The sequence below is a fragment of the Microtus oregoni genome, unplaced genomic scaffold (genome assembly GCF_018167655.1).
Source record: "Microtus oregoni isolate MIOR12 unplaced genomic scaffold, Mior012 000016F_ref0000370, whole genome shotgun sequence".
Lineage (NCBI taxonomy): Eukaryota > Metazoa > Chordata > Mammalia > Rodentia > Cricetidae > Microtus > Microtus oregoni.
Window position 1 is genome coordinate 30,241,504 of NW_024543075.1, and position 144,179 is coordinate 30,385,682.

The 144,179-nt window shown below is 45.6% G+C and overlaps 2 protein-coding genes across 3 annotated transcripts; both read right to left on the reverse strand.

The window, feature by feature from the left end:
* Window positions 1-834: 834 nt before the first annotated feature.
* Window positions 835-110,988, reverse strand: Insc (INSC spindle orientation adaptor protein). Its single transcript, XM_041666940.1, has 13 exons — window positions 110,893-110,988; window positions 84,674-84,774; window positions 64,118-64,463; window positions 63,180-63,232; window positions 61,347-61,470; window positions 47,031-47,144; window positions 38,273-38,398; window positions 20,206-20,377; window positions 16,802-16,980; window positions 10,186-10,252; window positions 7,232-7,387; window positions 5,846-5,922; window positions 835-1,432 (listed from the first exon to the last, which is right to left on the reverse strand). Exons 1-13 carry the CDS (start codon window positions 110,986-110,988, stop codon window positions 1,304-1,306), a joined length of 1,740 nt encoding a protein of 579 aa, XP_041522874.1. The 3' UTR covers window positions 835-1,303.
* A 24,992-nt stretch (window positions 110,989-135,980) lies between these two features.
* Window positions 135,981-140,336, reverse strand: LOC121457993 (calcitonin gene-related peptide 2-like). Of its 2 annotated transcripts, XM_041667104.1 has the most exons (6): window positions 140,226-140,336; window positions 139,097-139,192; window positions 138,695-138,835; window positions 137,268-137,342; window positions 136,854-137,032; window positions 135,981-136,134 (listed from the first exon to the last, which is right to left on the reverse strand). In XM_041667104.1, the coding sequence occupies exons 2-5, from the start codon at window positions 139,183-139,185 to the stop codon at window positions 136,879-136,881; spliced, it is 459 nt and encodes a 152-aa protein (XP_041523038.1). In that variant the 5' UTR covers window positions 139,186-139,192; window positions 140,226-140,336; the 3' UTR covers window positions 135,981-136,134; window positions 136,854-136,878. The 2 variants fall into 2 exon arrangements, with proteins under 2 accessions (XP_041523038.1, XP_041523039.1); XM_041667105.1 differs by lacking the exon at window positions 140,226-140,336 and having other exon boundaries at window positions 139,097-139,253.
* Between the last annotated feature and the right edge of the window lie 3,843 nt (window positions 140,337-144,179).

Genomic DNA, 144,179 nt, shown 5'->3' on the forward strand with positions numbered 1-144,179 from the left:
ACCTCAGCCAAGTGATTCAGTAATATGATCATGCATAGTAATATATCTGCATACAGTGATGAATGACCATAGGATTATCATGAGGGATAACAGAGATATTAGACGCTTAGTCTAGGACCTGATGCATTAGATTAATTCATTTACATTAATAAGTTGGTGTTTGATAAATCTTTCTTGAACTTTATAAAATCATCTCATGGGGCAGTCAAGATGACTTAAAGGGTAAAGGAACTTGTCACCAAACCTGATGACCTGAGTTGGATTCCCAGGACCCACATAGTAGAACAGCATAAACAATTTCCACAAGTTATCCTTTGATCTCCACACACATACCATGGCGTGCGCATACACACACACAAATAATCAGGTCACACACGATTACATCATAACTCCCAGGACTCACAGTCTGTATACTACTTCTGAGCAAGGATATTGAAAAAGAAGCTCACGGAGGAGGTCAAAGGCTTATTTCTGTGGGGCGAATGCTGTCACTAGAGTCAGTTGCGGTATGTGAGCATGAGGACACTGGAGACAGAGCTGGTGAGAAATTGTTCGTATCAGGTCACTCAGACACTACCCTTCTCAGAAGCCTTCTGTAGAAGATCAGGCACTGTACCTCAGCTCAGGACTCTTCACCAAGAGGTGACAGATCACCAGGGTGGAGGAACTAAGGGCAACTAAGATGAAGTGTCTTCAGAAACACATTTTAAATGTACCTGTAAAACCAAGACAGCTCTCTCTGTACTTTGTTGGAGAAGATTCTGCGGCATGGAACCATGAGAAGCAAAAACTGAGTTTAAAATACAATTCAAACATAAAATAAAAGGACACATTTTCCATAGTTCTGTTTATTAAAGGAAAGCATTTCCAATTGTGAAATTTGCTTTCAATTTTTGAAGAGTAAAACTAGCTTTTAAAAATGCCAGGTAGTTAAAATACCCCGGTTCAAAGTTGTTTTGTTTTTAACTAGGCAAGAGTACATACTGAAAAGAGAGAAAGTATCACAAGGGGAATGAATCACCTGTGACAACCTGTCATGTGAGCATTGACACAATTCAACTTCTGCACCAGCACAGCTGCAGAAGTCAAAAAGAAAAAAGAAAGAAAGAAAGAAAGAAAGAAAGAAAGAAAGAGAGAGGGAGGGAGGGAGGGAGGAAGGAAGGTTAATTATTCCCGAGGCCCACCTCCTTTCCTCACTAACGAAGATTTCCCTTTCTATTTCATGTAAAAAAATAAATTACGTATAAATAAGGAGGCGAGAAGAGCTAGTGTTCTGAGGAGTGTCCACTGTGTGCTTCTTCTCCTACACAAAACTCTCCTCCATGTTGCTACACAGCAGGAAGGAATCCACAAGCCGAGGCTGGACCAGCTGCTGAAAGTCAGAGTCCTGGAGGCCTTCTGGGCAGACCCCAGCCAACCGACGCAGGGCAGCCTGGGGAGAAAGCAGAAAAGAAGATGCAGGTCACACTGGGCCCCACAGAGGAATGTGCTTCCTTCAGCTTCCCTGAAATGTGCTGTGTTAACAAGGCAATTGGAGCTGATTACCAGATGCTTGTCCCATGACACTTTAGTGGCCATTTTGGTCACCGTTGTGCCCTCATCATCATGTCACCTGGTTTCATTTGCACTTGAGCCAATGTGGCAGGCATCATCTGGAAGCTCTTAATGGTTTTAATAACAGTCTGCTGTCTCAGGTTTTTTTTTTCCTAATCACTCTGGGAACCTGGACATTTTGAAACTGTTGTTTTGAGGATCTGGTCAACTTAGTACCATATGTAAGTTCAAAATATGTTCTTCTCAGAGACTGGGACTTCCAGAAGGATCCATAGACTCAAGTTATTATTCTCTGATTCTCTGAGTAGTTTACAGAAACCAGGCTTCTTAGCTCACCCACAAACACAGGAGTCCTTCACAGAGCACTAGGAGATGGGAAGGAAATGAAGGAAATGGAGTCCAGGTGGTTAAGGATGCTGTGGCTGAGAAACCTAAGTCAAAGAAGGAGGAGCAGGAGTGGAGGGCAGAACAATGAACCAGCTCCCCTGCTCATCCCACTGATGCCTAGGCTCACTACTGCTCCTGCGCAGGAGCCTTGCATATATGCTTCTGTATGACACGTCCCTCCTTCTCTTCACTGTGACACGTCCCTCCTCTTCACTGTGACACGTCCCTCCTTCTCTTCACTGTGACACGTCCCTCCTCTTCACTGTGACACGTCCCTCCTCTTCACTGTGACACGTCCCTCCTTCTCTTCACTGTGACACATCCCTCCTCCTCTTCACTGTGACACGTCCCTCCTTCTCTTCACTGTGACACGAGTCCCTCCTTCTCTTCACTGTGACACGTCCCTCCTTCTCTTCACTGTGACACGTCCCTCCTCTTCACTGTGACACGTCCCTCCTTCTCTTCACTGTGACACATCCCTCCTTCTCTTCACTGTGACACGTCCCTCCTCTTCACTGTGACACGTCCCTCCTCCTCTTCACTGTGACACATCCCTCCTTCTCTTCACTATGACACGAGTCCCTCCTTCTCTTCCTTATGACATGTCCCTCCTTCTCTTCACTGTGACACGTCCCTTCTTCTCTTCACTGTGACACGTTCTTCCTCTTCACTGTGACATGTCCCTCCTTCTCTTCCTTCACTGTGACACGTTCCTCCTCTTCACTGTGACACGTCCCTCCTTCTCTTCTCTATGACACGTCCCTTCTTCTCTTCACTGTGACACGTTCCTCCTCTTCACTGTGATACGTCCCTCCTTCTCTTCTCTATGACACATCCCTCCTTCTCTTCTCTATGACACATTCCTCCTTCTCTTCACCATGACACGTCCCTCCTTCTCTTCACTATGACATGCCCCTCCTTCTCTTTCAACAACACTCTCGTCTCCCCAGTGAAGCCGTCCTTGGATACCCTAACAAAGGACCAATCTGTGTCCCTCTCCCTCAGCACACACCCACAGCTCCTGTGCCCTCTCAAAGCCTTGTTCTCAGAGTCTCCTTTCTTGGGAGGGTTTAAGTCAGTCATCCCCAGATCTCATTTCCAGACACTCAAGTATAAAAACAATTGCCTACTGCCAGCCACTTTGCCATGGAAAAATCAATCCTGTTTGCCAGGGGCAATTCATGCTGCCATTTCCTCCACAAGGGAGAAAGTAATTGAATCATCTTATCCTCCCCTCACCTGAGGGCAGTCATCAGACCAGAAGAAGGCCCTGGGAACAGAAAAGAAGCTCCCTACTCCATTGACCCGGCTAGGCTCCATGCATCTCTCATCTTGCTGCCCAGAGGCATGCACTCAAATATTGGAGCCTTTAATAAGCCAAGCAAAGGACATCCACCAGAATCAGTGGCTAGGGGATGGGAACAAGTCAACTAATTACAAAGTCATGCAAGACTTAGTATTCAAACTCAAGGTCACGTAAAAATACAAAGGTCTATACAAAGACTTTCACCCTTAGAACATTCTAGAATTGGGGGAGACATATGAATCTTTCTCAAGTTAGAATAGTGAGACCAGTGTCATGAGAAATTGGGAAAGAGAGAGAGAGAGCATGGCCATAAACAAGAGGGTCTGTTCAACAGGCCCAGGCCTCCACAGAATTTCAAGAGTCTAGAACATGAATGATATGGATTATATCAAAAGACAAGCAGGGAAACTGAGGAAATGCACTGTGCACTCCCTGCTTTTGTATCACAGAGGGCTCCTGGGAAACATCATTAGATGGGTATTTCAAACTGAGCCTCCAAGGCTGAACAACAGAGTTGTAGAGATGGTGTTTGTTGGTGTGTGCGGAAAAACAACACTTCCAGGCAGAGACGGACAAGACCTGGAAACTATAGGAGGCCTTCAGGCCCTAGTGTCAGGTCAGACCCACAGTAAGAAGGGCAGAGTTGGTGGACAGTAGGTGGGGCAAGTCGTGGAGAACACCGTCAATTCCACGCAAGTTTGATGAAAGCATCACAAGGCAAATTCTCACGGGAGAATTCACTCAGCATCTGCATGGCGGCTGGGTTAGAACGAGGCTCTTCTCAACTCTCAAGAACAAATGTCATCCCTTTCTATTTAAAAGTTCTCTGCCTGAAGGTGCATCCAAACTTCCTATGTTCTTTGGAGAAAAATGCCAGCAGTAATAGCGACAAGCCCTCACAGCTGAGGTAGCCTGCAGTTTCCCAAGTGCTCTCTATGCCCTTGACTTCACCTGTCAAGTCCTTCAGTCAGGCAGTTGCTGCGGCCAGAGCAATGAAGATTAGGGGAGTTGGGGTTAACCATTATGTGTTTGTCAGGCTATGAATTTCTCCCCATTTTGCTTGATAGGAAAATAGACTCAAGAAATTGGAGGAGAAAGGGTTCTATCTACTGATCCTCACTGAAACAGCATCTCTGGTTGTCACTGTTGCTGATCTCTGGCCTTGCTCTATAACGGAGATCGCAGACCCCATTAAAGACATGGAAGGTGCCTTCAAATGGTATTTACTACCATGAGCAAGCGCGGTTTTAATATGCTATGTGCATAAATATTGAATAGTGGTTTTAACAAAATTGGTGCCCTTTTAAAACTCCACATTAATTTTTTTATGCATTTAAAAATTATTTAGAAAATGGGAGAGGAACGTGTTGAGAATAAGTATTCCAGAGGGCATGGGGGAAAAGAAGGGGTTAATGGGGGTGAATATGATTGAAATAAATTATATACTTGTATGAAATTGTCAAGAAAAGAGTCCGAGAAGAGGTTTAAAATCTTCACCAGACTTCCCAAGGCACAGAGGAGATAAGAATGTCTGGTCTGTAGGAGAGCACTCTCCTATCCACAACTATAGCCCCAAAACCTAGGAGAGGAAGAGGCACATAAAACCATTCAACAAATAGTTACTAAATATGAGCTAGAGCACTTTGACCTATTCAGTGACACACGCTCACCAAAGTACAGCCAGCATGGGCCTGCTGATGGCAACGGCAGCTGCCTTCTACAGCTCCACGGTGCTCATCTAGAACTCCTGGAGATGAGCTGAGCTCAGTGAAGAGTGGGAAAGGGCAGGGCTTTGTGATGATTCAAGTTGAAGAAACCCTGTATTCACTGCTATTCCTGTGTGCTCTTTTAGGGCCCAAGAGCTGGCTCTCTCTTCTACTGGCTGTTTCCCCCATGATGCCACACTTCCAGCTGTCCTGCTACTCTGTGCTGGGGCTCACCACAGCCTCCCAGGGGCTCCTCACAGCCCCACAGGGAGATAAGTGTGAACAGAGCATCCATTGCCCATCTGCTACTGTTGGTTAGTACCCTAGTCCCCGGAAGTGAAAAGCTCCCAGGATGCACTTGCTGGGGTTCACAGAGATCTTAGGAGATGGTTGAGTAACCCTCACTGTCCTTTCTTGCCCTCTCTGGTCATTTCCACAGCAGACAGTGCACCTAGTCGGCAAGAGGGCCCCGCAGAGTTTCCCCCGGGAGGAAAAGGAGACTTTCCTCATAATCTGTTCACTTTGGACAGATGGCTGTCTATTTCCTGGTCCCTGTGTTCTGGGGGCTCCATGACATCAACCCTACCACTCAACAGCCCTCCAGACCACCTCTCCAGTTTTAACAGGCCCTTGTGGGTCCCTAGACCTAAAAGGTCACTGGGGTTGTGGGGATTGGGTGGGGAGCAGCTTCTCTCTCCTCATCTTTTCCTTGAGCTTCATCACAATTTTATCAACTAATAGTAATAGAAAACATCAACATTGCCACCTTAATTTGAAACCCAAAGCCTGAAGAAAGATCAAGGCATACCCAACTGTGGTCGAACCAGCTGTCCTGACCTCAGTCTACCTTCCTGAGAGCTTTGGGGGAAGTGGAGGGCAGCTGAGAACTCACCAGGCAGGCCACGAGCACAGCGTCGCTGCTGTTCCGCTCAGAGGGCGATCTGCAGAGCTCAATCAGGCGGGACATACCTGCACAAGACACAAGGAGAGCGTCACAACTGGCTTAGAGAAGCCAGGCCAGGCTGACCCAGGGGCGCTGGCCAGTTTCACCCATGGTACATATTAGTGCCAGTCTCCAGAGGGGCAGCTGAACCCACCTGGAGGAACACTTTCAGGAGAATTTCTACTTTCCGCTCAAGGGCAAGAAAAGTAGAGCGTCCGAGCCAAACCCACACATGTCAGAGCGCTGGACTGGGCTCATCTTTGGTAAACGGTACAGGCGTGTTTTCCGTTTCTCTGAGCAAGGACTTGGGAGTATGTACTTCCAATTTTACCAACACAATATTTAACATTCGCACCTGTGCACTGGGGCCTCACAACTGTGTATTCCTCCAACTGGCTATGTCAGTCAGAAAATAGACTTTAGCTAAAATTATAAAAAACTATAGACCCCATTAACATTTCCTGAGGATTTATTGGGAAAATGCTGTCACAAGCCAAAGAAGATACATGCCCTGCCTAAAAACCTTCTTCAAACCACCGGATCAGCAGGCCTACGCTGCCTGCCAGATGTACTTTGAGCATACTCTCAAGGTTCTCACATGCAGATCACTTTATCTGTCGCCACCCTGTGCTCGGGGCTGGCATTGTCGTCCTGTACAGCAGTGGTTCTCAACCTTCCCAGTGCTGCGATCCTTTAACACAGCTTCTCAAGTCGTGGTGACCCCCAACCACAAAATTATTTTCATTACTACTTCATAACTGTAATTTGCTACTACTATGAACCGTAGTGTAAATATCTGTGTTTTCAGGTGGTCTTAGCCAGCTCCTGGGAAAGGGTCATTTGACCCCCAAAGGGGTCATGACCCACACCTTGAGAATCACTGCTTCAGAGCTTAGTGTAGAATGGAGGTTCTGGAAGTTTTAAGCAAATAGGAAACTAACAACCACGGAGAGAAATAATGGATCCTCTGCTGGTGAGCGAGCGAGTATCACTACTTAGATAACAGAATCAATGAATCGCTGCATGAATAAACAAGCGAATGGAGAATGAGCGAAAACTAAGTGAATAAATGAGCAAATGGGTGTGAAAGAAATAATCGGGTTCTGAACGACAAGGAGTCTGCAGGTGCGTCAATACTCTGGCCAGCTTTATCTCTTGTTGCAATCTAGACTAGGGCTACACCCACGGTTTCTACCCCTGCGTTTCCCACCACACAGAAGAGTGGGCTTCACCCCAGTGAGTCCTAATATGCGGCCCACTGACACCACCATGAAACCACAGCTACTTCTACCCCAAGCTCCCCATCCCATTCCAACCACAGCCAGCATCACTTACAGCTGAGCCGCACGGCCTCCTGGGCCACATCTGGGTCTCGGCAGAGGCGGGCGAGAGTCACCGCAGCTTTCTGCTGTACCCTTTCACAGGCTGCCACTTCAGCAGGAGTCCCAGACCTTGGCTTCTCGGACAGCATACCCATGATGAGCTGGACACCTGGCCATGAAGCAACAAGCAATGTGGACAGCTTAGACTTGCTCCCAACATAGAACGAGGGGGGCTGGCTGGACAGATGGAAGCAGAGCGCAAGCAAAAGCAAAGGTATAGTCTCAAACACAAGTGGGAGACAGATATGACCACCTCTTTCTTCTCATCTGGAGGGATGTGTCTGATTCTAGTCTTACACTGTGTTATGTGCACAGTAAATGCTCAGTCCCCTCAGACTTCACAATGGTCTCATGGGCATAGCCATGGTAATTCTACTTTGATGTCCAGAGCAGGGTAAGCCTGTTGTCCAGAGCACATATCACATAGGGGTGCTGGGTGGAGCTTGGAAAACTGGGCCCATAACCTTGTCACCTCTGACAGGGCTGCATCTGAGATAGGTCACAGGTGTTGAGTCCTGTGGCAGGAGGTGTCTTAATTGTAGGCTGGGGAAGCAGCAGAGCAAACAGATTCGCAATGGGAGTCCCAGATTGAGGCTGCATCTAGTTCACGCAGAAGCCTCCTGTCTCCTCCCCAAACCAGATCTGTCTCCTGAGTGTTCTATAAAGAATACCCACATCCATGCCACTCGTCTGCCTTTGCCCACCCTTTCTGAGGGGAATGCCCCATTGCCTCTAATATCTCCCATTCTACAGGTTTACAGCAGAAACCCACCTTCTGTATGAGCTTCCCTGACCCTCCACGATCTTAGCCCTGATCAGCTGTTCCAGCTGGGAACTTAAACTAGACATAATCTAAAGATATGCATTACTTTATTTTGTTGCTTCAAGAATTAAGTTGTATGAAAGTTGATGAATTCCATACAAATCTAGATTACTGATTTCTAACATTTATCTTCTGAATTGGCAATAGTGACTCCCACACACATTTCTGTATGGCCAGAAGCTTATTATTCTTGTTAATTTCTATTTTTGCTTTTGAATTAAGACAGGGATGTGCTATGTCTGTCAGGATGGCCTGGAACTGACTATGTAGCTGAGGCTGGTCTGGACCTCCAATCCTCCCACTGTAGCCTCTTGGATCAGTAATTTGGGGCATGTGCCTCCACGCCTGACTTAAGCTTACTATTACTAATAAGATCAGGCTAATCCTTATCCACCTCATCTATTTCACTGTCTGGATCCTGCAGGCATCCGCATTTACAGCCTATGACTTAGCAATGGGTTCTCAGAGCCCAGACTACCTAACAGGGTTTTCCTTATTGAGACCCAGGAGTCTCATGACTTCTAGTGGTCTCTGGGTAAGTCACTGTCATTTGGATCCCCCAAATCCTGTTCTGCACTTACAAATACTGCCTTCCTCAAACTCTTTCTGTGAAATCCCATGAGACTGCCACTGGAAGAGGTGCTAGGCCTGGTTCAGAGCTCACCCTGGGCCAGACACTATGTGGACACTCTTCCTGGTTCTCCTCACACGCCTCTGAGAGCAGGCATCACTGTTCCCACTTTTCAGAGGGAAAAGGGAGGGGCCACACTGTTCACAAATAACAGCCATGATTGCAGCCCACCAAGTATGGCTCCTGTGTTCATTCATGCTCTGATACCCCCCTGCCGCCCTCTGTGGCTATGTTATTTTATACACCACACTTCAGCCAGGGAAGGCCCTCATTCTGCACAGAAAGAACCTTTAGGACAAAACTGGGAGCTCATTAAACGCCCTGTCCTCACTGCCTAGCTCGATGCCAGGCCAAGGTAGGTTTCCATCAGTATGGACTCAGTGAGAGAGTCAACAACACTTTGTAAGCCCCAGAGTGGTCTCCAGATGGCAGCTATCCCAACCTCAAAGGCACAGGCAAGTGGCAGCCTGCTGTCAGCGGCCACTTCAGCCAAGACTCCAAGTGCCGAAGGAGGAGGGTACAAGTGACACCACGCAGCCTCTCCTCTTGGCCTCAGCTGGCTCAGCACAGTTTCTCATTATTAGCTCAATCACATGAAATTAACACAAAATGGTGTGTTTCAATTAGTCGTGGGGAACAGGGAAGTGCATGTTTGTTAAGATAGCGGGGCAGCCTGGGGGAAGGGACTTTAGGAGAGCAGAGGTACCCAGGCTCCCAGCTCACTCTCATTAGTGGCTCAGGTCTCCAACAGCTTGCTAATTGCCCCCTTATTCCTTAGTCACAGGAAACCCTAGCCACCCGAGCTCTGCTCCCAGCTGCAAGGTGGCCACCTTGTCTTTTGACAGAGACTGCTGACATCAGCCTTCAGGCAGATAAGCCCAGTTCCAGCTCTCCTTGACCGTGGACACATAAGGTAAGACAGAGGGCCAGTCGGAAGGGAGATTCCCATGGAGGGTGTGGGGGCAGCCCAGATGTCCTCTCCTCCTCCTCTCCCTCACTCCTTTTCCTGCACACCAGCTTTCCATGGATGCAATAAGGCGGGAATAAAGCAACACCTCCCCACTTTGGGACAACCTTACCTCCCTTACTAGTTTTTTTTTTTGTCCTCATGTTACTATTACAACCTGGCATTATCTTTTCTATTTTCTAACTCCCACTAGAACTTATTTGCCAATGAAGGCAAATAAGCATTTCACTTTTGACCAAGATATACACAGAATTCTCTCTCTCTCTCTCTCTCTCTCTCTCTCTCTCTCTCTCTCTCTCTGTGTGTGTTCATGTGTGCCACATTTGTGTATTTGTATATGTACATGCTCATATAGACATAGAAATGTACGTCCATATATATATATATATATATATATATATATATATCTGCACATAGGATTTATAGAAGCTCAAGGGCATGTGACACCATATACTCTGATGGTCCACGGGGCATGCCCAGACATACCATTCTCCTGAATGATGTCAGAGGCACACTGCTCCAGCACAGACATGTTTGCCAAGATGGTCACAATCTGGAAAATGAAATTGAGAAGCTATGAAATAGACATGTACATTTCCCATGGTACTCAATGAAGGCAGGTCAGCTGGGGGCTGCAGAGCTTCCCTTCGGTCTGGCTCCTGTCCATCTTTCCATGGTATTGTCTTCTATTCTCGTGGGCTCCTGCCACGCAGATGTAAGTCCCAGTGACTAATGCCCATTAATCAGTGGGTGGCTATGGCATGATTGTCTGGAGCACCCAGTAGACAACAGCCTCACACTGGATGAAGATGAGGCCAGGTCATTTGAGTGCAGGAACCCTTTTAGCATAACCCCTAAAATTTAGGCAAAATTGGTCCCTTCCATTCTGGCTTGATCTCCTGACTCTTTGATCCGCCTTTGACTGGGTTCACCTGTGTCAATGTCCTGACGCTGCCCTTCAATGTGAGCTCTAGGCAGAGAGCATGCACCAAAGGTAGATTCTGGTGAGAAGATTAACTTAGCCACACTTTATACGTCTATGGTATTCAAGCCTCAATTACAGATCACACGGGAGGACTTTGCCATTAATGATCGGATGCTGACATTCGATGAACATCCAGGATTGGTTGCAGTTTCTTAGGTTTTAGCACACCTGTCTCCCACAGCATGATAAAGAGATCTCATGTCACAAAAATGGATTAAGGAATATCCAGCAAGAGACCAAAACTGAAGTAATAGGGGCGGCGGAGCTGCGTTCCCAGCACCCCGGCCGCCTGCTCGGCTAGCTTATGCCCCAAAATAATTACACAGACACTGTATTCTTTTAAGCACTGCTTAGCCCTTTAGCTCTAGCACTTACAGGCTAATTCTCACATCCCGATCAACCCATCTCTAATAATCTGTGAGAACCGGTCTTACCGGGAAGATTCTAGCCTAGTCCATCCTGGGTTGGAGCTTCATGCTGTGAGAGGGGCATGGCGTCTCTCCCAGGCATCTGCTCCAGAGAGGAGAGCTGTCGAGACTGAGCTCACTTCCTCTTCCTCCCAGCGTCCTGTTCTGTTTACTCCTCCCACCTATCCTCTAACCAATAAAATGGGCCAGGGCAGTGCCTTTATTAGCCAATGACCTTCCTCCATCACAAAACTATAAATGGTATAAAAAAATAAGAAATTAAAAGAAGTTAAGGATGGAAGTATGGGCACTATGGCCAGAGATGCCTGCCATGCTGTTTCTAAAAGAAACCACACAGGGAAAATGTGCCTGTCTCTCCAGAAGCAGAGAGTATGCACAGATGGTGATTGAAATTAATAGTAAGCTAAAATAGTATTTCTCCCAGATGTGAGCCACTCCCCAGGCAGCTTCTAGCGTGCTGGTGGGGTGGTCTAAGCAGAAGCTGTGCTTCTGCCTCTGAGACGGTGAAGGGTAGTGTGCAGAGGGCAGTACAGGAGGCTTTGGTCCTGAGCGTGGACAGAACAACAGCATTTGCCGAGAAAGAGCACCTGCTGGATTTTAGCTGGCTTGTGTTAGCATATCACTCTCCGTAATAAAACATCTAAAAGCCCCCCTAAATAGAAAGGAAAAGGTGTCATAATAGCAGAATATCCACCTCCACCTCCCTCTCAATACACGTTGACTATGGAGACAGTATCTCTATGCATCATCTTCTCTCCACCAAGACTTGGTCAGGGGCTGGATTAAGTTGTGACTGCAGTGAGATTCTGTGGGGAGGCAGGGAAACACCTCCAAAACCTTGTTCTGAAGTCAACTGCAATGCCCAGGGTTTCGTGAGAGAAGTGGTGAGTATATAGTGAATGTTCTCCTATTTCAGAATAGGAAGTATTTTGGGGCTCAGTGGAGGAAGGTAGAGAGAAAAGATAGGTTATAGATCCAGCCCTCAAGTGGAAGGTTCCCCAAGAGCCACGAAATGCACAGTCATAAAAAGATGTAAGGGATCAAGTCTGTCAGCTTCAGTGCATCTGGCTGTCTCTGGGCTCATCATAAGAGCAGGGCACAGCCTGTTCTCACCACACAGAGGCTGCCTTGCTCCACCCATCACCAGACAGGCATTTCTAAATACAGACTCTTGCTTGACCTGTACATTCATGAAAAAAAAAAGAAGGAAGGAAGGAAGAGAAGGAATGGGGAAGGGAGGAAGTAAAATAAAACCTTTGTCTGCGGCAACGGCTTCATTATATGGCAATCATTAGCGGAGTCAGAGGCACCAGGTAGGTCTTTGTGTTAGACTAATTTAGATCCTGTTAATGAAAATTACTTCCTCCTTACAGAGCCTGTACCCCATGTGGTTTTCTGAGGTGCAGATGAAGTAATCAATTAAGCACAATTTGAATAAATGCCAATTATGCCCTGCTTGGAGTCTCCCTTTTGAAACCTACTTGTATGCACCATGATAGAGAGGGGCAAGATGCCAATGTTTTCATCTAGTAGTTAGCTCCTACCACTGCAGTTTTACCCGGCTGGAGGCAAGCTGGCAATGCTGTCAGGATATGGAATGCGGGAGTCAGGTCCACGGTTTCTCCTGGCCCAGGTTTATTCAACTGGTGTAAAATTAAGACCTGTTTTTCCTGACCCTTCTATAGTTACCTGGTGAGCATAGAGGACATTTGGCCTCAAGAAATCCCTACATGATAGGTAATGTAAGCTCAGATCCTGACTCTGTCTCTTGCTATCCTCATGACTCTAGAAATGATACCCGACCTTCTGCACCTTAGTTAATGAAAGAGTATATATTTCCTATTGCTGCTATAACAGATTACTGCAAACGTAGTAACTTAAAACAATTTTATTAACTTGCCATGCTGGAGGTCTGAAGTTCTAAACAGATCATATTTGATTGAGATGTGCGTGCACGCACACACACACACACACACACACACACACACATATTAATTCTGGGGGCTCCGGGGGAGAATCAGATGAACTGTAATATGTTTGACATGGACCTTCTCTCTCACCTGTGCTGGGCAGATAGTTTAGGGCTGCCAGAGTTTGAACTCCAGCATCCAACTGGCAAGTTGAGAAAGGCCCAGGTTAAAAGGCCCCAGACCTTGAACAATTGATTCAAGGAACACTAGCAATGTGACGACAGCCACATGAAGGGGCTGAACTCTGCCTCATGCTTATGGATCAGATGTGAGCTCTTGGCTACTGCTCCAGCACCATGCCTGCCTGCCTGCTACCACGTTCTCAGCCTTGAAAGTCATGGACTCCAGCCCTCTGAAACTGTAAGCCCTGAGGAAACTCTTTCTTTTATGGGTTGCCTCAGTCATGGTGTTTTACCACAGCGACAGGAGACTAAGGCTGAGCCCTTCCCAGCTGGAAAACAACCAGTGCCTTCTATGGCATTCGAAAATCGCCTTTCATTTGGCATACAAAGGCCTTGGGAAAATTGAAGTAGATAGCAAATTACCCCAGATCAGCAGGTGTTCTCCAATGTCACTAATTCAAAAATAAACGTTTCTGATTGGTAAGAAGTGGGTTGGTCAAGTTTTCTGACAGCTGTACACACAGAGAAAGTAGTTTTCTTGGGCTCCCCTAGAGCAGGTGGTCCAGAAATCCTGGCTTGCAGGCAGACATGAAGACTTGGTCCAGGATGTATAACCTCTTAGAACTCTCAGCAGTCACGTTGACCACACGCTGACTCCACAGCATCCTTCCTCACCTGCTGTGCTGGAGGATAGCCCTGGAGGAGACTGCAGTGCGTGGAAGACAAGTGAAGTATGCCCAGAACACACAACAGAGACAAGTGGTCTCGCCTGACAGACCCTATGACACAGAACACCTAGTGTACAGCTAATGCTGAGTCATGGGTACTTCCATGTCACCCAGGGATTCAGACAAAAAAGCCAATGTTCACAAAACTGAAATTACCATTACTCTTCAAACTGAAGCTATCCAACAATATCAATCATGGCTCTGGAATCATCATCTTCATCCTCTTCTTCCTCTCTCTCTCTCTCCCCTATGACGTACATGCTCATGTATGTATGTATGTCCAAGCCAGAGAGCAATCATTCTCCACCTATGTATATTGAATTGCCCTTGCTCTGAACCTAGGACTTGTCAGCTCAGCTAGGATGGAGCCAGTATGCTCCATGGACTCACTTGTCTCCTCCTTCCAGAACCAAAACTGCAGGTGTATGTTCCTTTGCCCATCTTTTCTGTGGGTTCTACACATTTGAATCAGGTTCTCATTCTTGTGCAGCAAGCATTTTACCAACTGAACCATCTCCCAGTTTATAGTAGTTTTCACCTTACACGCACCCACCCTCACCCCCCACACCCACACACGCCTTGCGCATATGCGTTCACACATAACCTGAAGCCATATATGTCACCTATTACTTCACACTGTACAATACTCCCCACTGCATTAACTGTATTTCCTAGCTCCATTCCTACCCTAAATTGGACATCTCCATCTAGACCCATTTCAATCTATCCTACTACATTTACCTACCCCAGTCACTACTGAGTACCCAATTTGGTTCTAAATGCTTTAAAATACCGTCCCATTTAATCATATGAAGGCTGGAAGAGAGAAGATCTGTTATTATCTCCATTACACAGATGAGAAAATTGTGGCTTAAGAGATTAAGAGCTTGGTCCGAGGTCACACAGTTAGGAACCAACAGAGACAGGATCTGAACACAAGTGCACCTAAATGTGTGCTGTTTCTGTTAGTTATACGCATGGCAGAGATTTATAAACCACCGACGGCTTTTGAGACACAAGTCACTATTACAATTGGCATTTTGTAATTTGCATTTCTGATAGATGGATTCCTGGTAAGGAGTGTTGACACTGAAGTTCCAGAAATGCTACAAAATACGTTCATTCTAAACTGCCAAACAGACTATGAATGTCTGTGGAAGTGTAGGCAGCACACTGCCTCGGCGAAGGCAGCTCACAGAAAGCTGGTAGCATTTCTATTTTCAGTACCCTCCATCCACTTCAGAGGCCAAGGACACTGCTTGCACAAGGCCTTAGAGGCTGCCCTTCCCTACCCTGTTGTGTCTGTGATTAGCCTCTATACAATACCCCATGGTGTGAAATCAAAGGACCATGAAAACTACCAGTTGAACAGGGTTATCTTTTCCTTTATTTATTTTCTTTTTAAAGATGGTGTCTTAGGTTGGCTTCAACCCCTCTAAGTAGGTGACCTTGAACTTTCGATCCTCCTGCCTCTACTTCCCAAGGGTTGGAACTACAGGCATGTACCACTGTGCCCAGTTGTGGCAGTCAAATTCAAGGCTTTGTGGATGGTGGGCAAACATTCCACCAACTGCACCCCCCCCCCAGCCTAGGACCATCTTTTTGATGCCTGATATCCAGATATGACCTGTGCTCTCTTCTTCAAGATGAGCAGAAGTAGATGGAAACCCAAGACTGTACTCTGGGGTCTTTATCCAGGGGCGAGCGTAGACAGAGTGGGTTTTGCCAGTGAGGATTCTGCTTGACAAATGAAGTGGACTTGGCTTGCCTAGATGATGGAGGACTTCTCACTGTCCAAACAGAGGTTCACTGAGTACATACATAGCCAAGACTAGGAGGCTTTGCACAGCATTGGCGTCACTGGCCTGCTCATTACCGGAAACCTCACGGGGCATTTAATTTCTTAAGTATTTCAGGGGGCGGTGAGCACTTCAGAGCCCAATTCATCTTCTTTGTCTTCATTGCAGAGAGCCCTCTGATCACCTTAATCCTCCCTCTGCCATAGCAAAGAGAGCCATTTGTTTCTTTAATGGATTTGCTCTCTCTAGCTAAGTGGCTGCTCAGAGCCAGGGCAGAAGGCAAAGCCATCCTGAGGACAGTGGGAGAAGGGCTCAGCTCAGACAGGGGAATAAAAAAAATTCCCCCTGAACCCAGATGCAGGGAGATTGTCCCTTTGCCTGCTGTTTAACCACATTCTCACTCCTATGAGGTACCCTCCGTGAGACCTCATGAGGAGGGCTGCCAAGTCATGGGCCATTCATGCTGGAAGCAGCATCACATGCTACACACATGAAGGCTACACTCAGCAGCTTCTCACTCAGTGCTGTGCACAGCGTTAGCCCCGATGGGGCATCTGCTCACTTTACAGCATCTTTGTCCTGGTCTACACTAAGAGTCTGTGTTCACTAGTCCATCCGATTCCTTCGTTGACTCTGTCGTTAGAGATACACATTTTACAAATGAAGAAAGAATGAATTGCCCAAAGTAGCATGATTATTTACTGCAAAGATCTGCTGAATCCATATCATCTGTCTTCAAAGGCCTTGTTCGTATTGTGTCCCTACTGGATCTCATCTGACATGAGCAGAGTAAGCCTAGCGTAGGGCACTTGAAGGTGAAGATGCTCAATATCATGCCATGTGGAAGAGAGGTTCGGGGGAGGCATCTAGCTAAAGGAGACACACAATGGAGGCCAACATTGGGGTAGACACTCCAGCCATGAGCCCATGACTAACACCTAGAATTACAATAGGCACTGGGCATCAGAAGCCAGTCAATCAGGCAAACAGCTAGGCCTATGTGAACATGATCTCTTCCTGCTCGCACCCTGATTATTTGTGGGAAGTCTAGGCCTTCCTGGGTTTTTTACCTGGTCCCGAGTATAAGGTGTGTCCACTCTCTGTTTGTCACTGCAGGCTTCCAGGAGAACACGGATGGCATTCAACTGCAGAAGCATCTCACAGGCCATTTTGTCAAAGAAGGTGATGTTGGCAAGGGCCGCAGAGGCCAGTAAGAAGACTTCCCCCGATGAGGCCTCTTGGCACAATTCTGGATAGTGAAAAGGAAGAAACAGTTCAAGGCCAAGTGTTTGCACATGACTGATCTCCCTTGGCCCCTACAATAGCTCTGGGAGAAAGACTATTTTGGTAGGAGTTTTGATACTCTTTTTGGAGATGAACAAATTAGTCACTATCGAGAGAACTATGCCATCTGCATAAATAGCAGAGCTGGGATTCGAACCATTGTGTGTGACTCCTGCTCACCCACAATTATTTTAATGAGTGAACCCAAGTCGCCTAAATTTTTGGGATGGTAAGATGGACCAAACAGGTTAAACCCTTGTCCTTGTGATACTTATTCTCTGTAGAAGGCAATAGAAAGTGAGTCTTTAGGAGTGTCCATCCCTCCACTACCTAACACAGTTTCCTTGGCCCTCACAGAACCTGCAACAGATGCCCAGCTTGAGGCGCAAGAGGCTCTGTCCATGGTGCTGTTTGTCCCAATGGCCCTGCTTCTAAGTCTCAGTTCTAACTTGGGTCACCACAGGATGTGACAAGTCAAGCTCTGTCCCTCATGTAACGCTTCTACAGAGACAAAGAAAGGAGGAACACACTCCAGAGAACATCTCCTGAAGAGGAAGTTCAGAGACAAAGAAGAGCTAGGCCTGATGCTTGAGGGTTCCCACAGAGCAGCCGGCATCTTCACAGATGCTGTTACAGTTCTCCCCTAAAGTGGGACGGACAGGAGTATCAGCCAATCACCTGAGGTCTTCCTTGTGCTGTGCCACTGCCTTTTGGCCCATCCTCAAGGGAAAAAATGATAGGTACAGATATGGAGGCTGAGTCTCATGGGAGCTGTCACAAGTACAATTTCTTGAGCATTTACCGTGGACCAGGAGCTGCTTTAAGTGCAGCCATTTATCTTTACAGTAATCCAATTTTGTTGTGGCCTCAAAAATTAAATACCTGATGTTGTGATTTGCTAAGATCTTATAGCCAGTGAGGAAAAACATCTAGGCTAGCCTGATTCCCAAATCTCTGTTCTTTCTATCCCTCACATTGCCTCTTCTTTCAGCCACTTGGCTCATTCTCTGTGATGCCCCCAAAGACAAAGGTTCTATCAGTTCTATTGGGCAGTAATGCCTACTGCCTCTGGGGTTTTCTGTTCCCTGTAGACCAGCCCAGATGTGACCAGCAAACATCTAGATCTCATCATCCAGGGCTGGGACCACAGATTAGCCGAGTAATTAAAAGCTCTTCACAGCCAGTGTTCCCCTCATCCCTGACTGGGGAGAATCGCTGGGGGCAACTGACTCCTTCCAAGCTCACCTCTCTGTATACGGACGTTGGTATGGGACCACTCTACTGCTGGAATTGTCCCTATGTATAAATGCCGCCCCTCATTTTCCTGCACTTGCCACTGATGCTGACACATCGATTATTAGCACAGCCATCTAAGTGCCTTTTAATTTTGCTGCACATTTATTTGAACTACAGTCTGAGTCACCTGGGATGTGTTAGGAAGATTAAATTGAGGATCCCAGTGACTCATTTTTAAATGTTTCCAGGGAATGGCAAGAAATTAGAGGGCCGTTTCCCACCAAAGAACAGAGTTCTGGCATCCCGCCCAGAAGATATATCCCATCTGCTGACTCTGAGGGTGGGCTGGACAGTGCGTCTTCATGGGGATGGGGGAAATACAAAGGCTTCTCCTCTTTGTCCAAATAAATGCAGTCTGGACAAAGGAACAGGTATGGGCAGGTAATGTGACAAGCTGTTGGGTCTACACACTTTGCCTTGCTTATTATTTGGGAGGGCTTCTGTACAATTTGGCATTTATTTCTTATCTTAAAATGTGTTAGCCTTCCCCACAAGGCCATAATCAACTGTGCTTCACCAAGCCTGTCCACACTTAGTCTGTGCATGTGTTCCTCAGCTTAATGCAGGTTCAAGAGCCTCTTGTTTTCTTCTTCCATCTAGCTCCCTCCAACTCATTTCTTTCCTGCCAGGCCCTAGTGGGAGTTTGAGAGTGAGACCCCTGGCATGGTGGGTCCTAACAGAATTCTTGAGGCTCACCCTTTCAAACAGAGTAAGCCTGGACTCTGTGGTTTCCTGTGCTCTCTCCAGCCAAGGTTTTCTATGGATTCCATGTTTTATTGACTTTGGATCAATGTAGATGTCTATCCCCACATCCATCTCTCCAAATCTGGCCCATAGGAGACCTAACAAGGGTTGACAATAACTCTACATAGCTGATACTCCTATATGCAAAGTTCTTTCTGGCAGTAAAATCCTAGAACCAGAAGGCTCCTTTAGAGAAGTGGGTTGCAGTCCCTCATCGCATATAGGAGGAAAGCTGTCAAGTGAAACTTACAAGATGTCATGGTACGTGAGTGGCAGAATCACACACAACCCCACACAGGGTTGCTGGCCAGTAGCTGTTTGTTGATGGATAGGTGAAAAGCCAAAACCCAAGCTCAGCGGTTTCAACTCCTATCCCAGGGTCTTACACTTTTTCTAAACCCAGGCAACTGCAGATATTCTTAGGCCTGGTGTGGCAAGTCCAAGAATTAGTCCTAATTAATTTTCATCTTAAAATATAAAGACGGATATAGAGATGACAAAGGTATGCTATAGAGAAACAAGTTATGAATGGAGGGGGAAACAGAGCTCTCCAAACAAGCTTCCTGGGCATTGTTACCCAGACTAGTCCTAGTTTCTGCAGTTCTGAAAAGGAAAGGCTAGGGAAAGAGAATATTCTAGATAGCATAAACCTCTCTCCCGCCAAGCCTGCAAAGGTCTAAAAGGGGGAACAAAGAAGAGTTAACATGTTCATGGCTCCATGATGCAAAGCCAAATGGTGACATTTCCTGCAGCAGGTTGTGGAGAGCTAGTTCTCTCTGGAAAATCATTTGTGCTAATTAGTACTGCTTCAGTCGCTGGGTGCAATGACCAAAATTTTAGGAACAAAACCTACTGAAGTCAAACTTTGAGTACCTATTTGCTCTGAACTCCCTCTGAAAGGCCATGTGACCCCTAACTACTCTTCAAGTTGATGCTGAAGGATCTGCGTGTGTTTCCATAGGAGACTCTTGACTACAAGGTCCCTCAAAACCACCTCATCCATTAATGGTGACCTTTCAACTGGCGTGACTGTCTTCGAAGATTGTGAATTTGGTGAGAAGTAGGTGGGAAGTCCTTCCCGGCCCTTCTTGAAGACAATTGTGCCGAGTCCCTCTCACGCAAGGGTTCCACTCAACCCAGGATAACTCACTGATGAGGGCTGTCACAATCTCCTCCATGTTCTCCAGGAAGCTAGTAAGGTGCTGGGTGAAGGACAGATGTGGGGAGGTAACCTGAGCCACCACAGCTGCAGCCTCAGCTCGAGTGGCTTCGGAGTGGCTGTCATCAGTCAAGATGTCGGCCAAGCACAGGATACCATCCACCTGCAGATGGAAAGAAGAAACTTCCTTGTGTACCTTGAAAGGGATGGTACCACTTCTTATGACAGCAATGAGGCAGAGCCAACTCCTAGCCTCCTACAAGTTCAAATTTCACTTCTGAGAACAGTCCACACCCCTTGTGGAGCCAGAGAAAGGCTGAGGATGAATGACCCAAAGTTGGGCATTTAAGTGCCTCTGCTTTGAGCCCAGGAAGAATAAGTGACCTTCCATGGATTTTCTAAATAGCAGACAGTAAGCCAAGTGTCTAGGGACTGACCTTGGCCATGTATCACTGAAAAATGCAGTAGAAACAATGGTTACTTAGTGATCTTCTGACCCCGAGCTCCAAGCCAGGCTCCATCTTTCACACTGTGTGACTTCATGTCCCTGACCCTGTTCCCTCATACAGCCTCGGGTTATAGGAGGCCAAGAGATGGTAAAACCAGCAGAGCCTTATAAAGAAGACAAGATCGAGAAGGTGGGTTCCTCCTCCTGTCTTCACCCTTTGCAGCAGGCTGAGCTCAGAGCTTTCCTTTCCCAACTTGTCCTCCACCATCTTGTCCTCCATGGAGTGCCGCTTCCATGGAAACCTTACTACCTCTGCCCAATCAGAGAAGTAAAAGTCTCATGGGACATACATGCCAGCAAAAGGCTTGTTCCCCAGCCCCACTCCAGCCAGACCCGCTCTTGGCACAGTAATAGGAGACACTTTCAGAGTGCCCATAGTGTGCCTGTGCCAAGTTCCATGCTTAGTAGACCATGTATGTCATTGTGTCACTGCAGCAACCTTCCCATGGTCACAGGAAGAAAAACTGAGAAAAGATTGCTCACCTGCCGCAGATCCTTAACTCTCAAATTCATGGGTTTGGGACTTAAACTGAATAGTCTGCTCTACAATGCCTGGGTTCTAAAAAGGATATTAAACTTTCCCTTGGAAGTCACATCTGAGTTTAAAACTCCCCCTCCATCAGGGTCTCCTTTAGGCAGAAGGAGTCAAGTCTTGCCACAGATAGACCATCGGTGTTCCTGCAGGTCCTCCCAGGTCTAGGATGCTAAGCTGCTGAGGACCAGTGCTGGAGGTGGGGCAGGGGCCAGGGAAGAATAGGAAAAGGCCTTGGCTGAGCCCGCCACATCTGCTACTAACGTAAACCTCTGGTCTCTGCATCCTTACTTCTTGTTATTAGCTCCAGCGGCCCCCAGAGCTCACCTTTCATTTGATCAGTGAGTCACCAACCTCCAGTCCTGCACCTCCCTTAAACGACTCTCAGAACCTGAAGGACCCATTAGCTGCGAGGGCCATTGGCAGTTTCAGGCTCAAAGGAGACAAATGTGGAAACGAGAGCCCTGGGAATAGTCCACAGTCAGCCCCACCTGGATGTGCCAAATAAAAGGAACAAACAGCAGTCAGCCTGCCCCTGGCAGGCCTGGACTCAAGCCAGGTATTTTATTAACAGGCCCTTGGAGAGGGACCTCGTTTGAGCCCACAGGGCAGCTGCCGGCCTGGAAACAGGAAGGAAGCTCTCGATTGACTGGCTCACGCTCCTTCTCCTCCTTCGAGCATCAATCAAGAGCGTTGCTATGAAACATGAGGTCCCTAATGTGAAAATATCTTCATCGATCCAGTGCCCTTATACGTGTCTTGACTGTAGCTTCCACTGCTACCCTGGTCTCTGGCTCAGTTGGAACACCAGCAGGACTCAAATGAGTATGCAGCCCTGATGCTCAGCCCAATCTGAGCTGATGGTCCCAGGACCCAGTGAAACCCAGGACCTGAATATGAAGCCCTCTCCCCAGGCCAGAACTAAGTAAGTCTGCAGCTTGCATAAGCACAGACCAAGTGCCAGGCCTTGGGCTGTGGAAACACAGATCCAGGAGAGAGTGCTCCTGTGGCAGAGGAAGTGACTCTCACCACAGGTAACCACCATGCAGAGTGATTTCCCAAAGAAACTCTACATCTTCTGGAAGCCACCCTTGACTTAACACACCCACAATTCAGCTTGGGAAGATGGCTCAGTCTGGGTTCCCATGCTCAAGTACTTCTGCTACCTTCATTATATTATAATGCTAAAGAACATTGTTTCTCCAAGTGGGATTATGGTTGCATCTAATTAACTGTGGGTTACTTGAAAGAGACTCCCTGTACCCCTCCCAGAGCTCTCCTACCATATTCATAGTTAGGCCAAGAGTCAGCTTGACAACAGCTGCACAGTGAACTTTCATGCTGCTCCAGCATTAAGAGCACACAATGAAGTGATTATAGGATCCCATGTCTATCTGGACCCCTGCCTGTACGCATGGGGACCACAGAGAGTTCAGTTTGAGATGCTTGATGTCTGGCATGAGTTGGGCTTTGGGAGATGGGGAACAAACCCAAGAAAGTAATATTTGACCTGAAACTTGAGGATACATTGTAGATTTATGCAAGTAGAATGATGACATTGTCAAGAGGAGGAGGCTATCAGCAAAGACTCAGAAAGGACAGCATTGGACAGAAGTCAACTCAGCATCAGTTTCCCAGATCTTTGGCCCCAGGTGATGCAGATCTGATGCCCTTGCTGCTCCTGGGTTTCTCAGAGGACCTGTAGGGTCTTGGATATTTAAGTGACCAGTTCCCCATTGTCTTGACTTCTGATATGTTGACTATGTTTTAGATTGCCTCTGAATCATTAAATACATCATTCCTTCAACACAGATCACATGACAGAAAATATTACAAAGATAGTAGCATACACACACATATATATACATTCATAAAATATACCACCCATGTAAGAGAATATAGAACATAAGCTTATTTGTTTACATTTGAATACATAGACTATGAAAATGTATAAAGGTTATGTGGTTTATACTGGATCCCAATAATTAAATGAAAAACAATGGCAAGATCTATGTATGCCAGATATTCAGAAATTCTAAATCTTAGAAATGACATTAAGCTAAGGCCTCTTCTTCATCCTCTCTCTGATCACCTAACCACTGAAAAACCTCACCCTGGGTTCTGTGTTGTTTCTATTCTTGTTTGCATTAGATCTCTGCCTAATAAACTAAGCTCTGTGGGTTTTACAAGTGATGTAAATGGTGCTATAGTCTAGAAAGGGATTTTCTTTCTCCCCTAGGCACCCCTGTGTTTATGAAACTCCTTCCTGTCATGTGTGTCTGTGGCTCAACTGTTTTCACAGCTGTATGTACTTTCACTGTGCCAATCTATTGCAATTCATGTATGCGTTCTCCCAACGATGGTCACTTGAATGAATGTCTTTTGGGCTTTGCTATCCTGAACAGTGCTGTTACAAAGATTCTTCTAAACATCTTCTGGGCATGTGCCAGTTTCCTTGAGAGTCTTGACATACGAATGTCCAGGGCACATCTCTACCAATACTGCTAATTTGCTTTGTCATATTGTTGTAGCAAGTGATACTATAGAAAAATATTTAGTGTTATATCTTTCTCTGGTTTTCATATTATGTTTATAATTTTTAGTAATTTGATGGTTTGGATGAGCAGTGTTCCCAGTGGGCACTTCATCTCTAGTTGATGGTGCTGTTTGGGGTGGTTATGGAACTTTCAGGAGATGTGGCCTTGCTGGAGGAGTTACATCACTGTGGAAGGGCTTTGAGTGATAATAGTCTCACCCGTTTCCTCCTCTCTTTGCTTCCTGTGTGTAGATAAAACGTGATCAGCCAGCTTCATATTCTGGCCACCTGCTGCCATGCCTTGCCCACCACTATGGACCCTCCCTATAGCACTGTAAAATAAACATACTTTTCTTTAAGTTTCTTTAGCCATGGTGTTTTTTTTTATCACTGCAACAGAAAAGAAGCTAATAAAGATGAACCATAAAACTGTATTTTAACTCAGGTATAGCAAGATTAATCATCTTGGTTTGCTTTGGTGTTGTTTACTTGGGCTTTTTTGTTTGGTAATTTGGGGAGCCCTGTTCATATGTATTGCTTGTTTTTCTATTTGGTGTCTTTTTGTAGGGACCGGGTTTCCTTGGCCCTTGGTTCTGAGGTTGTTGCTTTCCCCCAGCCTGTCACTAGCACGCTGCCACACAAATTCTTCTTCATACACACCACCAACTCCAAGCTTCAACCCAGCCCAACTCACCACGACTCATCACCCAGGGCCACGAGCCACTGGGTTATGATCTTTTTAGCACTTACATCCATCCCTAGAATAACAGAATGTGCAGGCTTGGGGCCAGACCTAGTAATCTAAACCTGGCTATCTCTTACTGCCTAAACAATGTTCTTACCTCTTTGCGACTTTATCCTAAAATTTAGGGCATTAATGCCAATATCCGTAGTTTTCCTTTTCCTTACAAAATGGGTATTTAAAATATCAACTGGAAAAGAATATTGACATTATTCAATGAGAGACTGCATGAGTAGTGCCCGCCACATGGTGGAGCCATCGCTCCATCCTATCCCCAACTGGGATGGCTTGCAGTGATCTCCTGAGGCCTGCAGTCTCCTCAATTCCCTGTGCCTCAGAGACTCCTACCAGGGCTTCCCTCCAAGGTCCCTTTCTGTAGGCGCTTCCAAAAGTGAGAAGCTTAGCCCTCTGGGTAATGTGTCGGTTGCATTTCCTCCACTGTGACAAAATCCTTGAGGACATCACCTCATCAGGGGGTCAGGTTTATTGGGGTTCCTGTTTTTGGTAGTTTCATGGCCCTTATTGCTTGGCCTCTTTGTTTTGGAATCAAGACAGCGCAGTCCACCACGGTGGGAGCATGTTACAAAGAGGCCTGTTCACCTTAAGGCAGCCAACTGGTAACGAAAGTGAAGAAGCAGGGTTCCAACGTCCTGGCTTCCTTCCATTAATCCTTACCTTCCGGTGGTTCTACCACCTCCCAGAAGTACCACAGGCTTGCAACCAGGCTTCTAGCATCATCAAGGAGGCATTTAGATACAGACCATAGCAGGTTCTGGAGGTCCACAAGCTGACCCACTTGTGTGAACATCTGATCACACAATCCAGAACCAGGACTTTTAACTGGGCATCATCCATGACTAACTGGGAATGCTAAGGTGTGCAATTAGAATCCCTTAGCAAGGAGTCACCAAGATACACACCCATATTTTCAAACTTCTACTGGATCATTTTATATTTGATTTCAAAAAACAATTGGCCTGGATATTCCATGAGCACCTCCAACCCGAGCTGCTTAAAGTTGGAGTGTTGTCCCCGTTTCCCTCCTGGCTACCATTTCAGACCCAGGCCAAGTCACCTGCCTCACAGGCCATCTCTGTCCTCCCAGCTGCCACACCACACTTATCTGATCGCAACTACAGCACGCAGTTATCTGGTAGGGTCTGTCCAAGTCACATGCACAGCCTCCTCTTATTTGGCTCCCTCTGGGTAAACCCTGCACTGGATTCGAAGTTTTTGAAACCCAGCTGAGGTCCAGTATTCAACAACCATGCTACAGTACGGGAGGAATGATGAGAAAACAGAGACTCATGGAGGTGTCCCAGGCCACACAGCATAGCATGTTAACCCTGATCCTTGTTCTGAGTTCCTTGCTATGTTCCACCCTCCATTGGGCTTTTGAGAAAAAGAGAGAAACTGGAAAAAAGGTTAGATCAGTGGCGATCATGCAGTCCTGCTCCTACGAAAGGCCCAGGAGTAACCCTGCCTGAGGCCAGCACATTCAAACACTGGGTCCACTTCAGGAGAGTCTCCAACTTCTAATTGCCATTTCCCATCCCTAGTCATAAAGTTGGTGCCAAGAGAGTCATCTAATCAAAGTATTCTCACATCCTTAAAGGAACAGATGCTGGGAGCACTTACAGATAATTAGCTCTGACACAGAGTGGGATGGGCCTGGCCTGAAATCAGATGTCTGGTGGGTATGTACGTGTGGATGCAGTTGGTCTGGCTGGGGCATCACCTGGACAGCAAGACTCATGGACCTGGAGTCTGACACAGGGAACTGACAAATGCAGAGATTCTCGCTGGGGGTATGGAACTCATGCATCTGGGGCCCTAAAGGTGAGAAAGCAATGTCAGATTTATGAGTAGCATTGTCCCATTGATTGCGCCCCCCAAAAAACGTGTCAGAGAGGACCATTATACAAATATTGAAGTAACGCAGGCTGTATATAAAGTTCCATCACTGGTACTGGCCAGCCATCTTTGTTTTGTGTTAGAGCATTCATTTTGCTTCTGCACTGTGTTTAGTTTTTGGTGACTGCCAGGGGAGCTATCGAGGTGCTTAAGTGAATGCAGTGAAAACTTGACCATGAGGATAAATTACAAAGAATTTCAGGGTCTCTCTTTCCCCACCCCCCTCTTTTTCTCTCCCCCCCTCTTCCTCTCTCTCTCTGTCCCCTCCCTCTCCCCTCTCTCTAGTCTATGCCAGCCTCTGCCTCAACTTACAATCCTCATGCCTCAGCCTCCCAAGTGTTGGAATGACGGGCAGGCACCACCACTCCCAGCTCTGAAGACTGCTAATATTCTCCTTCATGATTCTGTCAACTCAAATATCTAAGACATACAGGAAAAACAAAAGACAAAAGAGAATTTCAAAACCACTGGAGACCTGTTCCTGGCTCCAAGAAGAATGGGCCAGTTCTCCTAGCATATAATCAGTCAGAGGGAAAATCTAATTGAGGCTGGAGAGAAAAACAAGGATAAGTGGAAGCCAAGGACCAGGCAGAACGTCTGGTGGGTCAGAAACAGACATCGAAGGAGGAAGCAGACTGAGACAAGACTCAGGTCAACGCCTGTGGTCCGTGGCTCCCTTATGAAAGAATGAACTTGCTTTAGAGTAATGGTAGAGGTGAAAACTTAGTAAAAAGGCACAGACACTAAGCAAACATCCAAGAGATAACAGTACCCTCCCCAAAGCCAACATATCTACCCCAGCAGGCTCCACACCGCATCTCCTGACATTTAAAACACAAGTGGATAAATATAAACGTGACATCATAATAGAAAATGGAAGAGTAGGTAGAAAGGGCTGTGTGGCCCCTCCAGGCAAAAGTCGGTAAGGGCAAGGAAGGAAGATGCACAGGCAAAGACGGTAGAGGGGAATTGGGAGAAATCATGGTTTGATGGCTTAAATCACCTGGGACTATAACTAGAAAATAATCTCTCTGTTAGTGGATTTTCTTTAAAGCACATTTCCAATGGGTGTTCTGAAGACTTTAGGCTTGGGGGTGACTGTTCCTTGGGTCAGTGACACTAGCCCTGTGCTGATGAGAAAATGCCGAGTTTTCAGTAAAATCCCACGGAGGCCCAGCTGGGATCTGGGCTGCAGCCAAAGTGCTTAGGTCGGCAATTCTCAGATGATAGGTGCCGCCATCTGGGGAAGCACGAAAAGTTATAACACCAGCTAGGCGTGGTTGTGCAGGCCTTTAATCCCAGTACTCGGTAGGTGGAGGCAGGTGGATCTCTGAGTTCAAAGCCAGCCTGCTGGTCTACATAGTGAGTTCCAGGACAGTCAGGGCTACACAGCAAAACCTTGCTACTCTCTCTCTCTCTCTCTCTCTCTCTCTCTCTCTCTCTGTGTGTGTGTGTATGTGTGCGCGCGCGCACACGCACCTGAATTTCAACCACTAGAAATTTGATTTTAATTGTCAATCTTTAGTGTCCTTTAAAAACTTTTCATGGAAGTCTAATGGACATCTTGGTTTGAATGCCAGTGTCCTAGGGACAACTGTAGTACAAGAAAAAGTTTACATAACCTTCAGAGTTTGGAGAGTATGCCTGCTTTCTGACTTCACTTCCTCAGTGAAATAGTCAATGACACATCAGCCTTCCTTCAAAATCAGCAGCAAGATGGAGACCTAGGAATCCAGCAGCAGCACTTCCATCTAACGCTGTGCTAGCCCATGCGATCACACAAGAAAAGATGCCGTGACTGAAAAGAAGAAAGCATGCTGCTCTTTGCATAGGTGCAGATGTGCAGATGTGCAGCAAACGTGGCATGCCCACGCTCTACTAAAATGCGTCAGTAGATTTAGCACAACCGCTGGATACAGTAGCAAACGTGTATTTTCTATGTGTTAGCAGCGACATTTCAAATATCTTCATTTAAAAATACCACTTACATTGCTGTAAAACATAGCGATAAATATTTAAAAGATGTATAAGGGGTAAGTACTTAATGACAGTCTATACTAAGGAGAGAAATGTGTTGTGTTCATTGACTAGAGCACTCTAATTGTTTGAGGTGTCAAGCTTATAGAGAAATTTAAAGAACTCCTAATTAAAATATCAGGAAGTATTATAGACACTAACAAGTTGGTTATAAAATGAATACAGGAATACAAAGAATTGTCAAAATAATTTTAAAGAACAAAGGTTAAAAAGAACAAAGGTTTAAAGAACAAAGGCTTATGCAACTCAATATCAAATTGTATTAGATTGAGTTCTCATTGTTATATCAATATGAGAATGGCCCCAAAAGACCAATAGAACAGGAAAATGAAGTCCAGAAATAGGCTGTATCCATCACTTTATTTACAAGAAAATATCTCAACTTAGGAACAGTCTTTTCAATAAATGGTATTGGCTCAACTGGCTAACTGTGTGAGGGAAAAACTAAACGTTGGACACCAGGTAAAATGAGTAGCGAGTCAAAACTGTGAACAGTAAAACAGTGATGGTAACTTTGCCAACTACACACAGCCCCACATCTGGAAACAGAGTCTCAATGAGGAACTCTCTAGACCAGGTTGGCCCGTGGGGCACATCTGTGGGATTTGTCCTGATTGCTAACTGATTTGGGAAGACCATGGGCCACATCTGTGGGATTTGTCCTGGTTGTTAACTGATTTGGGAAGACCTTGCCCATTCTGGGAGGCTCCCATCTCTAGAGAGGGACTCCTGAGTAGTACAGCAAAGGAGGAAGCTAATTGAGAGCAAGCAAAGAAGAATGTGTTCATTTGTTACTCTCTGTTCTTACCTGAAGATGCCACGTGACCAGCTGCTTCCAGCTAGGCCGCCATGACACCTTGTCCCCCAGTGACACCCTGTAATCTAAGATTGTGAACTCAGATAAAACCTTTCTCCCCAACGTGCTTTTTTCAAAATATTTTTTATTACAGCAACAGAAATAAAACAAGGATGATCCCAAATAAAATACAAGAGAATATTGTCATAGTTTTAGAGAACACAAGAATTTCTTAAATGGACAGAAGCAGCACTCACTATAAAAGAGATCACTAAATTGGACCTTAACAAAATCAAGAATTTCTATTTATTAAATGACAACATTAAGAGAATGACAAAGCAAACCTCAGGCTGACATTTCTTCTCACTATCTCTATCTGAGAAGGGATTTGTGTCTGGAATACACTTTAAAATTTATAAATCAATAGGGCAAGACAAACGACAGAACATTTTTAAATGAGAAAACATCTCGGGCTGACGTTTCGCCCAAAATGGAGACAACCAAATGGATAGCAGGGATATGAAAAAGAGCTCGGAATCATTACTCATCAGAAAAACAAAGTTTAAACTCATCATAAAAGATGAGTGTGTGCCTGAGTAAGTCAGAGGCAGGGGAGTGCCTCATGCATCTACAAGCAACGTGGCCTGCGCTTCTGAAGTCGTCTAGGGAGAGGCCCCACTTTGGACACTGTACGCATTTGTCATCCCCAGGGGCTTTCTGTCTCCTTGTCTCTTTTCACCTGAGAGCCCCTCTTCTTTCTCACAGCCCTTCTCTTTCCCCATCTCTCCTCATCTCTGTGGGTGACCAGCAAGCCCACCACTTGCTCTCAGGGAACAACAGATGTTGACTGCTGACCCATGATTTAAGGGATGCCTGCTGTCCTTCTATACTGTCAGTATCAGACTATCTCAGGGAGGGCATTTTCTCGGTCCAGTTCCACTCCCTTCTGCACGAATGCTTCCAGTCTCCTATGTCCTTTTGCTGCCAGAAGGCTCATGGCTCCTGTCCCCTTCCCAATAGCACTTTCCCACTCAGAAGCCAAATGGGAGCCTAGCATTGGTAACCAAAGCATCTCCTCTACACAAAGTCAGGTTCTCTTTTGTGACATCCGTCCCCTAGGGCACAGCTCTCTTTACCCCAGCACCAGCATTATAATCACATCCAGATTCCTATGTGTTTTCTTTCCTCTCTGAATCCTTGAGATTCTAAGGAGGAAGTGAACACTGATTAACGTTTTACCCACAGGCCTGCATCCCCTTACCTCTGGCCACCACACGTAAAGAGGAGGAAAGGAACATTCAAAAGTAGGGTATGGGATAGAAGGCTGCAAGGTCTGTTCTGGAGTCTTCTCCGGGGACATCACCACACACACCCAGGGTACCAGAATCCCAGCTGATTCACACCCAGATTCCTACGTGTTTTTTTTCCTCTCTGAATCCTTGGGATTCTAAGGAGGAAGTGAACACTGATTAACGTTTTACCCACAGACCTGCATCCCCTTACCTCTGGCCACCACACGTAAAGAGGAGGAAAGGAACATTCAAAAGTAGGGCATGGGATAGAAGGCTGCAAGGTCTGTTCTGGAGTCTTCTCCGGGGACATCACCTCATACACCCAGGGTACCAGAATCCCAGCTGAGAGAGCTCAACACTTGTTAGTTTTCCTGCATCCCACTGTGTCTCACAAAATCCCTTCATGCTCCATATGCTACCAGTAAATGTTCTCGTCGGTATTGGCCGATGACTTGTTTCATTAGCAAACCAGTAGCCAAGAGAAGGGGCCTCACTGCTAGCCCCAGTGTGGCAGCCTCTACCCAGGAAGCTGCCACTCTCAACCGCTGTCAGTCTTTCCTTCCTTGGGCTACTCATCCGGTGCACTAGCCGTCTACATCTGCTCGGAGACGCAGGAATTGGAGTCCAGGGCAGAAAAGAATCTGGCACAAACCATACACACAGAACACACAGACACACACACACACACACAACCTCTATATCTTCCCATCGGCAACAATGTTTCCCCAGTTACGTCTAATCATCATTTTCCTACGCATCTGTATATGCAAGCCATTTCTTTGACAAACCAAAGCAGCTAGCAGGATAGTGTCCCTTGGTGGGGAAGCCCAGGCAAGGCTCTGGGTTATGAACACCAAAGAGGCAAGAGAGCTGTTAGGAAGGCGATCAGAGCTGGTTCTGAACTTGAAGCCAACACGCAGAGATGACAAAAGTCAGTTAAGATGGCAAGGCAGAAGCAGAGACCCTGCGCAAGGGTGCGCTGTGCCAGGGAGCAATAGTGTCTGTACTAGAAGTATGCGGAAGACCTCCATCCCGATTCTGCCTCAAATGAGCTCAGATGGGTGCAAAGTCACAAGTGTAGCTGGACAGTATCTCCAGTCCTGCCTGCCAAAGGGCAGGGAGCATGCTCAGTAGTCACTTGGGAGACAGAAGTGCTTCTGTGCCCAAAAGGCACAGAGCGGAGCCAGCTGCCAAGCCTGACAATCTGGGCTCAGTCCTTCAACCCACATGGTGGAAGAAAAGAAAGAATTAGTTCTGACAAATTGTCCTTTGACCTCCATGTGTGCACTGTGGTGTGTGATCACTCTATCACACATGATTGGTAAATCAACCTTAAAAGACGTAAAATCAACCCTGGGAAGCCTCGGGGATGGGGTTTAAGATACAGTCAAGCTCTGTCTGCATCTTTCACCTGGAGGATGATATCCCAGTAAAAAACATTGGTTGTCTTGAGTTTTAGACACCACCCCCATATATGTAACAGGATATCTCTTCTGGTCCTAACAGCTGGTTCTGGGGCCCAGAGCTCAGAAACCACAGCAGTTCCCGGAACAGGCTGCCTGACAGGGCTGCGGGTGGAGCTCTTGTCCACCAGGGGCCGCTGTTGCACAGTACATGGTGTCCCACACAGTCCCCATTTGAGTCACTAAGGTGTCCAGACTGCCAGGCAGATCTGTCACTTCTTCAGATTCAGGATGGAACTGATTGGCAGGGATTGTTCAGATCCACCAGCTACGAGCACTCTGGACAGGACTGGCCCACCATGCCAGCAGAATCCTAGCAAAAAAGCAAAGGAAAGGCACTGGGCGGAGGTTGAGTGTGTGGGGGGGGGGGGGGGGGGAGGATGCTGAGTTTGATTCCATGTTTTCAAGCCTTTTAATCGTCTTCATTCCTGCCCTAGGAGACAGACTGGAAGTTAGACTGTAAGAGAAAGGAAGGAGCCACACTCCTTCCCATGCCCCCCAAACACATCACACACCCTGCCCCAGTCAGAGCGAGCCAGCTGACAGAAACCCTGAGGCTCTCTGCTCCGCCCCAGCCTATTCCCAGGACAGTTGACCATTGTCAGGCATAGGGGCGGAAGGAGCCCATAAGCACCTGAGGGAAAGGGAAGCATCTGGGATCTGTTTTCAGGGCACTCTGTCTCTTAATCAGAGCTTCCCCTTGGGAAAGGAGGGGCCTTGAGTCCAATCGAAGACCTAGCATTCACAGCCTTGCTCTCCCCACACAGTAGGCTCAAACACCAGAACTGAAGCCAGCAGAGTAAGTGGCTGTCCTGCCCTAGGGCCGCACACTATGGCCACTATGGCCTCTTTTGGATCATGGAAGACGGAAGGAATAGGAATGAGAGAGGAAAAGCCCAGGACTCACAGCATGGCCCTATGTCCCCCACTGTCTAGTTTGTCCGCCTCCGCATTCACCCTGTAAAATGGAAGAACACCTGGGAGACTTGAAAAGGCAGTGGGATGGGGAAATTGGTTGATTTTTTTTTTAATGTGCTATTTCTGACTCACAATGGTGCAGAGAGAGACTCCTGCTAAACAGGCAGTGGAGTCTCCCTATTACCCACTTGCAGTCCACTTCCTCCTGGCCAGGGTCTCTGCCTAGCACCCCCAGATCCCGTCTCCATCTTCCATCCAGTCCAGAGCTCCGCAGCTGAAGCGAGCAGCAGCCTCCCTTCCCGCACCTGCCTCCACCCCCAGAGACTTTCTACTGCGACTTGAGATTGAGCCCGTCTACTCTCCCCACTCATCTTTAATTTCTTTATCGATCTTCATTAAACTCTCCCTTTGGCTCCAGGACAAAGTGAACCAACTCCTTATTTCACACAGAAAAGGGGAGGGTGAGGGTATAAAAATAAAAGAATGTTCTCCTCAAAGTGAGACTGTCTCTTGTCGAAAGCCAGAAGAGTCATTTCTAGAATGGTCTAGAGAGCTGGCTAAAGTTGGTTGGGCACTGGGATTTGAAGGTCCCCTGCTCCTTCTGGCCTTAGACCTGAGGCATGTTTCTGTTCTGCACGTAGCCCGCTCCTTGTCTGGATCACATCCTCAGTTCTGATCCTCTTTGGTCCCATTCTTTGAGCCCTCACTTCCGTCAGTCCACTAGGAACTATTGGATCTCTGCTAGGGCTTTTGCAAAACCCTCAGCACCCAGTCTCCTTAGAGGACATCACACAGTCTCCCCGGGCCACCCTGTGGAGACAAAAAAAGCTAGACACAGCCAGGATGTGCCCCACTTTCAAGTGCCAATTAGAGACCCATCCCATGGCTACTCTCTGACAAGGAAGGGACCACTTCATTGCATGGAAGACAAAACCAAAGATCAGAGGGAAGTAATTAGCTCCTTGGGACACTCTTCCTCCCCAAACCCTGCAGTCCTTGGCAATGCCACTCTGTCTTGCTGGCCTTTCAGGAATGCAACTCTGGCCTGCCCACTTCAGCAGAGTTTGGTGCATCTGCTCTCACCGAGCTGTGTGACTTCGAGGCCCTCCCCACATCATTCTGGGCTCTGGGTCGTCTTGCTCCAGCCATCTCCCAAATGTGGTCCTGAGAACACGAGCATCTCTCTCTGGGCTCCCTTGATTCACTGAACGTGGAGCTCATTGGAGACACAAAACCTTAGGGTCCTTTGCATCTCTTAAGACTGCTGTTCCCTGTCTGCCATCAAGCACTTCTATATGCCTACTGTGATCAGGTCTGCACGGACTCTTCGGTCCTCTTTCTCCAGGAGTTCTGAAAGGAGGGAGCATCCTCTGAGGTCACAGGCCAGCCTCCCTGTTCTATCTGTATTTCTGGGCTCTCCATGCCTGGTCTTTGGAACAAGCTGCTCACCTTCTCCGTGGAGTGTAGCACAGGACAAGTAAGTGCGGGATGACTGTCTGCCAAGGACAAAGGAAAAGCATAACTAACTTCTAAAAGTGTGTTGATCCTGGGTACCAAAACAGCGTGGAGCCTGGGGCTGACCAAACTAGACCTCTACAGGGAAGACGCCCTTGGGCATTGCCAGAGAGAGCTGTGGGTGTTCACAGTTTATCTCTTCCCGCTCTGTCCCCTCCCCTCCCCAACACCTTGAGCCTAGATCCAAAGGAGTCATTGCCCTGTGATCCCCATATGCGAAGGGCCAGATCTGTGGCAAAGAAAGAGCCTGGGGTTTGGAACAAGCCGGGATGTAGTAATGTCAGTGCTGTGCATGTCCACCATTATCTCCCCATCTGTGAAGTGGGAAGGGAAGACTGGTGCTCCAGTCCCACCCAGATGCTCCACGCTGGACCTCATCACCTCCCCTCTGAGGATAGCCCTCCCTCTTAGGCTAGACCACTTCCTCCGAGAGACAATAACCTTCCAGAGCCCAGTCTCTCCCAAAGCCCTTGCCGTGAACACTGCCCTAATTGAGATCATGAGACCAGGACTCAGTTCCACTGTGAACTAAGTGTCATATGTACAACAGTCCCATGAGATTTGAATGTACCCATTTATCAGGAAGGTATGTCCAAGAAGCTCAGGAAGTTCCCTGGCATAACTTGTGGGTGTTCAAAGCTCGTAGTGTGGAGAATCAGGGGGAGCCTGCCTCTCAAAGTCCTCAGGGCTCGGCTGCACTGGAGAGATGGCTTCCCAACAGACACGTGATGAAAGCAAGAGTCTGCAGAGTGAGTGATGGACAGCGTGAAGGAGCAAGCAAGTGGGTTTAGGAGTGGGAGACTGACAGCCAGAAGGAAGAAGCAGCAGTAAGCAGCTTAAAGTGAGTGATTGCGTGTGACCAGGTATTCATCATTGACTTGGGGATCTGACTTGGAGGAGAGGAATGCCCATCACATCTTTTTTTTTTTTTTTTTTTTTTGTGGTGGGGGCTAAGTGATCTGGGTTAAGTCACAGAGATATTATTAGTATTCTCAGAATATCCATGAAGCAAGCAAGGCAGGGATGATGCATGACTTTGGAATTAAGACTTAAATCCTGCCTGCAACACTTGCTAATGATATGATTTTTGTTTGCTTGTTTGTTTGTTTGCTTGCTTGCTTGTTTACTTGCTTGCTTGTTTTGAGACAGGGTTTTTCTGTGCAGATCTGGCTGTACTGGAATTTGTTCTGTAGACCAGGCTGGCCTCGAATTTGGAGATTTGCTTACCTCTGTCTCTGGAGTACTGGGGTTAAAGGCATGTGTCATCACCACCTGGCATGATGATGTGAGTTTTGATAAGTCACAAAAACCGTCTGGGATTCTGGACTTGTTGCCTGTAAGCCGGAGCTGTTTACAGAGCTGGGCTCCTAAGTCACTGATGATACTGAAGGCAGTGTGCACTGGAGTGGTTAGGATTCAGCATATATTCTCACTGATGAGCATCTCTTCTCCTTATCTTCAGAGAGCAAGCATGCTCTTCAGCCAGCCCAGCCCTGGAAAAGATGAGCTGAACCACCCTATCTTCTGTGAGCAGCATCAGATGGGCGCAGTGAACTGCCTCCAGTTTTTATGGCTGCAGCTTTCAGCTCCAAACATGAAAGGGCTGGCGAGTTTCTTGCTGGGTTTCTTCCTACCAACCCAAAAGCTCACTGAAGTCAAGCAACTGACTGTTTTGGAGGGGATTGTGATACCACCCCCCCCCCCCCACTTTTTCCTCTATGCTCCCTACCACGCCAGAATGAAAGAGGATGAGAAACAAACCTCATTTGGCCATTTGGTCAACATCCAGGGAAGATTTACAGGAGCTAGAATGGTGGTGGATTAGGCAGCACATAAGCTTAGCATGCTTAACCCATTTCCTTCATTGAGTTTGCCTGTCTCGTCACCATGCAAACCAGTGCACGCACAAACACACTGTGTGTACATGTTCAGACAGAGCACTGGGAAGGAGAAAAATGATATCCAGTTTAATATCCAGTTTAGTCTTGGAAGATCTAGGGTTTGCTCTGAGCTCTTCTACAACCTTAGCTGTAAGTCCTTAAGCAAGTGGCTTCCCTCCTCCAAACCCATTTGTCCGTCACGTAGCAGGACCAAGGCATGAACACCTTTAACCTCAACAGATGACCTCCCATTCAGGGCTCTCAGCATACCACGAGGGACAAAAGCTTCTAGCCAAGTGGAAAGGAAGCATTCTGCTCAGAGAAGTATCAGCTTCTCTGCGCTCTTGCTGTGTGGCCTTACACAAATGGCTGCCCCATTAGGAGCTGGAAAAGAAGTGAACTCACTATTCATCCTCCACCTTGAGTAAGAAGAGCACTCTGTACTCCTCTGCCTGGTCATAGGAATGGATTTGGACAGAGGCAGGGTGGGAAGGCAAGTGACTGGCTGACTTAAGAGTCTAGACCTAAGCCAAGAAACTGGGGAAAGGTTGGGGTCACCTGGATAGGTGGGCTCAGGCTACGGGATACAGTGTGAAGGAAAGAGGGCTGTTCTTCTCCCCAGAAAGACCCCCTGTAATGTATGCAGAGCACCCCAAATCCCACAGTCAGCACAGCTATTCTGAGACACATTGGGCTTTAAGCCACAAGAATGTTCACCATGCTTCCTTATCAACAATTTGAAGAATACCCCGAATATCAGTTCAGCCTTCCCAGCTTTCCAAGCTAGTATCCTTAGGAATGATATATCTGAAGGGACACTAAGCATTTTCAGGGTCAGGTGACAGACCATCTATAGACCCAGATGTACAACCTAGCTAGGGGTTCAGAGTACCTGAGGTTAGATTACCCCAGCTTAGACTGACACAGAAGCACCTAGGACCTCCAAAGCACCAAATTCGCTATGTGACCCCACACCGCCCTGGGACACACTGGTGCAGCAAGCCCTTGGAATGGTTCCAGTTCCCCTCCCCAAGCTGTCCAGCCCTTCATGGACTGGAGCCATCCCTGCTTATCAAGACACCTGTGATGGCTTATCTTGATTATCAATTTGATTGACTGATGTGACATCTAGAAGATTGGTAACGCCTACCTCTGGGTGTGTCTATAAGTGAGTTTCCAGAGATGATTGGCACATGGAACTGGTAAGGAAGACCTCAATGTGGGTAGTGGCATCCCACAGGTCAAGACCCAGAGGGAATGAGAGCAAAAGCCAAAAAATCCTCTTTCCCTCCCCGACCTTTCTCACTTTCTGGGGGCTACCATAACATAATACATAATAAAGAAGCCAAGCTTACCCTCTCCTCTGCCACTATGGTGCATTGCTTACCTCAGGCCCAGTGTAATGGATCCTATCAACCTTGGACTGAAACTAAGAACCAAATTAAACCCAAATTCCCCTTAAACCAGTCTTCCCAGGTATTTTGCCGCAAGGATGGAACACCGACCGGCACGGTACTCAGTGGCACTTTCCCTTGCCGCTCTCACCCATCACTGGTCTGGACCCACCTCCTCTGAAATCCTGACATGAAAGGACCAACCATCCCAAACTCTGAAACCACTCTCTACCAGCTTTCCTACCAGGACCTTGTTCGTCTCACACACCAGACTCTCTTGATCTGTCACCCAACCCTGAAAATGCTTAGTGTCCCTTCAGATCTGTCGTTCCTGGTTAGACCGCAGGGCCCCTTTCCCCTTCATTTCATGAAACCCCGCAGTCAAATTCCCTAATAGTTCCATCTAAAAAGGGTCTGGCAGAAAAGGGGGCTTAGATTGAACTTGCTACATGAAGAGGACCAAATGCCATTACCGGGCTCCCAATACCAGTCGTCTCAGAGACTTCAGCCTGTTGAGAACACTGCCCTTACCTTCTCCAGCTGATGGACACCTTCTTCTACACAGCAGATAGAGGCCAGTGTGCGGAGTGCCTGTGGGTACACACACCGGAAGCTGTCCTGCCGGCAGACCTTGAAGAGGGCTACAACACCACCTTCCTGTGGAGAAGAGAATATGGCATGATCTTACCGGGTGATCTTCCCTGGATTGACTCAGTAAGAGCTGACAGCCCTCACTCGGCAGACATGATTTGGGGTATTGCTCACACACACTTAGACAATGAAGTCCATATCCCCAATACTACCAGTTGGAAAAGGGATTCCCTAGATGCATCTCTGGTTTGGGGACCAGCAACAGACATTTTGGTAGGGTTAAGGACCTACATCCTTCTGCTCAGCCCTCAGAACGGTCCTGTTGACAGGTAGGAAGCAGACAAAGGGACAGAGTCTAGGATTCAGTGTCTGTTCCCACTCCATCAACCACCATGCTTCTCCTTGCTCTTTCCCATGCCAAGGAAAGCAGGCAGAAAAGGTTTACATCAGCTCTGTTATTCATTCCTACTGTACGATGGGGGCAAAACGTACTAAAGGCCAGATGGGGAAAGCGATTCCCCCTAAGTCCACGCCAGCCTTACTCCTGCTTGTAGGAGACAACTGCTTTCAGGACGCTCGGGCAGCTCTTGGGTGTGAGTCCTTTGTATTTGGTAGGAATGGGATCACCTTTCTCTCACCTCATGGAGCCCACCCAACAGAGCATGCACCGCCCCCCACCCTGCCGTGGAATCTGGGCATAAGAAGCCTTCTGTAATCATCACAGTGGTCCTCCCATGTTCAGAGTGAGAGCACGCACAGACCATATAGGGACACACCACAGTACTCACAGACCAACGGCAACACTATCTTGTGAATGCAGAGCAAAAGTGGGTGACCCCCTCTGGCTTTGCCTCCTCCATCTCTATCCCCCTTTCCAAGGGCTAGAAGGCACTTAGACGTGGCATCGAGTGAGCAAGAGATCTGAGCACTCAGGGCAGTCACTTTTAACCTCACTACCACATCTAACTATCTTCCTGTTCCAAGAATCAAGCAAAATAGAGATGCGTTCAGCAAAATACTATCCCAGGTCCGATTTTTGATAATATACCATGAGTAGATTAGGAAGCTACCATGTACTAGGCTCTGTTTCACATACTGGGGATGCAGTCTTGACTCACTGGAAGGCTAATGAATGAGCATCTTCAGAGGAAACAAGGACCACTGCAGTCCAGTATGACTTTTCTGAAACAGCCTCAGATATTCCTCTTCTCCACTCCAAACAGGGGCTCGGGAGCTCTTCTTGCTCTAAGAGTTTCGCCTCTGACCACTGAAGGGCTCAAGACGAATTGTCCAATTCAGGAAGAGGGTATTTACTAATGCCTAATGTTTCATCGATTCCAGCTAACACTGACTACAAACTTTTATACCTCGTCTTCCTACTGGGGTGGTTGCTTTGGTGAGGAAGAGCTAGGCAAATGCATTCATGCATTTAAAATATAGTCGTTTATTATGTGCTAGACACTGCCATGGTCCTGGTTCATATTGAACTCATGGTTTGGCAGAAAGAGCAGACAGTTCTAAAAGCAAGAACAAAGCTTGGCAAAGAAGAAAAAGAAGGCAGGCATGAGGCAAGTTCTGGAGCACAGAGCAGGAGCCCCTTCATCCGGGAAGGGTCTGTAGAGTGGCAAGAGAAGCTCTCTGGTTTCAAATACATGTTATTATTAGAATGCATGTTAATATTATTAGAATTATTATTAGGAAAGATGCTCGCCCCTTTGATTCCTTGATCTATAACCCTTTACCCTGCTTTCTGATTTTCTCATGGCACATCTGTAAGTTCCATGTACAGATCGCCCTTAGACAGCAAAGCACAGTCAAGCGACAGAAACAGAAGTGCAGGAGTTGTAAGCTGTTTCTGCCAGCCTCGCTAGTTGTCAGTAGTCTCCCTCAGGATAGAATACATAAAGATAGATATTTACATCTGGGTGTATTCATATCTAGCCATTTAAGTTGCACAGGTATCGTTTTATTACACTTATCTATTGGTAAAGCATACACAAAGGTTTACATTGGGGGCAGACAATGAAGAAATAGTGCCAAAGAATCTAAGGTGGGGAGCTCATAGACCCCGGAATGAACCTACTACTACTATGTAAATAGTCTCTCAAACTGCCTTCCAAATGTGAATCTTTCTACCCAGAGACCAGTGCAGCTCTTGGTTCACATCAGAGAGATAGATAGCACTTAAAATGTGATCAAAAACCATTTATGAGTGAATACATATTATATTTGTCTTTCTGGGTCTGGGCTAAATCACTCAATATGGTGTTTTCTAGATTCATCCATTTGCCCACCAATTTCAAGATGTCGTTATTTTTACCACTGTATAGTACTCCATTGTGTAAATGTACCACATTTTCTTATACATTTTTCAGCTGAGGGGCATGTAGGTTGTTTCCAGGTTCTGGTTATTACAGATAATGCTACTATGAACACGGTTGAGCACATGTCCTTGTGGTATGACTGAGCATCTTCTAGATATATACCCAACATTGGTATTTCTGGGTCTTGAGGCAGATGGTTTCCTAATTTTCTGAGAAGTCACTATACTGATTTTCAAAGTGGCTGTACAAATTTGCACTACCACCAGCAATAAAGGAGTGTTTCCCTTGCCCCACATCCTCTCCATCTTACAGGACACAACCCCAGAGAAACTATACAACAAAGAGGACCCTAAGAGAGACATACATGGATCTACATAGGAAGGTGAAAAAGACAAGATCTCCTGAGTATTGGGAACTTAGGAGTCATGGGATAGGGTAGAAGGGGAGACAGGAGGAAGGGAGATGAGTGGAGAAAAGTAAATAGCTCAATAAAAACAATAAAAATGAGTAATGCTTTTGAATATTAGAGAAAAAATATGATCAAAATAATTGTGTTGCATGGATGAAATTCTCAAAGAATTGGTAAAATTATGGGGGTTTGGGGGTTTCTTGTTTGTTGTTGTTGTTTCTTAAGAAATCCAAGATCAAAGCCAGGAAGGCTGTGGCAGCCTCCTTTGGTTCAGAAGGCACTGAGACCAGAAAATCCACCTGAGCTCTGCATTTCCATCAGCCCCCCCCCCCATCATGTCTTTTCCCAAGCCTGTAAAAAATGTCCTCCTTAGCATTTTCAGTTATAAAAAAGAAGAAAGCCATAGACCCTTGCTAAGGGGATTCAGGTCTCAATCCTGGCTCCTTGTCTGGTTAGTTGGGGCAAAAATGCTACGTAACTGTTTAGCACGAAGAACAGCTGAGCTGGTCTGTGTGGAAGAACCTAGGGCTAGCTCTCTGGACAGTTGTGTGAGAGTTTGGCTGTGGGAGGCTTCCTGATCAGAGGGTGGCCTTGTCCCTTCATTAAAGGCATGTAAAGACCCAGGCCATGTGGAAAGGGAAAGCAGGGAAGAGAGCTACCGAGGAGTTTAGACGGATTATCTGACAAACCATCCCAGAGCCCCCACCAGGACTGACAACAGCACTTATCCTGGGGTAACACTGGGATTGACTGAGCTAGCAGATCATGCTGTTGGCTGGGGCTTGTTTAATTTTATAGAAAGCTCTGGGCTCTAAGCCCAGATGCATAACAATATGAATTATTCAGACAGCTTGGGATGAGCTGTCATAACGTTGGCAGGGGCCACTCCGGGGTGTGGAGGCTGGAGATGGAAGGAATTAAAAAGGAGCTGGGGTAACTGTGACACAGCATCGTGGCGTTTGTGTGCTCTGCGTGGAGGGGGAGAGGGCTGCCACCATCATCGTGAGGAGACTGGGCTCATTCATGGGTGTCTGGATCCAGATACACTCAGAGGACCGACCCCAGACAGACTGCCTAGGTCTCAACTAGGAGCAGCTGGGACAGATGAATGACCCAGAGATCACAGTGGGCTCTGCAGGTGTCATGAAGACCACTGGGGCACCTTTCACATTGATCCCAGTGTTGAGTTCTTTACTGCGTGTCTGAGGTAGGATGTTTTCTGCACTGGACTCCCACATGGTGCTTCTGCTACTGGAACTCACTTTGCCATCGTCTGGACTGAAAAGATAGAAGGCATCACCATGTCCTCTCCCTGCTTCTACCCTCAGCCTACTTCATCCCAAGGACCAGACACAATAAGGTTGAAATGAGGACTGGCATCAGAAGACCTGGCTAAAATTCCAGCTCTGCATGAACGGATATAACTTAAAACAAGCCCTGACCATCTGAGAACCTGCTTCCTCCCTTTAAACATGTGAATTTGGGGCTCTGGGGAGATGGCTCCATGGGTAAAGCAGTTGGTGTACAACTGTGAGGACCAGTGTTCAGATCCCCAGCACCCAGATAAATGCCAGGTAGACTTGGCAATCCTATAATCCCAGTGCACAGGAAGTAGAGACAAGAGATTCCCAGAACCAGCAGGCTAGCTAGATTAACCATGTCAGTGAGTCCTGAATTGACAGACTCTGCTTCCATGCACAAAGTAGAAGGCAATCAAGGAAGACAGGCACTGTCAACCTCAGACTTGCCAATGCATGTGCCTACATATGTAGCTACACACACATGAGCCTACACACATGCAAACATGCATACACACATACACACCACAAAATACACACATACACACCAAGAATGTAGCAGTTATAACTCTTAACGTATCTGAGGACGGCTGATTCATCAATGAGGTAGCAAGCAGAAAGTACAACACAGTGCTTCGGTCGCTAATGAAAGACATGGAGGCCTAGGGAGTAGGCAGTGGGGAGAAGAGGAGGAGTGGGAAGCAAGGAAGGTAAAAGGGAGCGAAGAGCAGCACTGCTGGGAGACAGTTCACAACACACAAGGGCATGTCACCTTTAATAAACAGCCTAGTTAATCTTATTGGTTCCCATGTCTCAGCTCCCCACTTATGCAACTGGAGTGGGTGCGGTCTTCTGCACAGGACTTTGAGAAGGCTTACACAAACACTCAGAACATTATCAGGCACATAGTCAATACTATCCGAATTGTTTTTAATACTGATACTACCATACCTATCATCATCATCACCACCACCATCATCATCATCATCACAGTGACCGTTTGCAGCTTTAGAAAACTCAGGCTCCAAGTTTCCCCAATTCCCATCAAGACCTCCCAGTCCTTACTTTTACCAGCCTCACACCCAGGGAAAGTTAACCATTCATTGTGTAACGCACCAGAAGCCAAGACAGAAGAAATGACGATTGAGACGGATGGCGTTGTTGGAGCAGGGACTTGGCCCTGTCAGGAAGGACCCTAAGTTTTAAGCAATGAAGCTGGTGAAAAGCAGAGAACAGAGGTAGGAGGAGCTGGTTTCAGGCTGGAGCTGGGCAGGGTACTGTGGGTCATGTGTGACAGATGCTCATCTCAGGGATGGGTGGGGATCAAATACCATAGCTATGCAAAAAACTACCAGTCCAGGGCCTGGCACATGAGGAACAGCCAGGATACAGTACATTTGAACATTTTTTTAATGTTTTGGTCACAACTGTTCACCTTGGAGAGGCTATGGTGGGATATAGCTCCAAGCATCGTGATAAGATTTGAAATTTCTAGTCCAGGCTGCTGAGAGTCCAGGCTACACTGGGAGCCCAGAGTTGTGTGGGTAGCTGGGGGCAGGGAGACTGGGAGAGGTGAGGAAATGGAGGAAGCAGTGACCAAATGAGGAAAACACTTCACCATGGCTGCCTGTTCAGACTGGAGTTTGACAAGATGAGAACTGCAGGCTTCCTGTTCCACCAGGAAGGCCAGACACTGTGGTGGAGTAAGGAAGTCTCTTAAAATCCCACAGTTCACAAAGGCAGGGCTGACGGTACCAGGCCTGGCCAGCCTCCTTCTATGAGCAGGGCTAGTATGAGAACTGCCTATGGTTCTTGCCCAGGCCTTTGTCCCCTGCTCTCACCCCTCCCAGGCCTCTCTCCCCTTCCCTTTCCCCTCCCAGGCCTTCCTCCCCTGCCCTCTCACCTCCCAGGTCTCTCTCTCTCCCCTGCCCTTTCCTCCCAGGCTTTCCTCCCCTGACCTCTCCACTCCCAGGCCTCTCTCCCCTGCTCTCACCCCTCCCAGGCCTTCCTCCCCTGCCCTCTCACCTCCCAGGTCTCTCTCCCCTGCCCTTTCCTCCCAGGCCTTCCTCCCCTGCCCTCTCACCTCCCAGGTCTCTCTCCCCTGCCCTTTCCTCCCAGGCCTTCCTCCCCTGCCCTCTCCCACCCAGGCCTCTCTCTTCCTGCTCTATGCCCTCCCAGGACTCTCCCCCCTGCTCTCTCCCATCCCACTGGACATGTTTGAAATCAACATTAGCCCAGGTTGAGTCCCAGACTCCTGAGGAGACTAGCAGGAAGTTAAGCACTACCCATGGCTTAGATTCAAACTTAATCTCCTTTCTGTTTTCACAAAAGAGGAACATGGCAACAGGCAGGTAGTAGGCATTGTCTACACCAGCAGCACACAGAAAGGAGGTTTTGAGAACCTGGGCCAGCCAAGATTTGCCACTTTTTTTTTTTTTAAAGAGAAAAGCATTCTTTGTTCCAAAAGAAATTCAGCTAAGTCTGGGAATTTAATCTCCAAACTGGAGTTGAGAGGTTGAAGAATGTCTTTGTTCTGCACAGTATCATGTGACCTCTGAAGGACAAGACTCGCCACCAAGAGAATGATGGAGTCACAGAATCCTTGGGAGAGACAGCCCAACTCCTTCCTTGTTTCCTTTTCCCCAGTAAAACCACATGCATTCAAGTAAAATCTTAACTAATGCCCCCCAAAGAGAGTAGCAGCCAGCAAGGGATTAGAAATCACCTGGAAAATAAACCTATCTACCATTCCAGACTAATTAAAACAGAATCAGAAATTGCTTAAACCTCCCGTGATTCTGGGTCACACTTTGGCCTAAGGCTTGAACCAGGAGTCACTACTGTGGGTTTGGGGCCATGAACTTGGAACCAGAGCTCTTGGTTTCTAATTCTGAACTGACCCATTTATTAGCTCTGTGATTTTGGGTAAGTTCTGCAAGGCATAAACTCTATTATAAATGGAAACAACAGAGTCCCCACTACGTAGGCTGTTTCCATGTTTTAAAAGAACCAAGTTATGCAAGGCATGAATGATAGAGCTATAATGTCAGCTATTGCCATTAAACACAATCCACTTGTTTCCTGACCAGAGCTGACAAGCCTTTACCCCAGTTTCACTTCTTTAAGGGCTTTGATCAGTGACTCTGAGGTTTATCATCTCCCAGAGAACTTGCTGAAATGAAGAGTCCCAAGCATTGCCCAGAACTGCAAGATATCGGTGTTTTTAAACTTTCTGAAGAATTGCTATCCAGACGGGACTGGAGGCCACACACATGGATCCTCCTCCTGAGACTGGCATCTGAATCTCCAGAAGAAAGAACTGAGTTCTACTCGGGTCACTAGCTCACGTAGCTTCTTTTCCCAAGCAAAAGGAAGACAGCAATAAACCTAACTTTGGCCCTAGAGCCACAGTCCAGAGTGAGTCAACCAGGAAGCTGGTGATTCACACAGTTGTCTTGTTTATTCCCTCTTCCTCTCATACAGTGCTGGAGTGGCCATAGGCCTTTGAGGATCTGACCAAGAAGCTTAGAAGGGGATATTCAGATAGATCCAATAAGAACACACGTGTCTGACAAGATGAAGTCCCTGTTTACAGACACTTTCTGCCTCTTTCTTCTGAAAACGCTGCTGCTAACTATTATGGGGTAGAAGGTATAGTGAAAGCTATTAAGGGATTTGAATGGAGCCTAGCTACAGGTAAGGCTGTACCTAAAAAGGGTTTTTTGAACTGAGTTTAAGACACTACATCTCTTACTTCCACAATGAAAGGAGGCCGATAAAATCAATGTTTATGGATTTATTTATCTGTTTATGGCAATGTTGCTATATTTCAAATGGTCTTTGAATCACTACATCTTTTATAGACAGACACCAGGGATCCCACATTGTCAAGAAGAGATGTATGGAATGGGAAAGAAGGGTTGACACTTGTGGCAGGTGCCTTGTTAGAAAGACGGCAGACTTCTGTGGACATATCTGCAATGATTAATCTTGGCTGTCAATGTGGCTGAGTCTGAAATCAACTAAGAAACACAGCACTGAGGGATTTTCTCGACTAGGATGGTTGAAGTGGGAAGACTCGCCCTAAATGTGGGTGTTATCCACTAGCAGTGGCCTGAATATCAGGAAGTCGGGGAGAAACTTTAGCTTTTTGCTTTCTTGGATTATGTATCTTGCTGGCAAGTTTATCTATGCTTTGCAAACCTGTTCCCAAGCTCATCATCTTTGTAGCTGCTGTTGCATCCACCACATCCTCTACTGACATTGGAAACCAGAATTTTCAGTCTTCCAATACAGAATAAAGCCAGCGGCTCTCCAGGAATCTCCCAGGCCTGAGTGGCTATTGACTCTCAGTCTCTCGAATGTGAAGGCAGCCATTGCTAGACTACCCAGATGGCACTGTGCAATGCACTCTAGGGAGTCCTGCTTTAATAGATGCATTTCATAAGTTATGCTCCTTTGGGGAACCCTAACTACTATATCCGTTTGTGTCAGTTGGGAAATGAAGTCATGGGGTCTAGGAAACAGGGAGAAAAATGATTCTTCCAAAGTCACACAGCAAGTTTGGCCAAGACAAATCTGAGCCAGCTGTTCCCACCTACCCAACAGGCAGATCTTCCTCCTTCTTCCCCCAGCCCCGCTCTCTGGTCCCCAACCCCGAAATTCACCTTGGCTATGATGCGACACAAAGGAGCCCCCTCCTGGGTCAGGCTGAACAGGTTCCCTGTGGTAGACTCCATGATGTAGATATTGTCTGAGGTATCGATTTTTCTCACAAGTGCCTGGGAAGAGAGAAAAGTCAACTGATTAACTTCCACCTGCCTCTGTTGCTCTTCCTCAATGGAAAACCAGGGGGTCCATGCTTCTCATAGCCTCTGTGGAATCTGAAGTCCTGTCTCATGTACTTGTGGAACAATATGACACTGTCTGGGGTGAGGTCTGAGCTCCATTGAAAAGATGCAGGGATGGAGGATCATGTCAAACCAATAGTGCATGGGTACCAAATGAGCTCCATCCTAGTTCCCTGAAGGCCTCAGCAAACACCTTTCCATTGTGCTGTAACTCCACAATGAGAACAGAAACCACAGATGAAATAAGCAAGCATCAACTGTGACAGCAAAGGCATGCCAATAGCTACAACCAAACAATTTGCTCATTCTGCATGGCTGTTAGACAAGGGTAAACCCCAGCCAGTGATGGGCTCAAGGGCTGAAACAAGCACTCCCCAGTAGCATCACACTGCCTAGGATATTTAGATTGGGGACATAATCGTGACAAATAGTGACACCAGAATTTGACGGACAAGTAGGTAACTCCATGAGTAATGAATGCTGTACTAATTAAATATGAAGCACTCTAGAATATGTGGAGAAGGTTAGATATAGGACCACAATCTTAAGGAAGAGCCAGGAAAGCCATTAACAAATAAGATATGAAAATTATTCCTAGAAGAGTTTAGCTAATTTCTGGGGGAGAAATGCCTTACAAATGGAAACACTTCATAATCAGCCATTAGCTTTGGCTCGTGTGACTCATTATTGATTATCAGCTTTTCTTACCGACTAATGAAGGCACTTATTCAAGTTTCCCCAGGGAAATGTAGATATGGAGACCTGCCTTCATGGGCCTCCTATGAGAGGACAAGATCTGCAAAATATGGCTGCAAATCTCAGGTATTTTTAGTTGCTCTCTGTGTATATATATGCATATGTGTGCATGCATGTGTGTGAGCATGTGTGTATGCCTGTGTACTCTTGTGTGTTTCCATGTGTATGCACATGTGTATGCATGGCTGTGTGCACTTGTATATGTGCCTGTGTGCATGCATGTATGTATATATGTGTGCATGCATGAATGTGTACATGTGTATATGCATGTGTATATATGTACCTCTCCATCCAATATTTTGATTCAAAGTCTCTCACTAAACCCAGAGCTCACTAGTTCGGGCGGTGAGCTCAAAGGGTCTTTCTGTCTTCCTGTTCAGCTGTGTAATGGCACACACATACCACTGCACCAGCTTCTCTAACATGGGTGAATCTGGGAGGTGGAATTTAGGTCTTCCTTCTTGTACAGCAATTACTTTACAGGTTGAGCTCTCTCCCCAGCCCTTTTTTATTTTGTCTTGAAACAGAGTCTCATGCAACTCAGAATACCCTTGAATCTCTAACTCAATCCTCCTGCCTCTGTCTCTGAGTGCTAAGATTATAGGCATGTACTGCAACTCCTGCATTATTTATTTTTAAATATCAAGAGGCTATGTTTTTAAATCACCTAGTGTTGTAGAAAGGAAGAAAGGGATTCAGGCTCTAGTTTCAGTTTTCCTTTAACTCTCTATTCTAATCAAGAATGCATTTGGCTAAGAGCAGATTCTGAAACTAAAATGCCTGAGTTCCAATCCTGACTCTGCCACTGCTGGCGATGTGAAGATGGTTTGTGATAGCCTTTCTTTGCCTCAGCTTCCTCACCTGTACAATGTTGGGATAAACAGCATCTGTTTCTCACACTAAGGATGCTCTTATCCTGAACTTGCCAACAAGCACTGAGAGAACTTCTGAAAGTGCCCACTATAGTGAAGTAAAACATTGTTAGAAGTCATCATTTTGTGGTCTCGGGCAAATTAGATAAACTTATTAGGACCTGGTTTCACCACTTACAAATTGATGGAAATGAAGAGATTTGGGTGTGTCTCTTTTGTTCTCTTTACTCATACACACAGAATTTTTCACACACACACACACACACACACACACACACACACAGAGGTTAATCCTTAGATTGAGTGTATATTTAAACAAACTACATTAAAAAATATTCTCTAAGATTTGTTAGGTACCTCATATAAGAGAGTCAACAAAAGCAGGCATTAACAACCAAGATTTGCCAGCACAGATCTCTGTAATGAATATGCATTTTTGGTCCCTTCCCCCTGTTGACTTGAAACAAGCTCTGCTCTTTCCCATTATGCAGAGACTTGACAACAAATGACACAGCTACCTCTCCCAGGACCCATTTTTTTTTCTTTTCAGGATCCCCTTAAGATACTGCCACCCCCAGACAACAGGAAGTAAATTTAAGAAGACGATGCCTATATTCCCAAGAGGTGGGGTGGGTGGTTTTTGATCTTTTATTGGGTTATGGATATTTGTCATTGTTTAGGGAGATTGATTAAAAGTTGTTATTGGTAATGGTGAGGGGAAAAGTTAAATAAAGAAAATTAGATACAAGGTTCTTGCTTTGAAAAGAAAAAAGGGAGATATAGATATAATAGGATAAAAAAGTAAATTATTGATTCTACTCTGAAAAAAGGGAGGATATAGATATGATAACACAAAAAGGTAGACTATTGAATCTACTTTTTAAAAGCAACTAGTTTTAAGTGTTTTACATTGAATTGGACATTTGTATATTGTATGCAAATACTTTTATATATTGATAAATAAATATTTTGTATAGTGATACAAATTTAAAATTAATTTGTTAGAACATACTGTACATGCATTTCTACTCTTGTTTAAGGTGTTGTACCTATACAACTCATTTATTAATTTAATGCAAATACCTTTCTTTGAAAATTATTGTTGCCAACTGTCTAGAATAATAAGGAAATGCAGGTTAGTAGTTAACTGCCTATTACAATTGAGCTTGTAATCACATTAGGTATGTTTTCAAGGTCAAATAAATATATATTTCAGATAGACAGGTCATCTTCAAACAGTCATAGCTCTACAGAATATGGCATTTAAGATACCTTAATAGCATAGGCTTTTTTTTAAAACCATAATGAGACATGATGGAAGAAGGTCATTGGCTAATAAACAAACTGCCTTGGCCCATTTGATAGGTTAGAACATAGGTGGGTGGAGAAAACAGAACAAAATGCTGGGAGAAAGAAGCTGAGTCAGGCAGTCACCATGATTCTCCCACCCGACGCAGCCACAGGTTAAGATCTTCCCTGGTAAGCCACCTCGTGGGCTATAGAGATTATTAGAAATGGGTTAGATCAATATGTAAGAGCTGGCAAATAAGAGGCTGAAACTAATGGGCCAGGCAGTGCTCAAAAGAATACAGTTTCTGTGTAATTATTTCAGGTAAAACTAGCCGGGTAGTGGGACACAGCCTGCCGCTCCTTCTTCAACAGAGACATGTGTGCTCCTTGCTAACCAATATACTTCTGAGAGGATGGTGGGCATCAAAAAAACTCTACATTGAATTTATTTTCTTTGTTGCAAAAGTAAGCCACTGGGCAAGAAAATGCCCTTGCCTTGACTGCTGACAGTATGCTATCACACAAGCAGGATGCACAAAAAAAAAAGAGACTATCAAACATTATCAAGAGAAGGAGGGACAGCCCTTCAGAATATCCTGCTTCACAGAAAAGTCTGTTGGATATGCTAGACCTGTAGACCAAAGATGGATGCCCTAACTTTGCAGAGGAACCTTGGGTGACTGTCCAGGAAGTCAACTGTTTTTGTCATTTCTTGCATTTTTTGGAAGTGGCTTGCTCGCACTTTCTGCTTACTCAGTTAATATTATTTCCTTCTTGGGTCTCTGAGGGAGATTAAGACTAGATAGTTATTGTTTTCCTTGTTTGCCAGATGCAGAAAAGAAACTCACTAAAGAGGTGTAAAGTGTATAAGGTTGAGATATAGTAAAAGATAGTTTTGGATGGTAATGCAAGTTAAGACAGAAAGTAGGTACAAGATTTTGGAATCACCAAGATAGGATATATAATCAAGTATTTTCTCGAATTTGTAAAACGCAAATGCACTAAACATTGTTGGCTTACTTATTGCCTGTATATATTGTATATAGCTATTGTATTTGTTATATAAATATAGTTTTTCTTATACTAGTTATAGCCTTCTTTTTATTTTAGACAGAAAGGGAAATGTGGTAATATTTTATTTGTATTTTAATAAATAAAGCTTGCCTGAAGACCAGAGAGAAAAGCTATACCACTAGAGGCCACTGGTGGTGACACATACCTTTAATCCCTGGATTGGGAAGCAGAGGCAGACAGATCTCTGTGAGTTCAAGGCTACACTGAACTACACAAGATTGACCCAGAAACAGGTCCAGGTGGTGGTGGCTCACACCTTTGATCTCAGTGTTTGGAAGTCACACACCTTTAATCCCAGCACTAGGGAGGTAGACAGGAGTGATATGACTGGGTGGAAAGAGAAATATAATTAGGAAGAGATAGAAACTCACTAGAGTATGGAGTCTGAGGTTTGGTGGAGACACAGTGAAGTCTGGGGATTGCCCCTTTAGTCTGAGCATTGGTAGAGGTAAAAGGTATCTCTAGTGGCTTACTGCTCTGCTTCTCTGATCTTCAGCTTTAACCCCTATATCTGTCTCTGGGTTTTTATTATTCATGTTACAGCCATGAGTAGCAAAATAAATCAAATGGAAATGTAGACTTCATATATTGTGGTCATGTACCTAAATGATAATTACCTAATGTTCCTGATGAGTGTTTGCACTTGAAGCAAATTAGCATTAAATTAAACAATTCAAGCCCAATGTCTTCTGCAATCAACTGCTAATATTAGACCATTTATGTCTGAGAATAATTTTATGTTAATGTCTAAACACATATATACAGTAATTACACCCCAGACATATCTTGGGGACAAAGAAAAGTTGTAAGCATACTTTTCCACAGCATAAATTTGGAAAAACAGATCTAAGTCTCCTGAAGAATCCATAAAGCTCTGAACATTACAATGTCAGTCTTTAATTCGACTCTTGTTCCACATTTGAGGAACCTGAAAAACACATAACTGTATAGGTCATGGTTCACAAAACTATTGTGATAGCTAATACTTGTGGCCAGCCTGACCAGAGTTTACATCACTGTGGAAACACACCTCTGCGTGCATCTATGAGTGTTTCTAGAAAAGTTTAACGGAGGAGGGAAGTGGGGGCCATCTTATGAGCTAGGGGCCCAGAATGAATAAAAAGAAATGAGCTGAGTATCAACATTCCTGTCTTCTTCCTGACTGAGGACAGACAGAGTGTGACAACTGCCTCTGTTCCTGCTACTGTTATGCTTTCCCCATCATGATGGACTACACCCCCCTTTCAACAGTAACCCAAAATAAACCCTTCCCTTTTAAAGTTGCTGTTGTCAAATATTTTGTCATAGCCACAAAAAGTAACAAATACTCCCTATGAGTCTGTATTTCTGCTTTGAAGGTTAATGGTCCCATTACTAATGTGCACATGACCTCACTTAGACTAGAAAATCCAGAAGCCAACGCAAGTGTGCCTTTCAATCCCACTCACAATACTCACTGTGTCCTGGCCTCCACCAGCATCTAACAATCCGTGAACTCACCAAGCTCCCACCTGGTGAAAGAGGCAGAGCTGACCCAGAGCCCTTTGCTGATCCCAGGCTTTTCCATCATGCTCTTGCCAAAGCCACACTTCCCCTGAACTACTTCAAGGTGAGATTTTTCCAGCATGTCTGTAGTATGGAGGTCTCCCTCAACTAATGCCTCTGTGTTCAATCCCTAGGTCTCTCCTCCTACTCAATTCCTTCTTCATCAGACTTAAAACAGCTTTCTACATCACGGTCAACTTCCTGCCTGTATCCCCAGGAAAAGCCTATCAATTTTGGTAACTGATACATACACATTTCTAAAAGTTAATTTTTGGAGAGTTTGCTTGTCATAATTTTGGGTTTTTTTTTGTTGTTTCTTATTTTATTTTGTTTTGTTTTAGGAAATCAAAGAGAAACTTGAGCACTGTAGGATAATGTTTTTATACACTGTAAAGATTTGTCACATGATTGGTTTAATAAAATGCTTATTGGCTAGTAGTCAGGCAGGAATTATAGACAAGGTAACCAGACTAAGAGAATTCTGGGAAGAAGAAAGACAGAGACACAGTCACCCACTAGATGCAGAGGAAGCAAGATAAGAAGGCCTTACTGAGAAAAGATACCAACCCACATGGCTAAACATAGATAAGAGTTATGGGTTAATTTAAGTTGTAAGAGCTAGTTAATAATAAGCCTGAGCTAATAGACTAAACAGTTTATAAACAATATAAGCCTCTGTGTGTTTCTTTGGTATTAAATGGCTGCATGACCAGGCAGAACAGAAACTTCCATCTACACTGGAGACATTTCAAAAAGATGCTTCACTCTAGATCATAAGAAGGGTCAAAGGCTGTAAACAAAATAAAACAAGACAGACTTACAAGGTAAGTGACAAGTACTTTCTTAAACAACAGACCACATATTCTTGTTTTTCTGAAACAACAAGAATAATAACAATGTCTTTAAGAACAGGAGAAAGGGGTGTGAAGGAGAAAGGATTTATAACATCCATCAGCTCTAAACAAGGCACCAGAAAGTACAGTGTCTTTCAGTTGTTTCTCAATCAGAAAGAATCAATGAGCATCAGTGAAATCTACCAGAAGCAAGAGAAACCAAAGTGGCTAAAATGCATTTCTCAAAAGAATCAAGGAAAACATTGTGAGACTTTTCCTGGAGCCCTCGCTGGAAAGCATGCAGTTGGATAAAGTGAGCCAAGGAGTTTCATCAAGCCCAGACAGATGGGCAGGGCATAGTGAATTAAAGATAGCTATAGACTCCAATCTATTCCTCTCAAAGAAGTCTGCATTCTAATCACCCTTCCTTTGAATTTAATGTCTTGCTTGCCCCTTAGAAGCCAGTGACTGGCAGTAGTGATGTCCCAGAACTTCCAAGATAAATTCATAAGAAGCCTTGAGCAGTCAACCAGGCTTCTTTGGATAGTCCTTTGGAAGCCCTAGAATGGCATGTAAGACGTTTGAGAACCCAGAAAAAGTCTCCTGAAGAATCCCTATCTACACTCCCCCTGAGAACAGACTTAAGGCACACATACATGTGACAGAAGCTCACTGGAGGTCATCAATCTGCCAGCTGGATAGCATCTCCTTGAAGGACAGGAAACAATAGTCACTCAGCTAAATCACTTACACTTATGATCATGAAATATAACGAAAACTATTATTAGGGTTTGCTTTTATTCTTTAGCAAGGTTGTGAAACACAGGGACATGTCACAAAGATCGGCATGGATACCCCAAAGGGTGAATGGACAAATGCCCTGATGAAAGTTCTGAGAAGTGGGAAAAGGAAACCACTCATGTCTTAGAATACACACTGGAGAAATGCACGATTCTGGGGAGATAGCACAGAGTGGACACACTGGACAGAACCTGGACAAAGTATCAACAACCCAGCATTGGATTAACTGTTGATCAGGGAGAAAATGTCTCTTAGCTGAGAATACCCCACTTAGGAAGGTAAATGAAGATAATATGTGAGACCCAAAACTTGGATGATTTCATTCCCCTCAAGAAGAAAAATATCCTTAAGTCTAGAAGAAAATGCTACACACAACAAAACAAAAGAATGTGCCAGAAACCCACGGTATGTGAGAAAAGCTGCCGAGATCTGGAGGCCATATAAAGAGACCTGTATGAAAAGAAGAGTGGAGGCTCAGAATTCTGTAGGGCCTCTTTTGAAGTGTTAGTATACCAGCAGGAAGAAAGAGAACCAGGGAACCAGACTGCTGCTGAAAATTAATGGTACAGTGGAAAGAAACACCACTGTTCAAACATAACAAACAATGGCGCTGCAAGCAGCGTCTGGCTCCAAAGCTAGCTAGCTGTCATGGATCAAAGGTGCCAAGGATCTGGCAAGAAGGTGCCTTGGTGCAGAAAGTGTAGGAACCAGATGGAAATTCTCTGTAGGAGCTGGGGGTCCCAAGTCCAGAGGATCTTCAAGTGAGAAGCAGGGGCAACAACCATCATGACTTAATTCTATTTATGTCTGTGATTTTGCATATTTTTATTTTGATAGCTAAAATTTTTCAGCATAGTATTATGCAATTTCCTATATATTATCTGTATTGACATACAAATAAAATTCCTGCATCAGTCATTCAGATATAGTGACTGTAATTTGAACATCAAAACAACCTAACATCATTTAAAATATGTGAAAAACATTTCTTTAACATTTTTGTAACTTCTCATCATCAAATTTATATCCGCAGTGTACTTTCCTTCCAAAAATTTTCCTAAATGTATTGAATTTAAATTTTAAAGTGTTTTATTGATTACTCTTATAATACTTATCATTGATATTTTGACACTTTATTTTATATACCTTTACTAGAAGCTTCCAAGTGTCATAAACAAACAAACCCACATTTTTCCTGGTAGATTGACATCACAATCATCACCAGTACAGCTGGCAAACATGGAACAAATTTTGATAACTACAAATCTTACAAACCAAAATTTTGTTGTAAACATATCTTGATGGAATGGGTATGTGAAAAAATATATACATTATAAATGGAATTAGTCCAGCAGCTAGTAATTAATTTTATAATTTTAAGCATTAGATATTTTTATTCCTAGTATAAATATTTCAACAAAAGGCTTTAATTGCTTTTTTAAAAATCTGTGAAAAAAAATCTAAAAAACAATCCAGTCACATCCAGAATAATCTGCATCATTTAAAGTCTTTGGCTCTTCTATGACACTTTTCTTTCCAGTTAATGTCACAATCTAGGAATGATTATGAAAAATGGCTGAAGGGAACTGCTTTCATTTAAGTATGTACTTTAAAGCAGCCATTTTTAAGAGTTGATACATTCTACCAATCATCTCTTCATTCTGATCCAAGAGCCATACACTATTCCAGAATAAAATAGATGGGAAAGGCAAACTAACTGGAAATTCCCACAACCAATCGCGGTCCCCAACAGATCACACATTCTTCCATCTATCTGATCAGAAAACCCACACTGGAGAAATACACCATGTCTAATGCCTCTCTCAACACAAGGGCAAAATCTATGGGACTAATCATGACAGCCCAAGGGCTTTTTGATTCCTGGATGGAGGTGTCCCCTTTGCTTGATTTCCCACCTCCATCCCAGGGTTTTGGAGGGCAGAGTATCTAGGATGTGTTTCCTCTGGAAGTAGTGCAAGCACTAACAAAACCACATGCGTCCCTGGGAAAGAAGACACATGAAAAGAGGAGATCTAGAAATAGATTTTCTTCAGATGCTATGTGCTTGCAAGTCTCCTGGGAACCTGAGCAGTGCAGTGCATCCTAAGTGGTTCGACACTCACCAGTGCAAGTCATCTGAAGGAGCCAATACAGCCTGGGCTGTCAGGAGCACATTGTCCAGAGGGAGCAAGAACTGAGGAGATTCCACCACTCAGGACAGAGACAAACACATGCCTAGCAGATCCATGTAAAATACTTGTAAAATTCCTGATTTTTCAGAAACGAGGAATGTCCAAATGTCCTTCTGTGAAAACAGGGACATTTTTCTCCCATATATGGTAAATACAGCAGTACATTAATCTGCAATGGCTCTCTTCCCCTAGCAGGTATGTGTTCATACATGCTTGTGGCTGTGGACAACTGAAATACACACTCTGACTGTCATCCTGTCCAGGTCACATCCAAGACTGTATTCTCTTTTCCTCAGCTGTGATGTAGGTTTAAGGCCTCTGAATGCCCTGGGGATGGAATCTAAGGACAGAATGATGTCTGGGTTTTCTGCCCTCAGGACTGAGAATTGGCCAGCTTCAATCTTCTTGGAGTGGAGTGTAGTAGTAAGATAACACCTAGTCTAAGGTACTAAGTCTCTGGGCACTGAGGTTATATTTGGGATGAACCAACACAAGTAGATATTTCCACAAACCCCCTCCCCGTGACTGCAGAGATAATCTGTACTGTAGTTATGAAGAACCAGACTCTGCCTATGATGGTTAACATTGGTAGTCACCTTGGCAGGTGCTAGAATCACCCAGGAGACATACCTCTGGACATGCTTGTGATTTGTAGATTCAGTCAGCTGAGCTGGAAAATCCATCTTAAGGTGAGCAGCATCATTGTAAGGGCTTGAATCCCAGGATGAATAAAAAGGGGAACACGAGCTGAACACTAGCACCTATCTGTCTGTGTCTTGGCTACAGATGAGGTGTGACCTCACTCACATTCCTGCTGCCGTACCATGATGGACCAACCTGCAAACCCGAAGTCAAACAACTTCTTCCCTTAAGTTGCTCTTCATTGGAGTTTTTCACAGCATTGAGTAGTGAATATACTCCCCACAAGCAAACTGGAAGAAAACTCTCCTGGTAGGGATAAGCAGTGAAAGTGAAGTTTGTTTTCCTTTTGCCTTTTCTCCTAGTGAGTTATATATCCATATTATATATATATATAGACATATATGCACACACATACATTCATACATACATACATACATGAATACATACAAATACGGCAAGCCTGGACTTCTCTGACAAGTGCACTTGGATTATCTCTGTGTTGCCATTTAATCTCCCTGAAGTCTTGCTTTGCCTATATGGGCAACATGGCTGAGAAAAATCAGAGAGTGTCAAAGAGAATCAGAAGCAAATTTTAGACCCGAGTGTCAAGGAATCTACACATGATTTCATGGCCATGGCATTATGAATGGCATCTGAGCCTCCTAAAAGCAAACAGATTGTTGGCTATGATCCCAAAAGAACCCACCATGGAGCAGGGATTTTTATTCAGGGCAATGGCTTCAGGAAGGTTAAGGGTGTCCCACAGACAGCTGGCTTCTCTCTGCTCCATCTGCCACCAGACTAAGAAATATCATTCTTACAAAATAGTTAAAATAATGAGTACACAATTATGAAATTATGACACTCCTGTTATCAAAATTATTGTTTTTAAGGTAGAGCATATTTCTAGTTGATAATATACAATCCAGAGAGTGTCACCAATTACCATGTGTTATTTCATTTATTGTAACTCAACCTATTGTAGTACGAAAGAAAACAAGGGTCAATAAGATTAAGTAATGTGCACAAGTCTGCAGAATATGCTAGTAGCAGTCAGGATTTGAACCCTGACTTGGTTCCAAACCCTATACTTATCTACTATCTCCATTCCATAATACCCACATTCAGGGATTTACAGCTTATTGAGAGAGAAGGAACTTATAAGACATTCAGCCCATCTCCCCTCTGCTGCCTCAGTCTTCCAGGCATTGCCAGTCCACCTTAGGGATAGAACTTTCCTAAGACAGCCCCTCACATTACTTGGAAGCCCCACTACTCCATATGGGATATCCTGGAGGTGAAATCCAATGACCCTGGTACACTTCCCTTTGTGGATTTGAATGTCCTGTCTACTTCTAGACAGAGCACCTTCTGCCCCCTCCAAGTATTCTTCACAACCTCCATTGACAGCACTTCCCTCCGTTCTCGGAGCTTCCCCTGAGTGGATGCTGATAGTCACCGTCTAGTGACTAGATTTGGAATCACCCAGGAGGTACACCTCTAAGCATGCCTGTGAAAATACTTTCAGAAATGCTTAACAAGTATGGAAGGCCCCCTGACTATGAGTGATACAATCCAGTAGGCTGGAATCCCAGGACAAATAAAGGGGTGGGGGATAAGCCAGCTGAGCATCAGCGTTCTCTGCACTCTGCGCCCCTCGTCTCAGATGTGAGGTGTTTCTGCTGCATGTTCCAGCCCCTGTGAACCCTGCCTGCCTTCCTGTCAAACCAGGGACCAAAGTAAGTCCTCTTCCTTTAAGGTGCTTTTTGTCGGGCTTTTTGCCAACACGGATATTGCCAATAACTGATATAGGGCCCAGAACTGAGCTTAATTATATTCCAGGATGAGTCAGGACAATATGACATAATATCATATCATTATCACCCTTGTTTGCATTGCTTCACTGTTTTATTCATATGTGATTTTAGAGAGATGACTCCCACTTGTTATCCAGCATAACTCCATAGTGCCAAGAAAATATCTCCCAATTGCATGCTGTGAAACATCAGGATCCCAGTATAAGTAAACAGACTCTTAGCTTTCTACTGTAATCCTACCAGTTTGAAATAAACTACTCGACTTTCTCCACCATATATTGTTCAAATCATAAAGACATGTGTGCCTGAGAAATACATGGACAAAACAAGTCAAAACTTCTTCTACAAGTAGCCAAGAGTCTTGTGAATGTAAGAGGATAATATCTGAGCAGGTCTGTGAAAATGTTTGCAAAGAGGCTTAAGAAGGATAGAAAGCCCATCCTGAGTCTGAGTGGTACCAAACAATGGGTCCTCAGGAAGATCTGCAAAGCAGAATGGGCATCATAGTTATTCCTGTGCAAATAAAGAGGTTTTATTTTATTTAAGACAGGACACCGGTTCCTGCATATACAAGTTCCGGGCATAATAGGCTCCCCTAGCATCGTAGGGAATGACATTGAGGAAAACACCAAGAAAGGAAGTTACCAGGAAGAAAATAAATGCACAGAAACATCAAGACAGACCTTGTCACCCCTCCCTGGGAAGCAAGGCTGAGGATTCAACAATAACAGAAGAGCTGCTGACTGTGGTCACCTGCCAGGCCAGCCATCAGAGACCTGGACAGTCACACCTCCCAGTGGGTGGCAGCTAGCCAGAAGCTTGGGAATATGGGGTCAGGAGCTCTACCCAGAATAAACTCAGAATGAGGGACAAGTGGCATGAAGTTTGGCCTAGGAAGTCAGACGCATGGTCCAAGCCTCCAAAGAATCCTGGCCTTTCCCATGACTCTATCAGCTAAAAGCAGGAGCAGCCCTACCTTACAGCACCCTGTTAGAAAGAGACACTGTACCCTTGCTTAGCAATTCCTCTGCTGAGATGGGTCCCCAGGGTTTTAGGTCTTCTTCGGACATCAATACTTCCGTCCATCACGCCATTAGATTTTCTTATCAACATGGACAGTCATGTATAATGATTCAGTTTGGGACATGAACACTAAAGTGACCACCCTTCCTCCTCTATGTCATTGCTAACACTGATTCATTGACTTAGGGTGCCTGAGCCCCAGTCCCCAGAACTCCAGTGTTCTAGGGTCCCAGAGTGCCAGCCCCTCAGCATTGAGACCCTCTGTTTCTTTATTTCAGATTCCAAGGCCAGGGTGGCTAGCCTTTGAGGACCCTTCTGCAGGTGACATGGTGAGAGCACTTGGGGCCAGTCACACTGGCATAGGTGTAGAAGCATGGGCCAAGGCGGGACTTGCAGGAGAATCAGGCCAGAAGAGCCTCGGTCCCGTGCAAAATGGGACACATACGGGAAAAGAAGAGAGGAATCTCTGAGCTCATCAGAGAGGCCGGTATGGAGAAAATCAGACGTTTATTATTTATGGGAGGCTTTTATTTGGTGGTGGGAAAGAATGGTAAGTATGTGGCACAGTATTCCCGGACTATAAATAACATGTAAATAGCTTCCTAATGAAAACCTTAAGGGGCCTGGCGCTGGGAGAGCTTCCGGAATACCAAAGCAGGGACAGGGAAATGATGTGCATTTAGCTCACAGGCTTTCCACCTGCTCTGTACTTCTTCTTACTTCTGTTCTTGAGAAAGTTTCGCCTCACGGACGAAGTAGAGAGCAGGAGAAGTGAAGAGCCTCCACATACACTGTGCTGTGACATCTGACAGACTACAGAGGGCGCCACGCCCTCCTCCCGGAAACAAGCATGAGCCTGCCTAGAAACAGGATGACCCGTCCAGAGTCCTCTCTGCGGCCAGGACTTCAAAAAATGGCGTGTCTCCTGCAGGTAGCTTAAGTTCTTCAGGATAAGAAGGGCCCCCTGTGTGCTGTGAATAGCTCAGCAGAAATGATTCAGGGTGCTGGAAACAGTACCGGAAGATACACCAGGCCCCGGCACTACCTTGTGTGACTTTGGCTAAATCTTTCTTCCCTGGACTCCAGTTCTCACATTCGGAAACTACAGAGTTGGGTTAGATACTCTGGAAACCCCAGCTGAACCCCGACAGCCTCCACCCAGATGCCGGCATGGAGCATGGACACTGGTGATCTGAAGAGGATGTCTCTCAGGAAAGGCCATTTGAGTTACTCAGTGCCCCCTCCCTGATGACCCCACCATGTCCTCGGTCTCCCAGGCCACACTGACCTGCACTTCCCGTGTCAGAGCCAGCTCCAGTAGCTGGCCAAAGTGCTGGCCCAGCGTGCTCAGGGTCTCGCTCACGCAGGCCTTCATTGACTTCAGAACATGCTCATTCTCCACCTGGAGGCACCTGGGAGGAAGAATCACAGAGTGGGCCACCGGAAGGGGTCCTTGGTTGGACCGCAGCGGTGGCTAGGGCAGACCTGGACTTTCTCGAGGCATGGTGTATGTGCAGAATAGACAAGATGGAAGACGCAGTTCCAAGAGAATAAGAGATGATATCTGCCAGCTTGATTTGTTCCCTGGTCTCTTGCTCTACAGAGAAGGGCTGGAACCATCACATTCCCTGCTACTGGGAAGTGCTAACACCAGAAGGTGGCAAAGTCAAACCTCTGGGTTCTCCCTGGGATGGTGAGCTATCAATGGGACCAATCGTCTGGTCTCAGCAGCGCCTGAGGTGGAGGGGCAGTAGCTTTGAAGAAGGTAGCTAGAGCGCAGTGCACCACTACTGCTCTCGCTATAGCTTGGAAGAATCGATGCCCATCATTAACAAGATAGAAAGGATGGCAATACCAATAGATATGCTAACACGGAAGGGGGAGCATGGAGATCCCACCGCTAGACAAAGAGCCACAGGCAACAATGACTAGCGGAGAAGTGTTGGCCTCTTCCTGGGATAAGGTTCTTATCAACTGTCCAATCCAGAGTAGGTCAGCCTTGACACCACATACACACCACCAAGAAAAATGGACTCAGAAAGTTGGACTTATTTATATTTGTGCATGCACATATGTACACAAACACACATGCATATATTATGTAATCATAATAATGGGAATAAAAGATACTATTAAGTTTGGAATGGGAGTCATGAGAGGCACTGAGGAAGGAAAGGGATGTGGAAAGACAAATGTTTCTATTTCAGTTTAAAACTTATTTTAACAAGAAAAACAAAAAATTACCGCCACAATATGATTTAAAAAAAAAAAAAAGAAGAAGCTTCCTCAAAGATTTCCTCGCAGACAGAAAAACTAGAGGGGATTAGATTGACCTCCACCCCATGGGCTGAAAATCTCCTGCCCAGAAGAGGGGAAGACTCTCCAGCTTCCCACAGATGCCAAAATCCAGATTTGAGGCATGAAGGGTAAAGGAACATGTCAACACACACTCAGAGTGAGTCCATATGAAGCTAAGTGGTATGTGTGCACCTGAGTGTGAACTCATGTATGTTTATGGTATGATAAAGGGGCAAGAGACTGTGGGCAGAATTCTGTGATCTTATGAGTGTGTGTTTATATGTCTGTGTGACAGTGAGTGAGTGTCTGTGGACATCTCTGTCTCTGCGCATGTGTGTGGAGGTGAGAGTTCACCTTTCACCTGACCTGGGATCTTGCCTTCACTTTACAGGCCATGGGGGCCCTCCAACTTTAAAGTAAACCTTCTCCCGTTGTCAGCTTACCCCAAACAGCTTTCCACTAACTCCCAAGGCTCTCTCCTAACTTTCCCTTTCCCCAGGCTCTGAATATGGGACAAAAACCGCATGGGAACCTTTTATTATTTTATTTTACTTTTTGTTTCTACTATACAGTCCTTGCTGGCCTGGAGTTCACTAGGTAAACCACGCTGGGCTTGTAGCAATCCTCCTGCTTCTGCCTTCTAAGCGCTACAATTACATACATGTATCACTACACTGACTTCAAGACAGTCTGTCCTTTGAGGTTTCTGGGAATGCCTAGGGAAAAAAATCCAGCCTACTACCAACTAGTGGAACCCCCTGAGAAGATACCCTTCCTCCCAGGGCCAGGGGGCCAGCAGGCTACGCAGCCCAGGCGCACTTACCTCTCAGTGACCGCCGAGAGCTCAGAACATTTCTCCATGAGTAGTTTCTCCACCTGTAACCAGAAAAGATCATGTCATTCCATTGGGGACCAGCTGCTGTGCTGGGTCCTCTGTGGCCTGAAAGTGAGGGAAACAGGCACAGAACCCAGAATGCACTGTGATCTGGGACATGGGTAGCCAAAGAGGCCAAGGCTGGATGCACTGAGGGAGTAAGAAAAGGAAGAAGACAATTAGTTAGACTGTGAGATCTGCGAAGCCTTGGGGAGGAAGAGGCACTTAAGCTGGGTTCAAAGAAGAAACCAACACCCGCTGCCTACAGTGAAGGAAGAACTTGAAGGTGAAAGATGAAGAAAGAAAGGAGAGAGAGAAATCCCAATAGGGAGGTGGGAGTTCAGTGGTTTACTTTTGACTGTGGGAAGATTCGAATGCATTTGGAATCAAAACTGCTGGGTCTGGCCCTCCTCCACGTCATCCCCTGCTTAATGTGGGACAAGTGACTCGGCCTCTGAGTTCACCCCCTCAACCATAAAACGGGCATGATAATACTAATCTTTTCAGTCAGCTGCGTGACATGCTTTACATGTATTATTCAGTCGTCCTTGCGGGATAAATATTGCTGTAGTCACTGAGAGAAAGCACTAGAGCAAGGAAGAGTCAAGTGACTTGCCAACGTCACATAACACAGACTGATCATTGAAGCCACGCATCCTGTTCTAGAGCTCTTTCTGCTCACAGTGGGCGTGTGGATTAGAGACATTTGTAGAGAGAAAACACCTGCCACAATGCCTTGCACTAGTCTATGTCCATTAAATGTCCTCACTATCCTCTACTTTATTACAAGACAACAGAAACCACTAGCCAGGAAAGGTTCAGACCCCAGAATACAGGAAGGCTTCCCCCCACCCAGCACCCACTAGCCCTATCTTGGCATGGCTGACCTGGCCCATTTCCTGTGAGGAGGTCCTGCTGATGGTGCTGTACTCGCTGACCATGGAGCGTGCATGGCATGTCAGACGCACACTCATACTGTGCACACGCGCCCAGCGGTCCTGGGCCAGCTTCTGCCCGATCCTGCGAAGCTCTGTGCTGATGACCCAACCCCGCTTCAGGAGTAGCTGTAGTGGATCTCCTGGGCCAGGAGCCCCTGCTAGGATAAGGTCACCTTGTGTGTCTTCCTCCAAGCTGATGGGCTTTGCCTGCAAGACGCACATGCACTCACACTCCGTCATGAGTTTCAGGTCCTCCATCCAGCGCTGGACCGAGTCCACCTGCATGAAGGGTAGCCTGCAACCAGGGAACAGTGGCAGGGTGACGGCCAACACTCCACCTTTCCCAGAGAGTTCCCGTCCCAGGCCACCGATGTTGGCCGAGCACCTAGTTTAAGCTCAGCACTCTTTCCCCAATTCTCTCCATAATTTCTCATTATCATCACCTAACAGCTAATAAGATGGAGACACAGTACACTGAGGGCAGGTGACCAGACTGATCTATGACAGGCCATGACTCCTGATAGGAGGTATCAAATTGCAATGGCATAAAGTGAGCTGCGGTAGACCTATATGGACATATTGTGGGCATGTTCTTAAAACAATGCCTTCTAGAAAGTTTAACAATGAAGAAGAAGAGACAGCAGTGTACACAGACTATAAGCAGAAAGGGAAAACAGCAACGAAGACATGATAATCTAGAGAAAATCTTCAAAGAAAAGGTAGAAGTCCTAAGGATTTGGGAAAGCTTCTTCCCTTCTGTCCTTCAACTTTCCTGACTTCCAGTTTCTCTATAATGTGGATGTAAACTTGTAATGAGCCAGATTGACTGCATTTACTCAGTAATTTCAGACATTAATTAATGAAACACTGAACACATTGTGAGTTCATTGTATTTACTGCGGGGAAGCTGACACAAGGAACTTTGGGACAGCTCAAAGGAAGAAGAGGAATGGGGAGACAGCAGGAGAGCTCACCGTCATCCCCCAGCATGGCAGGACAGTTGATTACAAGCTCAATAGGCCATATGTGACCTATACACAAGCTGGCCACTGGGATTAGCTGCTCACTGCTTCTAGTGTGGATGCAAATGGGACCAGCCACCTCATGTCCCTGTGGCCACGCCTCCACCATGAACTGAATCCTCTCACATCATAAACCAAAATGCACTCTTCCTTATATTACTTTTCTGAGGCATTTGCTCACAACAATTAGTTAGATGTAACTAATACATCTCCCAGGCAGAATGGCAAAGCTTTGGCACAAGATGCATTAATCTGATCCTCTTCCTGTGCTGCCAAACTAAGCCAAGAATCATAGTAACTGGAGCTATTGCCTTCACGTTGTGCAATGGTGGAACTTGGGCTGTGCAGGAGAAACTCCAGGACCACTGGGTTCCAAGAGTTATGCCTGTTGCCTGTTAGCTGCAGAACTCTGTCTGAAACACACAGGAACACAACTGGCTAGGCAGAGTTTAATCTTCACTCTCCCACACAGTTAAAGGTCTTCTGGGAATTGAAAGGAGGATGAGACTGTCTCTTCAGACAGATCAAGGCAAGGTGTTCTCAGAGGGCTGTAGGGCAGGGTACTGTTTAAACACACTAAGGCAGAAGAAGTATATTTGAAGTATGATAGGCAAAGGGACAATGCATCAGTCCCTTGGGTTAGATTTGTACATTTGAAAGCGCAGAACAGTGAGGAGACAGAAGGCCAGAAACCTGCCCTTGAGGGTAGGATCCAGGCATTAATGCTGAAAACCCTGATACGCTGTTGAAGGGTGACAGGGGAGTACAGCAGGGTGGGAGACTGGAGTAGACAGATAATAGATAATTCACAGAGTTAGGGATCACGTTCCAGGGCCAGCTCTCAGTATACCACCTTGAGATGAACATGAGCACTGGATCTCCTGAGTGGAGACACTCTTACCCCTGGGTAGCAGGGGTATGTTAGCCAGCTTTCTGGGACTGTGACAAAGCATTCAAGGAGACTCATGAGGAAGCAAGAACTGGTTTTGCTCATGGTTTCAGAGCTTTCAGTCCATGGTTACTGTGGTGAGGTACAAAAGCCTTTTTCAAGGTCCATGTCCCTACAATCTCACATCCTCTCACTAGGCCCTACCTCTTATTCTTCTCAGCAGCTTCTCCAACTGGGAGCAAAGTGTTCAACAAAGGAACCTTTGGAGGACATCTAGGAGCCAAATCATAACATTATCAAACTTGGGGCTGCATTGAAAGAACATACTGCATGCCTGTAAACAAAGACGTCCATCCTAGACTTTGTCTAGTAAGAACACTGCACAGGAAACAGGCCAGGTGAGGAGCTTGCTACCTTCTTGAGACAGAATAATCAGAAGTTCATGGTCATCTTCAGCTACGTTCCAGGTTAGATGAGACTACATAAGACTCTCTAAAAAGAAATAAATGATAAAGACTAACGAAGCTAATTGAAGAAGAGACTAATGGAATAAAGAATAAGATGGGTGCAGAGGCCCCTTGTACATCTAGAAGAAAGTCCAAGTTACAGATAAAGAATAGAAATTTATGTTAACATTGGATATTTTTAGACCAACATCTTATTCAAAAGTAGTCACAAAGAAATGCTCAAGGAAATGAGCTGAGAGCCAAGGATTTTTCTATTCAGCCAAAACGATTCAAATAGAAGATGGAGAGGAATTTTGAGCTCCAGTAGAGAAAGTGTTCTTGGAGAACAATCCTTCAAGAATGGTTAAGAAAGAAACCTGCAGAAATGGCTCAATGGTTATGAGCACTGACACCTCTTGCAGAGGACCCAGGTTCCGTTCCTAGGATCCACATGGCATCTCACAGCCATCTGCAGCTCAAGTTCCAGGGATCTGATGTCCTCTTCTGACCTCCATGGGCACTGTGCAAGCGTGTGGTACACATACATTCATGCCCTCAAAACACTCGCACATATAAAATAAATAAACAAATTTTAAATGGTCAAGGAAGGGTTGGGGTGCGCTTTTGTGACAGAGTACTTGCCTACCATGCCCAAGGCCCTGTGTTCAAACCTCAGAACTGAAACGAAGACTATTACTAAGATAAAATCATGAAGACATTGGCTCTGGTTCGTTGGTGTAGTGAATGAGAGAAGAGTCAAAGACCAGACCCTGATATGTGACTGCAGTAGCAAAACGGGTGCAGAAAGGAACTAGGAAGAGAATGATGAGCTCTGATTGAGACAGACAGACAGGCAGAACTCTAAAACACTCTCCATTTCTGCTTTTCAAGATGTTCAGTCTTTCACCGCCCTCATGGTTCTTCCTTCCACATAGGCTGGTGTATGTTCCACATGTTCTCACAGAGGCCATCTGAACATTCATTTTTCTGTTTAACCGTCATTCACATAGTGCCTGTGATGTAACAGGAGGTGAGATAAAACAGCAAATAAAACAACCAGCATCCATCCCTTTGTGGAGAGACCATGATAGGCAGGAAAGCAAATAATAAGAACAGAATAAATGAGAACTGTGTAGTGTTCAACAACTGAACATTTCTTCCGGAAGGGTGAGGCAGAATCAGAGAGATCAGGAATGCTACTGTGAAGGCAGAGGGGTCAAGGACAACAGAGGGGCCTCAATTAACTAATATATAGGGTCGCAAAGACTGAACTGACAACCAGGGAGTCTCCATGGGACTCACCTAAGCACCCTGCATATATGTGACAGTTGTGTAGCTTGGCCCTCTTATGCGACTCCAAATAGTGGGAACCGGGGCTGCCTCTGACTCTTTTGCTGGCTTTTGGGACCCTATTCCTCATACTGGGTTGCCTTGCCCAGTCTTAATATATGGGGAGTTGCTTAGTCTTACTGCAGCTTGATATTACCATGTTTTATTGATACTCATAGGAGACCTGCCTTTTCCTGGATAGTGATGGAAGAGGAGGGGATTGGGGGTGCGAGGGGTAATGGCAGAAAGGGACTTGGAGAAGAGGGTGGGGGAAGGCTGTGACTGGTATATAAAATAAATAGATTAATTTTAAAAAATTAATAGAGTGCTCCTGTGAGACATAAGTAAGTCATTGCCATTTTCACTGAGTGGCCATGGCATAGCTTCCTGAGAACGTAAATCCCGAGCAGACTCTCCCAGGAGGCAAGGACGTGATAAAATATGGAAACTGAGTGTTCGTGGTAGAGGAAAGAGCCCAGGCAAAAGCCCTGGAAGGGAACTACTGGGGAGACAGCACAGCTATAGTGTATGGGAGGTGAGCTCTGAAAAGAGACTGGCCAGCACATCAGTGGCTGCTGAGGCAGTGTAAACACTTTAGATTTCGCTCTGAGTAATAGAGTGCTTCTTGGATCCCCCAAGGAAAAACATCCCAGTGTCATCTGGGACCCTCCCCTCCCCCAGCCCATGTGCCTCGCTATGACCCAAAGGGTCCAATGGGGAAACCTAACTGTCTCTCCCTTCCCTGCTCTCTCTCTCTCTCTCTCTCTCTCTCTCCCTCCTTTCTCCCTCTCCCTCTCTATCTCTCTTCCTCTCTCTCTTTTCCTCTCCCTCCCTTCCCCCTCTCTCATCAAAACAAGGATAGATTAATTTAGAATGACCTAACCTCTGTGGTGCAAAACTATATACTGTTTACTAGGCGGCCAATTTAAACATAATAATTTATGCAATGAGTTATAAATAATTGACAGTGTGGTTGGGGTTTTAACTTCCAACCCTTCTGCCCCAGGCACTGGTGGGATTAGAAAACTCCTCCACCGCATGTTGCTTAAGGTTTCCACTGTGCTCCTCACTCTGCCTCTGCTCTTTCTGAGAGTCCCGTGCTGAGTGGCACCAGCATGAGTCTCTGCAGGGCACTGGGAGAGTCAAGTCTCTAATTCTGCATTCCTATCCACACATAGCTACCAAGTTAGCTGAGCACCGTCGCCACTCTGCAGTGCTCAGACGGCGTGATTCCCCATGTACCCTGAGTGCATCTGTGCAGTGCTAGGAACATTAGTGAGCTCTTCTTTATCTCAGTCAACTGTACAAACTCCCTCCGTCCATCCATCATGTGACAAATGGCCTCCCGTCCCCTCTGCTCCTCTCTGCTGTCTCCCATCTCCATGCACTGACCTTCTTCCCCAAGCTAAGTTTTTATCCCCAAATTAACCAGAAACTCCCAAGTTTATTATTCATTCTGCCCACTTAATATTTCCCTTCTATGCCCTATGCCATTTTTTTCCATTAAAATGCTTAGTATAACATGGTAAAAGGTTGGAACCTGTATCCTGGATAACCCCAGGAGTCCTGACAAAGGGGAGGAGTGCCCATCAGCAAGCTGGGTACAAAGGACAAAGCAATTGTGCGCAGTCATTCTGAGGTCTACAGTACTCTCTCAAGAAATAGGCAACTTTGAGGGTATCTTACTCATCCCCCCCATTTTTTGTAAGACCTAACATAGTTTCCAACAAAACAGTTTCAAAGAGAAACTGTTCTCTGCATCCTATGATAATTAATAACAAATACCAATCAACTTGACAGGATGCAAAGTCACCCCGAAAAAACAAACCTCTGGGCTTGTCTAAGAGGAATTTGCGAAGTTAGCTCAGCTGAAATGGGAAGAGCTACCCTAACTGAGAGTAGCACCGTTCTAGGGACTGGAAGCCCAGAACACACACAAAGGGGAAAGCAAGCTGACTGCCAGCACTCACCTCTCTCTGCTTCCTGACTACTGATACAATGTGACCCCTGCCACACATCCCTGCGATTATAACGTGAACAGGTGTCTCAAGCCCTGCTGCCATGGCTTCCCGCCCATGCTTGTACCCTCAGACTGTGAGCGAAAAGAGCCCTTCCTTTCCTCAGTCACTCTTGCTGGTCATTTTATCACAGAGGTAAGAAATGTGGCCATGTGGATACCTCCTGGGCACTGAGACCGTGTGATCTCTGGCCTGTATTCATGGGCATGCCTTAGTCAGTATCCTCACTCAGAGGGGTCCCTATAGTGGGCTGATGACAGGGCTAAGAATTGGGCCCAGGCTCAAATAATAAATACATACATACATACACAAATAAAGACAGATAATTCTCCAGCATTTGTCTCTAAGAAAGTGAAACAGTTTTTTGCTTATTATAATATAAAGCATATTACAGGTATACTTCACAATCCTACAGGTTAGGTAGTTACAGAAAGATCAAACTGTACTATAAAGGATATGTTAAACAAACAGAAAGGGATGAAAAAGACTCCCAGAAATAGATTGCATAATGCTTTATTAACCTTGAATTTTCTTAATGCTAATGAGATAGGAACAATGGCTGCAGAGAGATTTTGGATAGTAGAAAAAAACTTCTGAATTAAATCAGCTGGTATATTTCAAGGATGCGTGGAAACCAGGAGATGTGCTACATTAGAGAAGGGGTTTCACTCTTGTTTCCATGGGAGAAGAAAAGCTACAGATACAATCAAAATTAATTAAGATTCAGTTGAAAAGGAGAAATCTCTTGATAAAGAGAAATGACAGTTCATCCACAGAGGTGACAGTCCTTCAGGTTGTAAGGAAACCTCATAAAGATTGGAGCAAGGTTCTGATTCTCTTTGCAGGAAAATACCCATCTTCAAAAATTTGAGAGATCTTGGACATCTAGATGCCTAAAGAAGAAAAGATAACTATCCAGAAAAAAATCACCAAGCAAAGAGAAATCTGACTTATGGTACCAACATCCTCTGCAGGGTAAAATTTTACTACCTAAACATACATATCTCCCTTCTTCTCAGTAAAACGATAGTCACGACTCACTTAGAAATCAAAGCAGACTTTGAAATTGGACAGTGGATCTTCTTCTCTAAATCCAAGCATATTGTTTAAGGAAAAATTCAGAGTTTCTTTCTCATATCAGGAGCCACCTGGCGTGAGACAAAAGGAAACTAAAAATCTTGAGACTAAGGCTATCAAAACTCTGCTTCCAAAAATTCCTTCTCCTCATACCTGTTTTCATCTCTATGGTACCTTTCTTTGAATGCATGTCTATCAAAATTTAAACTTTCTGTTTTGATATGATTAAAGTTTATGCTTTCTACAGTGAACAACAAATTTTCCTACAGTAATATTTGATGTCTCCAGAAAGAATATGGGGCCCCACAGCAATGATTTCACTGGTTCATATGATGCCAGTCAGCTGATAGCACCACTTAAAGATCGGCTTTGTTCTTCAAACTGCTCACAACAATTTCAAGGTGGCTAGTTGAGATGACCCAGTCTCACAGACTCCTCTAGTCAGGACTTGAGACAACCCTGCACTTTTCCATGATGCACAGATACAGCTCCCTCTCCCAGGACTTGATGGTTAGCCCAAACTTTTCTTTCAGGATCCCTTAAAGATACCTTTGCCCCAGGAAGTAAATTTAAGATGATGATGCCCACATTCCCAAGAGATGGGTGGGGGGTTTTGGTTGTTTAATGGATTATGGATAGTATAGATATGATACAATAAAAGGGTAGATTATTCAATCTACTCTGAGAAGAAAAAGGGAGGATATAGATATGATAAGATGAACAGTAGATTTAATAATCTACTGAAAAGAAAATGGGTAGATAAAGATATAAGATAAAACAATAGATTATTGAATCTGCTCTGAAAATAAGAAGGTAAGATATAGATATGATAAGATAAAAAGGTAATTATTGAATAGACTTTTAAAAAGCAACTACTAATTTTAAATGTTTTACATTGAGTTGGACTTTTGTATATTGTACACAAATTTTATATATTGATACAAATTTGAAATTAATTTTTTCATACATTTAAAATTTTGAAATACATTTAAAATTTAAAATTAATTTTGTACATACATTTCTAATCTAATAACTATTAGATTATATACATAGTTTATATGTCTATATATTTGGGGTCATGTAAACATTTCTTTGGGTAAAGGGGATAACAGGAGATAAACTGTCAGAAGTCCAGGACTATCCCCTGGGCTGGTTCAGCTTGTGTATACCTCACCTCTCCTACATGTACCCCAGCTGCTGGGCCTAGCACCCTGAAGCTGTTCCCCATTTACATTAATTAAGCTTAAATTCCTTGAGAATAAGAATGGCAAACACTAGTAGCTGCCAGCCTGTCTGTTTCTTTTTTTTTTTTAATGAAACTACTTCTTTTTTTTTTTATTTTATTTTTATTTATTTAGGATTTCTGTCTCCTCCCCGCACCCGCTTCCCATTTCCCTCCCCCTCCCCCGGTCAAGTCCCCCTCCCTCATCTGCTCGAAGAGCAATCAGGGTTCCCTGACCTGTGGGAAGCCCAAGGACTGCCCACCTCTATCCAGGTCTCATAAGGTGAGCATCCAAACTGCCTAGGCTCCCACAAAGCCAGTACGTGCAGTAGGACCAAGAACCCCACTGCGATTGTCTGTTTCTTAAGGGTATGGAAATCCAGGGAGGAAAGAAAGCCCATAGTGATTTAGTAGCATGTATTGAGGCTTGTAAGTAGCAACGTTTGGTGTTGAACCCAACACTTCAGACTCTAACACCATGTTATTACTTGCTACATTAAAGGATCTTACAAATAGTCCCAAAGTCACATTCAGTGTCCTTAGGTAGAGACTACAAATGCATCCACACACACAGGGATTCAAGTTCATCTGTCCCTGTGCTCAAGCTCCATTGTCATGACAGTGCCATGGAACTTGATGTGAACACTAGACAGGTATGAGCTGTGCCTTCCCTGTTCTCTTCTCTTCCCTGCCTCAAAGGCTTCCTTTGACCAACATGACCCATATAGGAGCCCTCTCAGATCCAGTACATTAGTGGCCATGTTAAGAGCACTGTGTCATTCTGTGGAAAGCAAGTAAAAACTAGGTGCCATCTCTAGAAGATTCCCCAGCCAGCCATTCTACCACCTGCCAGGCTTCTGAAGCTCCCCTACCATCCACCCCATGCAAGCCCCAGGCTCTGACACAAATCCCTGCCTCCAGTTATGGGCAGGCTTGAAGGACATAGAGTTCTTCCTTTGAGCTGCATTGCTGGCTCTGTCCTCCAAAACATCCTCAGATGCAACTAGAAGAAGTTGTTCATCGTACCAAGTCCACTAGCCAGGATATGTCAAGCCCAGTTATAGTCAAATGTTTTCTATGTACACACGTATACACCACTAGAGGCTCCAAAAGCTAAGCAAGAGAAGCTCTTAGTTCTAACAAGGCTCATTAACACCTCACACAAGTGAGGCAATACCAGCAATCAAATCTGGAAGTAATCCTCACAGTAGCCGTTGTGTTGAGATCCAGCAAGAAGCCAACTGGGACTCCAAGCCTCTATCTATACTGCCTCCTTTCATCCTACCCACAGCAAAACTGTGTGAGACGGACTACTATTACTTCAGATGGGGAAACTTCTGCAGGGTGGAGCCCATGGTGAGTACACGACAGAGCCTAACATCTCAGGCTCACTAAACACGGGCTGTCATCAAGAGGCTGTGAAGCAGTAGCTCCATGGTCACAGAAGACGGAGCCTGCTTGACCTCGCCGTGAATATTTACACAAAGGAAATAGCATTTACCCTGTCTCAGAAAAGAGAGGCTGACCAACATGACAAGTCAGTGGCTTTCTATGCAGAGGGGCACATGCTGTCCAAAGGTCAAAGGATCAAATTAGTAGTCCCACCGGAGCTGTCATGACTAAAGCAGGGGGCTGCAAAGGAAAGAGTCTGGAGAGATAGACTGGTTTGTCCCTCATCATAGACCTTGGATGCAGTCAGTTTAGGAATCTGGATTTAGCTCTGAGCACATTTGGAGTCACTTGAAAGAGGAGTAAAGCAGGGTTAAATACCAGTTGGGGGCTGCCTCAGAGACAGTGTTCATGGAAGAGAGAAACCGAGCCTCAACAATGACAATGACTGGGAATAGAAAGAAGTGGCTGTCCCAGAAGGGAAGGAAGTGAGGGGACTTGAGGGAAGGAGAGAAGATGAAACTTGATCCCTGGATGTCAGTGACTAACGCTGCCATTGTTGGGATGGGAGTCACAGCCAAACAGAAGCTAGGTTTCATTCGGTTTGGTTTCAGTGCAAGGTACTATAAAAGTAGGATCCATAGGCCACTGCAGAAGGGGGAGTTTGGTCTTGTGGGGACATACATCTAATAGTCCTTAGGGTCTCCCAGGGAGGAGACAAGGCAAGGGAAAACATCCCTTCCCCCAGATGCAGCCCCAGTACCAACTCATCCACACCCAGCCTTGGTCACTGTGCCGCCACGGAATGAGATACTCCCCTCAATTTCAGAGTCTGGGGACTGTGGCTCATTAAGGTTTGGACTGCGTTAGCACTGAGCATCCCATAATTGCATAGCTTGCCTGACTCTCTGTCATTAGCTCTCTGGACCTCTAAGCCCCACCTCTCTATTGGATTTGCTGACTGACCCCAACATAAAATGTCTAGCTAACCAGGGCAGCTCTGGCTATGCGGTGGGGGATCCTGCTGTCCTTGCCACACCCTAACTTCTAGTGGTTCAAATGTCCTCAACCGTGAACTCTAAGCTGCCATCTCACTATGCATGAAATCTGTTTTTTGCGAGCACAGACAACTGATCCTATTACTCACACAGAGGAGAATCGAAAATTGAGGTCAAGGCAGAGGGCCTGGCAATGAGTCACATTCCCTTCATGGTGGAAAATCACCAGTCAGGAGCCTGAAGGGTCTCCGCTCAAGGAGTCTGAGGGAACGTGACTAGGACTGGGGCTCCATTTTTGCCATATCCACAAGAAACTGGAACCTGAACTTGATGCTATAAAGGTCCTTCCTGTGCCTGGGGAGCCAGGGGACAGTATCTCACAGGCCTGGTGTTCCAAGGAGTTCTGCCAGGTCTCTGAAGATATCCTGTTACCCATGTTGCTCCTCCATTGCTCTCAGACCGAGGCTTTCCTAGACATCTAGAATGAGGCGACTAAGCCCCCAAATCTGGATTTGCTGGAGACTTGCAGACTGCAAACACAACTCCAGATGCAACCACAGTCGTCTCCGCGCACCAGACTCCTGACCAGATGATGCTGTTTAGGCTGGAATTAGGCAGGGTGGGGCTGGAGCAGGGGGAGGGAGTGGCAGAACCTCATCTTAAGGAACCAAATCCAGTACCAAGCAATGCACTCCTAAAACATTTCTCCTGGAGGCTCTAGGTCAGAGGGAATAGATTCCCCACCCTGCCCCCAACAAGGGAGGGATTGCCAATTAGAGCCCCTGATGGGTATCAGCCTTCAAGGTGGTTTGATGGTTGGAGATGACCATTCTTCCTTACAGATGCAAAAACAGGGATTTAGGGGCATCATGTAAGACCCCACTGCAAACTGTTTTAATAAACATCCTTGGCACTGGGCTAAGTGCTTAACTCCATCTCAGTGGCTCACTTTAACCCTCAAAGCAGTCCCATGAAGCTACCATCACTGAAACTGTGTGACATTTGGGCAATGCCACACAGTGAAGATGAGAAAGCAAATCTCAGAAACTGCAAGAGCAGAGTCTTGATCTTCTCTATTATGCTTACATCATTCCTTGGACGGTGTCAAGAAACTCAACTGATGGTCCAACCTCTAGGACCCAGGGTCAGCTTATTCCACTATGCAAAATTGTTCTTATGTTGTTTGTAAAGCTTGGGACCATCTAGAGCCCATGGTGTGCTGGTTACTTCCCGAGTCCTTCACTCATTTCTTGCTGAGAAGCCATGGCACGGTGTGTGAGACTTCAGGACGGCTCTACTGGCTTGGGCCCATCAATATAGATCTCTGATGATTCTGTAGCAAAGCAGGGAAGCTGGGGGGATCACATCAACAGTGGTCCTGGGAGAGTAACACTATCAGAACGCTGAGAGCCTTGGGGTCTCTCCACCCCTTCACCGATCTCACCCCTGCCTTTGCCTCTTGGATACTGCCCCCTGCCTTCATGCTTTGAAGCCCACCACAGAGAACACATCTCTAGGGCTGATCCCAAGGGAATGATATCCCCACCGTGACAGACCTATACCAGGCCTCCAGTTCCCGGTACCATTTCCTCATTCTTAGCTTATCCCATTGGTCCTGTGTATGGTGCACTCCCAAACACTAGAGTAGATAGTCAGTGGAACACATATCTGTTCTCTGCTTGACTCGTTTTCATTTATTCATACTCCAAGTGGTATTTTCATTTCAAAACCTTCCAAGTCTAGAATTTGGATTTCTCTGTCTCACTCCTTCCCATTTGCTGGGCGAAGTGAGTTCTCTGTAAAGAGATGCTTTGCTATATAAAAGGCACTAAGAACTAGTGTGCAAAATCTATTGTGCACACTGGGCTGGGTGTTCTAGGATTCTACAGCAGAGATACTTGTGATAGTTTAAACAAGAATGCCCTGCCCCACCATAGGCTCAGGCGTTTGAGTATTCATCTCAAGTTGGTGGCTGTTTGTGAAAGCTTAGGAGTGTGTGACCTTGTTGGAGGAAATGTGTCACTGGAGGCAGAATTTGGGGTTTCAGAGTTCTGAGCAATCCCCAGTTCATCCTTTGCCTCTTGCTTGATGTTCAAGATGTGTGAAGGCCGAGCTCTCAACTTACAGCTCCAGTTACCAAATCTGCTACCTGCTGCCATGCTGTCTCCAGCATGAGGACCCTAACCCTCCAGAATCATAAGCCCAAAGCAAACACTTTCTTTTGTAAGTTGCCTTGGTAATGGTGTTTTATTATGGCAACAGAAAAGTAACTAAGACAATGCATATATGATCTTCATGGGGGTGGAACCTCTTATTATACAGATATGTTCCTTCCACCGAATGTGTGCTACACACAGTGCGTGGGAATTAGCAGAGAGTCATGAAAGAAAAGAAAGGAGAGCTTGGCTAGAGCTAGGATATCCCTGTTTCCTACCCTCGTAGCATGCTCTCAAGTTCAGCGGGCTTTGGAAGAAGATAGCTCCAGACGGAAGGAGTATCATGTGCCAAGGAGAAGATGCATAGGATCATGACGAGGGAAGTGGGGAGCTGCCAAGTGTAGCCAGAGGAGTTGCAGTGAGTTTGAAATGACTGAGGAGAGTTCTGACATGTGTTGGAATGCTTTTACTTGTGGGTTTATGAGCACTATGCTCCAACAAACCAGGGCAAACCTTTCTTCCTTAGCACTCATCCAGCCCTTTCAAGGAGTTCTTACAAGCTATAGAGCTAACCATCAGAGCTGAAACTAATATACATTGAAACTAGTATAGTCTACAGTTTCAGCCCAGGTACAAGGCAGGTGCCAAACCCCACTAAGAATCCCATAGGAGAGACACAGGGGACCTCCTGCTAGTCAAAGGAGTTGCTTTCCCCACCCTGTGGTACTAAAGGTCATTTTGTTCTCAAAGGGACAAAATCATCTGACACTCCTGGAATGTTGAATCTAGAGAAGCCTCGGGGGAATTTGCACCATCTCCCCTTCCTGGGATGAAAAATTTGAACCTTGGAGGAGAAGGTTTGTCCAAGGACACACAGCAAGTTGGTGGCAGGCTGGCCTCGGACTCCCAACCCATGCTCCCTGCTGCACTGTGCTCTCCCACAAGAGATTTGATGAGCAAATTATAGACTTTCTCTCTTCCAATGAACTTAAAAGCAAAGGCTAAAACTATTTCTGAATCATTTTTCTTTAGATGGAAAGAAAATGTCTCTCTCAACTCTCTGAGTCTTTCAGCCAACCAAACCTTTGGCTCCCACTCAGACTTCTCAAGATAAATAGCTTATCCTTTCCCTCCAAACAGCTGTTTTCTCTGAAATAAGAAAAGAAAGGAGGAAGGAGCGGAAAGAGAAACATATAAATGGGAGGGAGAGAGGGAGGGAAAGAAAAAAGGAAGTGGGAGAGAGAAGGGTAGGAGGGAGGGAGGGAGGGAGGGAGGGAGGGAGGGAGGGAGGGAGGAGAAAGACTAGCAAGCTGGAGACAGAAGATAAGTGTCTTTTTTCTATTTGATTGATTTCTTTTCTTTTCTTTTTTTTAATTTATTTATTTATTAAAGATTTCTGTCTCTTCCCCGCCACCGCTTCCCATTTCCCTCCCCCTCCCCCAATCAAGTCCCTCTCCCTCATTAGCCCAAAGAGCAATCAGGGTTCCCTGCCCTGTGGGAAGTCCAAGGACCACCCACCTCCATCCAGGTCTAGTAAGGTGAGCATCCAAACTGCCTAGGCAAGAAGATAAGTGTCTTAGGGAAAAGAACGAAGTCCCATTGCTAAGCCATGCATATATGAGTTCTCTTACACACCTGAAGCTCCCTAACAAAGGCTTGTCTACTCACCAAACATCTAAGGGGACTTGGGGGGGGGACATGCACACAGAGTCTGCTGTGTGTATTCATGCATGTGAGTGCAGGTGCTAGACAGGAATCAGTGCCTTCCTTAATCATTCCTCACCTGTCGCCTTTAGACAGGGTCTCTCACGGAACTTGAAGAGTGCTTTTTGGATAGTCTGGACAGTCAGTGAGTTCCCAGGATGTGCCTGTCTCTTTCTGTTCCCCAATTCTGGGGTTACAGTCACCTTGTGGCCATGCCTAGATTTTTAGGTAGGCGATGAGGATTCTAACTAAGGTCCTCATGCTTACGGAACGAGTGTTAATGCCCACTTAGTCATCTCCTCAGGCCATCAGACATTTGATAAATTATTATTCCTTCAACAACCACTTATTGTAATCCTATAATATCCATCTGATCATAGCAGGAGAACAAATGAAAATGAGCTACTCATTAGTTCCTCGGTGATAAGGACATTAACTATGGATTGGATAAGGTGTCATGTCCCAGATTAAGTAAACTCACGTGATTAAAGGCATAAAAGGAAATTATGTTTTAAATTGTTTCTTTATTACAGATCCCTGCCATAGAAAATTTCTGGAGGAAGGGTGGAGAAATGGACTTATGAAATAAAAGCCAGGGAAGAAAGGTCTCAAACGTGGGGAAGGAAGCGTAAACAGCTCCCCTCCCTGCTCTGAGCCTCAGTTTCTCAGGCTCAGGTAGGAAGGACTGCATAGATAAGCTTAGAGGTAACTCATAGCTACAACATTCAATGCCTCTATAACCCCAGTTCCCAGAAGTGTGTGGGAATTTATATTCAACGTCTTCTTAAAAATAACTACTGAATCACTCCCATCTGCCTGCTCAAGGTCACACACTGTGTTTCTGTGGATTTCTCTTGAGAAATGAGAGAAGGGAGGGAATTTAATTCTAGCTTTGATTGGCCTGCCTTTTGGCTTCAGCAACAGAAAAACGTACAATTATCCCATTGACAATTACAGTCTGCACACTTCACCACCGTCACAGAAAATGACCCTCAGCAGCAGAACAGCAGCCACAGAGCAGGGAGCACACATGTAAGTCATTACTGACTCAGAGATGGGCTGGCCTGCAGCGGCCCCCACTGCATCTCCATAGTAGACTGGACAACCAGGGGACTACTCATCACTAGCTACAGGGGCACCCAGCCCCGATCATCTCAGACTTCTGGTTAAACAGAATTCACAAACCAAAGAGCTTCTTGCTCAGTCAAAGGGTCAGAGGTGCTGCAGATCTAAGACAACCAGCCCAATAGAGAAGTCACTGGATAGAGTGGGAGTTTCCTGTTGTCAGGGACCACATCTAACCGGGTCATTGCATGTCCTCAACTACACTGTACCATACAAGATATGGGATCTACAATCAATAAATATTTGTACAATAACTTTTCAGGAGGTGGATAAACACATGACCGCTGGAATAGTTGAGTGTGTGGTTGTGCAATGCCCCCCAAGAACACTGTGGATTAAACAGACCGGCTTGAGTCTCTTCCAGCACAGGGGAAGAATCTCATCCTAGCTCTGCTACACAGCAGCTCTGTCTCCTTTCCAAGCCTCGGTGTCTCATTGGGGTGCAGATTAACCAGTGCTTCCAAACTTCTTTACAGAAAGACTTGTTCCGTAGCTGCTGGAAATATCCCAACCTGAAGCCTTTAGCTGTGAAGCCCTCTGGGCATGTCCTCAGAGGGGTGAGGCATGCCCTTCCTATATCTACCCTTGCTTCAGAAAGAAACTGAAAAAAAAAAGTATTTCATAGAATGTGATGGCTAAGATTGCTTGTCGGCTCCAGCCATAAATAAGGGTCACGGAGTCTACGAATGGTGAACCTATAGAAACTAAGTAAGAAGGTGAACCCAAGGAAAAACATATAGTTATCTCTTGGCTATGGGAAGTAGACAAGATTGCCGGGGAGAAAAGTGGGATCTTGGGGGTGGGGTGGGATGGGGGTAAGGGGAGATGGGGAGAGAAAAGTGAGAAGGGGAGGATGGGGGGAACTTGGGGAAAAAGGATGATTGGGATAAAGGAAGGTTGGATAGGGGAGCACGGAAGCACAATTCTTAGTTAGGGAGCCACCTTAGGGTTGGCAAGAGACTTGAACCTAGAGTGGCTCCCAGGAGCCCAAGGCGATGTCCCAAGTTAGTTCCTTGGGCAGCTGAGGATAGGGAACCTGAAATGACCCTATCCTATAGCAATACTGACGAATATCTTGCATATCACCATAGAACCTTCATCTGGTGATGGATGGAGATAGAGACAGAGACCTACACTGGAGCACTGGACGGAGCTCCCAGGGTCCCAATGAGAAACAGAAGGAGGGAGAAGATGAGCAAGGAAGTCAGGACCACGAGGGGTGCACCCACCCACTGAGACAGTGGGGCTGATCTATTGGGAGCTCACCAAGGCCAGCTGGACTATGACTGAAAAAGCATGGGATAAAACCGGACTCTGAACATGGCGAACAATGAGGGCTGATGAGAAGCCAAGGACAATGGCACGGGGTTTTGATCCTACTTCATGTTCTGGCTTTGTGGGAGCCTAGCCAGCTTGGATGTTCACCTTCCTAGACATGGACGGAGGGGGGAGGACCTTGGACTTTCCACAGGGCAGGGAACCCTGACTGCTCTTTGGACTGGAGAGGGAGGGGGAGAGGAGTGGGGGGAGGGGGAGAAGAGTGGGGAGAGGGGGAGGGAAATGGGAGGCTGGGAGGAGGGGGAAACTTTTTTTTCCTTTTCTCAAAAAAAAAAAAAAAAGATTGCTTGTCGGCTAGCCTGGGTCTGGAATGTCCTTGGAGACCAACCTCTTCCCATGACTGTGGGCAGGTTTCTATATGGGTTTCACTGCCCTAGACAGACACTTCTTAAACAAAAGCAGCATCATTCCATGGGTGAAGAAAACAAGAGAAAGCAAGCTGAGCACCATTATTTAGCCCCATCTGCTTCCTGACTACGGACACAATGTGATCCCACTTCAAGTTCCCACTAACCTGCCTTCCCTTCCGTGGGCTGCACCCTCAGACTGTGAGCCAAAATAAACCCTTCCTTCTGTAAGCAGCTTTTGTCTGGCATTTGGTCACACTAATGTGGAAGTAACTGATGCATAGAGTTTCTTTGAGCAAAGAGTGGCTTGTCCATTGGGCAGCACTCGGAACCAGGAAGTCACAGGGCTGTGCTGCAGCAGCAGAGGCAGTGAGCTCTTCCAGGCTGAACACACACAGGAAACAGAAAATCTCCCTGGCTAGTAATGGACTCCAGGGAGGGAGTGGCTGGTGGCTTCTCGTTGGTGAAATCTGTAGTCTTTCTACTGAACTTCACTCTGCCTTACTTGGAGCAGAAGGGCAATCCCAGCTTACTGGATTCTGGATCAGAAAGTAGTTTTATTCCCCAATGACACAGCAAGGTAGACCCTAAAGTACTTGCCACTTGGACCTATGAACAACTCTGATTCCAAAGCTCCCTGTGAGTTACCACAGAACCAGTATTGAAATTCAGTTTAACCCTCTACCCAGCCCTCTCCCTCACACAAACACTGACAACCTCAACCCAAGGGGCTTCCCAAAAATCTATCCTGGACTTTGAGCAGCACCACCACAAAGGCTGCTTTCCAGAAAAGCTAACCTATGACTCCCTTGTTTGCAAAATAGAGACAACAATGATTGCATAGGCCACAATGAAGGTTCAGTGAGTAGCAACTTGCCATAGAAGGTACTTGTGCATTTGAGTCCATGGTGCGACGGGCTGCGGTTAAGGCCAGCCCCTTTAGCCAGCTGTGAGGACCACGCTGCAATCACCACAGGAGAGACCTCCACAGCATGAAACAGTAGTCTCTGCTACTGACTGCCTCTGATATAGTGCCCAACGGAGCAAACTAACATAGACCCCTGACATCCTGTGAGCAGGAACTGACTTTCCCTGCGAGCAATACCCCATAATCCAAAAATACAGCTCACGAACATACATGATAGACAGGTCTCCAGGCCCAGTGGTTTTACCCCCAAGTATTTTCAATCAGCTTTGCAATGCTAGGCTAGGAACCTGTGAATCATGCTAGGATCGTGTGAAAGGAAACATGTTTCTCCCTCTCTTGGACTCATTGACCCATCAGAAATACAGCATGAGGACACTGTCACCAGCTCCTTCCACAGTCCACAGCTCTTCTACCCAGATGACTGCCCGTATTTCCCAAGGAGGGCCTGCTAGATTAGGCCAGCCAGATTCCCATGTTGTGGTCATGTGATCTAACTCCTGCTACCCCTTAAAACTTCTAGAACATTGGAAGTTGGAGAGAGAAAAAGAAAGATCAGTGGGTAACCAGGGAGACATAAAGGCTGTCAAGATCAGACCCTCACCCCTTATCCTTTATTCAGGGACCCTATTCCTGTTCTGAAGGAGAAGCTAGCGAACCGAGGAGACCCTGTGTGCCAATAGGTTTTGCCTTGCACATGCATGTGTGTGTGTTGATAAAGAAACTGAATTTTACGTTTTTGGTTGGGTTGTGAACCTAGCCTTTAACAGTTGAGCCATAAAATGAACTTAAAAATTAAAAAAAAAAAACCAACAGTTTTTTTGTTATAGCAGAGCCCAGAGTCAAGCTGAGGCACCCTCCTTACCACCGCCCTAGACACTTCTCCAGCCCTAGAGCAAACTTTGTCCCACCCACTCAGGATCCCATTGCCCGACCACTACTGTCCCACAGCCTGATTTAATGTCACACGGGGAACGGATGGGTAGTGCAGTGGCAGGCAGACTGTACCGTCTATACCAGGACTCTTCCAGTTGTTTCTAGTTTAAAATACTAGACTTTTAAAGAGTCTGTGTTTCCCTATTTATTGGTAAGGTCACCCACCGGTGGGGGAGAGGGTCAGAAAGGAGAATTCTCGAACAACACCTACACTGTGACCCTGGCATTAGCAGACTTTTGTTAAGCAATAGTCTCTCTACATAGCTCTCCACATGGTTTGCATATATTCATCTGATTAGCCTCTCATTGACCCTGCATGGTATGTACTGTCATTATCCCCATTTTAAACATGCGGGGACTGGAGGACAGATGGGGCTCCAGAATTTTCACCAGCCTCACAGTGAACAAGAAGAACAACTCAGCTCTAAGGCCGGGTAGCCGCATGACCAGAGCTGACTGCACTTGATCATCTCAGGACAGCTCTACGGCCCGACTCCTGACAGTCACATCCCACCATTTCTGAGTTTCACCATACATACTACGTGCAAAGACACAATCACTTATTGCCTGCTTCTGTCCATACAGGAAGCTTTAAATTACACTTCTAATAGTGTTGTGCCCTGGGGAACATGCAAGAACTGTGTGCCAAATTTCTCCACCTCCTTCTAATGATGGCTTTGGGAGAATAGACAAGACCTTCATAGAGAGTGATTAAATCTGTCCCACTAGGGAGTTTGGGGATGTAATTCATCCTTTTATTTTAAAGCATCACACTATCTTCTGTGTACCTACCTGCCAATGATCACCTATCTATTCATATGTCTGTCTATTCATCTATACATATATACAGCTATCCCAAAACCAAATGAGCAGTATGGAAAGGAAGGGAAGGTGGCTCAGCATCCCGAGCAGTTCTGGTGGGAACTTGGGGATACAGAAAAGGTGAGATAACAGCAAGACATAAAACAAAACATGACAAATAAAACAAAACAGGATTTAACAGAATTATGTCTTCTCTAAACAGCTCATCAAAATGCCTCAAAAAAATCAGAAAAGGCACAGGATTTTAATGAATGCTGACTGCTAGGGCTGAAGTAAAAGTTCCTGTGATGATGGAGAGTCTAAAGGATCCAAGGCTAGACCAGTTATCAGAAGTCCGGAGCTCCGGGCCACACAGCTCCTTTGCAGATTAAGCCTTCCTCAAAGTTATCAGCTATGCCCGTGCCTGAACCTGAAGGATGTCTAAGGATGCGAATCTTTCATGTCAGTCAGGGCAGTTCAGAAAAGATCATCATGTATAGACCCGGCACCCTGGACTTTCACCCCTGCTTCTGGTTCCGAGCTCCATGGCCTGCCAAGTCAAATCTGCACTGGTAACTCTCTGTGGATTTTCCAACCGGAAGTAGGCACCTCCGATGGCCACATATCTCTCCTCCAGACTAAATACCTTCAAACTCCTGTCTTCATACACTGCTTATACCACCTCCCTCCCTCTACCCACACCACTCCATTCAAGGCAGCTAGTACCTCCCAAGGACCAGCTGTTACCAATCTTCTCCTGGGCAGTACAAGCGAATGACTTACCTCTGCCCTTGCAGAGGAATGGAATCCAGGTGGCGGCCTCCGGGTAGTGCCATCATGTTCATCCCAATCTGCAGCAATGCCTGCCCACAGCGGTCGGGACCCTGAAAAGACAGGCCAAGGTGGGCCTATGAGGGAGAAGGTACAGTCTCTTTCCTCTCAGATCTGGTCTCTAAGGATCCAAAGTAGGTGTGATGGAAGACCTTCCAGGCCTTCTCTTCTCTGAAGTCCTCACACAGGTAAGGCAGGACTCAGATCTGACCTTCTTTCTAAATCCCTGGCTTACTCTAACCCCCTACAATCTTTCCCTTTGTCCTATTGCCAAATATTTACCCGTTTTGGTGTGTGAGGGACACTGGGACACACAGGCCAGCAAATACTGTGCAGGACATATGCATACTAAAAGAGCAGCCGAATGCATTCCACTTCAGGTGACATCATTGAACCTAACAGCAAGTAGACCGCTCAGGGTGTTACCCAAGGCTTTAGTGACTCTAGGCCACTGAGTCATGACAGAGTGGATCTTAGGAATGGTTTTCTTTCTCAAAGCCGAACCACCAGCTGAGATAGCCTCTTCCCTATTAGACCCAGAAGATAATGCAATCCGACTCCAATGAGAGCAATTCTGCAGTCATGAGAGGGGCTAGTGACAGAACAGAGAGTGCAGAGAAAATTGTCTGGGTCCCTGACCACAGACCCTCCGAGTCAGCTGATCCTGAGGTCTGACCCACCTCTACACTTCCTACCTCTAAGACCCCAAACAGTCTTGTCAGTGAAGTCAGTAGTCACGAAATCCTGTACTGTCAAAAGTATACCAATGGAAAGAACCGGGGTGGGGTTAGAGACTTCCAATGCCAGAGCTGAGAGTCCACTTGGCTTACTTTAACCTCACAGTAACAAGCTTCAGGGTTAGCCCTTCTCCCTCATAAAACTAACTGCCCAGCTATTGATCGCTCCTCTCACCTCACCTCACCTCGCCTCACCCCTTCTGTGCTTGAGAAAGAATTTTCTCCACATTCCCTCTTCATTCTCTTCCTGTAGAATGGGCCTCTAATCCAAGCAGATAGTGGATTGTTACCCTTTTAATAGTAACACTATTACACTAATCGGCATATCTTACCAGGCAGGTCCTCATTGTAGCTCAAAGGATGCATGACTGCGTAGGAACGTTAATGATTTTTCCTCTCTACGCAGCTTACATAGCACCTAATTCCAGCACTGTGGAAGCTAGCCAGCTGGAAGAAAATTCCAGCTCAGCTTGATTTCTCAATGTCTTATAACTCAAACGTGTGGTGTCTTCAGCAACAGAGTCTTGCAATCTCATTCTGGTGGGCAACCAAGAGCATTGCAAATCACCTGCTATGTTCTGGGTCAGGGAGGTCCCAAAAGCCCCCAAGAACATAAAGAGTGTAAAGGAAAATCCAAGTTTCTCAGGGTAAAATCTAACGTGATGAGATAACAATAATAAAATGACATTTTTTATTTATATCTTTATTATGGAGAAGAAGGGGCAAGTGAAAATATTGACGAGAGAATTTAAAGCTTATATGGCAGCTTAGAAGACTGGGAGATGCTTAGCAAGCATCAGGGCCCTTTACAGTGTAAACCGAAGGATTCTGAAGTCAAAGAAAAGGACATATAATCCTGGAGGGAGCCCCGGATCTGATTCCAGTTGAATCTGAGGGACCCATCAGATGGACTTCCTCCATCTGAGGAAGCACAGTAGTCATGTACACAAATGTTTGAGCTTCTACGATAAGATTCAGAAACATGGCCTGGAGACCACAACATTCTGGCAGTGACTTCTTTTTTTTTTTTTTTTTTTTTTGGTTTTTCGAGACAGGGTTTCTTTGTAGTTTTGGAGCCTGTCCTGGAACTCCCTTTGTAGACCAGGCTGGCCTCGAACTCACAGAGATCCGCCTGCCTCTGGCAGTGACTTCTAACCCATCATCTGTGCACCCTTCAGAAAGGAGCAGCGGGTGTTTCATTCATGGCTGCCCAACAGTGATGCAGGCAGAGCCCTCAGGCCAACAATCCTTCTTTAGGGTGTTCTCTTGAATCCTGTGTCTTTTCACAGATGGGAATTGTCCCTTGGGGGCATGTGAAGTTCTTATATATCACTAACCCATTCACAGGCTCCATTTTAAGACTTTTCATTTTCAGATTAGAGTAGGAATAGGACCTATACAATGACCACCATATAGTAAAGAGTCACTGTAGGACCATAGCTTATACTCGTGGGGATGACGAACAGGTGAGAGAGACTCTCTGGAAGACCAGATAGTAAACACTAGGCATTCAACTTAGATGATGTTTATGAAGATCCCATAATAATAATTCTAATAGCTAATTAATATTCATGGAGCATGAAGTATGTGCCAGGTGCCCTTTTAAATACTTCACACACTATTAACTCATGGTATATTATTATCCCCTTATAGAAGAGAGAAATTTGTATTGGAGATAATGCACTAGAATCCACATGTGAGACTTGAGGACAGTACTGTAGGTTTCTCTCCCTCCCACCAATTTCCGAATAACCACTCTAAGGCTTAATATTAATTAAAATCTATTTGACCTATTAGTTCAGGCTTATTATTATCTAGCTCTTACAACTTAAATTAACCCATTTCTATTATTTTATATTTTACCGCGAGGCTCCTGACTTGTTACCTCACATCTTGCTTCTCCAACAGTTGCTGTCATCTCTCTGACTCTGCCCATTTTCCCCCTGTATCCCTGTTTGAATTTCCTGCCTGGCTATTGGCCAAATCAGCTTCCTTATTAACCAATGGGGATAAAACATATTGACAGCATACAGAGAGACACCCTGTATCAGAGGATAGGTGCTGAGCAGGTGAAGATGAGGAGAAGCATGGCTCCATTCCCTGGAGGCTCTACCAAGCTCCAAGGAACTTCACTAGAAGCCCCAGCTAAAGTATCAAATATGGCTGCTACGCTTACAGTGTGGACTGCTAAGCATGAAACTATCGTGGAATTTCTCCCACCAGTTCACCACCTCTTTATGATGCCCTTTCATCTCCAGCATCCCACTGTATTAGGTCCTTCCCATCCTCTGAGCAAAGGTTCAGATAGTTAAGGTCAATCCAATGCATCAGGAAACCAAAAAGGATTCAAGGGGACACCCTACTTCTTAGTGATATGAAAGAAAGAGTTTAAACAAGAGGATGATAAATTCAAACCCCAATTTTACCTGGTTAGCATATGACCTTGGAAAATCACTATGCCTCTGTGACAGGGGCTCCCTTAACTATACCTATTCTAGACGCTCCCTGAGGATTAAGCACAGGCAAAGGGCTCCGACATTGTGCTAGGTGAACAAGGGAGTGCCCTTCCTTAAGAGCTGGAGTTGAGAAACGTGGAAGAGGCAAAAAGGGCACATGTAGATGTAAACAGCAAAGACAAACCCTCTGTCCACCGCTCACCCCCACCAAATGGCTCCCTGGATTCTTAGTCTGGGTTTTCCCTCATTGTGTTTTCCTGGGCTGTGTCACACCATGAGTGTCTGTTCACAACGACTTGAAGCCCTGAGTATTTCTGACTTAATTCAACTCAATGGATCAATTTAGATGCCTTAGTTCTGTGCCCCGGTCTCATTAGGGTCAGCCTTTGCTCACCTGCACTTAGCTAAGGAGACTGGCCTTCTGCAGGAAGTTGAGACTACTTACGGTAAAGTATTCCATTAGAATCAGAAGAAAAGGGTATTTCTGCTTTTGTCTAATGGGATAATCTGGGGACAGCTCATAACACAGCTGGGATTATTTAATCTGATGAGTTCAGTACAATTGACCACACGGGAGAGACAGCAAATACTGTGGAGATCACTCAGTTCAGAGGCAGTACCGAGAGACTGCTTGGGGTAGCAGGAGAGCAGGACCATGCATCTAGGACTCTGGTCCCTCTTTCTCCAGGACTCCAGAGTACAGAGACTGGAAGCTATGGGACCATCTTGCCAACCCGCCATTCTAAGTCATTCCACATTTAGAGCTAAAACATCTCTTAGAGAAGAACACTACTTCATTGGGAAAACAGATAGAACTTTTCTAGGGACCCCATGCTTGTTTCCCATCTGCAGAATGGGATACTTGTAATATTGTAAGCATTAAGATAATCCTCAAAAAAAATCCAAACATTGTTCCTTTGGTCTTTAACATATGCCCCCCCCACAGTTCCTACATCTGAGAAATACCCCTATGTTATGAAATTTCATTATATAATATGTAAACAGAAACGGCCAGGCAATTTGTATGCAACCCTTTGCAACAAACAAATACCAAGCAGTCACACAGAACAGAAACCCATGACCTCAGCTTTATCAATTGTGTACAGAGCTTGGATTTTGAACCTGGGAGGTTCTTCCTGGAGCCTCTGACTGCAGGAGGATCAAGTTCTCCTGTACCTGGCATGCAGGTAACACTTTGAAATAGCCCTGAGATGTATGTTTTGTATTACAGTTTTCTTCCTTAATCTGTGATTTTGTGCAGAATGCCTAGTTGATAAAGTTTGGTAGGTTCTGCATGCACAGCCTGCAAATCATCCCAAAGAGTTTCACTTTCCTCATTCTCTGTATGTCACTACCCCAGCCATTTCCCACTTTGGCTTATGAAAGAGTTCCTGGGGGTCACCACCTACCACTTACTTCTCTCCGCACTCATTCAACTCAGAGCTTTCTCAATACAACTTCCAAAGCTATCTAAACCCAAGTCAAATCACACCATCTCACTATTCATCCCATCCTCACAGCCACCACCAGTGACTTCCTACCGCTACACAAAGGCTAACCCAACTAGCCCACTCCCGTCTATGAAGATCTGACCCCTGACTACCACTTTAACCTTTCATCTGGCCCCTCTCTGCTATCCAGACACTCTGTTATTATTCATTGTAGCACCCACATCTCCTCTTCCCAAGCACTTTCTCTTCCAGGAGAGACTCACCACCGTCTTTCTCATCAAATTATCCCTGTGGTCCATTAGAGCTCTGCACAAAGATCACCCCCAGGGAAAACTCCCCAGCCCATGGGGTCAAGCCCTTCAGGGTGAGAGCTCCCTTAGTGTTTCCCCTCCTCAGAACGTACCAAACTGACCCTGGCATCAGCAACTAGTATATCTCTTCCCTGAAAATCCTGGGACAGACACAGAGGCTTTGCCTGATCAGTGCTGCCTCCTCTGTATCTGACATGTAGCAAGAATCTGGGACCCAAATGTTTCTCATGAAGCTGGAGGGAGTGTGCCATATGGTAAAGGAAATAAAAGATAGAGATGTTTTTAGTATCTAAGTATCGGTACTGTGGGTGGGAGGAGCCACTGGAGATGTTGGGGTAAGGGAGTCAAGGGATTGGAGTGGTGCTGCTGAGCAGGGGGTGAACGCCAGCGAGAGAGAGTAGCTCCGGGGGCTTGATTGACAGCGGGCGCTTCCAGGGAGAGCACTAGAGCCCTTGGAACACAAAGGAAAAAGAAAGAACAGAGAAAAGCTTTGGAGTCCTCAACGTCTGAACTCAGGGCCTACAAACTGGGACAAGAACGGCGGTGGTCACTGGAGCTATCCCTGAGGCACTAACTGGGTGCCTGACACCCTACAGCAATCAGATATTCAAGGCCTCTCATCCCCCAGGGAGTTGCAAGAAACCAAGCAAGCTGCCATCTGGCCCTGCCTAACAGACTGAACCTCATGAAATATAGAAAGTACTAGCTCCCTGGAGAAAGCCCTGGTGGTCCCTCACAGCTGCCAGGCCAGGAGGCCAAGAAGCAGGCAGAAAAGACCTCCAGGCCCCACAAGGCTGTGTGATACAGAAGAGCTTCAGCAAAGCACAGAAGAGGTCCCAACCCTCTGCCTGATGAACGGGATCTATCTACCTTCGAGACTTTACCTAAAAGGATACAAAAATTCTATCTATGAAACTGATGTAGGATTCCCCTCTGTATGCTGTAAATGTGTTTTATTATCATTGGTTAATAAAGAAGCTGCTTTGGGCCTTTGACAGGGCAGAACAGAGCAAGGCGAGAATTCCAAGCAGAGATGGAGGAGAAAAGTAGGCAGACTCAGAGAGATGCCATGTAGCCTCCGAAGGAGAAAGATGCCCAGGAACTTTACCGGTAGGCCACAACTTCATTGTAAAATACAAAATAATAAAAATGGGTTAATTTAAGATGCAAGTTAATTAATAAGAAGCCCCGATCTAATAGACCAAGTAGTGTTTTAATTAATATAGTTTCTGTGTAATTATTTCAGGTCTGGGCAGCCAAAAACAAATGAGAAGTCTTTGCCTACAGGAAACTAAATCACGAACTTTTCTGGACTGAGTCTGTGGTACCCAGGAATAAATAGGCTAGTCTTCTTAGAGGACCTTACATCAATCATATTCTTCAAATATTGGAACTTGTGGGCATCCTTGCCACTTAATAACAACAATAACCATGAAGAGAAGGAGAGTGGAAAACACTTAATGGCTATAAGACTGTTCTAAACACTTTACCCTTAGTCTTTAAAGTGGTTACCTTAGTTAGATTACTATGTCATACCTGTTTTTCAGATGAGTAACAAAAGCATGGAAGAAGTTAATGTAGACAAATGGAAAGATAAGTTCACAGGGAGAGAAACCTTCTTGCTGAAGAACACAGCTATGCTCGGGTCATGCACACATGTCTTGTAAACTGCTTGTCATCCCCTGGGAAATCTCAATATGCCTTTGCCTTGGTGAGATCTGTAGAAAGATCAACCAAGGCTTACCATAGTCTGTGGTAGGAAATCAGTGGGAAATTGGTGCCCAATAGTAAATCACGGGTATCTACGCCTGCTTTTATTATTTGTTGTGGTTATCATGAGCAAGGAAGCAACATACTAAGGGAAATTCAAGGGTCCTTATTGGACACTATCTTTGTATGAATGAAGTAGAATAGGTTAGTTAGCTGTAGCACAATTAATAAAAACCCAGAGACAGATATTGGGGTTCGATGTGAAGGTCAGAAAAGCAAAACAGCCAACCACTGGCACCTCTACCTCAGTCCAAAATGGTGATCCTGCCTCCAGGAATCCTCAGAATGAGACTGAGCCTGAGAGCTGTTTCCTCCCATTTTCTATTCCTCTCTAGTGCTGGGATTAAAGGTGTGTACCACTACCACCTGGTTTCTATGGCAAACTAGTGTGGCTACTGGGATTAAAGGTGTGTGTCACCACTGCCTGGTCTGTAAGACTGACCAGGGTGACTGTTTTTCTCTCTGATCTTCAGGCAAGCTTTATTTATTAAAATACAAATGAAGTATCACTACAGATAGCTCAGTAATGTGTGTGAGTCTCTAGAGAGTCGGATACAGAGAGAAAACATCCTGTACTAGCTAGTTTGATGTTAACTTGACACAAGCTAGAGTCATCAGAGAGGAAGGAACCTCAAATGAGAAAATGACTCCATAAGATATAGCTATAAGTCGATTTTTAAATTGGTGATCAATGGGGGAGGCCCTAGTCCATTGTAGGAGGTGTTACCCATGGGCTGGTGGTCCTTAATTCTATAAGAAAAGCAGGCTAAGCAAGCCATGTGGAGAAAGCCATAAGCAGCACCCCTAAATGGTGTCTGCATCAGTTCCTGCCTCCAGGTTCCTGCTCAGCTTGAGTTCCTGACTTTTGATGATGAACTGCTATATGGAACTGTGAGTAAAATAAACCCTTTTCTCCCTGGATTGTTTTTGGTCATGATGTTTCAATAGTAATCTCATGACGTACAACATCAAGATATCCCTGCTGGAATCCATGTACCCAGTACCTGGTTTATACAACCACTCCTCTCTAAATGGCATCACACCATCCAAGTAAACCACAATGCAGCCTCCACCAAAAGTCTTGTGTAGAATCAGAAAAGCCACTACTACCACCATGGCATGTCTTGAAATACAGCCTCCCTGGTTCTGGGACAGACCTGTGCTTTGGAAGCTGCACAGGAAGCTATTGTCTCTGGCACCTGGTTGAGATGAATATTTTCTCTGAAGGTTGTAACTGAGAAACTGGTGGCCAGAACTCTTGAGACCTGAGGTGGACTGTTCCCTGCAAAGGAGCTCACCTGGGCTTTTGAGCCTCCCCTACCAGAGTTCTGTGGATTAAGAATATACATTCAGGGGCAGACTCCCCATGCTTATTAGTGTGTGACCTTGGACACCAGGTTTCATTTTTCTATAAGATGGGAAATATAATCAATCGAAAATGAGAATTCTATATATACCAGTGAGTTTATAGCTACATGATTAGTGGGTGTTTGGTATAAAGATCATGCCATGTCTCTTCTCGTGAAAGCACAGAAGTACAGGAAGAAGTCAGAGACCATTCTGTCAACTCAACTCTAAGTATTCAAAGGCCTTTTCATCCTCAAACTTTAAATGATAACTTCTTACTTTCTAACTTTCCCTGATATAAATATTACCCAACTTCTCAAATGTTGCATATCTTTGATTTGCAGAAGAGAAAGACCTTCCCCACTGGGCCCAGATCCCAGGGTGTTAAAATGAACCATCGCCAGGCTCCAAGCTAATGACTTACTGGTTGTAACTGCCACAAATAGACATAACTCTCAGATAAAGGCCATTAGAGAAAATTGAATAGCTTCAATGTGGCGAAAATTTGGATACATCCTATTTCATAAATCACATACAGAGGTCTCATTCGGCAAGCTACTTCCTTTTCTGTGTCATGACGAAGACCCAACTTGAAGGGGTCTATAGACTCTTGATAAATAGGACATAAGAAGGAGAATTTACATCTTATATCCTCATGAATGGAACCTTTGCTTTTGTCTCAATCCATGAGAGGATGATAGCACAGATGTAACAACCAGGACAAGTCAGGCACTTCTGGTACCTTCCCTGGTCCTCTGCACTGGTGGTCACTAAGTAGCCTTGGGAGGGTAGAACATTGAAGTCATAGAAATGTATGAGTAATCCCACTTTAGCTCTTTGACCTTTGATCTTTTAATCTGTAAGATCAGAATAGAACCCATTCTGTGCTGTTAGACTATACTAAGAGCATAATGCCTACACAAAACTTCAGAAGCCAATAACAACCTAAGAATCTGCTAGGACCCCAAAACCAATTAATAAGACAGTATGTGAGAAGTGTCATGGTATCCTTCCATGTGCCAAATTTCTCACCTAGATGTCAAAGATCTGCTCTTTCCAAAAAGGCTGAAAGGGAAATTGTATTATGTGCATTTGGAAAGAAGCAAAAGGAATTTGAATATAAAGAAAAATCAGTACATAGAGACTGCTGTTGTTTGAAAATTCAAGTTCCCACCTGGATATAAAAATCTAATGCCCAGTGTGAGAGCCTAGGGAGCTAAAAACTAGTGAAGCCCTGCAAATGGATGAACACTATTGTATAAGAGCTCACAGAAGTGGGTTTGCTATCATGATCTTCCTGTCTTCTGCTCACACGAGGACCAGTCCTTTCTGCCCTCTGGAGGGTGCAGCATTCAGCTCTCATCTTGGAAGAAAAGCAGTGCCTCTCTAGATACAAAGTCGTGGGTGCTTGATATTGGACTTCCTTACCTCCTGTACTGCCAGCCAATGCAGTCACTATTCCTAGCATGCCACATGTCACACAGCACTTGGACGGTGTCTAAGGCACAGTAGGAGCTCAGTCAACATGAGAGCGGGCTTGAGTGAAGTCCTATCCATTCTGTCCTATCCATTGAATCTGTCTCCAAGACATGGCCATCTCTGCTCACACACATTCATTCATAAGAGCGGCTAATATTGCCACAGCCATGCAATTCTAAGATGCAATTTATCACACCCTAACCAATGGCACCTTGACTTTGCCAGCTTTCCTTTTTTATGAAGCAGTAGGGGGTCTTTCATTTTAATATATCTTAAATTCAATGAAATGGGATGCATGGTACTTAAGTATGTGCCAAGAACTTTTCTAAGTGTTTCAAATAAATAAACACATTTATACCCCCCAAACATCCAAAGTAATCCATCCCACTGCTGTGCCTCTTTCAGAGAAGAAGAAACAGAAAACTGTAAGTCCCTTAGCTTGTTAGCTTACATGGTTGAAAAGTTGAGTGGAGGTAAAAACACTACCTTCTACTCCAGCCCCCCTTAACATATCACTGTTTTTCAGCAACTAAATTTTAGCTGGCAACAGAGCCCTTTTAGTTAGTTAGTTAGTTAGTTAGTTAGTTAGTTAGTGAGTTAGTTAGTTCAGAGCCTCTTTCTTACACAGAAAACTAACATTATGTTTTTAATTCCAGTGAATTAATGATAGATCAGACAGTTTAAAATACTTCTCCATGAAAATGGCTTTAAATATAAAGATATTTATAAGCATCAGTTACTACTCTTGTTTGTGTGACAAACTCTGTCAAAAAGCAACCTGAGAAATGAAAGAGTTGATTTTGGCTCATAGCTGGCTGGTGCAGCTCATCGCGGTAGAAAAACACAGCTGCAGGAGAATAAAGTGCATTGTGTTCACAGTCAGGAAACAGGGCGATGAATGCAAGTGCGAAGCTGGCTTTCTCCTTTTTATTTTAACTTAGGCCCAGAGCCCAGACCAAAGGATGGTGCTACCCACCATCAGGATGGGTCTTTGCCCTTCAGTTCAACCATTTTGGAAGCATCATCCTAGACAAGCTCAAAGGTGTGTCTCCCAGGTGATTCTAAATCCAATGAAGCTGACAGGGATCCACTTATGGTCTTAAAAATATATCACTGAAGCCGGGCGGTGGTGGCGCACGCCTGTAATCCCAGCACTCGGGAGGCAGAGGCAGGCGGATCTCTGTGAGTTCGAGACCAGCCTGGTCTACAAGAGCTAGTTCCAGGACAGGCTCCAAAACCACAGAGAAACCTTGTCTCGAAAAAACCAATATATATATATATATATATATATATATATATATATATATATATATATCACTGAGCTGGCAGGAAAAAATGGAATAAATCTGGAGAGTCCAAAGCAGGTTGAGGTATCAAAATCATCTGTGAGATGTTGCCTCCCTTGAGTATTTGTTTCTTTTGGGTGTAGGGCAAGGGAGCTATGGGGCTAAAGACTAGGGATTCCCGAAGGGGAAGAACCAAACACAAGCCCAGAAGAGAAGAAACTCAATGCACAGAAAAATGAGAAACTAACCTTCTCTGCAAAGTGTCCGTCATAAAATCTGAGAATTAATCACCATGGCATGACCCTCATAGAGACTGAGGCTTGGGTTTGCATCACCTGCTAGAGGATTGATGATGGAGCTCAATTAGAAATTTCCATTCCAAGAAATAAGAGAATTCTTGGAAACAGATTCAAGAAACAAAGACTACAAATTCTAGCCATGCTATTCTAAGAAAGAACCCAGAAGAATGAAAAGATATATTGGTATGCTAAATGATAGAACCAAAGGAAGCTCAGAGGACACAGACACCTTCAAAAATGAGAAACCAAGGCTCTGAGTGAAGAATGGCATAGTCTAATGAACATTTTACCACCATTGCAAGAAAGATAAGAGAGCATATGTGCAAAGTAGCATTCAAACATAGTAACTTCCATATCCAAAAATAACAGTGAGTGTCAAACAAAACAAATACCAAAGATGCAGACATCTTAGGAAGTTAAAAAGACCAAAGACAGAGGGGATTTTAGAAATATTTAAAGGTAAGTGGATTCCGTTACACAGTGGTTAGCATGCTGGAAGTATCCAGAGAAAAACAGGCGTAGAATGAGCACAACTGCTAAGTGTCAATCACAAGGCAGAAGACAACCAGAAATCACCTGGCTGGGGAGGACTGTCCTGGAGCTCTGTGTTCAGAGGAATGCACTTAGTCAGAAAGTGGATGAAGTAAGACCGTCTCAGAAAAGTAAAAGTCTCACAAGAAAGAATTGCGAAGTCGTTCAGAAGAAATGGAATGTTGCATGGGAAGGTGAACAAGCAAGGAGGACTGTGCAGTCCCAGACACCACGCCTTAGGCTAGCCTAAGCATCAGACCTCAGTGCTACCTCTGCGCGCACACACAATCCAAGTGTCTTCTGGAGGCTATGGCTCTCCCTGAGCTGCTCTCCTTCTGACTGGGAGGGTTTTCTTCTGTAGTGGTACCAGGCAACTTCATAGCCAAAGCCACTTTACCACCCAAGTTCATGTTGAGGGAGACATAACTGGCTGTGAATGAAAATTGCTCTTGAGGAAAGCCACACGAGTACATAAAGTTTCCTCCATGGGCAAGTAGGTCTTCTGGTCAACCATCTCTGAGAGCAGACTCCTGCTCACCTTAGTCAAGGCTGAGTGGGAGAAAACAGCATCCTCCCTGCCTCAAGCCCCAGGTTTATGCTAAAGATGAAGATGGATGAAATGTCCTCTTTATAGGATTTCCTTTTCCACTGGTAGAGATATGCAAATGCATAATCAAGTCAAGCACAGTAATTGGTGTAGCCTGAGTTCAATGAGATGCCCCGCTTTCTCTTGCCGTGGGTGAGCACTCTCTATGCAGACATCCTGGCTGGAATGGAGATGCTCTAAAAAAAAATTGTCTTGCTCCTCCCTTTGCCTGTCAGACTATTGAAACAACTGTCTCCAGGAAATTGAAATTCTCCCCAAGAGCTGGATGAAGGAAGAGCTGACATCTGGTGCTGGCCTGGAGTGTTTGTCTCCAGAAAGAGCGTACCCGATGACAACAACTCGCCTTTCCATCTTACAGGAGAGACTGGAGTGAGACAATGGAAACAGGCAGGACGACACCTTGACCAGGACTAGTTAGTGGTGCATGCCTTTTACCTTCAGATAATCTAAACTTTATATCAGGTCCCTGAAGACAAACTTGGGAGGTCACTGGCCCTCTTTATGTGTCCCTCTTCCTATATGACCATACTGGACAATCTCCTTTCCAGAAACCAGATCCCAGTCTTCTTCCTATAGCTTACTCTTCCCCAAACCCAGGCCACGCTATGGTCTATGTTCAAAGATGGCTTCAAGTGACAAAAGACATCTGAAATTTATCTGAATGATGAATGCTCATTTCTCCTGCTGACTGTAATAGCCACTGACACCCCAATCACTGTACACCCATCTACTGTACCTCTAGGGCACAGCATCCCTCTGCCTATACTCCTGGGCTTCTCAGCCAAGGCTGTTACAGTCTTGCTGGTCCCCAGCCCCAGCCCACCTTGCCTATGCTAATATCTGTCTCATTCTCTCCAAACACAATTCTCACTGTAAAGCCCTACTGGAAACCTGCTGCACTCCCTCAGACCCATGTCTCCACGTACATCTAAGTTCTGTATACTCCTCACAGATGTCAGCCCCTGACCCCAGCTCTCCTTACATCTTTTAGGACTACCATCCTGTACTCCTGTAGGTCCCAGCCCCAAGAACGCTGACCTATTCTCTTCACAATTTCTCCTAGAGAAAGCAGGCTAGTCCTGAGGAGATTTAAACAAGGCCATCGCTTGAATCTTCATCTGGCCTCCATGACAGGGCTACTGCAACACTGCAGTGTTGGCTCCGTTTATGCTGGATTTGCTGAGAATGTTTGACTTCCTAACTGTCCAGTGACCTCTTAGTACACTTTGCCTCCCTGTTAGAGCCAAAGTCCACAAAGATATGCCCACAACAGCTAGTATCCTGCATGGGGTTTCATGTGTTAGAAACAACCAGGCCTGAAGCTGGAGTGATGGCTTAGTCATTAATAGCACTTGCTGGTCCTCCAGAGGACCTATTTGATTCCCAGCATCCACATTAGGCAGCTTACAACTGCCTGTAACTCCATCTCCAGGGGATTTGACATTGCTGGGCTCCTCTAGCATCTGCACTCACATGCACATATCCACACACAGACATATACCTTACAAATAACTAAAATAAATAAATAAAATGAGGCACAATGGAAAGATCCTATGGAACAGAAGGAATAGATGGTCAGTTATGACCACCCTCTGTCCCTTGAGTTAACAGAAGAAGCTTTAAGTTCTCTCTCTTCTCTTTCATCCCCTTCTGCAATCTGTTCTCTTTGTTGCTACCAAAGCATGACCACACTCAACCCTTCCAGTGTCACTCCTAGCATTCTGATTGCCGTATGAGTAACGTGCAGGAACCCTCTGGATCTGGCTGCCATGACTGCACGGACCTCACCTCCTTTGGACTCTGGCCTCACTTCATCCAGTCATACTGACCTTCCTCACACATGCCTCCAGGCCTTCGCCCTTCTCTCTACAATGCTCTCATAGCTTGCGCCTTTTCCTCCTCCCGGCCTCTGCTTGATCTTAACCAAAAGGCAGAGAAGATGCTGGCCTCTGCTTCATCAGTGCTTAACCACACCCTTCCCACTCTTGGAGCTCCTTCGCCATCTCTTACAGCTCCACATAGTGCTGAGAACTGTGTTTGCACCCTGCATGTGACCTGTTGACTGTCCTCCCAAACCAAAAAGCAAATCCTGCAAGGAACTGACATTGGCCCGTCATGCTTCTCGGGTGTCTAGAGCAATGCACAACCCATAGCAGATGCTAAGTAGATGCTTGAACAGATGCGAGAGTGAGCAAGTGTGTAAATGAGTCTGTAACTTAGCCCCTTGGCGCCCTGGGCACGGGTCCAAGATGCTGCTATCTGATGGGGCTGCCATTGTCCTCTCCTGCTCAGTCCCAATCCTGTCTGCTGCAGCAGATGAACAGCACACATTTGGGGAGTTTCGTAAATGACAGTCCCCAGAAAACCGGAAGGACAGCAGCATCTGTAGAGGCGGGGCCAGGGCTACCACTGCCTTGTTTCTAAATGCCATATTTTAAAGCTTGTTCTCCCTACACCTCCAGCCTCTCTAATTCCACAGAAGTAAAGGACAATCAAAGTAGAAAATTAAAAATAAAAAACAGCTCCAGAGGGAGCAGTTTGCCCTTCTCGTTGGGTCTGAGCCCTGACCTCCTCTGCAGAGCCCGACAACCACTTCACATCAACTGGCTACTAGGTTGAGGAGCCAGTGCCTAAGCTATCATGGCAGGGAGGTCAGGAAAGTGGAGAACAAGAAGGGAGTCCGGGAAGGGAAGCAATAAAAGAGAGTTGGTCAGCAGGAAAAAAGCAGACAGAGAAAGAGAAAAAACTGCCACGCTAATCAACAGTAGCCAGTCAGCATGGAGCTGACCCCTCTTGTCTCCTTACCTGGGCCTCTGGGCTCTGAGGACAATAGATTAAAGTAGTTCAAGAGAGAAGGAGATTCTCAGCTTCCAGCGTGGCTTATAAATCCAACATCAACTCTTGTTTGTCGATGGATGGGTAGGTGGTGGATGTGTGGGTGGGGGAGATTGGTGGATGACGGGAGAGTGAGGAGTGCAGGAATGGATGAGCCAGGGGGACCACACGGCCTATACTATGCTTGACTTATTCTACAAGGGGGACTGGCTGGGTCTGTGAGCCCAGTTTCCTGTATTCCCTTCAGGCTTATGCCCAGCCGAGTTGCATGTTGGCAGCTGCTGATCATACAATCATTCAGGAGACCGGCCTGCTCCAGGGAGCCTTCCTGTGTCAGTAATGATATTTCCCCAACACATAATATATGGGCTCCGCAAACCAGGGTGGGGAAAACAAAGAAGCCCAAGCTCAGGGATAGCACTGGAGGTCAGCTGCCTTCTCAAGAGCACCCCTTGGGGTTATACGGAAATATGATGGGACCTGATCAGCATTTCCACAAATCTCCTAGGGGACAGTCCAAGTCATTAAGATGGTACACGTTCCAAGATGAATGATTTATCTTCATCTTCAAATAAAGTTCTCACTTAAATGTTCTTTATGTTAAATTGTGCCATCATCTTTTTGGCTGCTCAGTAACACTTCATCCACCCACCAGCTTGCTCATTTATCCATCTATCCATTCACTCAACGTGTCCCTGTGGCGTGTGTCGGCTGTATTCTGCTACCAACTAGGATAAAGCAAACTGCAAAAGGGAAATGTCCCAGACAGCACAGAGCCATAAAATAAAACAAGATAAAATAAAATGTATTAATTATTACAGCAGAAAGGGAGATCCATACTGTGATGAGGTCTTAAAGGAGGCATGATGTGTTTTAAAAACTCTATAAAATGGGATTTGATCTAGTCAGGGAAGTCATGGAAACTGAGGGATAGGTAGACATTTGGCAGGTCAGGAGAGGAAGGAAGAGAATTCTAGACAGCAGAGCAACTTTTGCAAAGGTCTATGGCAGCAGGGATAAAAGAACAAGCCTGGGAGAGGATCACTGAGACAAAGAGGGAGGGGAGTACTGTGGTGTGGGAAGATGTGGGCAGGGCCAGACAAATGAGACCTCATCAGCTTGCTTGGGTATTTGATCTTTATCTCAAGATCACTTGGAAGCTACTGAAGTGTTTTAAAGTAGAGAAATGGCAAAAGTAGAATTGTTCTGAAGTCCCCTTTGGCTGCTCTATGAAGATGTACTGGAGGGCAGCAGGTATGGACACATTGTCACTCGGGTGTTTAGGGTGTTACCTTGAACTAGAGGATGCTGGTGATGATGGAGACAAGTGATGGATTTAAGGGATACACACTCATGTGACCAGGCATGAGGGTGGCTGATTCAGGCTTGGAGCAGAGAGATGAAGAGGAGGATGGTTTCATCTCTCTATCTTAGAGATAGTGAGGTTGATGGCTCCATCTCTCTGGTTTAGAGATGATGAGGATGGTGGCTTCATCTCCATGTCTTAGAGATGATAAGGAAGATGATCTCTCGTTTGTGCAGCTGTAGAGATGAGTGAGATCTGAAACACCTGGTGAGGATCAGGTACTCCCAAGATTGACAGGGCAGGAAGAAATGGACAGGCATTCCATAATGAATGTGTTGAGTTTGCCAGGCCTTGGACACGTCATCCTGGGAGACTCCTTGACTGCCTCTCTGTTATTTTCTGTTTTCAACAGTTACTGCGTAGTATTGACTCCACTGTGTCTCCATATTGACTCAGCTCAGACCCCTGTGATTATTCCCTGTGTAGTTAAAGCAATATCCTGGCTCTTTCCTCTCTAACTTTTCCCCTTCACACACAAGTCTTTTTAAATAGTATCTCCTGAAAGAGACCTTCGCTGAACTACCCTCACCCTAACATGCCCATACCCTGTTACTCTCTATATTAGGCTAACGGATTATTTCTTCTAAGAAAACACAGCATCTATCATCTTGGTTTACTGTGAAAGGAAATAGACATACATGTCTTAGCTCTGCCAAGAGACCATATATACCAATAACAAGGGCATGGGTTGCCCACAATTGGGTTTCTAAATGTCATTACCCCATAAAAGAAGCCTGGGATCCTCAAACAAATGTCTAATTCCAAGCTGGAATAAAGAAGAATCAAAATAAACCCTAACTTCTTGCTACTTCAGATAATAAGGAAGCACTCAGAGAATCATGGAAACTAATTGAAGAGAAACAGAAGCCAGTTTGCAATAGCTTCCCACTAACTGAATCTGAGATTGTGTGACTATCAGAACTAAAATAAACAAAACACTTGATTCATCTGATGAATTAAAAATTTATGAGACCCCCCATTAAAGAAGAAAGGGAGGAATAGAGGGAGGGAGAAAATAAGTACTCTTTCTTATAAGAGAATAACAATAAATAAATATAAAATAAATAATGAATTCAAAATTATGACTGATATATCACTGTAAGTTTTATGAAAAATATAGTCTGTCTATATTCTCAAAATATATATTTTCTCTGTCTGTATTCTCAAAGTATCTTTCTACAAGTTACTTGTTAACTTAGATGAAAACAGCAATTTCACTGTGGAAAACTGATAGACATCACCAGAAGTGAGCAAGGACAACCTCCATCACCAGAAGTCAAGGGCTTGCTGAACTGAAGACTCAAGAGAACACAGTTGCCTGCCTAGATCATACAAACTTTAGCTGTGCAGACCACCAAACACCCAACATGGAGGATACTTAATGCAATAGCCACCTGCACTGTTCAAAACAAAGGGGGCAAGAGAAATAACACAGAGGAGACAAAGGAGACACAAGAGTTAGAAGGAAGACGGTAAAGCCACAAAGACCGTATCAGGGCTGTAATAAATGATCTTCTTTGTCAGGTTGTCTGAAACTGAAATCAGTCAGAAGACACGCTTCTGGGCATGTCTGTGAGGATGTTTCCCAAGAGGTTTAACTGAATAATGAAGACACACAACCCTAAATACAAGGGGGGAGGGAGTAGGAAGCCAGATGAGTACAAGCACCCCACTTTCTCTGCCACTACACTTACGTCTTCATCATCCCAATAAGCTACATGTCCTCAGATCATGGACCAAAAAAACACCCCTTTTGTTCCTTAGGCTGCTTTTGTCAGGGTTGCCACAGCTGCAAGAAAGATGAGTAACACAGCACAGCCTGCCCTAAGGCAGAAGACTGTCCTTCTCTAGACACACTGAAGGATTTAGGGATAAAGAGGGAGTGTGTCTCTAATTCATTCTGAGATTGGTCAAAAATATAAAAAATTGGTTTGCATTCACACTCTTAATAAAAATAAAAACATAATGTATTTATAACCATGAGAAGGGTGTATTTTCTCGTTATTGGAGAGAACAGAAAGCAGAATGGATTTTTAAAAAGATATACAATCACCTAAAAACTGGATGAAGGGAAATTTCTCATCTGGTCTTGCAAATTTTAATTAAGTTTAATATAAGATTAAAATTCAAAGTGACAGTGGGGTGGTGGTGACACATGCCTTTAATCCTAGCACTCGGGAGGGGATCTCTGTGAGCTCGAGGCCAACCTGGTCTACAAAAGCTATTCCAGGACAGGCACCAAAGCTACAGAGAAACCCTGTCTCGAAAACCAAAACAAAAAAATTCAAAGTGGTATAAAATAGTAAGCAGCTAATAAACATTTACTGAACAAATGAGTGGACTCCCGTTGCTCTATAACCTCTGTATTGAAAATGTCCAGTGCCCTGCCTGTCAATATGTGAGAACTATCTGGATAACCGAGCATGGCATCATGGCCCAGTACCCTTTCCAGGCTCTTTGCAGAGTCTCCTATCTCATTTCCATCACTACTGAACCACACCGCAGGCTCCAGTCACAGTAACTGAGAGTCCCCAAAGCACACACTAAGAAAAGCTTCGTGGGGTCTAGAGAGATGACTCAGTGGATACGCACTCACCATGCAGGCATGAGGACCAGGGAATGGACCTCCAGTACCACGTGAAAGCCAGATGGGCACAGCAGTCCACTTGTAATCAGTGCCCGGGAGACAGAGACAGGATCCCCAGGGCAAGCTTACTAAACTAGACTGGCCCATGGGTAAGCTCTGGCATCAGCAACTCCATAAAGAATGCCGAGAGTGTGAGGAAGACATCCATGGGCACAGCTGTGTATGCATGCCTGCATATACATGCGAACATACACGCACCAGAAAGAGAGAGAGAGAGAGAGAGAGAGAGAGAGAGAGAGAGAGAGAGAGCACTAATTTAGCTCCTGAGCACAAGCTTGTCCTCCTCTTCACTTTCTGGAACTGATTATGTTTGAAGATGAAGAGAATGAGTGTCCATCTCTGGAAAGGCCTCTCTGATGTGCACATTTGGAGAGTACCCGGCCCGAATGGACCATATCTAGCAACAGACAGGCCTCTGTGTATGTACATCTATCTTGTCACATGGTCAGATAATGACTTGGGGACTAGGGTGTTCCTTTGTCTCTTTACCGCAGGCTTTGCCTGGGTCCAGAGAAATGGGTTCACTTATATATCAGCCATGAATTAGCAACTCAGTACTAACTGAACGTCTAGATTTGTCTCTGGGTTCTTCTTCATCATCCTCAAAATGTACAGAGGGCTGAGGGAAAGGAGCTTGGCTCTTATTTTACACAGAAGGAAGAGGGATCAGGGAAGGTAAGATAACACAGCATTCTCAGAGGCTGAGATCTGGTGCCCACCTCTCTTGCGGTCTAGTGTTCTTTCGTGAAGGCAGATGGAACAGGAAGCAGGGAGATCGTCTTTCAGGGTTTGTTCTTTCTATGACAAATGCTTGGTTCCTGATTACCCCCTGCTTCTATCATCACCGCTGAAATAAGGCACACCCATTTTCCAGGCCAGCAAACTGAGATTAGACGTCGGATCTTACTTTCTGCCTGCAAAGCTTATGGGCTTTTCCTCTCGCATTGCCAGTGTGCGCAGCACAACTCTGACTCCATTAGGATGAACGACCTGGATGTAACACTCTGTCCCACAACAGCTCACAGGCTCACAATGCAGCTCACACTCTCAGACCACAGGCCACACTTCCCAGGGTTTCCAAACCGAGATGTTTGGTTTGTAAGACTAGCTTTCCATCTCTCCCGTGCAAACTGAACACCATCCGCAATTACTCAGCCAAACTGCTGACGCCCACAGACACTGCATCACGCCTGGCAGAATCCTGTCTGCCCAGAGACAACCTCAGGGGATCTGGGACACCCCAGAGCTTGGCACTGGGGGTACTTAGAGCTGGAGGAGGGGAGTTTGGACTGACAAGATCCTGGAGCTTTGGTGGGGACTGTATTCCAACAACAGAGATTGCTCTGGGGAAGAATAAAACCACAGAAGCCCAGTGTTCCCTACCCCATGATGTTGGCTGGAAGACCTGAACCTGGCCCATGAGGCCTTCCCTCACCTTGTACTCCCATGTCCCAGAGAATGACTACCACTATCTGAGGTTGGGAAGGCCAGGGATGCCACTCAGCCATGAAGCTGGCAATATTCACTTCCTAGTTCGAGACAGCGACAAGCCCTTAGGGCCACCCCTAGCTTACCCGACGGGGTAGTTTTCCTGCTTTCGGGTATCCATAATTGGGAGAGTTGCCTGTCCTACTCAGTGGCCAGCACCCATCCACTGGAGACTCCAGTGGGCAGACCTGGCAAAGGAGTATGGCAGGCTCTGACCTGGGACTTATGGGACCTAGCTATGCTTCCGTTCCCTTGTGTCTAAGCTGCAAGTGCCCATTTCAGAAGGGGTCTTAGAGGTTTCATGAAACAAAAGATTTAAAGAGCTCAAAACAGAGAACTGGCTTTTACTAGATATTAAGTGTGGGAAACTGTGAGTGGCCTTCCCGCTCACACATCCTGGCATCCCACACCATGTTCTCTTGCTGGTTTGAAGCTTGCTTACCAGGTCAAGTTTCAGTGTCTGGAAGCCAACAGAGCATAACCAGAATGAGTACTCGGCAGAGGTACAGTCTCATCTTTGAGGTCACATTGGTCCAGAAAAGAGCAAAACCGCTAAACCTTACCCAGTAGCAGGCCCAGGGTATTTCCTCTTTCGCCTCTGCGGTCAAATGCTTCTCACACAGTTAGCCTTGAGCATGGGCAGGGGCCACCATCTCAGTTGATTTAGCGCTCATGGAGTAGCAGACACCCACATGGGGCTGGAAAGGTCACCACCAAGCACCTCAACCTCTGCTCTGTGCAAGCGTGGCCTCCGGTGTGGGATTTTCCCCAAACGCAGCAACCTCTACAAGGAAAATAATCTTCCAGAAGGAATTAAATCTTTCACAAGCCTTGTGATAGCTTGAGCCCTGCCCTGGATCTCTACCAGTAATAAATGGCTTTCTGTCTATCTGGCAGACTTGAGACCCCTTCTGGAGAAAGAGATGGGGGCTGAACACCATCCCATGGCCTTAAGACTGAGGGGAGGAGACAAGATAACCCTCCATGGGCCCCTGCATGCTCTGAACTCCGACATTCTTCATCCCAACCTCTGTCTCCACAAGGCCTCAATCAAGTGGAGGGAAGCAGGGCTCAGACCCAAGAGACACAGACCTCCCTAGCAAAGCCCTAGGCAAGGCAGGCTCACATGAGGAAGGGGCAGTCGTGGGGCCATGGCCAGGTTTAGGGCAAGGATCAAACCCCTTTGGGCACCCAGACACTAGGGCTTTTGAGACACAGAGGGGCTGAAGGCCTCAGAGCAGGGGTGTTGATCAATGCCCCAATTCATTCTAGACAATCCCCATTGTCTGAACCAGCACAGAGATAGCCATTCTCTCCATCAGCCACTAGGAAGAAAAGCCCCAAGACATGGTTACCAATCAGAGCTCAAGCATGGAAGTCTCAACTGAGACATATAGATTAAAAATCAGATGACAGATCTCCAAAGGGGTTGAAAAAAAAAAGAAAGAAAGAAAGAGTATGTCCAAATAATGTGGTTTCAATCTTCAGAGACTAACAGAATTATTGATTGGTGGTTATTCTTTTATTATTAATATTATTATCATTATACTTATTCTCGTTTCTTCTATAAAGTATAAGGAAATTTACATCTAAAGATGTAGTCTCTGCAGTTGTTAAAGTAGAAACCAGAGCTCAAGTGATAATTGTTTCTAACTTAGCAGAATGGAACGGTATGCTGTCCCGGGGGGTTCCTAGAAGTCAGAGTGAGAAGGGAACCATGAAAGGGAAAATACTTCCTTCTCTCGGCAGAAAGCCTGCTAAGCTAGCCACAGCCAGCCTTTGTTTATCCTTTTCTCAGGGTTGGATCTAGGATCAGACCAAAGGAAAAGTAGACCCTAGTGGACTGCTCTGGAAATGGTTAAGCCAGGATCCTTTCAAGAGACTGAAAAGGCAGCATTTAGGCCAAATCACAAACTCAAAACCTTCCCCAACTTCACAACCAAAGAAGCACATTGAGTTTGGACACAGAACAGAAGCCTACAGAGAAGAGAACGGCCAGGGCAGGAGGACTCGAGATATCATAATGCAGTAATAACTGTAAATGTAAGTACCAGCCCCTGGCATTTGGGGGCATTCGGTGTTCCAAGCACTGTTACTGGTCTCCCAATGGTCTCCATGTAGCTGCTGAAGGAGAGGGAGGGGTGTTGAAAGGGCTATCTCCCCAGCAGCTGCAGGCAGAGGGACTCAAACCCAGGAACAGAAAGAATGGGTCCAGATCCATTCGCCACCCCATGCCCTGCCCAGCCCCACAGTCTCCCTGCACCTCTGCAGCTTAATGCACCTGAATCATGAACTTGAGTCTGGGGCAAGCTACAGGTGCCGAGGTTGACGCATATCCTCGTCTAGCCCATCTCACCTGGTAAGATGGGCCTTCTCCCCTCTAAAGGAGCAACTGCTGTGTTTCATATCTGTTCCGTGGCTCGGCTCCGTGGACAGCCCTAGTGCAGATGAGATGAGATACCCAACGGTGTCATGTCACCTCCTGCCTTAACCCCCAGAAAAAAACCCTCAATGCAAAGTATTCTCCTACTCAGTTCAGGTTTCTGAGCCCATTTTTTTTATAGATTCCCAATGAAGGGTACAGGAAGTAAACTGGGCTAGAGGTAGATGCCAGGGTCAATTCAAGGCTGTGGGATTTTGCTTACGCATTTACAACATGAATGCACGCTGCCTACATGCCGTTTGCCATGGGTGTGCAGTCTGTGTGCAGCGTGGCTGCACTTGGTGTACATGAATGAGTGTCCCCTGTCCCCCATTCCCGACCCCGGCCTCTTCTCCTGGTTATGAAAGTGGAGTTCCAATCCTGGCCCCATTGTGTCCATCACAATTTCACTCGCTCTCATATCGGATGAGAGCTTTAAACTCCAGTGTGGGCCAAAGCCCTGAGAAACCAAAGCTGCCTGACCTACAAGAAAGTCACCCAGCTTGAGGACAACAACTGGGGACAAATCAGGTCACCCTAGAAAGTGTGAGTTCTGGTGTCTATTGCTCCTTATTCACCTCTGCCTCCTGAGCTGTCTCTCACCCTCATCCGTCACCCTTACTGGCAGGTTCCCTTCCTCTAGGCAACTCTCTGTCCCCTGTTCACTTCCACGGGCACAGCTTAGACCCACCTGTGTGCCATGGACACAGCAGCCACCTGTGAGCATGCTCCAGGCCTTCTCTCTTCTCTCTCTCTCTCTCTCTCTCTCTCTCTCTCTCTCTCTCTCTCTCTCACACACACACACACACACACACACACACACACACACACACACACACACACACACTTGGGAGGGCATGTTAGAAAACTCCACATGCTGGCATTCTGTGCTAGACACACTCCCTTCCACTGACACCCACTCGTACTCACAAACTCTCTCACTGACACAGTCACACCTGCTTTCCTAGGGGACACAATTACGCCAGCAACTCCAGCCCCAGCCCCTGAATCCAGTCATGGGAGCTAGCCATCCCCTCTGTTTACTTACTCTGAGCTTACAAGGCAGAAAGCGGGTGTTTGCAGGGGCCAGCGATGGGTGGCAGCTCCCAGCAGTTGAAACTCCGGTGGCCAGGCGCAAAGTGGCCGCGGGGGGCCGGCGCCGCCGGAGGCTGTCTGCTGCCCCCACCCCCCAATCTCAGGCTCTTCCCTAGCGGTGCGCACCCCTCCAAATGTTTGTCCTGAGCCAAGCACCGTGGCCTGCGAGGCTCTGCCGGGGAGCGAGGGCTATTTCGGAGCCCCTGGCCACAGTGGAGACCGCGCGCTGTCATCTGTGGGAGCTCTGGAATGGGGACGCGGTCGGGTCTAATTAGAGACCCGGCTCACCCCTGGGCTGGGCCGTCACCCGGAGCCACCAGAGCCGGCCAGGCGAGGGCGCCCACATGTGTCCCGCATGCCAACATCTGGAGAGGGGAAAGGACTGAGCTGCCATGATCAGTTTCCTGGAACTGAAAGAAAACAAGGAGAGATTTGGGAGCAATTCACATCCCTAAGGAGGGCACAGCCTCGCTGAGCAGCCCCAAACGCCAGGAATGCGGCTGGGTTTGTCCACTGCAGGTGCTTCCCTTTGGAAACTCAGTTACCCACTTTAGTCACCCTCCACATGACAAACCTGCCAAAAATGACAGGGGGTGTTGGTGAGATGCCTCCCTACCTCGCCCTCACCCCTGGGCTCCATGTCAGATGGCTAAGTCCACAGAAGTCTGGGCCAGGCCCAAAAGCTCTGGAATGCTACATTTTCAGACGGAAAGGAAGCTTCTAGTTCATTCCATCCAATACCTTCCACCCTGGTTTGAATCCCCAGGGCCTGAGGAGCCTCTACTTCATAGATTGCCAAAAGACATTTGTCCACTACCTGGGCCCATGATGGGAGGTTTGCAGGTTTGCACACATTATATGTTCGGGGAGAGCTGGTTAAGCACCACTTCTATGGTCCAATGTTCCAGATCCCTGCCTTAATGCTAAACACTCCTATTCCTTGCTTCGAGCTCTGGTTGGCACAGCTGTTGCCTGGCCTTGGGCATACCACAGCTTTGATATAAAATCACCAACTTTGTCTCTTTGGGGACTCAGGGCTATGCAGGTGGCCCAGCCACTGCCAGGACAAGCCAATGTCAACCCCTGTCTGCTTCCATCCAGGCAGCAGGACTTTGCCCCTTGGGTCTGCTTCCTTCACTAGAGCAGAACTGGAGCCTCTAGGGGATATTGTCTGGGCACTGACATTACATCACACCGTCCTCAGGTGGGAAGTCTACAGAATCTCCCCATGCACTCCTGGTGGGTTAAGGTGTAAGCAGATAACCTGGGCTCTGTCCTCCCTCTACCGCTCCCTAGCTGTATCTTAGTCATGGCATCCAACTGCTCTGACCTTTATTTAGTTTTCCCAGATATATAGTGGAATCATAACCAGATCTGCCTGCTCTTAAGGCTTTAAAAGTCTGAAAGCTCAGGGCTGTGACGTGACCAGGAAGGCTAAGATGCTTTAGCATGTCAGAAGTGAGGCTTAGGTCTTAAACAGCATTCCTGTTAGCAAGAGACCTCAGAAGGCTTTTATTTTGATTCCAATCTTGTACCTATACTTGAGAGTAAGGAGAATCACTAAGTTTGCTACATGTACTCTTTAGGCACTTGCAGTTAAAACTTCAACCTAACATATATACATGCACACCATACGTACATGCATACCACATACACACACAAGCACACACACCACACACATACAGACACAAACGCTTACATACACACACATATACACAAAGATACATATGCACATATGTATATACACATGCAGACCCATAAATACACAGACACAAACATACATATATACACACAAAGACAGAGACACCCAAACACCCACATATGCACATATACAAACACCCACATATACACATACATATGTAAATGTATACAGGAACACACAAAAGTACACACAGGCACACATAACAAACATACACATGTGTACACGTACATAGGCACACATGCATGTCCACATACATGCACACACATGCATGAACACACATGTGTGTATACAAATAAATGTATGCACACAAGTAAATGTATGCATACAAATACAGATACCTACAACACAGCACAGCCTCCTGGATTCCTGGGCTCCCCATAAGCCCCAGTTGCCTGGACCCTCTTGAGTGGATTCGCCGTCCCCTGGGGGCCGCCTCATGGTTACAGTCTGGACTGCAGTGATTCAGGTATCCTTACAGAGGCCCCTGAGAGCAGCTCCGTTCTCTCCACCCATCCTTCTGGGCCATGACTGATGAGGCCTTCAAGGCTAATCAGGACCAAAGCTGCCTCCGGAGCTCATTGTTAAAGTACCCTCCCTTGCACCCCCTCCCCTCTGCTTGCTTGGCCTCCACAGCGCTACCCTGCTTAATTCTTAATGGAAATTCCATCCCCTTTGCAGGCTCTAGCTGGCTCAGGGAGCCCAGGCAAGAGCCAACAGTAAACCCCACCCAGGGAGAAGGGGGCCCGCCTGGCCATATAAACACATACAAATGTTCACAGACACACAGACAGAGACAGTCACAGAGGCAGACTTCCCCACACATTGAAGGAGTGTAAGATACCAGTGACTAAGGTTATACACCTTACTTGGGGTTTTCTCCTCTCGAAGCCTCCTACCGACACTAAGTTCAGTATCATCCCCATTCTATACACAGAGAAACTGAGGCAGGGAATCAGGGAGCTCATGTGAGGCCTCTGGTAATTAATCAGTCCCACACATGAACACCAGGAGCTGCGCACAGAGACGCATGCTCACTGCGCATGCATTTTGGCAACTGTAGTAACTTTTGGCAGATGTCATTCCCATTACACAGACAGGGACTACAGGAAGCCGCACAGTTGGTGATAAAAAGGGTGTTGTAGCATGGATGTGAAATATCACCCACAGGGTCATGTGTCTCCAGCTTGGTGCTGTCTTGGGAGGCTGTGGAGCTGTAGGTGGTAGGTTATCAGAGGACAGGACCTAAGGGCTAGAGTCCAGCCCCTCATTTAGCATTTAAGTTCTCTGGCCCTCTGCTTCCTGGTCTATAGGGAATCCTGGCCTTCCCTGCCGCTCAGTGCCTTCCTTACCATGGTAGACTGTGCCCTCAAATCATGAGCCAAAACAAGTATCTCTCCCCTTAAGAGCTTCTTGTTGGGGTTTTTGGTGGCAATGACATGGAGAGTAACTAAAAGAGAGGCCCAGAGATGTTCAAGGGAACCCACGGAGGTGCACAGCAGGCACACGGTAAGGAGACAGACTTACGCACCCTAGGTATAATTACAGATAGCTGTGGCACCTAACCAATTAGGAATCTGGGAATTTCTGCATCCGACAGATGTCCATTCCAGCCTGACTGCAAGTCCTTTTCCTCTCAGAGGGTCTAGGCTCCACCCACCAGTCTCACATACTGCTTATATGTTACTTCTAGAAGCACAAGTTCAAACCCCAGTGGATGAAGACTTAAGGCTTACAATCCACTCCACCAGGGCCATAGTCACCCCCTAGGCTTGATCTGAGTCCAGCTTTCCCTACATTCCCTTCTTGGTCTTTGAGAGAAGGTCCAACGCTACCACATCCTTTTGACTCAGTCACAGAACACATGCCAATGAGCCCTCAAAGAATCTGAGTGAGTACTGCCCACGGGCTGCTTAAAGGGCTTCCCACCCCACAGCCTGAGTTCTGCTCTCCAGACCCAGACAAGGCTGGAGGGAGCTCATGGACGTTCACAGCACGGCATTGGAGCATTAACACCATTTCAAAGAGAGCCAAGCTTCAAAGAGATGGTAGAGAGGAGCGGCAGCTCAGCAATAACACCAGCAACCTGAGAAGTCCCGCACCTGAATGACTGAGAGAAGGCAGCTACAGATAGAAGGCAAGATCAGTGGTGTCAGCAGCTCTGGAGCTCAGGCATTGCCAGAAGGTTCCCTGCCACACTAGTAGCATCTACAAGCTGGGCAAGAAATGGGCATCCTCCCAAGCCCCCCTAAAGGAGCATGCCTGGGGGGCTGGCGAGATGGCTCAGCACTGGATGTTCTTCCAGAGGTCCTGAGTTCAATTCCCAGCAACCAATTGGTGGCTCACAGCCATCTATAATGGGATCTGGTGCCCTCTTCTGGTGTATGTGCAGATAGAGCACAGTATACATAAAGTAAATAAATCTTTAAAAATAGATAAATAAATTTTAAAAAATAAATTAAGAAATAAAGCACTCATACATATAAAATACATCTTAAAATATTTTTTAAAAAAGAGCATGCCCAGGATGGCCTGGGAGTGGCTTTGTATGGCAGCCTGGAGGCTTTGTAACCTCAGTATCATCTGCCTAGTTACACCAGCCAAAGATGTAAACAAGCATCTCAAGGGACAAAGGATCAGTGTAAACTACTAGTGTAAAGGGATGCAGCTTATCATGGTGCAGAAGGCTTGCTAGAGGACTCTTGTTCACTGTGGCAGGAGCTTGCAGCATGGCCCCAGCAGTGTGCAGTTGGCGTTCTTCATCGCCTCACATCTTCATAGGAAAGAAAGCGGACAGGAAATGGGACCAGGTTGTAAAACCTCAAGGCCCTTGTAACCTTCAGTATCCAAACACATGAGGCCTTTCACATTCAAAACACAACACCCCCACAATCAGATCAGGAAGTGCAGAAATGCAGGCAATGGCTCTAGGAACGGCAGACTCCGCCCAGTAATTGACATTTCTAAGGAATTCATTTGGAGAATATATTTAAGAACCACTGCCTTCAAGAATAAGAGAAAGTCAGGGGTCAGCTCAGGTCCAATCTAAATCTCCAGCCTAACTCCCAAGTAGAATCCAGTCTTGAGGACAGCTAGCCCTTTCTCTTACCCAGCCACCTTGCCAGCTTCTGTCACCCCTGGTGATGGTTGTTTGATTTTCCCGGGATCCCCAGTGGCCTCTGTTTCAGCACATATCATGACAGAATACTGTCTTCTACCCTGTCTTCCATCAGCACAGAGGTTATCAAGATGAGGCCCCTGCACTGAAATAGCCTGGACCAGACAGACTTTCAGGACTGGCGGTAGAATTAGAAGGTTCTGGTGGTGGCAGCGAATGAGCTGACAGCTTGGCCCACATTGAGAAGAAATGGAGCAGGGTCCTGTTACTTGGTTGCAATATCCTGTCCTGAATCTCTCCTGTATCCCTGAGTCACTCGGAGAGAGGTGCTGCTCAGTATCCAGGAGGGACAGGTACTCACAGAGGACAGGGAGACGTGCATATGAACATAGAGTCCCAGGCAGGCTAGAATGGACACATTGATACCAAGGAAATCTGATTTCTTCTTGGAATTCCTAATCTTATTAGTAAAAAGAACTTAAAAATGAACTCAATAGAAGCTTGGGACATTTTTTTTTTTACAGTTTAAAAGAAAGAAGAAGAAAAACATACAAACAAACTGTCTGTAAACCTCAGCAGCTTCTCAGAGAATGCAAGAGAGAAGGAAAAGAGCCAACCATTTGCACAGAGTCGGCCACACAGCACCAGGCAGAAGGCTTTAGAGAAAGACTAAGGAAACCCAGAGTATCAGAAAAGGCATACTTAGGTTCCGGCCAGCATCTGAAACAAAGAGATAGAAAAGCTTAAAGGTTTATTCAGAAAGGTGGACAGACCAGCCAAACATCATGGCTATGCTGTAGAGACCATGTTGGGAGACAGGAATCCTGGGAAAGAAAACATATTATCTCATTAAAAGAATAATTATTCCTCCTATCTCTTCAGCATGGCCTGCAGTGACCCCATCTTCCTGAGAGGGGGTCCCTTGACCAGGTCATTAACCCTCCTGACATTTAATTAGAATGGAGAAATGAGAAGATCCTCTGAAGTCTCCATCCCCAGTGTTACAATTCCGAAACCTAGTGAACGACAACAGAAATAAAAAGAAAGGGACATAACTGCTCTTAGGTGTGGAAGAGAGAACGTTTATTGCAGATAAAAGGGAGCACACTGTAAGAGGCAGGGACATACGGGAGAGTCCTGATTTCTACGACTCCGACTGAGCTGGGTCATGTGGGCTGGGGCTAAAGGAAGAGAAGAGAGAGGGGGAACCAGGTACAGCAGCTCAGAGAGCACTAGAATAAAGGGGACAGGTAACCAAAATGTCTGGATTATATAGGGAAGAGCAGCCCAGCCCCCCAGACTGGAGAGTTTGGGGTAGGTGGCAGGGTATGCAAGCCAGGAGGACCCTGTAACAGGTAGGGACTGAAGGGTGCTAGGAGAACCTGGTGGCCAGGTCTGCTTTGATATGCCTTCTCTTGGATATCCCTTCTCCTAGACTACTTTGTTATAGGTGATCCTGGTGCTAAGGGGTTTTCAATCTTTCTGCGCATGCTCTCTCTCTCTTTCTCTCTCTCTCTCTCTCTCTCTCTCTCTCTCTCTCTCTCTCTCTCTTCCTTCTCCCTTTCCCTTCTTCTCTCCCCTCTCTCCCTCCCTTCCTCTCTCCCTTTCTGCCCCATCCTTCCCCCTCCCCCTCCACATGGTTTAACCTCCTGCCAGGATTTCACATTCTTAGCTTGAACTTGGCCATGGTGGGAGCATTTATTTACACCACAGACCTGGACAAGTACTGTTTAGTCTCACTCTGTTCAGTTGTGCTTCGGAAAGCCTGTTATTAACCCCTCCCTGGCTCCACAAGGGGCATGCAGGTCTTGGTTTTCAAGCACCCATGTGATTCTGATGCAGGCTAACTTCGAGAGCCAAGGATCTACAAAGACATTCTATCTCACACGCTCCCTTTGACAGATAGGGAAGCTGAGGCTTGGTGAGAGGAAATATCTTGGTCAAAGTCACTGTGGCAGACCCTTTGTGTGATTAGGGCAGTAGGGTTAATGGTGGCTCCTGAGTGTCAGATTTCGTGGCTCTGGAGTGAGGCCTGAGAACCTCCAGTCTGATGGAATGCAGGCCACTCTGAAAACCACCATTGCAGAGTTGTGTGTTTGAGTGATCGCTCACCATTTGGTATCAAATCTGATGTCAGGGCATGGTGGAGAGAAAATGAAAACGGCAGGCATTCTGGGGTCTTCTTTTCACTAACTGGCTGCCTGCAGTTCAGAGGTGAGGGCTAAAGTTCTGCTTTAGCAAGGCTTACAGGTAACCCTGCAGCCCACTAACCTCTAAGAGGCACTGCTGCAGCAGGAGGGGCTGTGGCTTCTGCCTCTTAAACCCTGGATCAATGACAGTTCAGGTCAGAGAAGACAGACCCGCAGGGTACAAGGCCAGCACATAGAGCCAATAACCCTTCTTCCTACCCAGATCCTTTAACCCCGGGTCCTTGTGGCCACAGGCTAAGCAATGGCTATGAATCCTCACTCTGACAGAATCCATTCCTCAGACATCAGAGGACAGCACTTTCTGGAAACAGCAGGACCACCTCAGCAGATACAAGCAGAGGAAATGCCACTTTGGTCTTCATGCTTAATGACAGGTGACTCGGTGGACCTTCTCTGGCCCCTTCACGTGTTCTGTTTGGTCTGGAAACAGCCTTAGGGGTCCTGATTCTAGAAGTCACTTCATTCTCATCAACACTGAGTCCAGCATTTCCTCTGTTTCTCGGGGTCCCTGTGTCCATGGGGAAAGGGTAACTGAAGTAATGAAGTCTTCTCACCTCATAACAACAGTCAAGAACAGAGAAAGAGGCTGGAAAGATGGTTCAGAAGCTGAGTGCTTGCTGTTCTTACAGAGGACCAGAGTTCAGTTCCCAGTTCCTGGCACTGAGGCTGAATGTCTCCTGCTGTCTTACTCCAGCTCCTAAAACCCAACAGCCTTCTGATCTCTGCAGAGTCGCCCCGGTGTGCATGTGCGTGCACACTGCACACACACATGCATGCATGGACACACGCACCCACACTCACACAAATAATAAAGCCAGTCATTAAAAAGAGCAGCGAGAACTGAATGCTCACATGCTTAGTACTCAGCTACCCTTCTCTGTTCTTATACAGTCAAGACCCCCAGATCAGGACATAGCTCCTCACTGCCAGGAAATTAAGACCACCCCCCTAAGACAACAACCCAGCATAGACTGTCCCTCCGTGAGATTCTCTTCCCATGGAATCCTGGGTTGTGTCCAGTGGACAGGATTAAAACTAATCATCCTGCTCCTCACTATCTGAACTCACCCAGAAGCAAGGGAGTTCAGATAACGTGGTCCAAAGACGAGCTCCTCGGACACAGGCCAGAGCAGTAGGCTGTGGAGAAGGCATGCAGGACACATGGGTGACAGCCGGAATTCAGAGAGAAAGCAAGACCTTTAGTCTCTCTCAATCTCCTCGGTCTCCATTCCACTGCAATTCCTCAACAAAAGCACAGAACCTTCCAAAAAGCCTCTAAAATCATTATGATGGTCTTGAGAGGCGCTGGTTTCTAGCTTGTGACTAAGGATCTGATCAAGAGGGACCCAGGAGCCTCAGTTGCGCTGGTTTCTAGCTTGTGACTAAGGATCTGATCAAGAGGGACCCAGGAGCCTCAGTTGCGCTGGTTTCTAGCTTGTGACTAAGGATCTGATCAAGAGGGACCCAGGAGCCTTAGTTGCGCTGGTTTCTAGCTTGTGACTAAGGATCTGATCAAGAGGGACCCAGGAGCCTCAGTTGCGCTGGTTTCTAGCTTGTGACTAAGGATCTGATCAAGAGGGACCCAGGAGCCTCAGTTGCGCTGGTTTCTAGCTTGTGACTAAGGGTCTGATCAAGAGGGACCCAGGAGCCTCAGTTGCGCTGGTTTCCAGCTTGTGACTAAGGGTCTGATCAAGAGGGACCCAGGAGCCTCAGTTGTTCCGTCCTACACATCAGCAGCTGCAACTGAAGTGTCCAGAAAGGGTTCGTTAGGGACCAAAAAATCTGACAATCTGAACAATTCAAAAAGCCTTTAATGTCAACTCTATGATCCATAATTAAGAATGGATGGATGATTGTCCAGAAAGCCTCTCTCACAGAAAAGATTTTCTTTCCCACAAAGCCCAGAACTTTGTAGAAAAGAAAAAAATAATAAATTCTATGACATTCACACTACCCATGATTTGAAAGGTCTGCCCTCAAGAATTTACTCATGCCTAATTCCCACTAAAATGGTCTAGGGAGAAGTCTCAGTGTTTGCTGTTCAAATCCCCAGGTCTCATGTAAAGTCAGGTGAGGTAGCGTGCTCTGTGATCCTACAGTGGAGTGGGAGGGAAAATAAGAGACTCTGAAGAAGCTCAGGAGCCAGCTAGCCTGGCATACACAGTGACAGACAACTGCAGAGACCATAGCTCAAACAAGGACCAGCACCCGAGGTTGTTCTCCACCCTCTACATGTGTACCATTGTCCATATGTGCCTGCACCCCACACATACGAACATACACACACGCATGCATGCATACATACATACATACACACATAAATGCACACATACATGCATACATACATACACACATAAATGCACACATACATACATGCATGTATGCATACATACATACACACATACATACACTCATTCATACATACATACACTCATGCATGCATACATACATGAGCACACATCAGACACTCTGTGTCTCACAAGTTTCAGTTTAGAACACTAAGACCATCCAAGTGTAAGAACATTCCCAAACAACTTGCTGCTTCAGAACACGGTGACCTCACTACTACTGAATGACACCCAGCTTATCAAGTGTTAAGTAATGAAGGCAAGGCCTTCTGTCCATCATTTAGGATACAACTGTGATTGGGCAAAGTCGATGCTCACAGACTTGTAGAGAAAGGTCTGGTGTACAGACAGGTGGGAGCATAGAAGATTTACGGTGTCAACCACGGAAAGAAGAGCACGTGCAGATGGTTCTAGGTGTGGGGATACTGGGAAAATCTGTGAGGACTCAGCTCTGATGGATGTCAGTGAAATGGGAAGCAATAATATGGTGAGTGGAGGAGGTCAGTGTGAAGAGACAGCAGAAGAGGGAAGTAAATGGGAGCACATGGCATTATGACAATATGATTTCCAAGCAGCCCTAAGGGCCTAATTAAGGCTCTAGGCCTCTGGAATTCTAAAATGAGATAATCAATATGACTATGTGCTTATTTTCCGGCTTGAAGGCACTTGGTCCATATGCTAAAATCTTCTCCAGCATATTCTGAAGATGGAGACCGCCAGCGACAGGTGAGACCCTGTGCTACCCTAAGTAGACGTGACTGAGAGAATGTACTTCCTGGTGAGCCGGCTTTACTCTGCAGTCCATCCTGCCTACATGTGGCCTGAGGGTCTGTTGCTGGTGTCTGTTACCTATGTTGCTCTCTCTCCTTCTAAATCCGGGCATTCGGAAATTCATGCAGAATGTAAGCACATTTCCAGGTGGTGAGCTTGGGGCATGCCAGAACAACTTCACTACACAGGTAGGAATGCAACATGGCGCCTTACCTATCAGTCATTTGATGACAAACTCCCACTGCCGGAAAAGATAAAACCTGGTATCAGTTAGATATGCATTAATTAAGAGGGTCTTAGATTGTGTCCAACTGCATCTCCTAAAGGAGTAAAAATGAATATTCTGGAAGAATTTTGTTCCACATAGGATTATTACAGTATTTTTTATGAATGTCTGGAAACAATTTCCATATGTATAAGGGATTGATTAACTAAATGCTGGCACATTTAGTTAATAAAATGTAAAATAGAAATTTTAAAAAATGGAACAGTAGAAGAATACAACGGAACAGAAAAAAAGTGTACCCTGGGGAGGGGAGTGTCTTAGGTTCTTTCCTACTGCTGAACAGACTACTTCAACAAACTCAACCAAGGGAGAAAGGGGTGGTTCTGACTTGCGGTTTAAGGGCATGAGCAATTCCGATGGGGAAGTGGAGGCAGCAGCAGGCTGCAGCAGCTGGTCACTTCCTGTCCACAATGAGGACACAGCAGTGGTTCAGGCCTCTGCTGTTCTCTCTACTTGCTCCATGTACAGTCCCGGATCTGAGGCAGGGAATGGCGCCACCCACAGAGAGCAGATCTTTCCCGCCTCTGTGAATGCGATTGAGATGATCCCCAAAGGCATTTCCAGAGTCCCATTTCCCAGGTGACTCTAGATTCTGTCAAGTTGACAGTTAGCCCCAAGCATCACAGGCAGATTTCAGAGAAGCAACTTTGATATGATCCAGTTTATAAATATGTACATAAGATACTTAAAAAGAACATCTTTCACAGCTGTAAAGCTTCCTTTAATGTGAAATGTATGTTGGCCTTGCTTTATTTTATATGTTGCTATTTTTTTTAATTAAAAATCAGTCATTTTGGAACATGCCCTACAAAAAAAAAGAACATCTATCACACCCTTAAGTGCTGCAAGGATGATTCTTTAATTTTTCTTTATTTATTTATTTTATTTATTTATTTATTGGTTTTTCGAGACAGGGTTTCTCTGTAGCTTTGGTACCCATCCCAGAACTAGCTCTTGTAGATCAGGCTGACCTCGAACTCCCAGAGATCCGCCTGCCTCTGCCTCCCGAGTGCTGGGATTAAAGGCGTGCGCCACCACCGCCCGGCTTTTTATTTTATTTATAATTAACAAATAATGGTTGTATAAATTCATGTTGTTTAGCAAAACAATCTGATATTTTGATGCATCTATACATTTGTAATGACAAATCATGGTAAGTAGTATGTCCAGCACTTGAAGGATTTATTTCTTTATGGTATGGCATCCATACACACAAAGTAATGCTGCCAACTATGCCCACTATGTCACAGCAGTAGAATTCACCCCTCTGTGTGACTGTAATTTACATCCTTGTCCAGCTTCTCTCTGTCCCCCTCTATGGTAGTAGCCATTACCCTGCTCCTAACTTCATGAGATCGGCTCTTTGAAGACTCTGCATGACTGGAGGCCTGTGATACCCGTCTTTCTAAGTATGTCTATGCTCATTTCATATCGTGATCTCTAGATTCATCTATGTTGTCACAAATAACAAGATTTCCTACTTTGGGGGCTGAAAAGTATTCCCTTGTGTATGTGCACCTCTCTGTCTCATGCTGATGGACGCTCGGGCTGGTTCCAGCGCTTTTCTGGAAGAGAAGTACCGTAGTACACAGAGGAACAAATCTTTCCATCATACTGACTTCACTTCCTTCAGATATGCACCCAGTATTTGGGTTACTAGGACGTATTGTGCTTCTGTTTTCAAGGAACCTCTGCACTCTTCTGCAATGGTTGCACCAGGTTACATCTTCCCCAGCAGTTACACAAAACTGTCAGTGGTGGATTTCTCTAGGTGGTGTGATAACTAAACAGCAGAAGCTTCCTTCTTTCCTCTAATTTTTCAATTTTGTATATCAAATATGTATTGCTTTATCATTAGAAAACCAAATCTCTTTTTACTAAAAAAAGCAAACCTCAATGGCACTTCAATGTTCAATCCAGATTCTTTCACAAACAATTACTTGCCAACTCCAACACCACGAGGTCACCAAGACTTCTGAGTTCAGACAGCATCCTGACATAATAAGCCTTTGTGAGACACACTCCAGAGGACAAACAGTCCTACTAAAATGTAGGGACCTCACCCATTTCACTGATGCACCCTCCCCCTGCATCCCCCACTTCTGCCCCAGACTTTGTCTTTTGGGGAAACCAAGACTGCAACCTAGCGGTCTCACTAGCCCCGCCCCCCCGCCTCCTCCCCACTCCTCCACCTCCCCCTTCTTCAATGAATCCTTGGCTTCTCAGGCAAAGCCTCCCAGAGAAGAGTAACTGCCCAGCACCCCTCTTCTCTGAAGAGTTCCATTTGCCATCAGTATCCTGAGCACCTTTGGGAGAGAACAGCCTCTGGGAGGGGACACAGTTACTTCAAACTTTCTGGAGTAGGAAGATTGGGAGATGAAATTTGGAGACTTTCGTCTTCCACCCTCCAGGGAAGAGAGAATTCTGGTAAAGCAAGGGGAAGCAATGCTCGGTGCGCCCCCTGGTGGAAAATAAGCTGTAATTGAATAAGAAGGCTATTTTAAGAGGCCACCAACCCCCCAAACTTCCATTTTTTAAAAGTCCTCTCCTTGTGTCTTTTAAAAACCCACCTATATCTCACATTAAATACAATTTCTCTACAATGGCATAATATTTGGATTGAAGTAAATCCTTGAATGTGTAAAACATTAACATAACTGTTTTAGCATTCTTATTTTTGAAGTCAATAATACACGCTTTAAAAATGCATTTTTCTGAGTCTCTAAAAAAAACTTAATTACTTGGTTCATAGTTCCAATATCTGAAGAACAAGAGTTCTCACATTTGCTTTGAACTGAGGTTTGCACACTTTCTTAACTGTAACTTGGGTGACAAAGACTTCGGGAGTTGGGACCAGGAAGGTGACCACAGACTGGTTTAGAGATGGTCCACAGCAATGGAGCCATGCTCTGAGTAAAGTCAGGTTCCTGGGAAGGCATGAAGCACGCTCCTGCAAATCCCTGCCAGTTTTTATACCCAGCCCACGTAGAACATAGCTCCTCCTCCAGACAGCGTGGAGCATGGGAGGACAGGAAGTCCTCAGCTTCTGCCTGGGAGGAGTAGCCAGCCTGGTTAGAAAGACTGCACCTGACACAAAGGAAAGCTGAGATAGCCCATGAAGTGCTTGGGTGATCCAACTCCCGGATGTGGCTTAAATGATGAGAATCTGGAGAAGAGCTTTTTTTTTCTTTTCTAGCCTCTTAAATGCTCTAATTTTTCAATATTTATAACTTTCTGATATTTCAAGAAAAAGGGTTTCAGATATTTTCAATGTAAAGAAATGGTCAGTGCTTGAGGAGACAGGTATGTTTAACCAAATCGAAACATTATATAATATATTGATGTATTAAAACATCACATGGTATCCAACTGATCTGTACAATTTTGTGTTTTATGTTTTAGTTTAAAAAGAAAGCTAATTTAAGTTAAAAATGAGTAAGCAAATATTCCAAGTTTTCATCTTATTCTCTGCTCTCGTTCTTAGCGAGAACATTCATTAGATCTTTTTTGCGTTTATTCTGATCACAGTGACTCCTATTCAAACTCTAGTAATGCTCACATCCAAGTATTCAGCATGGGTCTTTCAGAGCCATGGGTCCCTTCAGCCCTTGGCAGCTCCTCAATTTCATATAACTCTGGAGCTATCATCCTGCTGAGGATGAAGCCAATACACTGAACATTAAATGTTTTTCGCATTAGCATCCTAATAGGAATTTGGAAAGCTGCTGCTGTGTATAGCCCTCCTAGAAGAGAAAGCTTCTTGCGGTGAAAACGGGAAGAAATGCTATCCTCGCTAACCCAGCACACTGGAGATGAACACGGGTGTGGCCTCCACTCTCCCCTAGGGCTCCGCATCTGGAGTAAATAGCATCTTTGGAGTGCCAATGGAGCAGGAAGCTTCAGTTCAAGCCCCCTCCTCTGGAAGTTGCCTTGATCTGGACTCCACCTCTGGGAAAGCCTGCAGAGCTCTGACCCCTCCCCAGGGAGGGTCAGGACAACTCCCACAGGCTATTTAGGCTGTGGTTCAGAAAAGGAACACGTGATTTCCCGGTTTTGCGTGGTCTCCCCTTCTCTCTCTCCCCTTGCTGTGCTTTCCCGGACCACTGGGGAGTGCTGCATTAAACATGGACATTTTTTTATTCAGTCTGATTTGGTCTGACTGGAATTATTTGTGTCAGCGGAGAGACTCCCCTTAAGAATTATTCCTAACAGATAGCATTATCTTAAATACAGAAAATCTTAAGGAACACACATGCATACAAATGTATGCATCTGAGCAAATGAACAGATTTAACAAGGCTGCAGAAAACAAGATCATTAAACAAGATGAGTTGTATTTCTAGAAACAAGCAATAAGCAACCAGAAATGAAACTGAGAAAGCAACTGAGTTTAGTAAACTAAAAATAAATAAAAATACTTAGGGACAAATCTAAAAAAAAAATTGCAAGACTTCAAGGCTAAAAAGTGCAAAACATTATTGAAAGAACTGAAAAAAATAACCGCAGCGAACATCCTTACATGCTAGACTGAAACACCTGAAGGAGACTAGTAAGGTAAAGAGATCCAGTTAGCCAGGCTTTTGAAGGGGCAAGGGTATAGCATCTGCAGCACCACCACCACCACCACCCCTGCCCCCCCCCCCCCCCCCCCGTTCTCATTAAAGCCACCTCAGCTGCATCATAGTGGGTAGCGACAGCAGGAAAACAAAAGCAAGAAATCACACTCTATTTTAGGAGTCCAAAGAGAAACTCGGGAGTCTGCTCAGATTTTTATAGCAATTTGCTCTTGCACAAACTAATTAGACTTTTACAAGTAGACATTTATTGCATCTAACCAGGTGCCTCAAGAACTTCATTTCCAGTGATAGCACCACCCTGAGGAACTGAGTTTCAAACCACGGCCTTTGGGGGTGTCTTGGTTATTTTCTTATTGCTTGTATAAAATACTGACCAATTTGGGAAGAAAAGGGTTTATTTCTGTTTACATGTTTCAATCATAGTCCATCATGAAGGAAGTCAGGGCAGGAATTCAAGGCAGGAACCTGGAAGCACAAACTGAAGCAGAGGCTTACTGGTTCCCCACCCCTACCATCCCCCCCACCCCATGCTTGCTCAGTCTGTTTCCTTATACAGCCCAGGACCACCTACCCAGGGGTGGCACCACCTACAGTGAACTGGGCCCTCCCACATCAATCACTAACCAAGAAAATGCCCAACAGATTTGCTTACAGGCAAAGTGATGGAGGCTCCTTTTCCCAGATAACAAAAGCACAACCAAAGCAAGGGGTATAAAGTAAATCCAAACCAAACCATCAAAAAAAAAAAAAAATTCTGTGCTCAGAAATTGGAGACTGAAGGTTAATATTCATGAGGATGCCTATGTGTTTGTCTTTGGATTCACATAGAGGTGGGCAGTCCTTGGGCTTCCCACAGGTCAGGGAACCCTGATTGCTCTTCGAGCAGATGAGGGAGGGGGACTTGATCGGGGGGAGGGGGAGGGAAATGGGAAGCGGTTGTGGGGACGAGGCAGAAATCCTTAATAAATAAATAAATTTAAATAAAAAAAAGAAAAAAAAAGAAATTGGAGACTGATATACAGATGCAACATAATCCCTATCAAAATTCTAACTGCTTCTTTTGCAAAAATAGGCAAAGTGACTTTATAATTAGAATAACAACAAAATTCTGAATGGGCAAGAAAAACTTGAGAAAAGGAGAAAGTTGGAGAATTCATACTTCTCTATTTGAAAGCTTACCACAAAGTTACAATAATTAAAAATGCTCATTATTGATAAGTAACAAAACTTTTAACAGTGGGATAGAACTGTAAATATGAACAACTGTGGTCTATTGATTTTTCAGTGAAGTTCCCAGAACAATTTAATCTAGGAAAGAAGCATCTGTTCAATAGATCATGCTGATAAAGGGATAGGCACAAGCAGAAAGGATGGATTTGTAGCCATACCTCTCACCAAGGACAAAAAACAGCCAGAAGTGCATCAAAGACCTAAATGTGAAAGCCAAAACTGTGGGAGAATTTCAAGAAACCATCTGGGACATCCTTAAAAAGAAATTTATAATTAACATCATGACAGACAGCATTGCTACATGACCAATTTCTCCAGTCAGTAGGGTCTGAAAACAACTTGTATCTTTTTCCCAGTCTGTGCGGGCTGGAAACTGGGGGAGTGTCTGTATGGGTGACAGTTGCTCTGGGTCTGTCTTGAGGCTGCAGCCATCTAGACATGACTCTAGAGGATCTGCTTGTAGCTTCCTTGTACACACCATGAGGAACCTCAGCTCCTTGCTATGTAGACCTCTGATAGGATGCTTGTGTATTCTCACAAGGCAAACCAGTAACCTAAGTAAGACAGGAAGAAAGACACCGCAATCCCTTACACCTTCTACCTGGTTATCACATATCACTTCCTCTACCACAGTCTACCTGTTAGAAGCAAATTACTATACAGAATTCACACCAAGGTTTATCAGAAACTTTTGAGGTCTAACCTCTAAGGTTTCCTCTTGGGATTCAAAAGAAAGATGCCACAATAGCAAAATAAACTAAAATCTGATGGTTAAAAAATCTATTCACTACATAGTCTTTCTACCATGTCTCTTTACTGTTCTTTCTTCCTTGTTCTCTATTCTAATTCTTCTATCTGAACTGCCTATAATTTTTTAGCTCTAATTCTCTGCCTCAAGTCTAATTCCGATTCCAGTTCTCTGTTACATTCTTTTTCTTCCTCATTTTCCTACCTGTGCTCATTTCTGGGACACTTCTGCTCCAACTTCTGTTCCCATTTCTTCCTCTCTTTGTTCTTACCCAGCCATAAAGACCCACAGTATCTTGCAGGCATAGGGAACCAAGCAATCTATGTAAATAGAAAAGGTAAGTTTATGGCCCTTGGTACATTAGCATTTTTGTCAAATGTTAGCAAGCTCTAAAGGCCTTTGGGATCGGAAGTTTACATCTTTGCTCTAAGCAGTTGAAACAAAAAAGAGACTCAAACCTCTAAGTACTCAGGTTTGTGGGGCTTGATGCCTGTCAGAGGCTTCAGTGGAGATTTGTCTTCCTCCAGGATGTGGGGAGATGGTTAATTATTATTCCTGAGAGTAAGACATAAGCAGTAAATCTCTTGAACTAAAATCATCGGTAAACTGAGGTGAAGATGATGTGAGGAGTTAGGAATCTTTTAATGCAAGGTTGATTTTAGGTCATCGCTCTCCTTATCTATAAGTGAGGTAAAACCAGGACATGCTTATTTTTTCTATTTATGTAAGAAGATATAAACCAACAGGTTTGGGCATGGAGTTATTCTATGTCCTTGGATATCTGGGAATGTCTCAAATGGAGTACTTTTGCCTGGACCCTTAAATGCCTGCCAATAAAGACAATTGCAGGAAGGCAGATCTCTACGTTTACATAGGAGAGAGGAACAAAGACTTGGTAGTGGGAAACTTTCTATACATAGCTAAGGAATTGTAATCAGTAAACCCCAAAGCATAGAGAAGATAGTACTCAGTAAATGATCAAACAGTGCTGAGCTGTGGGAATTAATTCCCAAATTTGTAACAGAAGGGGATAAACTATAGCAAAATATATATATATATATATATATATGAAAAACACCAATCACTATATTCACAAAGCAATAATTCCAACATGCATTGTATCCTGGTCTAATCCTCCAGCAAAGCCCTTGACTCTGATGGGTTGACCTTGCGAAATGAGGCTGGTTTAATTACTGAATAATGTTGCAACTTGTAGTAAAGGAAGGGAACTTTTTATATCATGCTTTAAAGAAAATTTTAAATTTCAAATTTTAAAAATTTGTGGACATGTTTGAAACTGCCACAAAGATAGAATGCAATATCAACTCTCACCATTCCAGTTCAACATTATGGTACAGGTTCCAGGCTATGTGGTAGGTTAAGAAAAAGAAATGAGGCCTGAACTCTATCCCCTGCTCCACCACTTCCAAAGGTATCACCATCCTTGATTTCAAGCTGTATTACAGAGCTATAGTAATAAAAACCAAATGGTATTGGTATAAAAACAGACATATTTATCAATGGAATCTAATCAAGCACCGAGACCTAAATCCACACACCTGAATTGTAATTTTATAAAAGCCATAAATTACACAACAAAGCATCATCAACAAGTGATGTTGGTCTATCTGAATGTTGGCATGTAGAAGAATATCAACAGATTCATATCTATTGTCGTGCACAAAAGTCAAGTCCAAGAGGATCGAAGATGTCAGCTTATAAAACCAGACACACTGAACTTAACATAGAAGAAAGTAGGGAGTAGCCTTGAATGAATTGGCACCGGAGATAACTTCCCAAACAGAGCACCAAGAGCACAGGCACTAAAATCAACAATTAATCTATGGGACTATGGCTGACTTGCAGGGGCCAGCCTCCCGTCTGCTCCCAGGGTATGTAAATAAATCCACAAATGCAACAAGGGCTAGACTTTTCTTTCTGAGGGGTAAATAAGGAAACACACACTTTCTGCTGGTAACCTAAGAAAACAGGAACAAGCACACGCTTTCCTGATGGTAACCTCCTCTTTACCCTGAATTTAAACAATCTCTCTCTCTTGACAATCTCTCTCCAGAGTTAGATCTCTTTACATGAAGCTACATATCTCTTTTTGCATACATACATCTCTCTCCAGCACAGCTACATATCTCTATAGTCTGCTACATCTCTTTTTTGCATAGCTCCACATCTCTCCTCTACACACACTTTTCTCTCTACCCTGCCACAGTCCTTCGCACACTACACTGTCATTCGCTCATTCACCCTGTATAACTGTGTCTCTTTCTTTCTTACATCCCTCACGTTTCTCTCACACTCCTTCTACATCTCTCCCACACAGTTCTCTCGCTATGCCTTCTGCTACATCTCCCTTTTTAACACATACCTCCACTCTCACACCCACACTCACTCTCACACGTCTCTCCTTCCACAGCTACCTTCTTCATACCTCTGCACAGCCTCTCTCTCTACACTGCCTCTGCTCCTCTCACAGATAAACTCTGGACAAGTTTTCAGGGCCTGACCCATTCTCGTATCACAGGATAAATCACATAGTTTTTCTCAGGCTAAGAATGTCACATTGACCCATGCACGTAGCTCTAAATTGGTGAGGGTTCCCAGATAGTAACCAATTGGCCGAACCTTAATCCTGAGACTGGGAGTACGTGCAAAATGTCAACTGCTACAGGAAGCTTTGTCCACTAAGGTTCCTTCTATCTTGACCTTGAACCAGGAAACACGTAGGAAAATGATTGCATGTATTTATCTCTAAGGTCAAACGGATATTCATCTCCAGGGGCATTTGTTCTGGAGTCTAAAGTTAGCTGTCTGTGTAAAAGCTGCCTTCGTGACTAAGAATCCTCTGTCAGTCTGAGTAATGTAAAATATCCTAATAATATTTCTATTTAACAGAATTATACAATTAAGAAGAAATTATCTTCCTGACCATCCACAGCTATATGTGTGCCCAAAAGATGGAATGTTTTCACAAGATAAACACACAAGCTGTAGGAATACAGCAAAAGCTGCTATTAGGAAAGGAATGTAGTTCTTAGAGAAGGAATGAAGTGGCTCATAAAAGAAATTATAAGCAGGGACAACTAGTCATTTACAGTCAGTAACCCTATGGCTTTGGCGAGTGGGGCTCCCTAACTGGAATTATATGTCTGGTGGGTTGACTTGCTAAATACTAGTTGTTACCTGCTGTATCCCCCATGTATACCCCAATAGCCCTCTGCATGAAAGGTTTCCATAAGGAAAAGGGCATCATTAATAGGACAAAACAGCAGCCTACAGAATGAGAAAAGATTTTCTCAAGCTCCACATCTGATAAAGAGTTAATATCCAAAATATATAAAGAACTCAAGAAACTAGACACCAACAAACCAATTAAATTCAGTTAAAAATGGGGTACAGATCTAAAGAGTGAATTCTCAACCAAGGAATCTGAACTGACTGAGAAACACTCAAAGAAATGCTCAGTATCCTTATCCATCAGGGAAATGAAAATCAAAACTATTTCCAGATTCCATTTTACACCTGTCAGAATGACTTAGGTTAAAACCACAAGTGACAGTTCATGCTGGTGAAAATGTAGAATGGGGGACAGGACTCCTCCATTGCTGACGGGAGTGCAACCTTGCAGAAAACTGGGAATATATCTACCTCAAGACCCAACCATACCACTCTTGGGTATAGACTCGAAGGATGTTCCATCCCACCACAAGGATACTTGCTCAGCTGTGCTTATAGTGGCTTTGTTTTTAGTAATCACAAACAGCTTATCCCTCAATAGAAGACTAGATAAATAAAGTATAGTACATTTTCACTATTACTCAACTATTAAAAATAATGACGCCAAGAAATTTGCAGGCAAATGGATGGAACTAGAAAAAAATCAGCCTGAGTGAAACAACCCAGACCCAGAGGGCTTAGGAGAGATCTCATGGATCTCCATGGGAAGAGGAAATAGAATAGATTTTGTGAGTAGATTGGTGGTGTGTGGAGATGGAAATAAGAGGGATCAGACTGGGGGATGGATGGAGAGAGTACTGGGAGAGACAACTGAAATTGGGGAACATTTGGGAGCAATATGCAAACATAGTACAGTGGAAACCCTCTAGAATCTTCAAGAATGACCCTATCAAAGAATTCCAGTAGTGGTGGATGTAGGATATCAACTAGCCATCTTTCATAACAAGGCGAGGTATACCCAGTGGAGGTATTGGGGTTGGTTCTACTAATCCATCCCCCAAACCTTCAACCTACAATTTGTCCTATCTGCAAGATGTGCTGTAGTAAAGGTGGAACAAAGCTTGTTTGTAGGAGTGGCCAACCAATGACTGGTCCAACTTGAGGCCCATGTCATGAGAGGGAACCCACAACTGACACTGACCAAAGGCTGGACAGCCCAGAGACCCCGTATAGAACTAAACACAACTAGGGAAACTTCAATGAAATGATGACTAATAATATCCTGCTATGCTTATAGACTGGTACCTAGCCCAGGTGTCACCAGAGAGGCATCAGGCAGCAACTGATGGGAGCAGATGCAGAGACCCACAGGCAACACTAGGCGAAGTCAGGGGGAACCCCACAGAAGATCAAGGGAAAGGACTGCAACAGCCTGAGGGACTGAGGACTCTGCAAGAACACAGCCTACAGAACCAACTAAACAGGGCTCTAAGGTGATCCATCACACAGACCGAAGTGACAGTCATGGACCCTGTATGGGTCTGAGCTAGGTCCTCTGCATAGATGCCATGGTTTTGTAGCTGGGTATTCTTGTGGGACTCCCAACACTGGGAGGGGGGGCTGTCACTGACTCTTTTGCCTGTTCTTGGGATCCTTTTCCTCCTACTGGGTTGTCTCATCCAACCTTGATATGATTGCTTGTACCTAGTACTATTGTAACTTGTTGATATTCCTAGGAGACCTTTGTTTGTTGTTGTTTTTAAGGAAAACAGAGAAAGAGTGGATCTGGAGAAAGGGAAAGTATGGGGATAGGGGGTGTGGGGGTAAGGCTGGGAAGAGTGGAGGGCGGGGAAACTGCAGTCAGTGTGTAATGTATGATAGAAGAATAAGAGGAAAAAATATAAAAAGAAAATGAGAGGTGAATAAAAAAAGAAATAAAAAAAGGAAAGGACAGAGCTGCTCCTAGGTATGGTGGAGGAGAAGGTTTATTGTGGATAAAAGGAGGAGCATGACTGGAGCATGTGGATAAACTGGGAGAGTGCAGAGGAAACATAATGGGCCATGTGAGGGGGAGAGGAGGGAGAGCCAGACCAATAGGCCAGGAAGGGAAAGAGTAGACAAAAGGGCCAGGTAACCAACATGGTCTGATTATACAGAGAAAAGCAGCTGTGGGGGTGGGAGGAGCCCAGCCCAACACGGGGCTGGGTATGCCAGCCAGAAGGAAAGTTTAACAGGTAGGGACTGAGGGAAACTGGGAGAACAGAGTGGCCAGTTCCACTTTGTTCTGTTAAGTGGGCACCTTAGCCTTTTGTTCAGTGTTTGAGACACAACGAGAGGTAGGTTAGCTTTAAAAAAAAAAAAAAAAAAAAAGTGACTCAACTAGCAGAAAACGTGTGTATACAGAATATCCGAAAAGAAATGTATCACATCTTGGCCTTTTGACTAGGATCAAGTGCAGGAAAAATGGCAACAGAACCTAGTGCAACGTGCACATGAGCTAAGTATAGAGAAAATGGCAAAGAAACAGTAGCACCTGGAACAATGCTCACATGAGCTTTGCACAGTCACAGAACTCAGGGTCAGACTTTCACAATGTCTTACAGTAGCGATGAAGGACTAGAAACTTAAAGAAATCTAAGCACCACATCTTTAACACCAAAAATACAATTACCAATCCAACAAGATCCTCATGCCAGAAATAAAAATTATTAATGGAAGAAATCAAAGTCCTAAATCGCTGGAATTCTGAGGTGCTCATGGGTTAGTCGACGTAAACTTTACTTATTAGGCTGTCCCCCCTTACACTGAGCTTCTAATCTAACAGAACTCTCCTCAGAAGTTTCTTAGAGACCTACAAGCTGACTCCAGAGTGTGCCAGGAAAGAGGAAGAATTCAAAATAGCCAAAATAATCTTGCAGAGTGCTGTGAGAGTTGAATAAACCCATGTTTATTACATTCTAGCTTTAATCCTACAGGATGAAGATGATGGTGGCCAAACATCAGGGAGCCCAAACTGGGAATCCAGAGACACACCTTCACAAACCCAGCAAGGGACAATGACAGGGGAGAGGTGAGACAGTCGCTGTTGTTAATCAACAACTCCAGAAAAACTGGATATCTACAAGGTAAGAAAATTTCAGCCTCTGCCTCCCATCTTATACTAAAACTAACCCTCAGTGCATCATAGAACTAAATGTAAAACAGAAAAGTGTATGTTTTTATGAAAAACTACAAAGTTACCATGACTTTGATTTAGGCAAAGAGTTCTTAGATATGAACTAAACTAAAATTCATAAATTTTGAAAATCTCAATAAATTAAACCTCATAAAAGTTTTAAAGCTTTTCCCCTATGAAACATACTAAAACAATGAAAAAATAATACAAAAACTAGGGTAAAATATTTGAAATTGTATATCTCACAAAAATCCTGCATCTATAACATAAAATACTTTCAAAGCTCAACAAAAGTAAAGCAAATCACCAGATAAAACCTTAGTGTTTGAAGAGACACTCCAACAAAAATGATAAACAAATGTCAAGGAAGCACAGGACAAAAAAACAAAACAAAATAAAAACCACCTTTAGTGGTTGGTGAAATTCAAATTAAACCAATGGGTTAACTTGCAATACAATCCTTTGAAATATACCAGGACTTCCGTGTGTGGCTGGTGAGATTGCAAAACAGTAGACCATTCGGGATTTTCCTATCAAGCTAAATACATACTCACCAAATGATCTGACAATCCCGATGTCATGTATTTCCCAAAATAATCAGTTTATTGTGCTATTTTCCTGGGGCTGCCAAAACAAATTGCCACAAAGTCAGTTAGAAAAAAAAAAAGCAGCAATTTATTCCCTTTCAGTTCTAGAAGCCAAAGGTCCAAAAATGTGGATACCGGGAAGGTCTGTGCTCCTTTTAGGGCCTCAGAGGGTGGGTTCTGGACTCTCTCAGCTCCCTTCAGTAGCAATCCCAGGCTCCTGTGCTTCCTTCACTTCCTTGGTTTGACCCCCTCTGTCTCCCGCTTCATGGCATCTTCTCTGTGTGCCTTCTTCACTTTTAACAACACACAAGACTTGCAACTTTCCTGAACGATCCAAAATAATCTTATTTGGGGATCCTTAACAATACCTGCCAAAACCTTTTTCTAAATAAAAATAGCATTTCATCAGTTCTAATAGTTAGAATATGGGCATGTCTCTGTAGGACCCTCATTAGTTCATATTGTTTATCTTCACTTCAGATTTGCCCGTGGAGATTTACCTCTACTTACAAGTGTCAAAAGCTAGAAACATCCCAAGTGACGTTCACTGGGACATCGTACATGGAATGGGGTTCATCTCTACAGTGTTTTACACTTCACAGCTCAAAAACTAAATTAGTGATATATACCATGACATAGGAAAATCTCGAATGTATTCTGTGAAGGAAAAGAATTCAGACTCAAGACTTCATACTGACTCCATTTACGACTGTTGCAAAAATAACTGTTCTTTAAGTATGAACATTGTGGATGTACCTTCTCTCCTGCGCACCCATGTGATTTCTGCGTTTGCACTCTTAGGACAGCTTACATCATCCCAGCACCAAGCAAAAGTCTTAACATACTTAAAGAAGTGTCTCTGCCTAGGGTACCTTCTGATTGGGTTTAGTAAAGAGCTGAATGGCCAATAGCTAGGCAGGAGAGAACAGGCAGGACTTCTAAGCAGAGAGCAAAGAACTTGGAATGAATCTGCACAGCATGAGAAAGATCCCAGCAAGATACTGAAGAAGTTGGACGTACGGTACAGAGGGGAGGTAACTAAGCCTCGTAGCAGAACACAGATTAATAGAAACAGGTTAATTTAAGTTATGAGAGCTAGGTGGGTAAAAGCCTAAGCTAAGACCAAGCTTTCATAATTAATAATAAGTCTCCATGTAATTATTCGTGGGCTGCTGGTCCCTACGAGAAAGTACTAACTACAGATACCATTCTGGAGGAGTCAAGCCTTAGAGATGGATCAGCAGAGACTGTGGTTGAGGGAGCAACTGAGAGCAGGAGGATTTGGTGAGGGATATAATTGCTTTATGTCCTCACTGTTGCTGATGCCATGGCTCAAGGATTTGCTCCCAGAACTGCCCACCAAAATGAATGAACTTTTCAGTATGTAAATTTAAAATTACATATCTGAAATGAGATCTGAAACGGGACTCTGCCAGACACATTTCTTCTGCCAGCTAGACCCCTATAGACTCTCTCAACTCAAGTTCCTAAAAGGACACCAGAAGGCAGAACCAAGAAGGATCTGGCTCCTTCCATGTTCCACCTCTGCTTCAGTCAGTATCACTCAGGTACTGACTTACTCTGGCAATGAAGTTGTTTCCGATCCCTAGCTTGGCTTAGTTTTTCTGGATCCCTAGAACATTGTGGATGTACCTCTTCTCCTGCCCACCCATGTGATTTCTGCGTTTGCACTCTTAGGACAGCTTACATCATCCCAGCACCAAGCAAGAGTTACCAGGGTCTGCTAATTTTCCTTCTCAGTGATCTAAGAATCCTTCTCCAAGCTTCAGCTAGCCCCTAGATGGTAACCTCTGTACTCCATATTTTCTCTGGTCTTTTCGGCACTCTAACACCTATGAATGCCATTGTTATACTAAATATTTCCAGTTATAATGACCAGTGTAATCTGCTTCTTTAACTAGAGCTTGACTGATGGACGTCCAAGGTCCTTAATGGGCCCTACAGAATCCTGCAAAATAATCAGTCACCCCGTTTCCTCTTCGGCCTCATCAGCTTCTTCCACATCACTTGCTCTAGGTCTGCTTGCCATTTCACAGAAACTGCATGTTAACCCCACCACAGCAATGCAACAAGATATTGTGCATGTAACCTAGCCTCTCTTGCCAATGAGTTGCAAGAGGTAAAGAGATAGAGAAAAACCTCTACATCAGATGGGCTTTAAGGTATGAACCAGAAGCAATACAAAGACTCAGCATCAGCCAAGATTTTATATGTAGATGTACAAACAGCTGGGGCAAGGTTAAACTATTACTGCATATGTTAGAGTAAAGAATTAAATAATGAATGTCCTCATTTTCCTTGTTAATAGGCCTTGGTTATGTTCAGCTTCTTTCCAATTTGAAAATGCGTGGTGAAATCCTTATAGATATGCTGATACAGTGATACACTGGGTAGGAGAGGAGATGGACCGTCGATGTAGCAACACAACCACTGATTCTTCTAGAAACCAAGTAAAGGGTACAAAGACTTCATTATACTATATAAGGACCGGAACATTATATGCTTAAATTTTGTGTGTCTCCACCATATAAGGGCCTATCATGTAAAGCAGGAAGGCCAAAGAATGGTTTGCAGATCTCCAGAAAATGTCAAAGGCATTGCTAATAACATGAGGCGTGGCAGTTTCTACTGTGTGCTCTGAAAGCCATCTCAGGGCTTCCACAGCCTACTAATGGGACCTTGAATCTCTCCTCTCCGGGCCTTTATCTCCTCAAATGTGGGTATCTTCCTATGGCTTAACCATGAAGATTAAGTCAATTAACAGGTATATAACATTTCCTTAGAACACTGAATAATACTAAACACTCAACAATATTTATTATTATTATATTACATAGAAAGACAAATTGAAATGGACCACCACGGACTCAAAACAAATGTATCCAAAATATGCTTTAATCTTGATGAAGTTCACAAATGATACAATTTTGACATTTCCTTACATAAATGTACAATCATGTTCTGAGACACGAAGGCACAGTATCTCCTCTACCAAGAGTCTCCAGAGGCTACAAGAGGCAGTGATTTCACATCTCCCTAAGGGTCAACAGAGCTGCCCCCATCAGTTGGATGACCTTCCGAGAACCTGTGCTAGGGAAGCCTGTGGGAGACGCCATCACATTGACTGACCACAGACTCAGCATAAAAATGATCCAAACGAACACAGAATTAACTCATTTATACTCAATTTCATTCCTCTCCAGTGACAAGGGTGATGTTCTCCGGTAGCTATCAGGATGCAGACATATGCATTGTCTATGGGACCTTCTCATCAGGTCTTTGTTAATAAAATTAATAGACGTGGTGAGTTCAGCTTCACATAACCTGAGATGAAGAGAAGCGAGAAAAGGCAAAAGGAGAGAGGAGAAGAGGGGAGAAGGGGAAAGAAGAAGGATATGGATATGTTGGTAACCATAGTCATCCCTAACATAGCTAATTTATAATTTAGCAGCTCTTCTGCGAAATAGAATCCATGAATTCTGAATTTGGAGTGTGAGAAGGCTTCTAACACTGTCCCTTATTAATACTGGAAGGGATGTGAGGTGTCCTGGTGACCCTGTAATCTCAGCACTTGGAAGTTGGGGCAGGATGGTCAGGAATTCAAAGCCAGACCCTATATACTGAGCCAGCATGGGCAGCTCAGAACCTTCTCAAAAACAGAAGAGAAGCCAAATATGCTGGTAGTGGTGTGTATGTTCATAGCCCTTTGGTCCAAACTGGGGAACACCAACAAGGGTAGAGCCCTGCAGAAGCTGGGCTTGTCTGTCAGGCACCGGAACAGGTAAGGCTTGCAGACCCTCCCCTTTCCAGATCCAGACATTTCTCTTCCTTTCTCTCCTCAGCAACAAGGCACTGCTTCCCTGTGATCTCTCCTGCCATTCTGATTTTAAGTTCAAGCTCAGCTTGAGAAGGAACTCATTACCTCAGGAAGAGGACTAGTACCAGACATAGGAAATCTGAAGGTCATATCCCTGTCAGTGGGCTTCGTGATGTGGGGCTTAGCTCCCAAATCCTTCCTCTCCCAACCCAGAGTAAAAAATCACCTTCATTCTGGGGGCCGTTAGCTCCTCAGTCCTGAAGGTCCCTGCGGCGCCGGCCATAGCCTTTGGAGCCCACATAGGTGGGCACAAATTTGTCCTTCACCATACCCCCTGACCTGCTCAGCAAGTCGGCTAGCCGATGGGTCACACAGGTGGCAGTGTTGCAGGCTCTCTTCTGCGCACTGATATTCAGAATGGAAAGAGAAGATAAGTCTTGTCAGTGAGAGTTGGGGAGGAGCCTACCCCTTGAGAACCCCATGCCTTCAACAAGCCATTTTACAGTAAGTGTTTCTCCTAAGTGCATTTATCAGAGCTATTCAGGGAAATGACCTGAGAATCTTTACCAGAAACTCTTCCCCAAACCATGACCAAATTTAAAACAACAACAACAAAAAAAAAAAAAAACACCCTTCTTACCTTGCTGAGAACAACATTTCCAGCTTCTCCTCAGACGAGATTATCTGATCCTTAGCATGCTGCTTGCTGCGAATGCTGCATCACAGAGACAGCCCATCAAGCCCTGTACCAGCTCGCCTGACGCTAAAGCTGTTTCTTAGTCCCTGGCCACTCACAAGCTTCAGAAGCTGACCAAAGCAATGATCATTATAACTCTGATTTTTCCAGGAAAAAAAAAATGAGTGAGATGGAACAGTTGTGCTTATTTCAGCATTCAGAAGCAGAAAATGAATAGTTATCTAAATACTCTAGAAGGTTCCTTCACTCTCAGATACGGTATAGGACTTCTGTCCTCTCCCTTCCCACCCCGACTCACTGAGGTTCTCATTCACCCTGGAAGCTGCTCTTGCCAGCTTCAGAATGCACACGCGGCAAGTTCAAAAGCAGAAGAGTGCACACGCGGCAAGTTCAAAAGCAGAAGAGAGGAAACCAGGAAGGACACGGAAGAGCTTGCTGGCACCCTGGACACTTCAGGCCCTCTGCAAGCGACCAGCTGTGTTCTTTTCTTGCCCACGTTTCAAGACCAAAGTCCACACCAGAGAAGGTAAAAAAGTCATTCAGCTCCTCTACCTACATGCCAAGAACTTCTCTGTTTAGATTCCCATACCACCAGGGGCTGACCCTGTGGGCAGTCAGCAGGTTAAACCAGGAAGGAGACTAGACACTGGGACAGAGGGTGGGTGGAGCTCAGCTCACACAGACTCCATGGGGAAGGCTTGGGGGTGCAGTGGGCCAGGACAGTGTGGGGAAGGGCGGAGGAAAAGGATGGCTCTTTCTAGCATCCATGAGCTGTTCAGTCTCTCATGCTCAACAGGGAGTTTGGATGCAGGTCAGCATGCTTTTTCTTGGGTGCTGGAGCCAGGCCAGGGTTGGTCTGTTTCCAGGCTTGGGGCCACACAGGCAGCTGACCCTGTAACAACGTGCACACCTCTACAGATGCCCTGGACCTACCTCAGACACTGTTCAACCTGTCGCAGACCCCTCGAATTCCCTTACAATTCCCCCTTGCAAATGTGAAACGAAGCCTTCTTGCCATTATGCAAAAAGCTGCCAAAACCTCCTGACACTCTAACTAAGTCTATCCTCTGATGTCACACTTACCTGTCCTACTCAAACCAGTGCAGCCATGCATCCCCGTGGACGCAAGTCCAACTCCCACAGTAAGCGATCCTACATCTCCTCATTTACTTTCCCAAGAGTTTCAGGAGAAAACAAAATTTCAATGTGTCTAACCAGTATGAGTCCCTCTGGTGGCACTGGGAACCTCGGACTTCCATGGAGGCTGGGAACAATTAACTTAGTTCCTGGAACTGCTGGCCAGTGTCTCTGTACCTCTGTGGAATAGGTCCTCCTGAATAAATGGGGGCCAGGTTGAGGAGGAGCCTTACCTGGAATCCGCAGTCTCCTGCTCCTTCTGCTCCAGCTTCCTGGCCTTCATCTGCTCGTAGTCCTGCACCAGTGCAGCCACCAGGAGGCGCTTTTCCTGGTCGCTGAGGGTAGCCAGGTCTAAGCTGCTCTCCAAGGTTGGCCTGTGGGGATAAGCAAAACTAGCACAGATTCTCGTTCCCTGCCTTTCTCCTCCCCAAATAAGCAGCCGAGTTTCCTGGTCCCTGCTTCTTCCCTAGGTGCTTAGTGCTCAGGTCCAGAGGCCAGTCAGTGCCCACATGAGAGCGTTGATTTCCCAATAACCAAGGGGGGGGGGGGGGCTACAGAACTACGGAGTTGACAGTTGGGGGGGGGGCAACACGAGGGGAGCCAGACTGGAGCCCTCCTGATTCAAGCTAACTTACTTCAAAGGTGCTGCCTGGAGGCTGCTGGCCAGGCACAGGATCCACAGGCTGCTGAGAGCCAGAAAGGGGAGGAACTTTCCAAAGACCATGATGTCTCTGTAAAAAGAGAAGAATGGTACACTGCACGAGGACTGTCGACCCAGGGTCTAGTCCTGCCCCTGACACAAGTACTTTGCCTTCATCTCCCCCACCACTGTTCTTTTGTTTGCCAGAGGGATGTTAAGGATCTCAAAAGATACAGTGTAAGTGGCTTGATAGAGCAGAAATGGCTGGGGGAGGGTAGGTGTGGTTTGCATTCTCTCTTCTGTTAGGAGGAGCTAAAGGCTCTCATTAGCCCCAGCTTGCAGCAGCACACACGTACCAAAGCCCCTTTTGCTCTCATCTTTGAAGAAAGCAAGAACCACCCAGGGCTCCCTGAAGCAGATTTGCCGGACCTCTGCTTTGGATTTCTTACGGGCTGAAAATTTTAAAACCACCTTTTCTGAGCAGTTGCCCTGGGGAGGCTGGAAAGGTATCTTGGAAAGAAGAACTAATCTCTCTCCAATCTGCAACGTCGGGAGAATTTTTTGAGCCCCAATTAAACCGTCTCCGAACCGCAGAAGAGCTGTTCGGCACCTGGTGCTCCACGGTGCACCCCAGCTGCTTGCTGGGGACTGCCAACATCTGAGGAAAGATCGGTACTCCCTAGACCTAGATCAAGAATCTCCCATCCCCAAATTGGATAGGGTGCGGTAAGACCACCTGCTACCAAGGAGGAACCACAGGCATGCCTAGGTGGGGTCGCCCAGCTTTCAGGGTACTCCCACGGGTGTGCTCTAGAATTCCACTCACTCTAGTTAAGAGAAAATGCCACGACCGCACTTTCTGACTGATCCCCGGCTGCAGGAAGGCAGAAATGGATGTGGAATAACTAATCTAGCCAGCAAAGGGAGCCAAGCTGGTTGTGGTGGCGTGCGCCTGTAATCTGCATCCTCGGGATGGATCGCAGGGCGTTCGAGATCAACCAGAACAATAGTAAGGTCCAGATCAGCCTGAATTACTACGGTGTGAAACATTGCATCAAAAAGAACAACAAAGTAGACAAACGGATGGAGAGTGAGCAGAAAGAGTTGAAAAGTTAGTTCCTCACCTGGTAGCTAGAGTGTTGCCACAGCGAGAGCGAAGTGTCCCCTGGAGAAGAGCACACAGGGCTGCACACGCCTTGTCCCCCAGAGCCCTGGTCTCTTATTCTCTGGTCTTGGGGGTGGGGTAGGAGTGGGGGGGTCCGCACTAGATCTCTCCGCCAATCAGAGATCTGACCGAGCTTCCGCGGCGTCATAGCTGGAGTTTACCTATATTCCTGCAGCGAGAAGGAAGCGGTCCACTCTGTCTTTGCCTTGAGGTCACTGCTGAGGAATTGGGCTGGGGGTGGGGTAAGGAGACTTGAGAGAGGGTGGGTTCGTCCAGAATGTGTAAGCAAATCGGAGAGAGTTCGGCGTCACGACCTCTTTAACGCCTGAACTCGAGCCTACAACCTTCTGTTCACCTTTCCAATGGGGCCTGAACCCCCTGGCTGGACTTAGGCAGGGTGAGCAATAGTCCTGGACTCTGAAAGGACTTCAGTTTGATACAGCCAGAAAGGTGACTGTCGCGGGAAGGGGAGAGAGGGTCTTAGGATCCATTAGGGTACTTCCGGCATGCCTGCCCGCAGTCCTTTGCATCGCTAACCTAAAGCGGTAGAAACTGGAGAGTATTGGGGAGCAGGCTAACACACTGCACAAAGCACTGAACATTCTCCTCCCACACCAGACCCTCCAAATGCTGCCCTGTGTTTTTTGTCCCCCCCATCCAAACCCATGACCCCACACTGCGGCAATGGTATAGCTTAAACACACTTCCCTGCGCCCCTGGCGGGTTTGCCAAGCAGCGTGGCTGGCGCTCCCAGTGCCCAGATCTCTCCTTCCTGCTTCTCCACAGCCGCACACTGCAGAGCTTGCCTGCTGAGCCAGGATCCTCCACCCGCCTCCTCAGCAGGCGCGACTGGCAACCCAGGGGTCAGCAGGAGACTTTCACACTCGCTCAGCTGTTGGTTAAACAAGCAGCAGGCAAGACTGCGGGTGCTTTGGCGTTAACACAGCCACTGAGGAACGCTCAGGCTCTCTTGCCTCCAGCAGAAGGCTGTGCGTGCACTAACCCAAATTCACTGAGCTCTTGCCAAAACCCAACTCCACGCTTCTGCTCTCAGTAACAGTCATGAATTATGTGCATACAGTAATAGACACATCGCCACTCTACCGCAATCGTGGGCATTGATCAAAGCACACCCACGAAAAGGGACTATCTCCGGCTTTCCTAAGCTCACTTTTGTGAGTCCACATTGCCCATTCTCCCTGCTCCCAGTGCGTGGAGAAGATAAACCTGAGCCGGAAGTTACTTGAAAGAACCACCACCTACTCCCAAGGATGCTAGCTCCCTCCTCCCCCAAAAGCGAGATTGCTGCACAGGGACCACAAGGACTCCCCTAGTGCCCAGGGAGTGCAGGGGATTCTAGCAATGTGTAGAAAAGACTATGCCTGAGGCTTGTGGAGGTCCACACCGAGTGCTCGGTTGGTTTCTGGGAACCAAAGAACTTCTGGTATGTTTGCCCATGTCCTCTGAGTCATTTTTCTGTACCAGGTCCTATTTGTTGAAGCAAGGACAGTAGACATCTCCCTCCCCCAAGGAAAAAAAAACCCTACTGGGAAACTCCCACGGGCCTCCAGTCCTGGCGAACAAGGCAGTGAGGTGGAATGGGAGGCAGCTCGCCCAGGAACACTGTCGTGGAGCTAGAGAGAGATCAAAGCTGCAGCCAGCAGAGGCCCAGGATGGCTTTGTAATGAATGCCATTGCAGGGCACCCCACCAACGCCCTCTAAAGGGCTTTCTTTATGAAAGCAATATCTCTCTGCATCCATATCCCTGCGCTCACTTCTTCCTGAAAGGAGAATCATGGACATGGCCTTTATTTGAGAACCTTCTCACCAGAAAGTTCTGAAAATAACAGGGTGACATCTGTGTCTTTCTTCCAGGTTTCAGGCCTGGAGTGACTGTGGCCTGGAAAGATAGGTTTGTGAGGTCTGAAGAGCATCTGTAACCTGTACCGCCAGTCCCCACACTACAGTCACTGTCGTTGGGATCTGGCAAAGCTTGTGGTTCAGCAATTCCAGGCAGCATCATTCTCCCCAGGGCCCTGGGCCATCAATAAAGTGGGTGCCTGGGTGAAGACACTCCCACCCCTCAGCTCTGCAGCCTGGTCCAGTCATCAGCCACATGCCTGAGGAAAAGGAAAGCGAGCAGAGGGATATATCCGGAATCCTGATCAGTCTCCTGAGAAACCTCCAAAATATTTATTCAGAGGAACATAGAGCCTTTGAGATTTGACTGGGAGGCCCACATAGTCTCCAAAGACAAGCCCTGCAATGCTAGGACTCTTCCAAAGTGTTGAGACAGACAGGGCAGCCAGGTCACATTCCCCGGATCTGCCTGTACTCTTTACACAGCCCCCAGCCTGCTGCTTACTAACTAGGGTGGAATACGCAGCAGTTTCTGTACAGGTACCCAACATCCCTGCCCTCTAAACTAAGGACAGCCCGTTTAGCAAGTTGGTTATCTTCTTGGAAGATCCACAGGACGGGTTGTTTTACCTCTGTGCACCTAGAATTATTTGATCTGTTTATTTTTTTTCCTTTCATTTACCCAGTGAATGGTGGACAGTATACACAGAACAAACTGGTGAAGTCACAAAGAGTGGAACAGTGGCCCACCAAACACGCCTAGGTCATTAGACAAGAATCAGACAAGGAATTCCTAGCCAAATTAAGCCGGACTGTAGACCCAATTTAGAGCTACTAAGTGGAAGCACACATTGCTGATCCAAAGACATACACCTTTTTATTTAGTAAGAAGAATGAGTGTACCGGAGAACCTTTCTGGAGTCTGTTGCCAGAGGAAGTGCTAAAGGCTTCTCCTCAGGAAACTCCACCAGCTTGCAAAGCAAAACAAAACATTTTCTCTCAACCCAGCTTGGAATTATATTAGTGAATGAACAAGAAAAAAGTCAGTATGGTAATTTGCTTTCTAAATGGAGGAAATTGCATCTTGATTTCCCTGGAACTGGCCTGAGCTTCAAGCTGTCTCCCATCAACGTAACTAGCATAAAGAATACTTTCCTAGGAACATAGCTGGCTTTTTCTTTAAAATAAAATCTCTTCAATATTTTGATGCTCAGCTTAAATACTCCACAAACCATTAGTTTTTAAACCTTGGAAAGGCTTTACACTACTTTGTGCTGTCTGACTTTGGGAGTTCTGAAAATGTATCTGTGATGGTCAGTCTCAGCTGTCAACCTGATGGGATTTGGAGTCGCCCTGAAAACAAATTCTTGGCATATCTGTGAGGGAGTTTTCTAGACTACAGTAACCTCAAATGTGGACTGCACCGTTTCAGGGGCTGAGTCCGGGGTCCTCAGCGGGAGCAGAAAGCCAGCAGAGCAGGTGACGCATTCATTTCTCTCTGCTTCCTGACTGGATGCCATGTGATCGGCTGCCTCAACTCCTGCTGCCACGCCTACTTCAAAACGCCCACTTAAATGTAAGTCATACTAAGCCTCCTCTTCAAGTGGCTTTCTGTCATGGCACAGGAAGAACAACCAATGCCGTGTCTCAACTAGCTGTTCTCTTATCGAATTTCCTAGAATGAATATTCTATACCAGGTCTCCTTCCGCCAATGAGGACCTGCGATGTGCAAGCCCTGACAACCTTGGATCACAGTGACGGACTTCACACAGATCTGTGTACACCCTGTTCCCCAAATAAAAACAATCCCACGCACGCTGCCATTGCATCGATCTCTGTCTCAAATGGGTATCTGAGGTATGCATTGTTGAAACCATATAAATACTGGCCTAGTTCAGCCAGACAGTGCAGTCTGGTGGCATTGACTTGGTCAGTCCCTCTTTCCATCTGCCTGGTTCTCTGTCTACCTGCTTACTCCTTTCCCTTGGATCCCATCTGCCCCTCATCAATTGGCTTCTTCATTTTTATGGAGCTTGCTCACAACTGTGTAT

Excerpts from the sequence above, each read along its gene's own strand:
- Insc (XM_041666940.1), bottom strand. The coding sequence starts at position 110,988 with ATGAGGCGGCCCCCAGGGGACGGCGAATCCACTCAAGAGGGTCCAGGC. Across the intron at positions 61,471-63,179 it reads CTCTCGGCGGTCACTGAGAG|GTGCCTCCAGGTGGAGAATG; the intron begins GTAAGTGCGCCT and ends TCTTCCTCCCAG. Across the intron at positions 5,923-7,231 it reads GGAGGCCGTGCGGCTCAGCT|GTATGTCCCGCCTGATTGAG; the intron begins GTAAGTGATGCT and ends TGTCTTGTGCAG.
- LOC121457993 (XM_041667104.1), bottom strand. The coding sequence starts at position 139,185 with ATGGTCTTTGGAAAGTTCCTCCCCTTTCTGGCTCTCAGCAGCCTGTGG. Across the intron at positions 138,836-139,096 it reads CTCCAGGCAGCACCTTTGAA|GCCAACCTTGGAGAGCAGCT; the intron begins GTAAGTTAGCTT and ends TTATCCCCACAG. Across the intron at positions 137,343-138,694 it reads CAGGAGACTGCGGATTCCAG|CATTCGCAGCAAGCAGCATG; the intron begins GTAAGGCTCCTC and ends TCTGTGATGCAG.